This window comes from Botryllus schlosseri, chromosome 2, assembly GCF_051294905.1.
Source record: "Botryllus schlosseri isolate E-star chromosome 2, Bs_hap1, whole genome shotgun sequence".
Classification (NCBI taxonomy): domain Eukaryota; kingdom Metazoa; phylum Chordata; class Ascidiacea; order Stolidobranchia; family Styelidae; genus Botryllus; species Botryllus schlosseri.
In genome coordinates this window covers 18,722,480-18,835,727 of record NC_137237.1, presented here as the reverse complement: position 1 = coordinate 18,835,727, position 113,248 = coordinate 18,722,480, and the positions used below count along the sequence as shown (strand labels likewise).

The 113,248-nt window shown below is 42.1% G+C and overlaps 6 protein-coding genes across 12 annotated transcripts; 2 read left to right on the top strand and 4 right to left on the bottom strand.

Annotated features, from left to right (window-relative positions):
- Window positions 1–3,650: 3,650 nt before the first annotated feature.
- Window positions 3,651–6,087, bottom strand: LOC145433992 (putative ATP-dependent RNA helicase DDX27). The gene has a single exon (XM_080311266.1). The coding sequence runs from the start codon at window positions 5,961–5,963 to the stop codon at window positions 3,705–3,707; it is 2,259 nt and encodes a 752-aa protein (XP_080167392.1). The 5' UTR covers window positions 5,964–6,087; the 3' UTR covers window positions 3,651–3,704.
- Window positions 6,088–7,473: 1,386 nt separating this feature from the next.
- On the bottom strand, window positions 7,474–67,831 carry LOC145433982 (histone-lysine N-methyltransferase 2C-like). 6 transcript variants are annotated; one of them, XM_080311248.1, is made up of 89 exons: window positions 66,978–67,831; window positions 66,813–66,901; window positions 66,599–66,736; window positions 65,394–65,633; window positions 65,225–65,331; window positions 64,578–64,663; window positions 64,395–64,523; window positions 63,599–63,698; window positions 62,169–62,307; window positions 60,449–60,563; window positions 60,302–60,379; window positions 59,573–59,695; window positions 56,445–56,793; window positions 55,446–55,648; window positions 54,799–54,979; window positions 54,602–54,731; window positions 54,402–54,547; window positions 53,494–53,630; window positions 53,253–53,405; window positions 52,966–53,099; window positions 51,094–51,258; window positions 50,579–50,774; window positions 50,367–50,476; window positions 46,702–46,868; window positions 45,724–45,822; window positions 45,235–45,402; window positions 44,737–44,925; window positions 44,615–44,668; window positions 44,301–44,422; window positions 44,111–44,202; window positions 43,599–43,686; window positions 43,366–43,522; window positions 42,879–43,028; window positions 42,350–42,465; window positions 39,295–39,793; window positions 38,350–38,735; window positions 38,220–38,284; window positions 37,396–37,514; window positions 36,846–36,991; window positions 36,651–36,773; window positions 35,054–35,196; window positions 34,717–34,792; window positions 33,926–34,266; window positions 33,259–33,422; window positions 32,413–32,555; window positions 32,159–32,356; window positions 31,176–31,313; window positions 30,688–31,057; window positions 29,250–30,624; window positions 28,707–28,887; window positions 28,517–28,646; window positions 28,378–28,454; window positions 27,758–27,931; window positions 27,611–27,692; window positions 26,838–26,918; window positions 26,625–26,771; window positions 25,860–26,007; window positions 25,646–25,797; window positions 24,778–24,887; window positions 23,366–24,016; window positions 22,725–22,790; window positions 22,572–22,644; window positions 22,136–22,183; window positions 21,832–22,070; window positions 20,711–20,872; window positions 19,702–19,845; window positions 19,487–19,625; window positions 18,389–18,528; window positions 18,167–18,334; window positions 17,030–17,322; window positions 16,349–16,539; window positions 16,111–16,190; window positions 15,942–16,040; window positions 15,556–15,627; window positions 15,240–15,356; window positions 15,103–15,177; window positions 14,275–14,497; window positions 13,630–13,772; window positions 13,415–13,570; window positions 13,006–13,167; window positions 11,919–12,102; window positions 11,573–11,718; window positions 11,323–11,485; window positions 10,555–10,691; window positions 10,365–10,495; window positions 9,832–10,000; window positions 8,799–8,989; window positions 8,580–8,688; window positions 7,474–8,048 (listed from the first exon to the last, which is right to left on the bottom strand). In XM_080311248.1, exons 2-89 carry the CDS (start codon window positions 66,896–66,898, stop codon window positions 7,956–7,958), a joined length of 14,979 nt encoding a protein of 4,992 aa, XP_080167374.1. In that variant the 5' UTR covers window positions 66,899–66,901; window positions 66,978–67,831; the 3' UTR covers window positions 7,474–7,955. The 6 variants fall into 6 exon arrangements, with proteins under 6 accessions (XP_080167374.1, XP_080167371.1, XP_080167372.1 ...); XM_080311245.1 differs by having other exon boundaries at window positions 29,250–31,057; XM_080311246.1 differs by having other exon boundaries at window positions 13,630–13,769; window positions 29,250–31,057.
- Window positions 47,125–49,775, top strand: LOC145433984 (uncharacterized). The gene has a single exon (XM_080311253.1). The coding sequence runs from the start codon at window positions 48,904–48,906 to the stop codon at window positions 49,510–49,512; it is 609 nt and encodes a 202-aa protein (XP_080167379.1). The 5' UTR covers window positions 47,125–48,903; the 3' UTR covers window positions 49,513–49,775.
- A 13,714-nt stretch (window positions 67,832–81,545) lies between the features above and the next one.
- Window positions 81,546–84,058, top strand: LOC145433981 (histone-binding protein RBBP4). Its single transcript, XM_080311244.1, has 2 exons — window positions 81,546–82,728; window positions 83,489–84,058. The coding sequence occupies exons 1-2, from the start codon at window positions 81,631–81,633 to the stop codon at window positions 83,666–83,668; spliced, it is 1,278 nt and encodes a 425-aa protein (XP_080167370.1). The 5' UTR covers window positions 81,546–81,630; the 3' UTR covers window positions 83,669–84,058.
- Window positions 84,059–84,596: 538 nt separating this feature from the next.
- Window positions 84,597–87,696, bottom strand: LOC145433980 (uncharacterized). The gene has a single exon (XM_080311243.1). The coding sequence runs from the start codon at window positions 86,524–86,526 to the stop codon at window positions 85,042–85,044; it is 1,485 nt and encodes a 494-aa protein (XP_080167369.1). The 5' UTR covers window positions 86,527–87,696; the 3' UTR covers window positions 84,597–85,041.
- Window positions 87,697–101,562: 13,866 nt separating this feature from the next.
- Window positions 101,563–111,991, bottom strand: LOC145433995 (lamin-A-like). 2 transcript variants are annotated; one of them, XM_080311272.1, is made up of 12 exons: window positions 111,820–111,991; window positions 111,574–111,763; window positions 108,895–109,031; window positions 107,424–107,554; window positions 107,086–107,237; window positions 106,846–107,016; window positions 106,243–106,368; window positions 105,124–105,228; window positions 104,945–105,060; window positions 103,453–103,570; window positions 103,276–103,377; window positions 101,563–102,089 (listed from the first exon to the last, which is right to left on the bottom strand). In XM_080311272.1, the coding sequence occupies exons 1-12, from the start codon at window positions 111,867–111,869 to the stop codon at window positions 102,045–102,047; spliced, it is 1,443 nt and encodes a 480-aa protein (XP_080167398.1). In that variant the 5' UTR covers window positions 111,870–111,991; the 3' UTR covers window positions 101,563–102,044. The 2 variants fall into 2 exon arrangements, with proteins under 2 accessions (XP_080167398.1, XP_080167399.1); XM_080311273.1 differs by having other exon boundaries at window positions 103,306–103,377; window positions 111,820–111,990.
- Window positions 111,992–113,248: the final 1,257 nt, after the last annotated feature.

Sequence of the window (113,248 nt, the reverse complement as noted above, 5' to 3'; positions counted from 1 at the left end):
TGCGCGATTAGTAAACGTTGATAAAAAATATGGCGGATCGTAAAAATGCCATATATTTACTGTGATGAAATATTTCATATGGGCGATAATCGCGGTGTGAACCGAACCACGCAACCCGCTACCTAAATTATATTCGCCGATACTTTCGTGAAATCATATTGGTTTCTCCATCTGCTGTGCGAGGAGCGCAACGAAAATTCTGGGATTTACTCAACTTTTATGAAAATTTAATGTTGATAATACGCGAAATCAACCCAGGAATTCATCAGGCTATTTTTCTGATTGAAGGATCAAACTACTTCTACTTGACAAACTGAAAATAGCGAAAAGGTAAGTAACTATCACAAAATATGACGAAGTAGAAGTAGCGAGAAATTAGATTTACTTGAGTAAGTGCCCAAGTAGCGGGAAACTACTTGAGTACTTCGAGAAAGTAGAAGTACTTCGTTACTGACCACCTCTCCAGAGTCCACTTTTCCAGATTAGGACACGCCACGGACTGTTAGATTACGATATGATAAGTGAATGCTAGATTGCGAAACAACAGTTTCAAACGTTATGATGGGCCATACTGTGATGAAATATTTCATATATGGGCACGGGCAGCAATGCGGTGTGAACGGAACCACGCAATCCGCCACCTAAATTATATTCACCGATACTTTCGTGAAATCATATTGAAAAAGTGTCCTCCTTTCCCGATTCCAAAATACGGTAACCCTATAAGCACACAGAAGTTGGATAAACTAAGGCTTCCAGTTTCATATGCTCATGATAATACCATTGATAGAGTATTTGAGTCAACAACAAATAGTCACCGTGTAGGCGTGTAACCTGATCGAAGTCGTGGAAGTTTCAAAGTTGCTTTGTTATTATATCAGAATTGCCGCGGTTTCCACAGATGACATGCCGGATCGCGGGTTTAGTCTATGATGCGTGATTCATACGTTGGCATGAAGTAAAAGGAAACTGTGAGGTAATCCTAATTTTAGGGACGAAACCGAGCTTGCGGCTCTGCGCCATTAGCGAATGAAGCGCCTATTCACACTCTTTGTATCACTCGCAGGTGGGAATATACACCCGTGGGATACGAAACGATAACCTGCCCCAGACTTACACCACACCGGTATAAACAGGGTTGCCATCGACATGGACCCAAAAATAAGGACAGTCGAAAAATTAGATTGGCATTTAAAATCATTTTCGTACATACTGTGTATTTATACGAGGCGTGGCATATATCATTTTCCATATTTTCGCCAGAAACAATCTGATCCAGCAACTCCTTGTTCTCAGAAAGTGCTTCATTGATCTCACGGCCGCTCACGTCTAGGTTTACCTTTACTCAGGACCGAAACAGCACTTCGTTACCCCCCAAAAAAAGCAATACGATGGTCTTGGGCCCCCATAGGGCGATAAACGAAACTTCTTCACCTCGCTGTGATTGGAGGCGTCAACAAATATGGGAAAAGGCTGTACACCAAGTTCAGACAAAATCATTTTTGAGGATATATGGAGCAAGAACTCCAGAGATAGTGTAATGGTTATGCGTCCGGCTTCTCGAGCGGTAGGTCGTGGGTTCGATCCCCGGCTGGGTCATACCAAAGACTCGAAAAATGGTATCCGCAGCTATCCTGCTAGGCGCTCAGCAATCACGGATAGCATGGAGGAGAAAAAAAAACGGGGGCGCAGACTAGATGACCTCATGGGGCCGTATCGCAACTCCGTCGCCAAAGCATCTCGATGGTGCAGGCGAGAAAGAATATCATATCTCTCTCTCTCTCTCTTGTAGTCTTGGTCCTGGCTGAAGCAAACTCCTTGCGAGGTTATAATCGGGGAATATTGCGATGTGCAATCGTTGGTGAGGAATGATTGCTGGTTTTTGTCAGCATGGAATGCCCCAGGTATCCTCAGCAGCAGCTGACACACTTCTTGTGTTTTGGGGTATCAATATAAGTTGAAATAGCGGTCTTTTTCATATGGCCTCCAGGTCAATGTCACAATTGCAGATATTGCAACACAGATACCAGAGGAAAATGATCGAAGTTCTGTAGTTGTCGAAAATAAGACAAAATAAGGACGCAGGTCGAAAACAAGGACAGTTGAGTTTTCTAAGACGTGGCTCTTCAAAATAAGGACAAATCTTAGAAATAAGGACGGTATGGCAACCCTGGGTATAAATCAAACACAACATTTTAATCGAAATGGTGCTTGCCTTAGAGACGTCTGCAAGCACGTAGGATTTATAACCGGGGTATAATTCTGAGTTACGTTCTGTGTTCGTGTACCACCTTTTGGGTGTGAACCATGCATATATGCACAGTGCACACTCTTTTCGCTGAGAGTGTAGGTTGGTTTTATGTGACGTGAAATTGGTTCAAATAGCTCGACGTATGTTGAGGTCACACAATATCCATCCCTGCGTTAAAGAGGACCAGCGGTCCGTTATAACACCTGACAAGTTGGTATAACTACTGCATGTGTTATGTGTGTTGTATATAGGCGGTTGCTACGTTTACTGGTGGGGTAGCTGACGTAGCCATTGGCGTGAGACACTACGGTTCTAATATCGGCAGTAGCACGTTTCGAAGTGTCGGAGGTTTATCTGGACTCCTCCGCCTCCACGGCCCTGTTCTTACACGCCTTTAAAAAACACCCAGTCGATGACGAATGCGACGTAAAATTGCCTAGCTTTGAAGAAAATGTTAAAAAATTCTCTATAATATAATTCTATGCACCAATACAGAGGTCGGGGTGTAGGAGTTACGGCACAGGAGGGTGCTATCGACACTGGACTGGATCCTCGGTCACGAGATGGACAGAACGGGCGCGAAGTCAAGAAATTCCCTATCTTATATAGGTGTGAAATTTTGGAACAATGTACCAACTTTGTACCGTACTCTTCCTTATCATACATTTAAAGCTCGCTATTGCAAATTTATATTATCCAAGTACTAAGAAGAACATATCTCATGACCACAGTAATGTTGTTTGTTGTTTTGGTTCATTTAATATGCTACAATTATATTACCACTGTGTACATGGGTCAAATTGTTATTTTCTGATCACACTGTTAACTATGGTAACCGTCCTTCACTAGTGTTGCTGTCTTTTATTTACTTTTGTTTATTTCGTTACTCTTTGCGGTGCTACTTGACTGAGAGAAAAAATTGATCCATATTATAATTAATACTGCCAATATGCTTGGGTGACTCCGGTCATATCGGGTCTCCCAGTCTATACCGTGCAAATTATAGTGAGGAAAAAATTTAAAAAATGTATACTATTGGACGTGAATGTTTGTGGACATTGCCTTTACTATATTTCATGGTTGACGAATAAAAGAACTCTCTCTCTCTCTCTCACTTCGACTGGTTGTATGGTTTCAAGAGAACGTTTTGAAATTTATTGAATGATAATACAGTCGCCTTCATTATTAACTATTAGCAACGCACCTGGCACCTCCACTTTGCTCGTGGAAATCTTCACTGGTTGAAAACCACAAGTGACTAGACTTATCGTCTAATCAGACTCTGCTGATCCACCAACAAATACTGCAAAAATATAACTGATATACTCATCACGGTTGGAATCGTCAACTATGTTTAATAGATCCGAATTGCGTAAAGACAAATCATTCACGTCACGAGGATCATCCAATAACTTTATTCACAAAATCGACACCACCAAGAGAAATGACAAAGCTATTTGGCCCTCTGGCCCCCAAATTTTGATCCTTTACGCTGCTTCTTAGCAATACCGAATTTCTTGCGCTCTTCATAACTAGGGTTGGCCCTGAACTTTTTCACTGCTCTCGACGAGGTGTTGGTGAGTTCCGCGTCGAAAGACGATGCTTTCTTCGTCTGCTTTGTCGGTTTCACAGGCCCCGGATTTTCGTAACAGGCTCGCATTCGTTTTGGCTTTCTTTTTCGTTTCTTTTCACGCATCTGGAACGCTTGCACCTTCTCCAGCTCTTTCGCCGCTCGCTCTTGAGCGTTTTTGGGAGGGGCGATGAAATTCTGCTTTTGTTTCGATCTCTTTTTGCCGGGTTTCGCTTCCGAATGCACTCCGAGCATGCGTTCTGCGCGTACGGTTTCACGTTCGATCGTTGTCTGAAACCAGTTTCTCTTTTCCGGAGGCGGGTCTGACGGGTTCTTCTGAAGTATTCTCTGTCCTTTCGATAGTTGCGCTTCCGATTTCATCAATTCTTTCTCTTCAATTTCCATTCGCAGGACTGATCCTACTTCCGGATCAAGCTCTTCCAATTTAGTTTTGTACCGTTCAATAACCGCAGGAGGCACCAATCTGCTACGCACCGGATTTTTTGCTAATTTCACAATTTCTTTCAACATTTTTCTCTCCGATTCGCCGACTAGAGACACCGATCTCCCGGTCTTGCCAGCGCGGGCAGTTCTTCCAACTCTGTGCACATAATGCTTGATGGTGTTTGGCATCGTGAAATTGATAACCGTCTTTACATTGCTAATATCCAAACCACGGGCTGCTAAATCCGTACACACTAGAATATCAACTTCCGCACTTCGAAATTTTTCCAGCCCGTCCAACCTTTGGGCCTGATTTAAATCGCCGTGCAATTCGGCTACTTTAAGACCTAACAAACCCAAAACGATGTGCATTCTATGGGCTTGTTTTTTCGTTTGGGTGAACATCAGAACACTGGTTACGAAAGTTCTTGAACACAACGCAGCGACGATGGCTTCCCGATCTCCTTCTTTGTTCGGTCGGATCCTAATAAACTCTTGTCTTAAATATGGGGCGACTTCCGTATTACTATTGACAAACAATTTTACAGGCTTTTTTAAAGCGACAGCTGCCAGCTCATTGACTTGCTCCGTCATTGTGGCAGAAAACAACATCGTTTGTCGATTGGCCGAGCATAATTTGATAATTTCAGTCATTTGTTCGGCGAAAAATTCGTCCAGCATACGATCTGCTTCGTCCAAAATCAAAATTTCGACAGAATCCAACTGAAAAGAGGGAGTGTTATGCAGGTGGTCTATTAATCGTCCGGGAGTTGCGATTAACACATCCGGACCTTGTCGTAGGGCGGCCTCCTGCGATTTTAAATCAAGGCCTCCGGCTGCGAGACATGTTTGAACGTCGGTGAATTGAGCAAGTTGTCGCGTGAGAGAATGCACCTGTATTGCCAATTCTCGAGTAGGAACCAAACACAGAACTCTTGTGACTGGTGCTAAGCGAGGTTTGAAGAGCAATCTCTCTAAAACCGGAAGCATAAATGCGGCAGTTTTCCCCGTACCGGTAGCGGCGCAAGCGCATATGTCTTTACCTAAAAGCGCGACAGGAATGGTGGCTTGTTGAATAGGCGTCGGGGTGATGTAATTTACGGCACTTATTCCTTTTAGAAGGGGACGCGACATATTCATTTCTGCAAAATTCATCTCGGGATTCCAGTGAGGCGTCGAAGCGAAAAATTCTTCATCGCTGATGTCGCCTTCGATTGTTAATTTCACTTTTTTTTCTTTAATGTTTTGCCGAATTTCTTCCTCAAGATCGTCATCTTTGGCCCCTTTCTTCTTTTTAATTCGGATTTTATCTTGCTTGGGCACAATTAATTCGGATTCGCTGTCAGTGGCATCTGCTTCTTCTTCGATCACATCTTTGTTTTCATCTTTCGTTTTGCTTACGTTAAAATGAGCATTCTTAATCATCCTGGATTTCCGTACTTCCGCAATTTTCTCATCCAAAGACGTCCTGGCTACGTGTTTTTTGAAGTGTATTGAATCCATAATAGCTTTCATAGTTAAGGAAGTGTCTACGTCATCGGCATCAAAGACGAAATCTTTGTTGAAACCCTTTTTCTGTTGTTTCAACTGTTTTATTCGTTGTTTACTTTTCGCGTTTTCATCCTCACTTTCATCGCTCTGTTCTTCATCTATGAATACGTCTTCACCTTCCTCAATAGTTTGTATCAATTCCGCCATCGCTGCAGATGATTATGCGATATCGCAATCATACAAGAGATATATATCAAGAGTCCCTGCTAAGCTACCGAACTGCGGTGGGAAAGCACACGAGGATCTCCACACCGTAAACATTGCACGATACGCTTGAATAGATTTGTGGTCAGTGATCAGGTCACTGCTGTGACATATCGGGATCGTAGTATAGCAATTAACGTAGCTGAATCAAATTAACGTATAAAAATATTTACAAAAGAAATTTAACGGCGTAGGACTCTGGGAAGGCTCAACTGGTCTGATCAAACCAGTGGTGGCCCTACGATTGGGAGGGCCCTGGGCGAGACTTCCGGGGCCCCCCTATAAGTATGTAATCGCAGCTTCTGGTGGGCTCCGCCTCCCAGACCCCTCTTTCGCATCTGTTGTTAACAACTTAATATTAGTGCCACATATGGAACGGGGGTAGTGATGTGTATTTTACTTATAGAATGTAAACATTTCACATTCTATAATGTTACAATTTGAAGCAGGCAGGGATGCTGAATAGCTCGTGAGCCTTTTTTTATGATACATTGACAAATTATAAAAGAAGTGAACCAGTTGAAGATGTATGGCATTTATCGTGAAATAATAGAATAGCGATACAACTGCTGCAGGCTGAATAGCCCACACCTGGAATGCTATCAGCTGACATGAGCCAGCACACCACGTCAAGGTTTGAACCAGGCGCTGGATCAGGTCATATGTATTGCATGGCTGCAAGGACATCAAGACTTGATGATTGACCAAAGAAGGGGGGCTTCCAACAGGGGGGCCCGGGCGACTGCCCACCTCGGCCACCCCAAAAGCCACCACTGAATCAAATATGCATGATGAATATTTTGGATTCAGACAGAGATACTAGTTATTCTAAGTTATTCTAAAACAGGATCGAAGCCAGATTCATCATTTTCCCCGGGTGGCGGGCTCTGAATCCTTAATTATTTCATGTACGAGTGTAGGTGACTTTTGATTATTCAATACGATGTCACAATTATAACCAGCGACTCCATTGTTTTCGTTCGCTCAGGATATAGACGGCGATGTAATGCTCATATATAAGTACGGTCCATCAATCTAAACTCCATCTCGACTTACTGGCGTGAATGGACTATGCGGACGTCCGTATTACATCAGCTTCGCAGCCCCCTCGATAACAAACTACCATGCATTGCCGAAAATTATTGGGCACTGTTATAGAGGCGGCTTTGAGCACACTGGCAACATCGTTTGCCTACCTGACCTTTCTTCAGTTCATTAGATAGTGCAGGTTTACTTTCACAAATAGTATGGCTGCTTGAGCGCTGTTATGGTACCACACTTTGCTGTGTAGAAGCCATCAAAGTGACAATAGTAACCCACTATTTCTAACCTCGATAGCATTCGATGTCACATGAAAAATAGCATTTCAACAACCACGCAGCCCATCCTTCATAGGCTGACGGGATTGATCTTGAATCCCATTAAATGTTACTATAAACTCAGAAAACGCATATTAAAAACTCCAAGTCTTCTTTTAATCATGCATCTCATACTGAAAATAATACAAATACAAACACATTATCGACTGAGAATATCCACAGATATTGTCAAGAAACAAGTACATGGATCACCACCAAGATATTATTCATAATGATTCCTACCTATTTCATGAGGCAAGGATAACAGAGTACCAAAACCGTAATGAAGCTGAAATATGACGAAAATTCATTGGTAGAATGGTAGAAATGGGAAGTCGACAAAATTGCAAAAGCATTGGAAATGATCATGGCCGTATGTACAGTTTTCAACGAGTTTCTCATCTAGATTTAGGCCCGTGTCCTACGGTATTGTAAGGAAACAAATGCATTGAAGAAGGTCCTGCTTCATACTTTGGAAACAATGCAGGAGGCACTTCACGATAGTATGGCAGTTATTGCAAGATGTCATATCAAACCAGCGACTAAGTAACAATATAATGACGACTGCTGTCAAGCATCAGTTCATCCATTTTTTGCAGTTGGAAGCGCCGCACAGACAAGGAATCTTCCGGCCTTCGTCCTCGAAGTCAAACTTGTAGTCGTACGAGAGCTGCGAAATAATGTTCATTAACATAACGGTGGAAACATCATAGTGCGGCAAATCAATTACATATCACAACAAATACCGGTGCAGAATAATAACTTCATGATTAAAATAGATGCGAATCTGACGATCTAAGCAACTAGTGAGATACATTTCCTCATTCGAATCCAAGGCACGGTTTTATCACACGTAATTGTCATTTATAGTAATAGTTATGTTACCAATACCAGCATCATATGCATATTGATTTCAAGACTTCATTCATTGCAGTAGGCTACTCGAAGACCTTCTGTGTGCCCCTTATCGAGAGCTGAAGGCACGATGACAAGCATAAAAACAGAGATTCTAATGAAAACCAATTTGTTACGTCACACTTCACAACATAGATTTCCATTTCAGTACCACACAACACCAAAAAATAGAAGTAAGGTAGGTAAGGTGGTCAGACAGCGTGAATTAGATATATGAGCAAATAGCAGCTAGCATTTTGACGTCAAATAGCTGCAACAACAGCATACTCAGTGTCTAAACACACACCTCTTCGCCCTTGAGAATGTGACGATTTGAAACTATCATAATCTTTTTCTCCTTCTCGAAATTAACGACCTCGGCCACACAGTTTGGCTTGCACGAATGATTGATGTATCTTGAAAGAAACGGTGGCGTCAATATCATACGGAAAATTGATACGATGATACGAAAGCGCAGAGTCTTTTTTTTCCTTCGACTATTGGAACGATTTAGAGGAAAGCTTACCTCGCCGGGCCTCCCGTGACAGTGGCGTCGACGATGTGGTCAGAGTCAAGACGGAACATGTACACTCCCCGATTTGACTCTTCGTACATTTTCTCTCTTTTCTCCGACACTTCCGTTCTGATGATGTCGCCGATATACTCGATAACCATCGTTCCGGGTTCGATGTCGCGCGCAGAATACAGCCCAAGACCCTGAAAAGGTGCACGAAAACAATAAGAAAAACCTCATCGTATCTCCAGTGGGGCTGAGCAAAATTGCGTAGCTGGGTTCGATTCTGAATTAGTATTTCGTCTCAAGTTGAGTATACGAGCACTACATCTTAAGACGACATCACAGTTACAATGACTTCAAAAGTACAAATATGCATCTTTTTTTGTAGCTGCAAAAACATTGATACTAGTTACACACAGAGGTGGTCAGTAACGAAGCACTTCTACTTTTTGAAGTACTTGAAGTAGATTTTGCCTACTCACACTACTTTTTAAGTGGTCATGATTTTAGACTACTTTTACTTCTACTTCACAGTTTTCAGTTTTGTGGGCAAAAATAGGCGTAGAATACTTACTCACTTGTGAACCACCACTCCTACTTCTTCTTGAGTAGAAATTCCGGCGTTACTTCTACTTCTACTTGAGTAGCGACGGTGACTACTTTGACCACCTCTGGACACATTCAAAATAGTTCCACACCATCACTATTTCCTATCACTTGGGGACCATTGTGATTGTCAATCACTAATTGAGAACAATGTCGTTCCATGAGTATTTGCAGTCTTGTGCAACGTGTATTTGTATTGGGATGTTGAGGTACGGCCGAACAATTTGTTGAGCCTTCAACAGCAGAAATGAAGTATTGAAACGACAATTTTTGTTGTAAAAATGACATATAATTTTGTCACTCGTAAAACCGGCTGTAACTAATCAACTCACGATTGATACTCAATCGGATTTATGCACGGTACTCGAACCGATACGCACAGCCGTAATTCCCAGAAGCTTGATCTGTTTGAACCCTTGCAAACGCTCAAACTTACTTGAATGCGTGACCGTGCGAGATACACATTAGACCTCCAATCGTTTTTCATCTTCCGATACTGCGACGACTTGGAATGCACAAACTGTTTTCCGTACAGCGAAGACGCGTCGCCGATGCCGGACGACTCGTAATACTCGCTGATCAAGTTGCTGATGAGAGTATGGGGCCTGAACGAGAAACAAAGGATGAGTACACGTTGTCCGAACCAAGCTTTGTCAATGCATGAAAAATTTGCGAGAAATGATCATACACTTAACACTAGTCAACAAGGTAAAAGAAACTATAGAGGTGTTCAAATTAGTCATCTTTGCTACTCAGGTAAAAGTAGAAGAAAGAATTCTAGGCTTCCATTGGACTGAAAAAATATAAAACACTGAAGTACAAGTAGCATAAAATCCTAAGCACTTGAGTAAGTAGTTCAAGTTGGCAAAACCTACTTGAGCACTCCGAAAAAGTAAAGGTACTTTATTACTGACCACTTCCGCTTATAGGAACAATATGAAAAGAAAACTTCAACAACAAAAACATTACTTCTTGCGATGTTGCTTGATATGCGGCTCGGACCGCGCACAACCGGTAGGATTGATAGCGAGGGGTACCTCCAGTAGCGGGGTGCGTCCGTAACGAAATTTATAATCGGAGCAAAGTTCGATGTTAGGAAGCTGTAAGAACAGAAGAGTTTTGCCGCCCTGTCGAAAATGATCGCAGAGTTTTCCATTACCGATTCCAGCACTCTCGAAACCACCGGTATCGTGAGTCCGAACAGTTTCTCCCCGGTGATATGAGCTGGGAATAGCTTCAAAACGCTGTGCTGAGACCTGAGTTTCTCCAGCGGACCCAAGATTTCCATCCACAGGTCTGAAAATGGAAAAATTCGTCCGTCCTGAAAGAGATACTTACACACCAACAGGCACATATAGCCAGAGGCAGTTATGCTGTTCACCACGATAATTCCGCACAACTACAGACCATGTTTCAAACAAAAAATCCGAACGATGTCCCGATATCGAGCAACGACTGCCTAATTTCTCAAGCTCAAGTTACTGATACACGGATGTCTAATAGCACTGCAGGGAGCTGCGATATCGAATGTACTGTCCAAAATTGTGTACCGTCGGTCACCATATCCGGCAATACCATTTTGCGTAGTTCCCGCAGACAGACCCACAATACCACACGACTGTTATTGCCTAGTGATATTTCCACGAAATTTTCCTTCGAACTATGGCAATAGGGATTGCTCAGAGACTGTAAAATCGAGAAATTGAATGCCAACGCTAAATATGAGTGCAAAGATAAGAGCTTAGTATAGCATAGATCAATACCGATCAAAAGACCGCTTTGTCTGTACACAGGCAAATACCTGGTTTGCTCGAGCCTTCAAATTCCTTTGACAGTATAGCAATGGGAAAAAATTAATTCGACCTGATCTCCAATCGAGTATAACATTATAAAACGAGTCACATCGAGTTTCAACATTGCACCATACCGTTCACATTGTCAATTTCCATCTTGGTGTCAGTGTCCGCGTGCGTCACAATCTTGTCGGGCTTGTTCTTCCCCGGCAAGGCGGCCTTGAACATCATTTTGAACGACGGCTTTCCATTGACTTCAGTGATCGAGCATTGGTACCGACATCGCCTCCGCATATTCTGCGAATAAAGTGTTTAAATTCATCCGAACCGCACCGTTTGATATCAAACCAAGGTTGGCATGTAGCACGTCATCAAAATTATTACCGTTCGGCTCCAGAACATTCTGGTCGCTCGATATCCGAGTGGATAGATGGCGGTGCTCGAGTGGCAATTGGCCATTTGCTGGGTGGCCAGCTGGCCGACGTTTTCGAATATCAACGCGCCGACTCGAAGTACGTAATTTTTCTCGCCTGGAAACATAAAGCCGCAAATGAATCAGACATGTGCTGCGATTCATCTGGCGACTAGCCTTCTCTCAGATAAGCAAATTTTATGAACTTCCCTCCCAAGTGCTGTAAAATTTGAACGTGTCGTGTTGTTCCATGGTACAGCAGGCTCGTTTTAACAAGAGTCGTAGAAATAAACTGCACAATTGAAATATGACACCGACCTTGGGTCAGCTCCCCCTGCTGCATAATGCTGGCGATCTGCTTTGTTTCGGGCCGTTGCACGTAAACTTTCCGGAATACGGCCAGAGATCTCAAGGTGTCTCCAGACTGGTGTACGCCGGGTCCCGCCGACGCGAGACCGACCCCGGGTTTAGGTGCGTGCGTGGGGCAGAGCACGGTCTTGTCCTAGATAATGCAGCGAGAATGGTGGAACGCGTAATAACCGATTGGCGCGCGCTTAAATTCAAGAAAATTCGACGGAAACTTGCTGCAACAGAATTTCTGTTTCAATGACGTCAACATGTGGCCACGTAGGAATATTTTTTTAAAGATATAATAACTCCTGATTGCATACCGAATTTGGCTCAATCCCAACCAGTATACGCCGACGCAGAGCCAATTAAAATTTTCGAATTTACTATAAAAATACCAAAAAGATTTTCAAAATTTACCGTCAACCCCATGAAATTATTTAGATGTCTACAAAAATGATGTGAAACCAATTTGACGCAATTATGATGCAAAACCCGTTGAAGCGAAGTTATTGCATCTGACGGTTTTGCGTTTGCGAAAATAACAAAGACGGTAGAAAATCCCAGAATTATGAATGAAAAAATCAAAGAACTTCGCCGCTAAAGTTTGGAATTGCGTGAAATTTGTTTTGCATCATTTCTGTAGACAGCTAAACAATTTTATCGGGTTGACAGTAAAATTTGAAGATTTTTATTTTTTATTGTTTCGTATAAATTCAAAAATTGACTCTGCGTCGGCGTGTACTGGTTGGAATTGAGCCAAATTTGATGACAAGCGTTTTTCAGGTAACCTAACAATCTAATCAGTGAATCCCCAGGATCCGGAATAACCCTTAAGTATATATTGGTCATACATATACTATTGATGCTCGAGTTGTATTCGAGTACCCTTTCCCTGCTGAAGACCCTCTGGATAGCGACAGTTGCAGTCAGACAGACCGATACCAATAATTCTCAGAGACAATATCAGCCCCACATAAAGGTCTGGCTCTAGTCTCGATCGCTAAGATACTCAAAAGCCACTAAACCATAAAACCAACACCGCGGACCGCCTTACCTTGAAGAAAACGCACTTGACATCGATTGCACATTGACAATGGTACGTGTTCACGCATCGCGGCCTGTGACAGTGTATCGTCGCCCCTTTCTTCTGACACAGACAACACAAAACAGACTCGCTCCTCCTCCAAGCCAAGTCGACGTTGATAAGCGCGCCGCCCTTAATGTCAAGCAAAAGCGTCGTCAAACGAAGGCACTGCACGCTGCCTGAGGTGGTCAGTAATATAATTCTAGTTTTTCGAAGTATTCAAGAGTGATTTACCTGCTTGCACTCCGTCCCCAAGTAGTTATGATTTTAGAGTATGTCTACTTATAATTCAGTTTTCAGTTTTTAATTTTAGGATGTTACTTCCACAACTGCTCTACTAACGATGACTACTATGACCATTTTTGTACAGCGCACATACCTGCGTCTCGTACACTTCCGCAGACCACAAAGCGCAGTTGAGATGAACCCAACGGTCTACGTCGACGTTGAGTAGCCTGGCTACAGAATCGGTGTTGCCATCTCCACGCACACCGCAAAACACGCAGGTGCGTCTGTCGACAGCTGTGGCGGGCGGCTGAAATCAAAACGGCATTGATCCGCATATCGAGGGCAATGTCGGACAGCAACACGCACCTTCAATGCAGATCCGTATTTCTGGAATAACGGTTCCATGTCCACCGCCGGTTTCGCCGAAGGCTTTACGATGGCGACGTTGGGAGACCATTTCTTCCACTTGATGCCTTTCCAGCGCTTGGAAATGACTTTGGTGTCGTCTACTTTGAAAACGAAGCAAAACGTCAATCGCATTGTCATTGGCATTCGTGATATCAATCAGAGTTGGACTATTTAGTATTTACATGATTTTAATGTCGATAACAAAATAACCACAATGATATAACATAACGAAATTTTCAATTGATTGCAATTACTTTCTAGATTTTTGACTCCATAATTATTACATTCGAAATTTTCCAATTCAACTAGATTTGAATTACTTTTGCGGGTGTTTGGAGTCGTGTGCAATTTGCAATCATCAAATTATCATAATTCAAACTGGGAAAATCTCACATCAAATAAGCTGCACCAGCAGTAATCTTAACACTGGTAAATTGAAAGGTGGTCAAGCCCACACTTTCGATTTTGAAGAGCGGAAACTAGTTTTGTAATTAGTCAGCATCGCCTTCATGAGTTGAAGTTTAAATTGTCTCTCTAACATGACAAATGAATGCTACTACATCGGAAATTACAGACTGTGATGCTACGCAACGCAACACCAACCTCTCCTCCTGCCCCGGCCCCTTCCTGCAGGCGGCATGGCTTTTGTCACGTCGAGCACGCCGGACGGGAAGTAAATGCTTTCGACGCTGGACCTCGTGTTTTTCGACGGCAGGCCGTCCTCGTCCGGACACTGGTCCAGCAGCGACTGCATGCTGATCTTTTGCGTGTGGCGTTGGTAGATGTGCGACGCCTTAAACTTCTTTTTTGTCGTCGTCGAGGTAACCTGGAAACGATGACGTACACCACAATTACGATGTGGAATTGCCCGCAGTTCGGTTAAAACCAAAGGTGGTCATTGTTGCTGTTTTGATATTCATGGTGTTTTCAATTACATGGCCATTTTACACCAGGCCGATATTCTCCATTATGATTCCGTATTTATCGACTGGTAACACGGGCTATTCCTAGGCTTCATCAGACACCGCTCAAGGAGATTACATGGCGAGACATAGCATAGATATAACCCCAATACATAGGTAGTAATTCCGGAGTCGGACACATTGGTGTTGCAGCTGTGGAACGTACCACGACCAAAATGAGGTACTGCTTTTTTGGTGTACACAAGTAGATTTTGCCTACTCGCACTACCACTCCAAGTGGTCATGTTTTCAGACTAACAAAACACTTCCTTTCACACTTTTGATTTTGTAAGGTAATTCAGACAGTAAGTAGTATTGAGAGATGTTTCATGATTGAAATTGTCATAACAACCGCCCGAAGTGACCCTTGTGTCACGGTACTAGAATATATTTTTGAAAACACGCCTATTCGTGGTGTCATTTGTTGTTGCGCGTTAGCTGCTAAAATGCGCCCTGCAATTTCGCAAACCTTCTTCTCTTGAAATTCGTATTTGATGAAGCAGTCCTTGTTGCAGAATATCTCGTCCTCCTCGTACGCCGACCCCTGCAAAAGAACAAAAGGAAGCTGAATTCCGAATTCGCCCGACCAATCGCTCACACACTCACGTCAAACTTAGGCATTCGCACGCCGTTCTTTTTCACCAACGTCTTACAGAAGAGACAGCAGCGCTTTTGCTCTTGCATCACTTGACCCGGTCCGCCGTCCTGTTGTGCGCTCGTCAACTACAACGACAAGTCAAACAAATTTTCATACGGCGTCGAATGGGAAAGCTTCTTCGTCAAACTACACATTTTACAATACAAATAATGTTGGGCCGCTTTGGCAGGCAGTGCTTTCGACTCGATATCAGAAGAAACGGTCTATAGAATGACCACAACGCGAAGAACCAAGGCTTTCAAGAATATTTGTCATTTCGCCCACCTGACTGGACTGGCTTGTCGGCGGCGCAGCAATAGCCGTTTGCTCTTCCTTTACCGATCGATTGAGAGACTCCTATTGTAAAAGCAAGGAATTGCATACAACCATAATAATATACTAATATCTTTCTTTTAACGGTATAATCCATCACGTGTCTCCGCGGTACACAAATATAACTACTGCTGTTATATTGCAAGGACAACAGCGAAACATTAGCTAATTACCAAGACCTGTTAGTCAAATGACACTACCATATAACTAACCGGTGTGATCATACTTTACTAGTATATAGCGATATCAACATGATGCATTTGTATTACAGTAAAGCAATGTGAAATACTCGCCACCTTTTCAGATTTGTGTAACAATTTATGTACGATGACACCAACCTTGAGTTCCTTTCCCGGCTTCAAGACTTCCACGACGTTGAAGCTGAATATCGGCGCCTCCAAGATTCTCGACAGCAGAGTCAGACTCTTTTCGATGCTCTGAACGGGGATAAGTAAAAAAACGATAGCAAAAGCAAACAAAGCGAACGGAAGCGATCAAGACCGGCACCTTGAGATTGGCGTTGTCGAATTCCACCGTCACGGAAACAGAGTCTTTATCGTCCAGATATCTTCTGACGTAAGGAACGCCTGTGAATAGAATCAGCGTCATTGTTTATTCTTGGTAAACTGTCATTATTGAAACACTGTGATTTCACAAGTTACAAATTACCGACTCTTAACCTTACGGAAACAGGTCTATCGACACTATCGATACCGGCATCATATTCTATCACGCAGCCCCTCACTTATTTTTGGATGTTGCATGAGCGGAATGGTGGGCGACGGGCAATCGCGAACTTTCTCCGACTTGATCTCGGCCGCGTCCATCATCAACGAAAAGTTGTCCGCTCTCAGCGTGGCCAAGGCGCGATGGTCCCAGTCGTCTTCGTTGTCCATTTCCGGAGAGGACGGCGATATAGCGGTGTCATCCGCGACCCTGAATTACGGGGGTAAATCTGAAATTCTATACTTGAAACGTGCAAAAGCTTGTGATGTGTTGACGCTACTATTTACGCAACAATAGCAGTTACTAACTAACTAAAATATTTGAATATCACAACAAACAACATGCACATATATGTATATGATGCTTTCAACACAAAACCGGCTTTCGATATGATACTTTGAGACATCATGTATCGATAATCTCGGGATTCGAAAACCATACTACAATTACACCAGAACATACCATGAATTGGTTATTCTTCATATCATTCCCAGAAAAAGCCCTACACTCCCAGTGATTTTTAATTATATCTAATTTTTTACATCGTCAAAACTTCTGGGAAACTTCCCTTAATCACGTCGTCGCATATCTTTGGATTACTGAATGGATAAGCTAATGCAAGTCTCTTGGGACAAAATATCAATGCGGCGGATATCATAACTTAAACTGTCCCGCCGTCATCCGACACAAACTCTCTCACCTCCGAGGCTTGACCAGGTCGTCCCGGTCATCGATGCCTTGATGTGGCGGCGTCGGCATCGACTCGGGCACCTTCACCTGGGACTGAACCCCGGAGTGTACGCTCGTAGCCTGCGCAACGTTGCCGTCAGGACTCAACCCCAAAGGCCCATATCTTTTGGTCTGGTCCGGACGACTGGTGGACGGAGAGGGTGGCACGGGCGCCGTTTCTGCCGTTGTCCTAATTGTGGCGAGGCTGCCGCCGGCAACATCGAATACTTTAACAGACGACGACGGCTGCGGCGGTTGCAATCTCTGAAATTAGAGACAGTTCTATGTCAGTAACGATCGCCCGGCTGTCTCTGCTTGGAGCCGAATAGAACATAGTTTTCAGAGGAAGAATTCACAGTTCAAACTATCTCATTTCAAGATGACACCCTTCTGCAATAGTTGGCATGCTTGCACATTGCGCGAGTCTTAAATCTCTCGCAATTAGGACTTGGTGAATTTGAATATCTGAGCGATTCGAATTCGATGTCATAACAGTATGGATGATTTGGAAAGTCAATATTTGCACCCTTACTGCGTCCACAAAGAAAGGGGTCCCAGTTAATCAGATATTTCCTCAACAGTACCTCTTCCATTGCACTCCGTGATAGTGTTGCAGATTAATCACTACTTCATGGATATGTCATGAGTCGCTTTGTGATACCTATTTTGGCGGCTCCGTTACTTATCACCGACTTAGATTTCACGTCTTCCGTTGAGGGAAGAATGCGTCCAAACCACAGTTCTCGTTGATATTCTATCTCTTACTGGCATCTCTCGATTCGGATTCGAGTACTTTTGTGCCCAACCTTAGTCGCAATACACTACTTTCATCAGCTAACCGTTTGAAAAATGACTATCAAAGTCAGCATTTTCGACTAATCGTCTTGACAAGCCTCGTGAATCACTGCATGCAATTTTACAACGCTGCATCTGCCCGAGTAGCACAAGCGATTAATCGCAGCAAATCCGTGGAAATTGGCTGAGAGCGAGCGACCTAATTTCAGTTTGAAACATCCCGTAATTCTCACGTTTGTGGGATTGCTCCTGGGGGCCGGGAAACGGGTCGATGCTTTTTTTGAAAAAAAACTTTTGAAAAATCAGAACCTACCTTTTTCAAATCCAGTATAAGCTCGTAAAAATCGGGGATATTCGAGTACGTGCTCTCGGCCAGTAGACCCATCTGCAGATTTTTGCAGTTCGTGACCCCTGTTCCCTCCGGAACACAAATGTGATGCGACCTCCTGATAGGCGGCTCGCTCAGCCTCAGCAAAGTTAACTGTAACGATACAAGATTAGTTTCTTTCAGCGCCGCGACCGAGATATATCTTACCTGGGTGGGCTTCCACTGCGCGACTGCTTTATTGACGCCGCCCACAACAGGTTGTCCGGGGCTGATATGCCCCGGCGGAACGCTCGTGACGATGCCACCCGGGAATGGCACGGCCGGGGTCATCACTCCAGGCTTTCCACCTGCGATAGATACAGAACAAGGTACAGTCCAACCCTTCTCAAAGCTATCACTTTCTGTAGGCGTAAGGCAAGATCAGTACTCAAACAATGCTGTCAGCATTCTAATCCAAACAGACTTGTAGACATATTCTACTAGAACTACAACTAGCTGCCTTGATAAAACCGCCACTAACTAACCAAAATAAGACCAACTAGGTTCAATTGCAACCCAATAATTAAATAATAGATATCCTATTGTGAATACCATATTTTTATAATCAAAAATTTTCTACTTCAATTAGAAAAAAAACAAAACATTTTGAACAGCTCTAATGGACAGTCACCAACTCAATTCATATTGTGAGCACAAAGTTTTCGGAGCCTATCATATCTAATTCCTGGTCTGTGGACATATAAGCATTCAACAATTCGGCATGCGACAATTTGGCATGCGACACATGAGTATGTGGGTTAAATAGGTAGGTTAGGGTTGGATTTATGGTTGGGTTAAGGTTAGGCTTTAGGTTAGGATATATATAACAGTTAATTTCAGGGCTATGTTTCGGGTTAGGGTAAGCTTTTGGGTTATACAGTCACATGCTGAAGTGACGCATGCTGATGTGTTCCATGCTGAACTGTCGTTTGACATTGTGTCGCATGCTCATTTGTCGGGCAACCCTAATTTCCCAATGCTTGCGGGTAACCTTCTGGTTACGATGAAATTCCGACTTGCCTTATCAAGATTTATTAGTGGAAACGGATTTCTAATGATAAACTCGCTACAAGCGTTCAACTTGCTGCCGAGGCTCAGGTCTACCAACAACCATAAATGAGTCTCATAAACTCGTGTCTGTGTCTGAGTTGGTGGAAAAGAGAACAAACTCCACAGTCCAGCCATGCTTCATAGTAGATATTAATACTAGATACCAGTACTAATACAAAATACATACTAATATATTCACAAGCGCAGCAACCGTACCTATTTGAAACGGTGCCTGCATCACGTTTTTGTCCTTCTTCTTCTTCCGTTTCACCGGTTTCCCGTCCGGCCCGACTTCTTTCGATGGGCGCCTGGCTTTTTTCTTCTTCTGCCCCAGGTCCGTGTCCATGTCAGGAAGCTGGAGACACGGCGAGAAAATGATATTTTCAAATGGCGTGGCCGCGGTCAAGCCATGTCACATCACATCGACCTACCGTCATTGTGTATGGCATCATTCCCATGGCGATGCTCTTTTGCGTGTGTGCCATCATTTCCGGGGTCATCATGCCGGTGCTGGCGTACTGTGGATGGTTGAGTATGCACCGCACGCCGTCCTGAGTCATGACCATCTGCTGCGGCTAAAAAAGGCGAAGTTGAATTTTAAAGTCTTCTGTAATCGAACAAATCCCATCTTACCGATGCCGAGCCTAATGTCCTATCTTATAATATCTTGCTAGTAAATTATTTAACTATTTACTAAGATGCAGTGTTAGTTTGGGGTTCACAAAGACCCCTTATTGGTAGCCAGTATCACTCATGAATCGGTGGAGCCTAGGAATAATTGGCACAGCGCGACACAAATTTCGCGTGTAATTTCATCAGGAAGCAGTAACTCTGCCACTGCGTAGGAATTTGGAAAAATCCAAAGCCCTCCCTTTCTCACGCTAGCCAAGCATGGACCAAGCACTTGGCGGCGAGTGACTTGTGTCATTAACAATCATAATAGCGTGAAAATTCTTCAGATATGGCATCCAGCTCAAGGCGCATTACATCACAGCGTTTATTGGAACATCTCTGGACATAAAATACAAGAAAGGCTGCATCTGGACACATGTAAGCTATAAGAAATATATCAGTATTCCCAGTCTAGTATTCGCAGATTAAAGTTATGACTCTATACTAGCATTCTGCGACGTCATGAAAATTGCCAATATTTTTTTACCTCTAACAGCTGATGGAGATGAAAATAACTGGTCGGGCTATAGTTATAAATGATAGGACGAAACAAATCATGGAATTTCGATAAAAGATGCTGTATTACAAACAAATGCTGTACAGTTGTGTGCTTTAATCGTATCATAGTACAATGACATTGGAAGTCAGTCGACCATTTTCATTTTGACATTTCTGACATAACTCATTAGGAGAAACCTAAACAATAACGTAAACACGACCGGCTCAAACCGGTCGCAGGGCACGAAACCCCAATCCTGGCTCGCATACCTCTGGCATCTTTCTAGTCGGGAATTTCGTCGGCTTCGGATTCAATTCCCAAGGCGACTGGGTCACGTGCGTCCCGTCCAGTTTGGCGGCTTGCAATCGGTCGTCGTATTCAGAGCTGAGTCGGACCACCTTCTCGATCGAGTCCTCGATGGTGTGCATCGTCTGAAATGCAGAAGCGGGCTAAAAAAACACTGCTGCCAACAATCGTCCAGACCAGGGACTTCTCAAACTTGAGTCCACGAAGGCCAAGAAAAATCTTATTGTTTCTATTTCAAGGTCAAAAAAATATTTTCATGTTACCGATAATAGCATAAAACCACCTAAAATAGATATTATCACTGACGATTTGTTTAGCATTTCCACATATATCGCATCCTAACGTTATTTGTTACGTATGCGTATAAATTTTGCACTCGTAGCTACACTATGTCAATTAGGCGAATATCTTCAAACCGGTAAGGTTAGTTGAGTTGAGGTGATTTCATTTCGCTCCACGCAACAACAAATAAAATAATACAGTAGAATACTATTGTGAAATCTCCATATCATGCGCCAAGAACATTGGTTGAAAGTGATAATTTGCAATAATCTATTCATCTTATGATCCTATATCGAAAACTGTCAAACAGCGTGGAATATTTTCTTTTCCTTTTAAAGATTAATAACTCACGACGATGGGATACAACAGCCACAGTGTTTTCTATGTCGAAAAAGTTTTTGTCAACGTTTCTCTCAGACCAGTGAATTCGGCCCTTGGCCAGTTTGGCAGCAGATGCATAAAAACTATTATCACTACTGTGCAAACTACAAAAACTAGGTGAACACTTGACGAATTTGGCATTAGACATCTAGTGACGAAAGCGATGTCTCAATATTGTGTCAATAATTAATTAATAAATGTTTCACTGAATATGAGCGTAAATTGCAATATATGGCACTCGGAACTTGGTATGTATATATTTAGTATTCGGGTTAGAAGTTAGGGTTAGGGTAGCAGGTTAGGAATAGGAATTTGGGTGCACGAAGCGCTGATTTCAATAGTAACCTCTTGGTCCAGACCCCCAGAAAATAGAGTTCGGGGTCCAAGCAAAAACTAACGTTTCAGAACCACCGTGACAGACCTTGGAATCCATGCCATAGCCTTTCTTTTTCTTTGTCTTGCCATCTACGCCCTTCTCGTCCTGGTCCAGGCCGGCCGTCTGATGCGGCGGGGTGGACAGCGTGCTGACGGGCGTGGACGACACCGTCCTGTCCGACAGGTCTGGGTCGTGCGCCATAATGATCGCTATCTCCGCTTCTGAAAGACCGTCGAAATTAGCCATAGAAAGTCGCGGGCTCTGATTGCGCGGGGTCGATCTCCCTGTAAAAAGGCGCGGTCGATGATACGCGGGCCGGCGCGCGTTCCGGATTAATGACACCGCTTACCGGAATGCGGCGTCGTGTGGGCGGCGGCCGGCGGCATCGTCGGGGTGCCTAGATTAGGAAAAAAGACTCGTGATTCTGAAATACTGAAAATACGTACCTTTCGAACTGGAAGCGCTAGTTTGTTACTTGCCTTGTTTCATGGTACAGTAGACTACGCTTAATTCAGATACAACTTAATGGGAGTTTTTTTACGTGCAATTTTTACTTTTTTTCCGTTTCCTAGCATTTTGGCGAAATAAAGCAGTTGTTTGGGTTATCTGATATTCGAATTAAGCGGATTCGACTGTACATGTATTCCGAGTTACTGTAACTAATTAGCAGTTATAGTCATAACAAAGACAAGAGTGTTTCACACATGAATCATAGCAGTACAAAATGGCAGCGTTGTCTGGCCGGATGAGAAAGCAAAGTCTCAAGCACCCAACGACATACTAACCAGGATTCGTTTGAAGCTGAACGTTCCCGACGGACGTACTTGCTCTCACAGTCGACTGCATATCCCTGGACATCTGCGATAAGCAACAGCAAGGTACAGTACAACGTGACAAAGAACTATAGCATTGCCGTCGATCAAAGTTATGTATTTTACCTGCATCAGTCGTTGCTCCAACGGCGTTATGACAGGGGCCTCGGTTTTCATATTCGACACCGTATCCTGAAATGAAACAGAGCATTAAGTACACTGAATGGTAGGCATGGTAGGTTTTTCAAAATTTCATCGAGTCACTGATGAAATTGGAGGTACAGAACGGCAGTATACAATTGAATAATATGTTCACGTTGAAATAAACACAAATATTTTTGGCTAACACTCAGCATAGCTAATCGTCAGCAGCTAGTCGATAATTTGCTGGCAGAAGCGGAGCAATCCCAAACTGAAATTTTGATCGTTTTAGCAAATAATAGTATTTAAAGTGGCAATTTTGTCACTTCGCCATAACCAAATAGTGAATTTGTCACTTGATGATGTCCGCATTGGAAACGCAAGGACTATTATTGTTGTGAAAGTGCTACATCAATATTGTATAAATAAATCCGAAAGTGAATGTTTCCTCGAATACAATTGTGAATTGGGATATACGGCACTTAATGAATTTGGCATCATGAAAACATCACTTGTTACGTGTGTATTATTGTATTCGGGTTGGAGTAGGTAACGATTAGGGGTGGTCAAAGTGGTAAATTCGCTAGCAACCATTGAACGAAGTAGCAAAATCGTGCTCAACAAACCTTCATGCTCACTGGAACATTGGAAGAAAACGCGAAACTCTGAGACGACATAGCTCCGGGCGCGTGCACCAACATTCCAGTGTGAAGTAGCCTCTGAGACGGAACAAGGTTGCTATTCGCAGAACCTTGCGACGAAATAGCGGTCACAGGTGATACAGTTTGCACCGCGGCCCCACCACTGTGCAGCACAGCTCCACCGCTTGCAATAATATTCGATCCTTGAATCGTCATCACGTTATGAAACGACTGCGGACCGACGGCCATCATATGACTCCCGCTGACTGGTGACATCATCTGTGGGCTGGTCATAATATGACCCATAGGGGTGCTGGCGGGGGGAAAAGAGAGAGGGGTGGGTGGTCGAGACGGTGGTCCCATCAAAGTCGGGGTGCTGGTCGGGGTAGGTGGCTGGGCCGGGATCTGCATTTGCGGCGACGCGAATCGGGCTTGCGGCGCCATCATGTGATGCTGCTGGGTCATGTTGGGCGTCATGGGCCGGTGAAGCTGCTGCTGCTGCATGCCCGGGGCCTGGTGGACGTATTGCACTTGCTGCATCTGCTGCGTGACCCGCGCCAGTTTCTCCTCCCCTTCTTTTTCGGCTTGGGTCTTCTTTTTCTTTCTTTTACGCTTGGGCTTTGGTTTGTCTGGGTTCTGCAAGAGGCAGATAAAAATATTGTTAATAATAAATATTATTTCATAGAGCGCCGTATGTAGCACTTCACATGCCAACACTAATTTCAAGTATGGTATATCGATATGTAAGGAACGAAAAATCTCTAGATATGCCTACACTACTTTATATCAGGGGTGTGCATGTGCGAGGTGAATGCTGCGAAATGTTTTTCTACGTTAGGTTACAGTGCGAAAGGTTTGAGCCACTCTCAAATGGGTCAGAAAATGGGACTAAAACATTAAAATCGATAATAATATGAGTATTTCAACTCTGCACATGAATATTTTGACCAAAATGCATTCAATAACCTGAATTTATTCTGGCGCTTTGCGTGATTCATGTCTAAATATAAATAACTGTGCTTTGTAATTCGATATCGTATTTTACTGACAAGTCACACCGTCGCCGTTATTAATTCTCAAGTGGACGATGGGTTTTGTAATCATCAGAAAACCTATGTGCAAAATATAGCCCAAAAGGCTGTACGCTACGGATTTATAATGCAAATGTAATGGGCACAGAATACGAAAATTAAGCAGCCAGGGGAGGATAGGGGGCAACAATATCAATCGACGATCCATATTAATTGAGAAAAAGCACAGAGTAAATAAATAGCAATATCCCATTTAAACAAGAATCTGTGAGTAATACCAGACACCTCCATAAAATCAAGTCATCTATCGCAAAGCCTGACAAAGCAATACGCTCGCTCTAAACACACACAGATTCCTACCCATACCTGCTGAGCGGCCATTTGCTGCTGCTGTTCCATTTGCAACGCCATCAACTGCTGCATCTGCATTTGCATCAAGTCGTCGTGCGGAGTCTGCGCCGGCGTTTCCGTCGTGTCTGGGACGGAGAAAATTAATATATAACGTCGCCGGAAGACTGTTTCATAGCAATACCGTCAGACGTCTTGTCGGATTACATCGTATTATCATGTATTATTCAGAGATGAGCGGACGCAGATTATTATTTACCGATGTATCGTTACTGATATCCAATATTTGTGTGACGCACTCGTGATCAATTGCATTAGCTTTTGCTTTAGCATTTGCTTTGCTTCAGCTTTTACATCGTATTTTTAAATATTTGAGTCAATTTAGCAGTTGTCTGCGAAAAAAATGTCCATCCGCATTTAAGTAGTACAGTCACCCATTATCTCTCAACGCCAAGGAAATAAACGGCTAATAACGGGCGTACAAAACAGTATCAAACTTTCCAATGAAGAGAAAATAAACAAGGGCACCACAACGCAACAGAATCATATCGAGGCAAGCTGCAATAGAAATCTTAAAAACACACATGTGGTATTCAATTTCACGCAATAATCCTCTGCGACTAGTGTCTGAATAATCTTCGAATGTGATGCGATAGCAATGTCAATATCAGAGTGTAAGATAGCGAACACCCCTGGCATTTAAAAATATTCATTGTGAAATAAAGACAACTGATTTGTTTAGTGTTGAAAAGATTTGGTTCGGCCTTGCCAGTTTACAGAACAAGCGAATTTAGACACTCTAGACAAGATGGGGTGTGACAAGCAAGTAGGGTGCCCAAATTATACCAATACCTCGGCAGTCCGATCAAATTCTATAACTACTTACTCGTGGATGTGACGGCTTGCTCTTTACCAGGCGGCTTGCCAAATTGCGGGCTGGCTTGCGGAGGCGGGTGCTGTTGCGGCTGCATCATCTGTAGCTGGGGTTGGGGATGATGGGCGATGTGCACTTGCTGTATCTGGCCGGGGTTGGCGGCTCTAAATAGCACATTGTCGATGAAAACAAGAAATGATATGCAAATCCAGCATCGATTCCAAACCTCAAGCCGGGCATCTTCTGAAATTGAGCCATCATCGGTTGCCCTGGCTGCGGCACCTGCGAAGGCACCGCGACCTGTCCCTGTTGCTGCATGTCCAAAGCGGGCGGTTGGGCTGCTACGGGCATGGGTCCCGAGACGTTGGCAGCGCCTGTGTCAGTGTGGTACAAGTGAGTTTGGAAGTTGAAAGAACTGAAGGGGCACTGTGCTTGAGTTATAATGCGGCCTCAAATTTGAGGTAAAGTATGAGAAATTTTTAGCAGCACCCATTTTCCTCGGAAAGCCACCGTAATCGAATCGAAGCAAAACAATTTTCACATTTTCTGTTATAGTTTCTGTTTCAGTTATATATCAATTTATTCAATATTGCAGTTGAAATAATTCCGAGGAATTTAGCTGCTGCCAAAATGTTTTCACACTCTCAGCATTAATTTGCTCTTTGTGGAACAAAACATATATTCATATTGATATAAACCAAATATTATAGGCCGACTCTCGTCATCAACTGATATGATTGATACACAATGTCCTTTCCAATTCTCTACTACCAATTGTGTATTGAAAACATATAGGTTTATTTCAAAATTAATATTATATTCAATTACAGTAGAGGTGCTTCATTACTGACCACCTCTTGTGTGATTCGTACGTGTAAATATGCGTAGATAACGTCTACTTAGTGTACACCACATAGCAACGGAAATACTTTCTACTAATTGCCTAGGACACGGGAAAGGGATTCCCGTGGAAAGTATTACATCACAATACCAGGCATGCTTTTGATGATGACTTGTTGCGGCCCTCTCGGTTGCATCATGACGATCTGCTGCTGAGGGACGCCCTGTTGCAGAGCCCCGCCTTGAAATTGAGGCATCATAATTCGCTGAGCTGGCTTTTGCTGAAGTGCGGGCGCAGCTGAACACAAAGAGAACTAAGAAACACCAGACATCAGCGAGATGTCGGAAGGAAAATAACACTTACCGGTGTGCTGAATGAGGAGTGATTGCGGCTGTTGCGCGCCGTCCAACGTCGCAGCTACTTGCGGGTTCTGCTGAACTATGCCTGCAACACAAATGCGATACAATCATTTCAAACACTTGATATTTCTACAGACATTCAATTCAAACCCTTCGAGACTGGGTTAGCAATTTTCTATTATCAATGTAGATATCAAGTCACTGCAAAGAACATTGCAATGAACAATTATGTATAGCAGTCTCAGTCATTAGTCAGTCAGTCACTCACAGTACTCTTACTATTCTGAGTACTTAAGCGGGTAACCTACTTGAAGTACTTACTCAAGTAATCGTCTTAGACTACCTCTACTTTAACATTTTCAACCTTATCCACTTACATTTTATATTTTCCCGAGTACAAAGTAGGATTTCAACAACTTTGTATCACTTTAGTGATTGATTGAACAGTATATTCATATTGAAATGAACCCGAATATTTTCGGCTGACACTCATCAAGGGTAATCGTCGGCAACTAGTAGATAATTCAAAAGAACATCGTATATCAACAATCGTATCACAAAATATGACGTCACCAGCATGAAATGTCGACTACAAGAGCGTTCAATGTACTATTTTTAGATGATGCACAAACTCTTTTTGTTGACACAGTTATTGAAATTGAAATAGTGATTGAAATCGTCAATCCCAAGCCATGCAGAAATTCACTGCATTGTCTCTAGTTGTGTATCATCAATGACCACTTCTGCGCATCACAGAGCAGCGGAGTAAAAACATACCCGTCATAGACTCCATCAGGTGCCGTTGCCTCATGTTAAAGTCGCTCATCAGTTCGGCGTGTTGCTTGTAATCATTACGAAGCTAGATGGAAATGCCGACGGTAAGCTTAAAAATCGGACAGGCTTCCAAGATCGGTCATGTCATACCTTCTCTAAACCGTGTTGCGCGTCAGTGTATTGTTTGGCAACAATTTTCAATTCCTCCGCGTCTTCCAATGAGAATTCCTTCCCGTTTTTCTTGCAAAGGTTGCGTTTCTTCATCAGCGACTGTTTCCTCGTCTTTTTGGTTTGCATCAGCTGCTCTTGCTTCGGGATTTGGATCTGACGCGGAAAGTAACAGACGATGAAATCGCACGTGTCTAGGACTCACATCACTCGCATCTAAGCATTCGTTATATTATTTCACGGTAATTATATCACTGCATCAGTATTACCACATCACATCTACAATTTTAGGGATAATCAGTAATCATTTCCAAGATATACGGGACCAAATAGTGAAAAACTGGTTGCCAGACATTTGAGACGAAAGTTTAGCATTCATCACTTGAGCACTTGACTTTATACCCCTAAAATTAACCCTTACTCTGACCACAAATCAAACCCTAACCTTAACTTCAACCCAAATGCTCAGGTGTCGCATACTGAAGTGTCAGACGCTATTTTGACACATGCTCCTACTTCAAATGATGTAAAAAAGTAACAAGTTCACTGGGGGACAACGTAATAAAGACAAAGAAATACCGAAAACAAACATAAAAACTGACTTGGAACAAATGCTGCTGCTGAATAAGCCACGCACGGTACTTTCCCACATCTGTATCGCCGCCGGTATGCACGGCTCCTAAAATCGCAACATAATATTGGCAAACGAAAAAAGGCAGAGGAGCAAACGTAACAGCCTACCAGTTTGTTGAATGACAGCCCCGGTTACAGGCGATGCCAGCCACGCTTGTTGTTGAACGTGCGCCGGACCAGCCCCGGGTTGGATAATCGCGCTTTTTGCGGCAGGCCCAGCAAGACCTGCTTTCGCAGCCTAAACCGGCACAAAAACATCATGACTTGAGCGACAACGCTCAAAAAATCTCAACCATACCTCGTTCATTCTTGACAAAAACTCCATTTTGATCGTGTCGATGCCGCTGTCTGTCGGCACTTTGTCGACGTCGACGCCAGGTACGTTGTACACCCCGGGCACACCAGGTGGGCCGCCTCCTTGCGGAGGTATCATGGATTGCGACTGCATCATCTTCTCACGTCTACAGCAGAGAGAATTACTATAACCAAAAATTTCAAAGGTAACGGCGTAACCTAAGCGCTTGGAGACTTTTATCGAGGGACTGATACTGAATATCTGGTTAGCTTGCTTCAAACGTTCGCGGGTTTGTGAATATGAAATCTCATTGAGGCGCAAATAAATTGGTCAGCCGATATGAATGCATTGGGGGATTTTCCGCTTCCAGTTAAGTCTAGTGAGAAGTACCCCTCATTATGACGTCATCACAGTAAGAGGGACCCAAAGTGACCAAATACGTACTTCTTACATGACCACAAAGTAAACAATGCCAGTTACATCTATTAATAGAAATCATTTCAGTAACATCAGTACAGGAATATGTCATTGCGAACAGACTCGAACCTGGCTTTCTCCTGCTCCCGTTTCTCTTGATCGAGCAGCTCCTGCAAGATGAGCGGCTGTTCTTTTATTAGTAACGGCCACTGCTTTTGCGCACCGGTTCCTTTAGTACCGTCATCCTGACTGACACCACCTGTCATTTGTGCGGCTGTATGAGTATCCACACTTGCCGTGTGGGTAACGGCAGTTTGCGATACGCTAGAAACCGCAGACACTGCAACAGGCATCGGCCCTTGTGCTGTTACACAGGGCAGGGAGACGATTTGCGTGTGGTTAGCTTGCGTCAGCGCCACATTAGACGCTGCTGCAGCTTGTGCTGTACGTGGCGCTGGGACTTTGCACGCGGTCACTGTGGCGATAGATGTGTGGATCACGGTTATGGTTTGCGCTACGGACGACGCGTCCTGACCCTCTGTGACTGTAGTCCGGGGCACGATGACACTTGATGTGACTGCAGTCGCTAACTGCGGAGACGGCTGTTCCGCGCTGGCCCCGGTACAAACAACGCCCGGCAGGACAGAATCAGCTGTGGTCTTGACATCCATCAGTTTTTCAGCATTTTCGTGACGCGATTCGTCATTCTCCACGACTTCCATCGGCCGTACAATCTCCTCGGCATTTTTCGACTGTTCCGATTTATCTTCAATGCTTTTATCAGGATCCTCACCGTGGAATTGGGCACCAGCTACAGCCGCCCCACCTTCATTTTGTTTCGATACATTTTCCATACCGACGCTGTCTTCCGTTTCCATCGGCTGGTCTTTCCTGTCGTCCGCTTCTTCACGTGCGGTTTGAGCCTTGTTTAGTTCAACATTGTTCTTCTCTGCCTCACTTTTGTCCGAAATCTCAGAAGGTTTCATATTTTCATATGCTGCCAAAGTCTCAGCGACGTCGGCCTTTGTCTTTTCCGGTACTTTCGCAAATTTCGAGAGATTCTGAGCCACAGGAGACGCTACCGGAGATTTCGGATACACAGCCATGTCTGCGTCTTTCTCGAGCGTGTTATTGCTTTTTACCAAACCCGAATCAACTTCCAGCCTCTTGTTTTCTTCAGCAACCGTTTCCTTGGGAGACTCAACGCGGCTGCGTAATACAGGAGGTGACGGCGGCAGCGTTATTACGTTACTCACCGTCAGTGGCGACGTTGAATCTGGCTTCTTTTCCTCTATTGATGGCAGAAACGGTACTTCGGCTACTGGCGGAGGCGTGAGTCCGACTCCTCTCGGCTGCGTGCTGTCTGCGTTGTCACCGATCGGAATGGGTGACGGCAGTTTCGCGAGAGCCTTCGTCATGGCGTCGTTTGTTTTACCGTCGTCTTTCGCAGATCTTGAATAGCAATGATCCAACTGGTCTATTTCCTTTTCGACAGCGTCCTTCTCTGCGGATTTTGTACTCGTTTCAGTAGTCGGAACAACTTTTTCTTTGTCAGAATCTAGCTTACCGTCGGACGCAGGAACTTTTTCTTTGACACTGTCTCCTTTATCTTCGTGTTCACTCGAATTTGATTCCCTAACAGATTCGGAAACTGTGCCGGTATCTTGTTTATTAGATTCAGCATCAGATTTCGAAGAACTAGCCACGTCGCTGATTTTCTCTTCAATTTGTGCGTTTGTCGCAGCCTTTTCGCCATCATCTCTCTTGCACGGTTCTGTCGATACATCTTGAGAGATCGCTGTAGCAGTCGGTTGCTTTTCTGAGCTTTTACTCGAAATGGTCGCCGTTGTTGACGCTGTGATTGCGGCCTGCGTTGTTATCGATTCACCGCTACCGCTAGGGATCGGAGATGGACCGCTCGAGACGTTTTGTTCACCCTGAAAAATGCGATCGTAACTTGAAAATGCTGCAATCTTTTAGATAACGACTAACTCAAGTCTGGAGGAGACGTGTATCAGACTCGGGCTGTATTGTGTGCTGGCGGCATTCGCAAACCTGAAAATGCAGATCTTTGAATTCGTCGCTCCTCAAGAGAGCATCCAAGTGTTCGTCTTGCGGCATCAGACCCCCGGCGAAGGGGTCTTGTGCTTTGAGATCTGCGGCAGCAACGGTAGGCTGCGTCTCGACTTCGGCCTGAAAAAACAATAAATATCTTATTCTCAACAGTCGCTGTAGGCCTGTTATGGGAAAAAGCGTCGAAGGTCAAGTTCCAGTGTTGATAAAGTCAACGTGACGCCAACCAAGTACACCTACTCAAAGTTAGTTATTCCAATTTGCACCACCCAGTCAGCTGGTTACGCTTTTAAACTACTTTTACTCAACCAGATTTCACATCTTATTCAAAACTAAGCCTCGTATAGGCCTACTTACTTTGTTCTTGCTTAGAGATCTCTAATTCTGCATGTACGAGAGTAGAAATCTAAGACGATACCTCTACTCCCAGTTTTCAGTACCAAAGACGACTTCTTGGACAACTTCTGCTGCAATCATATTCAAATCTACACGTATCACCGCAAAACCAACAAGGCAAACCACATATAAATAATCAATACGAAGCACGCCCATCTTTATGACTAATGCATAATGATTAATCAACGACTAATGTTACCATAAAAAGGTGCAATCTTGGAAAACACATTTCGTCACCGGGATGCCGGAGCTCTTAATGCAGTTCCGCTGATAACTTCATTCATAAAAATGACGGAAACATATCCTCAAGCTACATTATGCTTTTCAAAATCCAAATTGTAAGAAGTGTGTGGTTTTGCCGAAAATCTGTTAAGGTAGAAGTGGAAGTAAACATAACTACTCAATAACTAGGAAAAAAGCATATGAAATCCACTTGAGTAGGCCTGCTCTGAAAACTGACCACTTCTGGGTTGGTGCAGTCTTTGAAAATATATTCAGCAGTTCCTGCGATAACTTTTTCATGTGGTTCAAATAACGATTTCACTCTTGAAAGAGATCGACAAACTCACCTTGACATCCACAGGCGCACTGGTGACAACCGGGGTCACTTCCTTGGCGACCGTCTGTGGCAGGGACGCGGGCGGCTCAGGCTGCGCTGCGTTCTGCGGACCCATCATTCTCAAAATATTCTGCCGCCTGACGGCCGGATCGCTTTCGTTTGTGTGTCGCAATTCGATATAAGCTCCAGGCGGATGCTGCGATCGGTACTGTAAAAAGGAGTCGATAGCAAACACATCGGTTGCAATTGGTCAAAGTGGTATACCGTCATAGGCATGGTTCCAGGTGGAAAAGGGTGCTGCTGCATGACGTGCGCCGGCATCATGCCCTGCTGGGACACGGCTTCGAACGGGAACCGTAACATTCCTGCGTTGTGCATGGCAGGCGAAGTCGCGCATAGAATTGTGCCTGCAAGGATATTATGATATGAAGTGCAACGATTAGGCGAAGAAAAAAAACGCACAAGGAATACGCTGTCTTGGCATAGTAATCTACTGAAATAAAAACTGCCGATATCGATTTCGCCTGGCACAGGATTTCCAGCTTACATCTCGCAATTGCTTACACTAATGGAATAGGTTTACACTAATGTGTGAAAACGGCATAGGTTGTACCGCCTGTGAAATAAAACGCACCAAATCCATGAAACCGTCAGCACAATAACAAAGGCGGCGGTCAGTACCAAAGTACTTCTACCTTTTCGGAGTACTCAAGCAGTGATGCTATTTGATTACTGCGGTTTTCGCAGTGAAACTTCTTCACTTTTTGCGTGCAAGATTTTTTCGAGTGGTGTTTGGATGCACTTGCACCACTTACACCTATCAAGTTACTGTTACAAAATACAATCTGACATTTTGCAAAGCATTTTAGTGATGCTGTTAGTCATTGTTCCGCAGTCCTGAAGCAAAGGCTCAAATTACTCATCTTCTACTCAAAGAAGTTCTAGCATATCTAGAAAAACCGATACTCTTACATTGAGTACAAATTTACTGAATTGCTTCTATTCGCACTCCAGCATCAGCGACGATACGATTTTAACCCCATTGGCAAGCAACAAATCACAGCCGGCAATCTCATACGTCCACAAAACCAAATTCCGCCGACGTCTCACCTCCCGGACCTATAGTCTGCCCGATCGTCATCACTTGTCCTCTCGCGCCCATCGGCGGATACATCATCCCTTGCATAGTTTGAATGGCCCCACCTGACACGGAAGGGTAAGGAGGGGGCGGTGGGTGATTCTGCGACTGCTCCCATAGACGCGCTCGTCGTGCGCTTAAAAAATGAAGACATGAAACGGTAATCAAAAAACAACAGCTAACACACTCAAAGACCACATTACAGCAATCCCTAACCTATTTTCGTACAGATATGTATGTCTGGGCTAGAAAGTACACTAGTGATCTTCACCAATATCACCTGCCACCAATGATAAAGTTTTGTGGAGAACACACGCTATAAATATTTGACGTGTTCACCAAGCTGACTGATGGGTAAGAACAAGGGCAGCACTTCTCGATTCAGCCCCGGCAACCTTTCATAATATCTGTATGTTTGGAAGACAAAGTAACAATGCATGCAGGAAACAATGTAGATGAATATATGAAGAGACTCTTGTAGGTGCAGATACCAAGTTCGTTTGAAATCTCTACTAGTTGCTGACAATTAACTGTAACGAGTGTGAGCAGAAAATTTCGGGTTTATTTCAACATGAACATATTATTCAATTACACAACTATAGAAAAAATATAAAAATATAGAGATATCTCGGAACTTACTTTCTCTGAGGCGTGGACTGGTGCACGACAGATGACGGTAAGGACATCGTCGGCTTGGTGTCAGCATCACGAGAAACCGACGCTTGCTGCACTTGAGAATCCACCGACAATCTCCTGATTTTGGCGACGTCTTCCGAAGACTTCTGCGATCCTTGCTCGCCGAGCGATGTGCCCAGCGATTTCGATCTCGTCACCCCCGCGGCCGCCGGCGATTTTGTCGGCGTGTCTTCCAATTTGGGCGCTAACATGGACGGTTCCGTTTGTGGAAACGGGCCGCTAGCACTGGTTGGAGCGTCCGACGTAACGCGTTCTGTTTTAGGCTGCAAGGCACACGCCGGAGTCTGCGTAGACGAATTGAAAAATGACAAAAATATCTCCACAGACAAGAATGTTTCCCTGGATTCAGAGCTTGGGCGAATACACATTGTTTTTCTTTCGATACCATCTTCCTGTTATTGATCCGGTGATAAGCGGACGGTGGTCAGTACCGAAGAAATTCTACGCTACTTGTACGACTCACTCGAATGGTTGTTTTTCATACTATAAAACGGAAAGTGGCATTGGGATTGGCTGACATCACACTTCCATAAGTGAAATTGTCATAAGAATCGAATGAAATAGCCTTTAGTGGTGAGGAAGGTCAATCTTTAGTCAACACCAAAGAAATAACTACTACGAAAACAGACTGCCATCACGAAAACAATGCGAAATGGAGCCCTGTGATCGTGCTTAGAAAATGAAGGCGGCTAGACGTGTTTTAAACGTACAAAGGTACTTCATCGGGAATTTACCTGCAACTTGGAAGGTGACTCGGACACGGTCGCAGTTGTTGTGGCAGATGGCTTTGCCTCCACGTGCGAAGAAGCGCTGTATGGGACAAAAGATTGGATAGGATCATCAGATAGCTAACGTCGTCGTTGAAAAGCTATACAAGACAAATACTCTTCGGATTGCCTCAAATATTGTCATGCGACTAGTAGGTAGCAACAGGGAGACACAGAAAGTAAAGTAGCTAGAAACTCTACGCTTTTACAGTACACAAGTCGGTGTTTCCAAAACTTCAATCAGTTGCAAAAGCCTTCTTGGTCATTTGAGTGCGGGATCGCAAATTTGTCAACACGATTGTACCTGCAAAGCGGAGTTGCGGAAGAAGAATATCCCAGTCCCATTGTCGCGTTGCTTGTGATGGCCGTAGATTCAAAGGTTACAGCGTTAAGCTGTGAAGAAAATTCCGTCATACTGGCGTCAGGCCTCGATGGATTCTCCATGGTCTGTAAAATTCGCCGTAACGTCAGTAATTCCATTGATTGCGTACCGGGAAAACAGTATTACACATAAAAAACATTAATACTAATAGCCCACAACCAAAAAATTCCCGACAAGCTACCTACAGCGAATAAAGCAAGCTAAAACAAGGATGTACTTGTACAAATGTACAAAAGTATGCATCACCAATGGAAAATAAGAAGCAATGACAACTCTACGTTTCGGTAAAATCCCAAATCCACATAGTATGGATGACATGGAAGGTTCAGATCTGTATATTTTATGCAAGAATAATGCGGTTCACGGCGTCAGATATAATTTGGTGTTTCTTCAACCAATTCAATTCAATTTATTGCTAAAAATTTCATCATTTCAATACAACACAAGACTGCGATGTAATGAAAGATAGGAAGGTGTCGAAACGACTTGGTGTAGTCTTCCAAATCAGACACCCACCTGGCCAATGCGATGTAAAAAAGGAATGTTATTTCCGCTAATGCTAACAGCTTTGCAATACATGTATTGGAGCTGTGATATGACCAGTAAGGCTCTTCAAAAATGACTTTTTTTTCAAATCGTACTGGCTACTTGATAAAATTGTTAGGTTACCTAATTTAAGCCTACACACAAAATTTGGTTCAATTCTAGCCAGTAACCGCTTTGCTACAGGAGAAGAAAGTTTCTATTTATTATATAAAAATAAATAATAAAAAATTGAAAGTTGTCTGTTCACCCCATGAAAGTGTTAGGTTGTCTATAGAAACGATGCTCACCAAATTTGGTTCAATTCCAACCAGTGGAAGCGGAGTTATTGCCGTCGAAAAATTTTGATTTGAATAAAATAGTATTTACGGTGAGCACAACTATAATAAATAAACAAAGAATCGGTCACCGTAAATACTATTTTATTCAAATCAAAATTTTTCGACGGCAATAACTCCGCTTCCCCTAGTTGGAATTGAACCAAATTTGGTGAGCATCGTTTCTATAGACAACCTAACACTTTCATGGAGTGAACAGAAAATTTTCAATTTTTTATTATTTATTTTTACATAATAAATAGAAACTTTCTTCTCCTGTAGCAAAGCGGTTACTGGCTGGAATTGAACCAAATTTTGTGTGTAGGCTTAAATTAGGTAACCTAACAATTTTATCAAGTAGCCAGTACAATTTGATAAAAAAGTCATTTTAGAAGAGCCCTAATGACCAGTGGGGGGGTTTTAAGGCCTCCACGGTGGCAAGAACTATCAAAACCATAATTCTCGTTAATAATATAAATCTTAGATGAAAGGGACGTAAATTTCAATACTATAAAAAAGTGCCTCACACTACTCGACTTTTTACAATCAATACTAGATTCGGATTCAAGTCCTCATTCAACCCTAGCCGCCACACCTAACTATTTGGTTGTAAAAAGTAACCGAACATGAGTGAAGAAAATTCCATCGACCGAACTCACCCCTGCGGCCGACGGTTTCATTTCCGGCGTCTCCGATGGCACGGGCGGCGTCGGAGTTTTGCTCGATTCGCTTTTCCGAGTCCTGCTCGTCTTCAGCAACGATCGGTTGTCCTTTGCTTTCGACTGCGAGGCGAAATTCGAAGTATGGAGATAATGTCGAAGTAAAACACGAGGCAGAAAGCAAACGAGCGTTACCAAAAACGGAGCTCTTTCTTCGGGCGTGGTTTTCCTCCACAACTTTGAAATGTGTCGCGCCCTTGTCGTCCAGTCAGGATATTCGGTTTTCAGCTCAGGATACTTGACGTTGGCGTACAAAACAGGCGATATCGTCGCCAGCTCGCCTGCGTAAAATATCCAGAGGCCTTCAGCAACGACGTACTTCTACCTTTACTCAAGTTGGTTGTGCCTACCTCCCCTTCTCATTTGTACACTTTGGATTTTGAAAAGTATGAAGCAGGTTTGGGACATGTTTGCATTGCTTTTGTAAGTGAAATTATCACAATGACGAGTCACCGCGCGAGCCCGTAATTAGCCACCTCCGATAAACTGTTATAAGCACGCACCCTTTGACCAAATCTACTTTTGAACTACTTAGTACTTCTCAAATCTTCATTTCTACTTCCATTTCAAGTAGTTTTGACATGCTTTGGAAACTGCTACTGCTACTCGTAATTGGGCACCATATGAGTAGCCGCAATGAATGCTCTACTTAGACCACCTGTGGTATATCAGTCAGGTCACTCACCGTACTGCTCGTCCTTTTCCCACTTCAAGACATTTCTTTGATTCATGCTTTGACTGTCGGCTTCCAAATCGGTGCCAAACGGCCAGGGTCGCGGCGAAGGCTCGAAAATGACCGGGTCGCTGAAACAGGACCGGAATTGACCTGGCGCTGAGTGAGTTGGTCGAATACAGCAAAGCGAATGATAAAACAGCCGAACGATCAAGATCAAAGACAGTTATATCGTGCAATAAATCTAGGTGCGTGATAGATTCTGACCTCACGTCTCTACAGCACATTGTATAGTACATTGTGTCTCGAGCGGATGAACATAAAAAAATCGTCTTTACAAACACGCCCGGAGAGAGACCCGATGAATATCGGATACAAGGAAACGGTGCCAAAATCGAGAATGAGCAAAAATATCTAGTCCGCTAGCAAGCCTTGCAGATGCTACATCGGCAGAGATTGCCGTTTCCTTGAATTATTCTGTATTTTGTATGAGAGGGCAGTATCGTGCATGTTTTTCTGGCCGTGATACTCCATCACGCCTTCTCATACTAAACCTTGTCTGGAAGCTACCACAATATACTCGAGCATCCCCAACACGTACGACTTATCACTGAAACGAACTCTACCTGATTATATACTATGGAATCACTGAACCATTTCCCAACTAAATAGATCTTCTTGGCAATATTTAGAAAAAGTAGCTATGCAGCGGTACCCCAACAGCGCCTGATAAGTACTGCCAAATGTCAATCCAAAGTGTTGCCGACCCCAATAGATTTTACCGATGCAGCGAGTGTCTGTCTCTGGGTATCAAATCGGAATGCAGCAAAACATACCTCGAAAAATTAGGCAATTGCGAAGATACCGGCCTGTCGGATGCTTCTGGCGTGACAGCTTGCATCTAAAAAGAGAATGGTCGATCACAGAACTCTCAGCAATGCAACAGGTTGAAATATCAATCCGCACTTGAACATTCTGGACGCCGGGCTCGTTCTGACCGATAATCGGCACCGAAGATGACCTTTTGTGAGTAGCCGACCCGGGAGATATGGAAGGCTGCGTCAATGGTGTTGTAGACGTAAGATAGGGGCCTTGTTGTCCCGCTACGATAGGATGCTGCGTCGACATTTGCAATCCAGAGGCCGGCTGGGACATACTCAAAGCGGCGGTTTTAGTCATGGAGTCGTGCCGGGTCTGCGAGGGAGTCGTCACACAGGTGGGCTTCATGCTGACCGGGACAGACCCATGGACGGTTTCGTTGCCTCGGAAGCCTTGATACAGGTTTGACGCTAATGAGGAGTCCGGTAAGGTGGTTGGTAGGCCGCCGATCATGGACTGATCCCGTGCGATACCTGAAGAAAAATGCGTCTTGGAAAGTTTTTCAAGTCTTGCACCGTCACTCCATGCTACCCCAGGAACGCTGCGCATTAAGCGGGGAAGCCATGGACACCAGTTTTACTGCAGGTCTTTCGTCTGACCTGGCCAGGGAATGAACCCTCGACCTACCGATCAAGAAGTCTAACGCTCCACCATTACGCTATTTGTAGGTTGGAAATATATAATTGGGATTTGCTATTTATTGCAGGTTGACGAAGGTGGTCGCTGACCTACTACAAATTTTATTCATAACTTACGTTCTCAAACCCTTGGAAAAAGCTATTTCTACCCAAGTAGAAATTTATGACTATACTTCTACGAAAGAACCAACAATGACGACTTTGACCGTCACGCTAAAAGACTGTGGTTATTTATTCAAGCGAGGATTATTCGAATCTATGGAGAAAAAAGCGATACAGTTATCATATTCTACCTTGTGTGCTACGCCAATTATCACATCGCAAAGAAATTTTTGTTAAAAAACAATGCCGAGTAGCACAAAAGAAAATCTACTAATGCACTCTAATTCATTACCTTTCGGATGCGCAGGCTTGCCAACCATACTCTGCGACGTCACTCCCGCGTTCATCATCCGTGCCGACATCACATCTGCCTGTACCGGGGTCTGGCTCGGTATACCAGCCGGCACAGATGCTTGTCTCGCAAACATAGGCGGCGGTGTAGGATGTGGGCTGCGTCCCGAGTGCTTCATCTGATTGAAAGACACGGCATGCTGAGAGCCGCCAATCATAGCCGGCGACACCGGGACACTCTGCTGGCGTTGCGGAGGGCCGGGCTGGGCACACATCGGCCTGCCGTGTTCGATATTGGCCATGTTGGGCTGGATGTTTTGTTCCGATTGCTGAGCGACCCCGTACCCCGGCTGGGGCGTGTTGACCCCGAGTTGTCTTGGTATGACGTCGTGCTGTCGCTGCCTCACCATTTGCGGATGTTGCTTCATTTCGATTTGTTGCAGCTCCATTTGAATCGCAAGCTGGCGTTGTCGCTGTTCGTCGCTAGTGGGAGCACTCTCCTATTACGAGTTCAAACATGTCATAACTATGGCGATTCTTTTTCTTAGGTGTGTCAAGTAAAAAATTGGTCAAATCTACTGCGACGGGTCAAGATTTGTCAAAATTGTTTACAAAGTCTAAACACTGTCTTGGGGTCGTAGGGGTTGCACTGTCAATGGGCTTTTCACTCTGCATTTTACACCTTGTAGCCCAGTGGTTCTTAACCTTTTTCATATCATTACCCTAAAGAAGGAAATGACGGGACGCAATTACCCCTTATAAAAAAAAAAAAAATTACAGCTTGCACTCAATTAGTTGTAAAACAGCGATAAGATGACGTCATAATGTACACCGAAATGCCTGTGTAAGAGATCAAGTCAATGGTAAGGCTGATGCTGTTTTCGTGTTATCTAGCGGTCAAATCTATACAAAGGGTAGGATAATAGACAGCATCTCATGCAATTGTCAATCGCAAACTTATTTCGTTTTGATAGATACCGTTTCAGAAGATCCTACTTCACAGAAATAAGTTGAAGGAAATTCAATCAGAAAGTTCAACGCCGTCATGATAAAGATTTGTTATTCATTTCGAAGGCGAACCTTAAAGGCATTTTGATGATTTCAGACTCAATTTTACCAACTAGACTAGTTAACAACCATATTTCTACGATATTGTTACTGCATTATAGGTGTAAAGCTAAACTTCGACGCCCCTTGTTGTATTTCAATTTGCCAGCATGCGTAGCAATATATGATCCAAACTACTGCAAATAAATTGGACTTACCTAGCACCATACTAAACTACATTCGGCCCTGTCAGACGCGTAGCCAGCCGAAAAATAAGGAAGGGGTTTTAAAATACAAGGGCGGGGTTTCGATGTTTTGCGAATTCACTTAATATAGCGTCAATTCATTAGGGTTAACTACATGCGTAAATGACGATTATACATTATACAATCTCCTCGTGTTCGCGATTATACGCGTTTGATAAGCTTGTCGACGAGTCCGGAAGTACTGTTTATTAGCGACTCCCTGATCTGTCGCCAACAATTAAATACCTGCGCTTATCAAAGCGTCGAACAATTAAATACGAACGCTCATCAACGCAGCCTCGTCGACTATTTGTGCAAGTCGAAATGTCCGAGATTTTTGGGAATATGTGCCATAATGACGCTGATTTCAGGTGCTTCAAACCTGTCCTATTTTATAACTCAAGTCGATACACATATTCTGATGGTTATGTTTAAGTATTAGCGGAGATATATTACGCACGCGTCGCACATGTTTACGGACATTCGATGTCTTTCAGTTTCGCGATGCCGCTCTTTAATCACAATCGCTAATCAGCATACAATCAACGGCATGGTCTCCAAGCCATCGAGAGATAGGAGCCAAACCATGCTAGGCCCGAGACGCGATAGTTAGGCTAGCGATGGAGTTAGGCTAGCGATGATCTATTGATATATCTTTCGTATTAGGCCTATTGCAGATGCGATTGTGTAGGTCAGCGATGATATCGTGCACACCGGGCCTATAGCAGATGAGATTATTCAAGCCAGCGGAACTAGGCTTGTTGGAGACGCGACAAATCAGGCTAGCAACTATTGCCGACCACGTGGCAATGAATGACCTAATTTCGCAATCATCTCAGCGGGTGACCGTGTCGCGTTACATTGTGTATAGTACATTAGGCACGGACGCTAATTGGCTACACGCCTTTCGCTAATTGGCCGCACTCAACACTGATAATACGACTTATAGAATTGCAACCGACCATTAGCGTCAGAACGATCATTTCAAAAGAAAAGGGTTTCGCGTATAAGAAGGGGGTTTCACGCTTCTAAAGGAGGGGGTACCGACCCCTGAAACCCCCCCTCTGGCTACGCGCCTGGGCCCTGTTATTCATAATCACTAATGGTTACTATGATATCAGAGCACGGATGGTGCGTTAAGTGAAACGAAATTTATACAAGCTCGCAAAAATACATGTTAGCATACATTCATATTTACGTTTGAAAATACTTCAGCGCACCGTTATAAGTATATAAAAATGACAATTTGAATCACCCCACCAAAATTGGCAAATTACCGCTTTGTTGGTAATCACCCCCAGGTTAAGAACCACTGTTGTAGCCTACTTCAAATTGTTGTAAATGGCCCATTTATTTGGCTCCAACGTTGCCACTTATTTTGCATTGTCCTATTTTTCGGTGTGTCCATTTCCTTGCACTGTTATTCGATCGGCAACTTTATTCGAAAATCACCGGGTTCTCGTTCTTTTATAAAAAGTTTTCAGACCCGTTATATTATGAAAAGCCGAAAATATAAAACATACTGACAACGAATCTTGGATTTCAACTAGACAGTTTCCATTCATGGTAAGCTACTTCACGAGATCAGACAGTTCAGAAAATTTAGACAAGTATCTCTCGTTGAACTACCAATAGATTTCAACTAGTTGTACAATGTGTAATTCATCTACACGAATTCTTCATACACCAAACTTTTTAAGGTCAAAAGTTGTCAAAAGTTTCCATTTTTCAGCATAAAAATAACTGATTTCGATTGACGCATACCTGCTGTATTTCCATGGGTGTGTGCGATGCCGGCTGCGGCCTGTTTTCCTGCTGCATAACCGGATGCGACTTTTGAGGTTGGTTCACGCTCTGTCCTACTGTCCTTGTCAGGGTTTCTAAACGGACGGCGTTATCGCATACTGATTTACCAGTACGTTGGTCTACTGGATGCTAAAAGATTTACAGTAACAAGGTAGGCTACTTTCTACTGTTTTGGAGTATTTGATTCAGTATGGTCTACCGCTTATAGTTCTCACTTGTTACAAGTGTTGAGATCAAGTCCCTACCTTCGAGTCACAAGATATCTCGAGTCATTGCACATTTTGACTCGAGTCAAGCCAAGTCACTAGTCAAGTCAAGTTGAATTTTCAAAGTACGAGACATGATTCAAAGTCATTGCATTTTGCTAACTGTTTTATATACAGATGGAGTCCCCATGTATTCTGAATCGAGGAGCAAACGCAAAATGATTCGGAGAACATAACGATATCGAATGCATCAATAAATGAATATGAATCCATCTGCATACCTGGAACATGACCGTGTGCAGAGGCGTTATCAGTCTGATGACTGAGTACATCTGAAAACAGAGCAGCCATGTCGCTTTCGTCAAAACCATCCCGAACCATTTTTTCCAAAGATGACGGACTCAGGATGTGATCGTGACTCTCGCCGGGACCTGCAAACATTTCTTCCCGTCACAAAAATAAAAAAGAATTGATGCAAATACAAAGTGCCGCAAAAAACGATGTGCAAGAGGAAAGCTGTGACCAGTACAGCTATGGAAAATGCACAACTGGGTTATGCGAAATACCTTTCACTGTGCAAGGACACTGTCAATATAAATCACGGACTACTCGACAAACAGCTGAATATTGGCCAATCACAAACATTTAGTGTCGCCACCAGACTGTTATCATTTCGACTAAAATTGAAATATGCACATGTCATATTCCAGTGGCGTTGTATAGCGAATGTGATATTTGTTCCGGATTTCAGATAAGAAGTCCACTTACCCTGATCCTGCTTTAGTTCCGAAGAAATCATCCCCAGCAGATCGTCGTCTTTGAAGGGCAAATCGGGCAAAACTCCGAGCAGCTCCTGCTCGTTTTCGCGATCCATCATGATCGCATCCTCATCCTGGTTCGTGCCGCGTTGCGATTTAAACGCACCCTGCAAAACGCGCATTTTCACACGGTGTTCAGCACGAATGCGTCTGCGAGATTGCGTTGCAGAATATAGTACTTACGGCGTTGGTTTGATGGGCGGCTTGCGCTACGAGTCGCTGCGTGATTCGGTCTGGTAAGACTAATCTGGAATCGCTGTTTTGTTTTGAGCTGTAGTAAAAGAATAGCATATGTGAGTCATGTTAAGTTCCAATGAAAACTAGTCACTAGAAAAGCGTCTCCAATACCAAGTTGCACAATGTACGGGTAATATTGGCGAATCATCCAACAGTTCCATGACAGTCTGCATGAATCACACTGTCCTAGGACATATATTTCGGTAAAACTATCCTAGCACGTGAGGATGTGGAATGTGTTACTTTGATGGAGGCCCGTTTGCTTTACTTACCAGGGCAGAAACACTTGAAAGAGTTATCAATCTGTATAAAGTACATTGGAAAATAGAAGGCTAGGGCGCCAGAAAGACGAGTTTTTCTCACAGCGGCTGCTCTAGCGACACTATGAGCACGATTTAAGACAAGATATCATACTGCCCTCAGCGAAAATAGCCATTAGTCAATAACTCATCACCAACCTTATAGCCGAGACTGGAGCTTCGTTCAATTCATCCAACGGATTCGATTTTGCCTCCGCCACGCCCATGACTTCTTTCCCAAAGAAAGCGTCCTGTAATGAAAAACCGGCAACAAAAATCAACATCACTTATCACTCTTGCTTTCTTACGTGCAATAATTTTTTGAGACAAACAGACGTCGTCTCCTTACCTGGAGATAAACCGGGAATTGATCGATTAGCTTCATGCGTTTCTTTTTACGGTGTTTTGCCGCGGGGGCCGCCGTCACTGGCACCTTCAACTTGACCGGGTTGACCAAATCTTCCACAGTCACTGAAAAGGTAAATTCCCACTAAAGTGCACATAGCGATTTCCAAAGTATTATACGCCTAGTTTTTTCCGATTGAAGGAAAACCTTAGGTAGATATAGTCTAATGGCAATAACATAGAAGTACTTCTTTACTAATCACTTCTGCCTGAGGACGATTGGCAATCAAGACCAAGTCGCCTACTGTATGCACACACCTGTTGCTGGCGGAATTCCACTCTTGACAGGATCAGCTACGTTTGAATTCACCACTGTAAATATAAAATAACGGTCGCATGCTAAAAAGTCACCTCGTACATCACACAATGTGAAAACCCACCGTCGCCAGCCTGATTCAGAGATGGGTCAGGAGCCGGTAAGGCTGGTTCGTTCCCGGGCACCGTACTATTCTGATCGTTTTTGGAATCTTGGCCTGGTGCTTTCGCGGCAGTCTGAGATACCGTTCTTCGGCTGCGCGGCTTCAAGAAACCGCCGCGTCCGCGAGAACGCACCATGAAACCGCCGATGCCTGCATGGACAAGATTGATATTGTGTTAGTGGGGAGCTTTTCATGAACCAATCAAGATATGGTAAAGCTACTTCATTTTACACGGTTCTGATCATAATTTCACTCCTATCCAAAGACTAAAGACTACTATACTTTTATGCTTTGTATACTAAAAGTTCCTAAAACTGTTCAAGTAGAAGTGGAAGTGCTCTAACAACAATCACTCGAAAGAGTAGTACTTCATTACTGGTCACCTATGACCGACATAAAACAATATGATAACACAGCAAATCGAATCTTGAAATTCCATAGGAATACTTCAAGCATTACCAGGTCGATACGGCTTTCTTCTTTTCTTGACTCCGCCGTCTGCTATCCCCAACGCAACTTTAGTGGGGTCAGGAGAGGCCATTCCAGCACCTGGCTCGTCACACTTTGGAGTGACAGATTCCACGTCAACCGGAGGAGATTTCAAGCCTTCTGCGTTTGACGGCATACCTGTAAAGCACACCATGTAGATCAAAATGTACAATTGAACACCATTTATAGACACCAGAGATGAAAGCTTGGATCTAACATCGATTTAGGAATATTTTGATGCTGGAATTGGATTCGTACTTGGACATGAAATGTTTCTCAACTTTCTTTCGTGCGACTTTTTGATCAAATTTCTGCCACTAGAGAATGTGGACACAACACGAAATGAATTCTGAATTTAGATATGTATATTTGAAGCTCAAATTCAGAACAAGATTTAAAATGGATATATTAAACCCGCCTATCTCTGATAGTCACACGGGCAAAAATAGGAAGTCTCACTTTTCTCTGCGCCTTCTATTGTCGATTCTTGAGTGTCCATAATACCGGCCGGGGCCACTTCACCACCTCGTGTTTGCACTGGAGTTGTGTCCATCAATTCTGTAATGCGGGACAACTTCACAGACTCGTGAAACCAAGAAGTATGACAAGTGGGTAAATTTGTTTTAGAATTGGTTGTCACGCCCAGTAAAACAATAGGAAAGTTTGTATATTTCCTCAAAGAGAGAAAATATAACACAGTAAACTAGCTTTCAGAATCAAAACAGCAACTCACACACATTCGTCCGTGAACATGATACATTGATTCATGGGGCTGGGTTCAAGAATCTGAGCACCAAAGAAATTGATCATGAGAGGGAGCTGACATTGCCGTATAGGGATGGGCAAATCCAGACCTGAATAATTCAATTCCGAATCGAGAATTAGGCTGCGAGTATCACTCGTCATGACGTCATACAAATATGGATGATGTGTGTAAATAAATACCCTTTATGTGATCCGAAAATAATGTCAGTCAGTCAACATATTAAATCTGTTCTACTCCATTTGACTTTCTTACGGTACGGGTTGATCTTGACTTCACAGAAATGTTAGTTCCAGCAACGTCAGTAGCTCTGCGCTACTTGTTTTTGATAAAGTAAGACAATCAACCAAGGCTTTAAGGCCCATGATGGGAAGATAGTATTAAAAGTATTTTTGATTATATAATTCTCAGTGGAAAGGGGCTTGAATCATAACAATTCATTATTAGTCAGTTCAGATTCAAGTGCTCTAATCACTGCGCCGAGCCCTACAAACATATCTTATTTTCGGCAATCTACTGTTAACGCTTACATACAATAGCTGATATTCAGATGTCAACTTGGTATGACAAGAGCACACATCTTCAAAAGCAAAGCTACTGAACCAATTCCGTCTCATAACCACGCATTCCATTCAGCCAAAGTGCTTCCTACGTCGATTGTACAACGGTCTTACCGGCAAGCTTCCTGTAAACTTCAGAAGGTTCCTGCAACGCTTTAACAGCATCGGCGACGTTGATCGGCTGTCCCAGCGCCTGCTTAGACTTAATCCCTTCCAGCGTGGGCAAGACAGGCGGTGGGGGATCTAATTTGTCTTGGACATCGGATGGCTTACGGCTTCTCCTGATAATGAAGGAAATAGGAAAAATGAAAAACTTGCCATGACGCTACTCACACCCGCGACAAATAGTGGTGAGAAATTGTTCTGTAGCTGGCGTTTGCAATATCGTCTATGTAAAGCACTCAGCAATGTTTTTCCAAGATAACGCAATATAACATTGTTATCATTCAAGTACAGGTAACAATTTCCAAGAAAGTAAAAAGGTCAAGTATTCCAGGCCTAGTTTCGCTAAAAACTGAAAACTTGGAGATAGAAGTTGAATTAGTGGTCTTAAATCATAACACTGGTCAACAAATCTTTTTTCGTTTCTTGTTGCATGAGATTTTTTAACTGATTCTACACAATTTTAGGATGCTGATTTCAAATCTGCAATCAGTTTCTTTATGCATGCTCTAGTTTTCATGCAATCGACAATTTTTTTTTCTTTTCGTTTGTGGCACATATTTAGTGCATAAATCTGATCTGCATAGAACACTTTTTATCTATCCAGCCCTTTTTCTTTTTGTATACATCATCTGAACCATTGTGAACATTTGCTAGTCATTGCTGACTGACTTGCACATGGTGGAGGAGTAGTTTTGCAGGCCTGCTTGCTTAACAGCATGTTTTACTGCTACTCAGGTTTTCAAAGTTAGGCTATTTGTGTGTGCGTTGTCTGTACTATGGTACAGTACCAGTGTTTCAGATAGAAGCTTTCAGCTCTTTCAAGTTGTAGCCTACTGCTGTTTAAGGGCATTTGAAGAAGTTAGGCAACTTGATTATAGTGAGGTATTGCGGATAGATGCTGTAGGATATTCTATAAGCTCTATTTTACACTTGTCTGCTGGTAGCCTTAATTAGAACCATGGTTTTTTATTCTTTTTGGTTGTGTTAAGCACATAGATATCACCAGACTTTCTTTCGATTCTGAACTTTTTTCAGATTTGGTCATGGCTTCTTCTAGTAGATTTAAATGCAAAAATAAACCTGATTCATTTTGTTATATCAGTGGTGTGTACACGCTTTCTCGTCAAAGACGAAATATAACATCGTTCGTGAAGCGTGCCTACAGAGCTTACTTTGGCATCCATCTTGGCGATCAAGATAAGAAATGGTCTCCACATGTTGTGTGCCATAACTGCGAAGAAATGCTCAGAGACTGGACAAAAGGAAAGCGGAAGAGTCTGCCTTTTGGCATTCCAATGGTGTGGCGTGAACCCTAAGATCACACGACTGACTGCTACTTTTGCATGGTAAATACAAAAGGTGTTGGCAGGAAGAGCCGACAAATGCTTTCTTATCCAAGTATACCATCAGCTATACGACCTTTTCCGCACTCTGATAGATTCCCTCCTCCAGTGTTTAGTGGTTTTACATTTTCTGAAGATGAGGAAACTGAATCGCAAAGGGAAGAGGTTATGGAAATGGAGTATAAAAGAACAGATACAGGATCTGAATCTGAACTCTCTTTTTGTGAAACCAGAGTAGCTGTTCAGCAGTTTAATCAATCAGAACTGAATGACTTCGTACGTGATTTAGATTTGTCCAAGCATGCAGCTGAGCTCTTAGCCTCCAGACTCAAGGAAAACAGGTTCTGGATCAATCTGTAAAGGTATTTTTTCGAAAAAGAGAAGAATTCTTTCTTCCCTATTTTTCAGAGGAAAATGAGCTGGTATTTTGCAACGATATACCTGGTCTTCTCGGACAATTGGGTATCTCCTCGTACGATCCAGGAAAATGGTGATTGTTTTGGACAGTTCCAAGCGCAGCCTCAAGTGTGTCCTTTTACACAATTGAAATGTTTATGGAGCTGTTCCAGTTGGTCACTCCACTGTCTTGACGGAACGGCATGATGACATTAAAACTGTTATGGGTTTGCTCAGATATCATGAGCACAACTGGATCATTTGTGTTGACCTCAAAATGGTTAGTTTTCTGCTAGGTCAGCAAAAAGGATACACTAAATTTCCATGTTATCTATGCATGTGGGACAGCAGAGCACGTGAAAAACATTAGACACAGAAGGAGTGGCCCTTACGTGAAACATTTCAAGCTGGCATGTCTAATGTAACACACAACCCAATCGTAAGCAGAGAAAAAATTGTTTTTCCGCCCCTGCACATCAAACTAGGTCTCATGACACAGTTTGTTAAAGCTCTAAATCCTGACAATGAATCCTTTCGTCATCTCCTTCATACTTTCCCTGCTTTGTCATATGATAAAATTAAAGCAGGAGTGTTTAATGGACCACAGATACGTACACTTATTCGTGACCAAAACTTCATTCAGAAAATGAATGTCAAGGAGAAAGCTGCATGGCTATCTTTTGTAGATGTTATAAAGAACTTTCTTGGCAACAGAAAGGCTCCAAACTATGAAACACTTGTATTAAAGATGCTCTCAGGGTTTCGTGATTTAGGATGCAACATGAGCATAAAAGTACATTTCCTGTACAGCCACCTGGACAAATTCCCTGAAAACCTTGGGGCTGTCAGTGATGAACAGGGAGAGCGTTTCCACCAGGATCTCATGACAGTGGAAGAACGCTACCAAGGTCGGTGGGATCGACATATGATGGCGGATTATTGTTGGGGCATCAAACGTGACTGTCCTCAAAAAGCGTACAAACGCAGAAGTTATAAGAGGAAATTTTTTCCGGGGTTGTAGAATAATTGAATTTTTTGCATCTTTTCATCGATAGCTTCAAGTTTATACTGTGGATTGTCATCATTCTTTTCAATGTCATTTTGCAACAAAAACTCGCTTATTTCATGTATTTTACTAGCAAAAATGTTCTTTGTTACATTTTTTCAAACATTTGGTGCCTAATTGTCTGTAAATACAATTGCTAGTGGTAACACAATAATTTCTGGGAACTTATTATTGTTTTGAGGTTGGTTATTCGACTATAAGCAAGAACGTCATTTGACAAATCATGTAATTTTTCAGAAAATTTGAATTTAGAAATACAATAAAAAATCTCGATTTGCAAAAAATCTAGACCTTGCAGAAAAAAACTAAGGTCAGATTCGGATTCAGCGCCCCCAAATTAGGTAAGAACAAGTGTTGGTAGAAATGCAACAAAATTTTTGTTGACCAGTGATAATCAATTGAGTAAGTAGCACATGGTAGGCAAAACCTACTAGAATACTCCAAGCAACAAAAATTACTTTTCAACCGGCCACCTTTTCCCCTTGCACGTTATTTCAGGACTCCTAATTGGATGCGATAGAATCGAAATCCTAATCCAAAGTTTGAAAAAGGTTAGGCCAAATCGCCAGTTATCAAGTCATCAAGAAACGCAGAATTGCAGACTGGATGCTAGTGTTTGAATAGGGTTGTGGGTCATTGATGTGAAGATGAAAGTACCATATCCATGAGAGATTTGGCTCCAAAATGAGCCGTCAAGACTAGTTGGAACAAGCTGGCAGCTCAAAAGTGGAGCAGAAACCAAAACTAGTAATGTTTCCAGTAAGTCGTGGTAAGCATGGTGCTACATAAGTAAGAACTAAGACAATTACCCTCTGGCCGGTTGGGGTCTCTTTTTTAGCAGTCCCATATGCTTTTGCATGAGTTTCTGAATATGCTGAAGCCCTTTGATGGTCAACGCCGTAAAGTCCTTGTGATATTCCTGTTACGGGACAAGCCAACAGATGATAACAAAACAACTCGCACAATCAAACCGCAATGTCGTAAAATAAAAAAAACGTCGATTTCCATCCACCAAACCCACCTTGACATTGTCGACCTCGTAACGCGTCCGGCCCATATAAAAATTGCCGTGCTCCTGATCGTTGCTTTGCGCGGCCAATACGAGATGGGGCGGGGTCGCGTCTTTCGGGCGGCACCCGAAGCACTCGTACCCCATTTCCAAGACTTTTTCGATGTCGGCTTCGCTAAACAAGGACTCGCACGACGAATGGACCCATCTGAATAGAGGTCATAATCAAGCGGATGTGGTCAAAGGGGTCATACCTGTTACTCAAGCAGAAGAAGTTTTCAAGTAAAAGGGTAAGTATTCTAGGGCTAGTTTTTCCAAAATAAAATCTCAAAACTATGAAGTAGAAGTAGGCTACTACTACCACTAAATTAAATATAGCCTAGCATATTGGAACACTTGCTTAGTATATAGATTTCCCCGTTGTAGACATTGAAATATTCAGACTTATATATAACAAACACTTGTAATATAACCTGACAGGTGAGATGATAATATCGCGACACATGAAGCAGATTCATTTCACATACCGATCGCACGTTCCGCATTGCATAATTATATCTTCGTCCCGATAGCTCCTCCTGCATTTCGGACATTGGTTGGCGGACGCGCACGGCCCGCAGGACTGATAATTGGATTGCCATTCGCAATTCTTCCCGGGGGAGGTGCTGCCACAATGCACGCATCTCACGCACCTGGAAAATTCAAAGTGTCGGAACCAGTGTTGGGATCAAGTCACTACCTTCAAGTCACGAGTCATTTCGAGTCATTGCACATTTTGACTCGAGTCAAGTCAAGTCAATCGATTTTCAAAGGTGACTCGAGTCAAGTCAAGTCACTCGATTTTTGGAGGTGACTCGAGTCAAGTCGAGTCAAGTCAAGTCAAGTCACGAGTCAAGTCACAATTCAAGTCAAGTTGCCTTTTCGAAGCACGAGGCATGATAACGTCATTGCATTTTGAAAGCTGTCTGAAGAACAGATTGAGTGGTCATTGATTTTGAACCGATGAACGAATATAGACTTTAATATTCACGCAAGAAGACGCTGTATCGCTCACAGATACGTAGAACTGCTTGACCACAGTTTATAGTTACCAGCCTAAATAGAGGATAGATACGAATTGATAGGATGCAATACATCACCCCTTTACAAATCGATATGATACAATTCGAGCCTGTGCAAATGGTTGAGGACTATTTAAACTATATTCGAATTCAATTTCAATAAAACAAGAGGTTTGGTTAAGGTAAAAAAAAACAGAGATTAATTACTTTACTATACTACTTTACGACAACGTAAGCTGTAAGCTTCGATCACTTCGTTTGCGGTCAATTTATTTGTGAGGGAACAATGGAGGCTCAGTAAAACGCACGATCATTAAATGATTGATCGCGCTCACGGTTGCACCAGCGTTTCGCGAACAATCCGAACATATGCAAGATTTAGTGATCTTTATCGACACCGATTATTTGATGACTCGAAATTGACTTGTGAATTTTGCTCCGAGTCACGAGTCAATCCATATTTCTGATACGCCGAGTCAAGTCAAGTCAAGTCATTTTAGCAAAGTGACTCGAGTCAAGTCAAGTCATTCGAAAAAGGTGACTCGAGTCAAGTCATGACTCGAGTCATCCCAACACTGAAGTCACATGAAAAACGAGATATTTCACATTGCCAGAATCAGGATTCCATCCAGATCGAAATACAATCTGGATCTTGTGCGTAACTCAAAATTTTCAATTTTTAACGGTTCACCAAAGGTGGTCTCAAAGTAGATAATGTTGGTTCTCGTAAGTAGAGGTATAAGTAACGCTGTAAATGTCCACTCAGTTACAAGGTAAAGTAGTGTTTGCGGAGACATGTCATAACTACTTCCAGTAGAAGTAGAAAATGAAGGTACGAAAAATACTCAAGTAAGAACTTTCATAAAGCAGATTTGGTGGTGGGACCGCATACTTCAAGCGGTTAGTATGCGGGCATCTCCGGAATTGCAGTGCATCTCCGCCACCGATGCAAATTAATCATGACACTACTGAAGGAGGAAATTTTCAATTAGCTCTTCAGATACCGTGATAAGGGGCTATTTCTCCTGGTCACTACGAAAAATGCAATGAAACTATGCTTTCTACTTCAAAAAATCGAAATTTTAAGAACTAGGAGTGGAGGTAGACTTAACACAGAACCACTCAAGCAGAATAGGCAAAAGCTACTTCCGTATTTCGAAAAAGTAGAAGGGTTTCGTTACTGACCACCTCTGCGGTTAACCGAGCTGGCGATCGCGCCAAAAGTCAGCATTAGAGCACGACTTATCATTTTGAGAGTCGCTCGTTTCTTTACTTTGCAAGTATGTATGCTCCGCCGCGAAAAAAAAGTGAACAACTAAAGAACAACAATCGACGTACCACTTGCATTTCCATCCGCCTTTTGGAACGTGAAGCAACGGAGGTTTCAGGCAATGAGTGTGATACGATATGTCGCAGTCGTCGCAAAGAAGCAAATGAGCCGGATCGTCCACTTGACCGCACTCTTCACAAACCTGCATTGGTTAAAAAAGTTATAAACCTTTGAGAACATCAAAAACCCAGCACGACTATCATATCGTCCAACATCAGATTGATCATCTAAAAGAAGGACAAAAAGACGAAGCAAGACAGTTAACAAATACAAACAACATCATAGAGTCACTCACCGTGCAGTCCAAGCACCTCCACCCTTTCCTCAGCACGACCTTCGAAAGTTTCAGCCCCACACAGTACGGATGATAACATTGCCCGCATTGGGAGCACGAAACCAATCTGCCTTCCGAGTCTTTGCCAAAACTGCCACACACGACGCACATATCCTAATAACATAAAAAATTGCCAGATTTTACCAAGTTTCAAGAAATGGACGGCGCTCCCGGACGTCGTCAGAAAACGACCGTGCATTACCTGTGTCAGAGTAAATTTGTCATCGGTCGAGCAAATCACGACGGTGTTGTGCATCGAGTCGCCGTATTCCTCTTCGCGGGCAATCGGTACTACCGGCTCAGTCCTAGTCAGAATCGAAGCGGGTGGCAAACCTTCCTCTGACAGAGAGAGAGTACTTTTACATTACATACAAATTTACTTTGATAACTTACAAGTCTACACGACCTAGGCAAAGAAATAGAATTTACAAGTCCTCACCCTGTTACTTGACCTGTTCTAATTCTGCTGACCTGTCCGCAGTTCCGAATTGCAATACATTTTTATAGAGTGCTAGCAAGGTCAACTGTTCGTCTGTCCGACCCCACGCACACGACTTACATTACACATGACAACCACTTTCCAAGCATTTAAAAATCAAGAGCAAAATCACGGTAAGATCACAACAGCAAAAAAACTCGTCCCTTTATTCCGATAAAAAATGGTGAGCACCTTTGCCCGAATAAAGAAAGTCAGGACCTTAAAAACAGGCAATGACCCCCAGGTAGAAAACCACTACAATTGAAGGTAGCCCCGTAAAATTCTACCCCAGAACGAACAAAGAGGCAGCTCAAACACAGAGGTGGTCAGTATCAGAGAACTTCTCATATTTCAAAGTACTTCTTCAGCAGGTTTCGCATAGTTTGGCTACTTGCTGCAGTGGGTATGATTTTAGACCACTCTCACTTCTACATGACAGTTTTCATATTTTAGCCAAAACTAGGCTATTTTTACTTACTCGGAAATTGTTACTACTACTTTTCTTTGAGCAGAAATTAATTCTACTTCTACTTGAGAACCAATAATGACTAATTTGACCAGCTGTTGTCGAGAATTTTCCGAGTAGCGATAGCATTAACATTTGAAAAGTATTGGAAGATGAGCAATAATACCCATAATAGCTGGCGAAAGAGAAGGTTGTTTATTGAAAGACCGCCTCGCGCGTCTAGGAGCAATCCTTTCCGACGGAGAGTACGCCGCGCTGCCTTTTCCGCCACGCGGACGCTTCCGCGGGCCAGACAGACTGCCCCGTTTATGGCTGTAACGGAATACAATGAACTCTGAGACAGAGCATCGCGATTTGACGCCTCACCCTTTCCCCTTTCCTTTGCCTCGGGACTTGGCGGTGGCCGGTTTTTTCTTGTGACCAAACGGTTTCCCCCGGCCGAACATAGCGCCGGGCTTTCCGATACCAGGACCGGGAGGTTTCATGACGGGTGTGTCTGCAAAAGATACACCATGACTTGAGACGCAAGTCACACTAGTATGACATAACTCCTCGATTACTACCATAAATAGACGGACTGCGGACTGGCGATGTAGCAATTTTCGGAAAATCCATAGGCGAAATATCATCAGGCACCGGTGCCTTTTCATCCTCCGTAACGGGGGTAGCCGTGGGTGAGAGCATCGGGGTCGGTTTTGTTGACGATTGCGGGAGAGAGTCCATGCCGAACAGAGATATAGCGTCCTGAAATTGAATATGAGTAATATTCAGAACACCAAATTTGGGAGAGTTCGATTAACATTTGATAGCGGTCATTTTAATTGCAAGAAAATCGTTTCGATCAGAACGACTGAACATCAAATCTTGGTGAAACAACTCATAAGTGGCATATGACGAAAGCAGGACAGTCACGAATGCAGTAAGTAGATGGGACGGCACCGCATAGCATCATTCACTTATAAAATTCACTGTAATTCCAAAAATGGACATGTTGATACAACGAGGTAGATGCAAAATACATTAAGCCAACATTATGCTCTCACAAAGTCACACCGCAACGTACATAATCCTGAAATTGTGACGTTACACAATCGTCCAATATAAGCAATGACAAATACAATATCACGCAGCCCCCACAAAGAGCTCTGCGGAATATCAACGTCATAATCCGACCGTAACTGACAACACAAACAGCGATAGAAATATATACTTGGGCGTTGTCGTCGTGGAAAAGGTTTCCCAGGTTCCCGTCCGCTGAGGCTTGCGACATGGTTTTGTTCTTTGGTGTCGAGCTTTCTTCCAAACTGAGGTGACGAATCTTGGGCGGCGGAGACGACATTTCCGCATCCCTCACGAATCCGCTTGGATCGTTGCTATTGTCCCCGACGCTTAGCATCGGATCAAGGCTGCTACCTGCGGCGAAAAAGGTACATCCGTTACAGTGAAAAGTCTCGATAAGTGTCAATTTCCGACGATAAAGGACTATGGTAAAATTTATGATAGTTTCACATGTACACACACGGCTCGACAAGGCCCAGTGACAGGAGAAAACCCAATGAACACGGTGGCCCATCATTTGAGTGGCATGCGAAACAATAAAAAACGACAATTGAGCATTCGGTGCTTAAACCCCAACACTAATCCTAACCCTAGCCCCAAAACGAAACCTTACACAAACCCGGACCTAACCCTAAATCTAACCCAAACCCACATGAGCAAGCGTTACATGCTATTATCTCGCATGTAGACTGGGACAACTGGATGGTTCTAGTTGGCTAATTAGAGCAAAATGCCGGCATTCTAATTTTATTCTAATAATTGTAAAATGTCCCTTTGTTCTAATTCTAATTTAATTTGTGAAATGTTTCTATACTCGAATTTTAATTCTAATATAATTTTTGGTTTTCCTGCAAATGCAACAAGAGAAGTGTACAGCGGATAAACGAGCCAAGCTTGTTGTACAGACATTTGCTATTCTCATGCTATGCGCATAAGAATGAACACTGACTTCATATGAACGGAACTTGATGCAATGTCAAAGTTTTCGCAAATTCAGTGACTCTAATTCTAATCTAACTTGGAAAAAACCCGCGTTGCTATAGGCTAATTCTAATTTGACTCCAATGCGGAAAAATCTTTGTAGCTGTAATTCCAATTCTAATCCGCTCGCATGTTGATATGTCCAGCGTCCACGAACGAATGAACATACCTTTGAGAGCGCAGCCTCCTTTATCCGACCCGACACTTGAAGAAGTGCTGGCTCGCTTCCTCGTGGCGGCGCACACATTGGTCGGCGTCGGCGGTCGCGCGATCACTTCCACGGGAGCAGCGGGCTCCTTCGGCTCCGCGTCTTTCGCCGGCTCCGGTAAGGGCGGCGGAACGGGTTCTTCGGCCGCCGGTGCAGTAGCTTCCGGTGGCGCCGGTTGAGGAGACAATTCAGCCATGATGACGTCGGAGACGGCCATAGCTGGCGGGTTACGGCACGGCGGGCACTTGTAATCGTCAGACGCGTTCTGACACGCGTCCAGGTAGATTTCCTCCTCGCAAGTCCAATGAACCTAGAGAAACAACGCCAACGTTTGATGTTATCGTAGAGAGGCTCGGAACAGATGGCTTCTACTATGTCTCTTCGGTACATAAGGTGCGCTCATACTCAATGAATCGAGTGCTGTTTTGCTGATGAAATGTTTCCAACCAAAAATTTTTTGATACCAAAGTATGTAATATAGCACTCAATACATTTTGATAGGTTGATAGTGTCGTGTCTGGCACATTGGATATCGTTTTGACAATAATAATCTTTCGGAGCATTACAAGGCTATATTGTTTATTACTAGAGGTGGTCAGATACAAAGTACTTCTACTTTTCAAAGTACCAAGGCAAGTTTTGACTGTGTGACAATCAGGGTTGTACCAAGTCACCAAGTCACAAGGCAATCTCAACTACTCGAGTCACGTCGAGTCATTTTCAATTCACCACCGAGTCAAGTCCGAGTCCAAGTCCAAGTCATTATGTTGACTGTTCAGTTTTCAGTACAGTCCGCTTCAACTTACTTTTTTCAACCCTGCTCGAGGCATATGGAATGGCTCACATTCAAAACAGTAATTTTCCTCGGTCTCAACAGTTTCTGGCCCTATTTTCAAAGACTGATAGACGAAATGCCAATAATGTGGTAACTTAACTAACTATGCTTCCAGGTTACAGTGAAATGTCTGTCTTGGCCGTTCTAGTCTCGAGTCATATGACTTGGTTCGAGTCTTGCACAATGACTCGAGCACAAGTCGAGTCAATACAAAAATTTACTCGAGTCAAGTCATTTACGCATTTGAAAAATGACTCGAGTCAAGTCGAGTCAATACAAAAATTTACTCGAGTCAAGTCATTTACGCATTTGAAAAATGACTCGAGTCAAGTCGAGTCACCAAATAATCGCGACTCGAGTTATTACAACCCTGCTTACACTACCTGTTTTTAGACGAATTCCTCTTCTACTTGACAATTTTTAAGGCTTAGCTACTTCAAATCTTTATTTTCTTGGAAGTCGGTACCGCTACTACTACTAATTGAACAGAAATTTGCGGTTACAGTAGGCCTACTTTTACATCTACTGAGTAGCAACACCGCCTACTATGACCACCGAGATGTCCATAACACAATCTAACTCGTATGTGATCACTGATCAATATCTATAGCAGAGGTCTCAAACACGCGGCCCGCGGGCCGCATGCGGCCCTCGAGAACATTTTGTGCGGCCCGCGACGGCATTATGAAATTTCAAGTATTCGACAATATGGTCAAGTGCCACATATCTCATTTAGATATAAAAATTCGAAGTTCACTCTGAAACTACTATAAAAACCACTGAAATCTCCACGAACTACTCCATCACATCACTTTTAAAAGCTACCATGCGGTAGAAGATCAGCTATTACATTTCTAGTTCATGATGATAAAACTTGACCCATTGCTGATTTGTGATTGAAAATTCAGATTTGGTTTGGTGCGACCTTTCGTAAAATTACTCGATTTCGGATTGACTGGGTGATTAAGAAATAAAACGGACTCGAGTTGAGTCGGGCAACCGTTAAAATCACACAGGGACTTGCGACTCGGAACGGTGACTTGGTAATCCTACGGACGCAACAATCTATGAAACTATCATGGGGAATAGTGATATATCAAAAGGTGGTAGCTTTCGTTGCGTATGGTATCTAGCTATCTTATCAGGTCAGTATGGCAACCATCGGTATTGTGAGACCCCTGTGACGTATAGTTGTAACATGCTGCTGGGTGTTGTTTGTTTTCTTCATCTATGTTATTACTGGTGACGAGTAAGTTAGTAGTACGCTCCACAGCTGTAACACCAATGAATTGATCGACGATTGGACGTTTCTATTCCAGGGGCTCTTAACCAGGGTCCGTAGACCCTTCGGGGTACGAAGCCCCACATCAGGGAGATGCATTGTGGAATTAGGCCTATATGCTGTGGAATATTTCTTGGCCAATTTATTCAACTGGAAAATGGTCTTCGCGCGTAGTACGGTGAATGTGCTTTCTGATTTTATTATAGGTAGGTAGGCCTATGTAGGCCCTACCATTAGAAATTGTGTTGAAAATGAACAGGGGCTACGAGAAATCTTATTGCAAGCACGAGGGATACGATCGCTAAAGTTCAGAAACAATGCTATTACTATGGCTCAATAATGATTATGTTTAAGTTGTTATTGACATGTTCCAGTAATAATCGGACGCAAAATCGAATGCTGATTTCATTTGACTTTGGCAATGACAGTAACAATAGCATACTTATCACGAATACATCAAAAACAGGATTGGGCAACACCGCTCTGATATCAGATCAATCTTCAGTAGATTTTAAAATGGTCTGCACGAAATTTTGGCACGTCAAAAGTCCACTAGCTGCAATATTACAACCCGACAGTTTGACAATGTCATTATGCATCCTCTCACATGATGTCTATAACTCATTATTTTAACAAATTATGCCCGGCACAAAACAATTTTATTAAAATATTTGAAAATGTGATTTTTTCCGTGTCAAGCGTGAATAGTACAATAATTACTAAATTATATTTTCACGATATTTGTGGAATGCCTGTCCGCAAGCTTCCGTCAAACAAGGGCTATATACTTGGAAATTATACATTGAATAACCCTATTATTGATGCTGCGGCCCGCGGCGTCATCAAAAACTGGAAATTGGCCCGTGAGCACATTTGAGTTTGAGACCTCTGATCTATAGGCTGTTTTCCCAACCGTTTTCAGTTCCAAAATTAGGCTGATGGTTCAAGAAATCCCAGAACATGTAGGCTTACGTATTTATTGCAGCTGGTACAGAGTCCCATCTCAACACGAGACGCCGGAATGTTGCGATAAGCTTTACTGCACACCGGGCAGGAATGGCCCTTGTTTCGTAGCTGGTAGCATTTGTCGCAAACCTGCAAGAAGAGTGGAATCAGGACCCGATAACCCAATTTACAATTTTGCTTTTCCAGCTTTGTCACATCATCGATTCCACCAAATTATCATCCTTACCATTTCTGCCATTACCAATTAAAAAAATATACGAAAATTCCACTCATTTTCGTACAGCCATGAGCAAGCTACTATCGAGCGAAGCAAGTACATTGTGAAATTGTGCTATACTATCTAGTGGGAAGCTTCATCGAAGCGATTTAGAATGCAAAACGCAGTGCTTGAAGAGGCTCCTGGAGGTGCAGAACTTCAGATTGCCATTGAATAATACATTCAAATCGAAATAAACCTGAATATTTTGGCTGACACTGACACAGGGGTTATAGTCAACAAGTAGTAGAGAATTCAAAAGAACTTTGTATAACAACATTTGTATTACCAAATATGATGTCATAGGCACTTGAATACAAGTAAGAAAAATGGCTCCATTATTTAGCTCAGAGCAGGGCCAAAATACTCAAGTTTGACATTTGATTTGAGGTGTTGTTCTCTCAAATCTAACAACAATCTGTTTAGAAATGACACAAAAATGAACCGACGGCTCAAATCTCATGGACGTGGGGACATACCTGATAATTAATGTGCCATCGTGAACTAGGCCCATTGCCGGGTGTCCTCGATCCGCAGTCCGTACATCGTCTGCACATCTACAGAGAGAACGCATGTGCTATTGAAGTCATGGCGGTCACGCAAATACAATAAGTATAAACTCTCACTTTACAGCACCATCCGTTTTTCGGGATAAACGTCATGGCGGGTCGCAGACAGAAGGTGTGGTATCCTTTGTCGCAAGCATCACAAACCAACATCTTATTATCGTCGCCGGGTTGCCTGCCGATGAAAACAACGGAACGTTACGCCAATATCAAACCACAAATGCTCGAGACAACGCGTCGGGTTTTGGGGCTTTTCAGACATGCGTGTTCTGTAATCTCATTTATGGATAGGAATCTCTGTACTACACCTTCATGGGCATAGCCTGTTCAATGGCATAGTACTACTGAGCAGTGTTGGGATCAAGTCGCTACCGTCAAGTCACGAGTCATTGCACATTTTGACTCGAGTCAACTCAAGTTGATCGATTTTCGAAGGTGACTCGAGTCAAGTCAGTCACGAGTCAAGTCACAATTCAAGTCAAATTGAATTTTCGACGTATGAGTGATGATTCAGAGTTGTTAAATTTTGCAAGTTGTGTGAAAGACAGATTAATCGAACAACATTTATCTTGAATCAAACAACGAATATAAAGTTAACTATACATCCGAAAAGGCATCGTATCGCTCCCGCACACCTACAACTGCTAAAAAAACACCCGAGTAACTGTATAGCGGTATGCTACAGTCTGGTATTATCAGCCAAATTAGAGGATTGAATACAAAGCGTCGAGAAGTTGAAACAAATTGATATGGTATAATGCACTACCAATCCACACACCCATGAAAATATAAACGCATCAACTATATTCGTTCGATTCAAACTATACAAGAGGGTTGGTTAAGGGGGAGCACTGTAAGCACTGAACAGACTAAGAAACAGAGATAAGTTGCTATTAGAGTAATAGGCAAGTTCTCAGAGTAGAAATGGGTTGCTCGCCGCTGACGACTAGGGCTGAGCACAGTGATCCGAGTACTTGAACTTGAGTGCGGTATTGTTATTAATGATTCGGGTAAAGCAGTGCAAGTCAATTAAACAATTACTAAACTAATACGTTTCTCACCTGGAAAAATGATTTTTGTGAAGTGCCGGTCATCCCACGGCGTTGTCACAATGCGTTGTATTTTGGTAGACATTCAGACACACATGAAATTATTTCTGATCAAGTTGCGTTCAAATGTAAGGTACCAAACCCATTTCGGCTTTTCCATATGTGTGTGGCATGATAATGATTGATAATCAAAAACTCAACTCCAATTTTAATACTCTATTTGGAATCGAAGCATTCAGGTACTCGATTCTGTCCAGCCCAAGTGAAAACTTGCCTATGCATATGCACCTATACCTAGTATCGTCACGACGACCTACAACGACTCAAGCAGGATTCTAATTGATAGGCTCGAATTGATGAAGAATAATCAATCCATTGTGAATTGACAAGAACTATAAACAAGGAACAGAACGCAGAAACTCAAAATTCAGACACATATCTGTGGAAAGCGTGTGAACGAAGAAGTACATGCAGATTGTTGTTGTCATTATTGCTCGACGCAAGTATTTATTTTTCATTATACTTGTTGAAAATGACGAAATTACGAAAAAAATATGAAATTGGACTATTTGTGAGAAAAGCGGCGAAAACTTGAAATACGAAGCTCGGTTCAAGATATATGCCCTTCCCTGGCAACGACATTACGCCTAACATCATGTCTCATCAATATACGCGCCACTGTCACTTGTCATAGACGGGCATTAGAGATGAAATATAAAACAAAGGTATACCTGCATGTCTGACATATTTTGCACTCTGGACACTGCCAACCTGCCCGCACCATCGGGTTGACGTCAACGTGCGGATACAGGCAGTCGCCGTGATAATGGTGGCCGCAGGACGTACAAAACAAAAGATCCGATATTTGACCTGCCAGAAAGAAACAATAGATTATTGTAAAGCTACTACCTGCTGCATTAGCAGTGATATATTTTTTCTGCCTGAACTGGCTGGACATCTGCCGTGACAAGTGTTCTGACATGTCGACATATTATTCACTTGAATTATTATTATTTATGAAGAACACTCAACCTTAATCACGGTCAATTTGTTCTGAACATGCCATCTGAATATGGACCAGGGGAATTATATCATTACGGGGGAGGGGGTAATTAATGAGATTTAACTGTAAATTACCCTCTTGAGTTCATTTCGTAGAACAATTCAATATCAGGCTTCAGCATCAGCCATCTGTTGTTGATAATATCGGCCGTGCCTTGCACAGTTACTTCCATATTAATAAGACTTGACAAAGTTTCAACAAATGCATGTTGGAGGCGGACCTACTATTACAATCAATAACACATAGCATATCTGTTTACCGATCATAGTAATATGACGGACTAATGGATCAGTAGTGATTTTTTGCGTAAATAAATCCGGGGAACACCCTAGTTAGAGTGTTGATTGATATCGACAGGCCTTTGCTACCTGGAAAATGAGATAATACGTAAATGAAGTCAAAGGTCTGAATGAGTCTGGCTCGATCCAGAATCAAACAATAATTCTGCGAAATAACTGAAAGACGATATTTCTAAAATTATGCAACAATTCATCCATTTCAATCATTGAAAAATGGCCAATCAGGAATCTAGGAAACTTATATACTGTCTCAGAACCCGTCTCATTATGAAGAAAAATTTTAAGATCAGTGTAGCCTAAATTTCTACACTATCAAAAATTATTTGTGGGAAAGGTTAGATATATGAGAATCATCTTCACATTTGAAATCAGTGGTGGTCTGATTTTGGCTAGTTGAGCAGGCGGCAACAAAATCACTTCTCAATCAAATTTTATACACAGACCTAAATAATATTAGTACGGTATGCATCTGGTAGGCAACCGCATTCTAAAACAGAATGATCGCTTCTTGCCATTAAATGCAAATTAAAAACACCAAGGGGTCATTTTGAGTTTGCGCTACTACTTAATAAAGAAACAACACATCCCTTTGAAGAGGCATTCCTCAAGTAGGTTTGCATCAGCTTTCAGTGAATACGTTATGCAGTGCGAGTTCCAAGAACAAGTACCAGAGGCAGCAAAACAGCCTTTACGCAATCAGAGCAATGCAAGGAGCATAGATTGTGGTACATTGTTCAAGCGGCAAACCAATTTCTTTTCTAAATAACTCTCTACATATGTTAATAATAGGCATTGTCACCTGGACTGTCACAGACGGCGCAGTTCAATTCGTCGGGATCAGCAATTGTAGAAGCTAGCTCCAAATGATCCGTGCAAAGCAAAGACATCGACTTTATATCCTGTGTTCGAAGGAATGGTAGTCAGTTCACAGGCTAACAAGTCACTGACGCAATTTCAAGACCAAGAAATTATTCCGAAACTAGTCGTACTGCAATTAACATATGGCACAGGAAACCAAAGAATTAAAGACAAGCTTGTACTGCAGATGTGTGCAACCTTTTTTGAAACTGGACCAGATATAGATAACACGGTAACACCGAGGGTTGCACATGCGCTTTCTAATAGTCGACAATCTCAAGAATTGGTACCTGCAATGGCCAGATTTCTTAACGAAATTCAATATCGAACTACAATATAAATCGCAAATAACAGAAATGAAATCGCATCAAGCGTGATCATTAAGTCATTGAATAAATTTAAAAATCTTGTCCAAAATATCCATTCTCAAAGTCAGCATACGAGTCTATTTGTGCTTGGCACTCTCTTAAAACCCATTTGAACTTAGTCTAGCCCACATCGGTAACCCCCCTTTCGCGCCACTCTGATTTAGTGGATCATACATTAGGAATTAGCAATAAAATGATACAAAATTCAAAAATATTTGCATATGCATTAAAAAATCCGACAACAAACAGGTAGATTAAGTATAGTCCGATTATTTACTTTCATACATCTCACGTAGTCTACGCACATTGGACATAGCGTCCAGGAGGTCGCTTACTGCTTGAAGAATTTGAGGGCGAAACACAAATTACCTGGAAACAGCCGCTCCCAGCAGCGCATGGATAGTGGAATAAGCGCTCGCACTTGGGTGCCCGGCACTTGATGGTAGCGCCGTATCTCGAGCACGAGTGACAGCGTTGGGACATTCCGGCGTGGACAGCCTGGAAAAGAGCAATGTAAAAACCCGAGACATACCCAACCGCGTAAAACACCACCTTATCAACGCACAGTAGATTGTAGCTTTCATTCTGAGTCACGCCTTCCGACCAGGCGGCGCAGCAATGGTGAGCCGTCACGTGTCCTGTAAAGTGGCAATACTCCAATTATACTAGATACCTCACATGAATGTAGAGTATCGGTAGGATAATTTCGTACAATGATAAGAGTAGTTTCCTTCTACTTCTGATACTAACAACAACAAGGACTTAATATAATATATCTACGAGTTGGTCCAATTTTTTTTCTATTTCAGAAATTCATACCTATTATCTTACACTTCAAACCGTCAAATAGTATTAAGATCCCGCCTGAAAATGTGAAGTGAAAATTTGCATTGCTTTTCCGGAAAAATACAGTCATAACGGGTGAGCAACCATGGGAAATATTCTCGAAATATTAGTCTACGTAGCATTAGTAACCACCCTGCATTACTCAATAATGGGCTGCATGTCACGGGTCATATTTAACAAACACCAAATGTACGACTTGCCAACAGAAACTATTAAAAAGTTACTAGAGTGGGCTACTTTACATCCGTTCCATTCTGCTCTATAATTGATTTGGTGTGCCGTAATACTTTGTCTCCTGTTTGCCATTTACCAGATCCCAGGTTACAGAGCATCGCTCGCATACACACGCTCACCCGAAGGTTCAAACACGAGTCCAACATCCAAAACCTCTGACGATCCAACAGTAGAAAGTTCATCAACATACTCGTTCGGTTTGGGTACAGCTTTCATGGTCTCTCGCCTAAATGTAAATTATCAGCTGAACGTCTTTAACAGAATTCGGTACAAGTATATCCAACATACATTTGCTTGCTACCTCTCCTTTGAGCCGCTGTCTTTGTAACTTTTTCCATATTGAGGTAATTATCTTGGGATCCACTGGAGCCAGGTGACGAGCCATACAGCATTTCTCGGCTACCTCTAGCTCTGAGGGGCGGTTTTTTGAAAGGATTGAAGCCAGACGACGGACTATAGCGGGTTAAATCGCCTTGCCCCAGCAAGCTTTTCTCCCCACAGTAGCAAAACGCACATCGAGTCCCGCCTCTGAAACACAGGTTGGATATTCACATTAATATTAACTATGTTTTGTGTAATGGAATTAAAATGAAAAACGTAAGACACGTCATATGACATGATTCTACAAACCCAAACTTCGATTATATCTGATATTTCGACCTCAAAATAAGAAATGTTACACTAGGATTAATAAAGGCAGATCACAATTCAAAAAGATTTTGCGCAAGGATAGTAAGTATTAAACTTATCAGACTCGTAAAAAATACAAGGGATAGTCACCGTCACCGTGTCACCCAATAAAAAGAATTATAATTATTATGAATAATTCCCGAAATTTACATGGCAATTTTTCCAAAATTTTGACTGATATCAAATTGAATATATTGGAGAGAATCAAAAAGAATATTTGGGAAGTATCATCCACACTGTTGAATGTTGGTATGATTCTGCTGACTTTGCTATATCGCCGTGGTGGAATAAAAGTAGCTTATGTTCATTTTTTCAAATTTGGAGATCCATTTTTCAAATTGATAGAAAATAAAGTTTTGGTAAAGTTTTTCGGACGTGGTCAAAACCATGCTTGTCACATTGTTGCAAAGTCAAATATCGTCGCTATATGGCCGAAAGAAAATGAAAACTTTACATAAAGTTAATTTTCTCAAAATGCTTAAAATCGACATAAGCTACTTTGATAAAAAAAGAGAAAGGTAGCAGATATCTTCCCACGTTAATCAGCGAGCTTTAAAGATCATGTTTCTCACATGTGAAAGTTTTGCAAAAATTTCTGGATATTTGAACCAAACCCATAAACAGGTAATTGCAGCAGAAAAAAAAATCAACTTGCCAATGCTCGGAATACTAAATATATTGTTTTATGCATGAATAAATTTGGAAATTTGAGGTAGGCTACTCCAATTTTAATGCATAGAAAGACCTATATCACTGAGTATTAAGCATTAAAAAAGTGGAATATTTAGTTATCAATTGCATACACCGGGTATATAGAGTCGTCAGATCTTTCATAAATTGGGGTCGAAGAATTCGAATTGTTTCCATCTTCCTCAGCAGGCAATTCTCCTTCGGTCACAGGAGCTTCTGGAGTTTCCTTCTGCTTACTGCGACTACGCCGACTGTTATATAAAAGATCACATTTAGGAATGGTTTTGCATGAATACTGACATCTTCGTATCTGAAAATTAATGTTACCGGCGTTTCTTTTCTTTGGATGACTTGACATCACGACTTCTACACTCTTCCTCCTGTACTGGTTGGGAATCGTTTGCAGAAGACATTTCCTTCAATAGGAATGGATTAAGCCATCAACTAACGCATTCTATTGACGAAATCAGGAAATTATAAATCGTCACTTACGCATAGTAAATTAGTAGAATCCCAAAATGAATTATGAGTCAATGCCTCTTCGACTAATAACAGGACTCCTCACATCATCAATATTCATTCTACAGATAATACAGTAGAGTTTATTATTCTTTCCATATGATTCACGTAAAAAGATAACAATGATCGATAAGCAATGACAAAAGCAAGATGCGATGTAACATTTTATCTCAAGTCCAAAATTGCAGCAGGACAGGGCAGCATGTCCGAACCCGTGCAACTGTCGCGATACTTTACCAGACTAAAAAAATCCGCGTATCTTTTTCACAAAATGTATTTATGTTTATATTTTTGTATTATCTTTGCATGGGATCTTCCGCCCACCTCAATAGCCCCAAACCCCGAATGAAACGAAGCATGACAAGCGTCAGCGTCTCCACAGAAAACAACACCCCGAAAGCGCGACTGGTCCGGCAAAACGACGGGGGTTGCATTAACTAAGTAGACGATACGACGAAGATGTCGACGTTGCAAAAACGACTGCGATTATCGCGATGACACCGATGAAGCCGACACAAACTGCGGACGAAGATTTTATCAGTATCCGAAACGCGCGATAGAAATGTCACAAACGAGTCTTCACGTCGTTGTTATCCTCCAAGATTTATGTTCGGCATCCGCAGCGTTGTCCACGTCGCTTGCGCAATCTTCGTCGTTACCGTTGTCTTGTTAGTGTTTCTCCTGTCACATGCACAACTGCGCAAATCATTCATCTATTTTACCGCCATCTGCCGAATTTTCTATAACCAGTGCTGCAATCACTGATCAGACAGCCATAACAAATATGCGAGTAATTACTTGAATCCCATTATATTACCAGTGAATCAACCTGAAAGAGATCTAGAAGGTCAGTGATTGTTGCATTTTATGAAAGATATTCATTAGTTACCGAATGCAATGGCAGCAGTTCTGTGGTAATATATTCATAGAACAATGGTATGTTACAACAGAAAATCTAAATATAATTATAAGCACTGTGTAATATTTTTCACATAATAATATGAATATTAAAGCAGCGCAACGAATAGCTGCTGGATGTTATCGGGCCCATGTCAAGATGCTCTCTGGTGCCATCAGTGCAAAATTCAGAGATGGCGCACGACTCCGAAAGTCCGGAGGAGGGTTGGTGCGATGACATGCAAAATAAGGTCAAAAACATGCAAAATAAGGTCAGTCGCGACATGCAAAATAAGGTCAGTCACATGCAAAATAAGGTCAGTCGCGACATGCAAAATAAGGTCAGTCCGCGCATAAATCCAAATCTGTACTTCAATTACAAATCCAACTCTCTTTCTTATGAAAACGAAATTCAAAATATCTTTCCTGTATAGTAGCCTACTTTCAACATTGAAATTCCTTATCTATATCCTAAATTTTAAGATGTTTCAATCAAAAGATAATCATGATTTTCTTGATTATGAAGTCAGTCGCATGTACAATATTATTATCAGTCCGCGCATAAATCCAAATCCTTATTTCAATTACAAATTCAACTCTTTCTCTTATGAAAAATAAATTTAAAATATCTTTCCTACCATGATTGACATTCCTCATCTATATCCTAAATCGCTGAAAATGTTTCAACAAAATATAATCAGACGATTATTACGATTACGAGGTGAGCCGCATATAGAATATAAACAGTACGCGTATATATCCAAATATTTACTTCAAATCCAACTTTTTTTTCTTATGCCACTGACCTTAGTCTGCACTCTTCATGTGGCGACTGACCGTGCTTCGCATGCGACTGACCTTATTTTGCATGTGACTGACCTTATTTTGCATGTCGCGATTGACCTTATTTTGCATGTGACTGACCTTATTTTGCATGTCGCGATTTGACCTTATTTTGCATGTGACTGACCTTTTATTTTGCATGTGACTGACCTTATTTTGCATGTCGCGATTGACCTTATTTTGCATGTGACTGACCTTATTTTGCATGTCGCGATTGACCTTATTTTGCATGTGACTGACCTTATTTTGCATGTGACTGACCTTATTTTGCATGTCGCGATTGACCTTATTTTGCATGTGACTGACCTTATTTTGCATGTGACTGACCTTATTTTGCATGTCGCGATTGACCTTATTTTGCATGTGACTGACCTTATTCTGCATGTCGCCACTGACCTTATTTTGCATGTGACTGACCTTATTTTGCATGTCGCGATTGACCTTATTTTGCATGTGACTGACCTTATTTTGCATGTGACTGACCTTATTTTGCATGTCGCGATTGACCTTATTTTGCATGTGACTGACCTTATTTTGCATGTCGCGATTGACCTTATTTTGCATGTGACTGACCTTATTTTGCATGTCGCGACTGACCTTATTCTGCATGCAGTCCGCGCATAAATCATAATTTCAAATCCAATTTTTTTCTACTTGAAATCAAACTATATATTTTGCTACCTACACTATACTTTCAACATTGAAATTGCAAAATTCGAATGGAAATTCAGGTATATGTCCTCGTGAAAATTGAAACGTTCAATTTATTTCCTTTGGCCATTTTAAAATCCAAATTCTATTTTGCTTGTCTGCAAACTGCATGCCTACATTATGATTTAAATTTCATATCCAAATATAGGGGAAGACCGGGAGCAATTTTGTAGTGGTGGGTTCTTCCAACCATTACGAAGAAATGCTTGATTCAGGATGTAAATCGTAAGTTCATTACGTCATTACCGCCGGCGCCAGAAAATCTGAATTGTTTGCTTCTTATGTACGGATTGGAAGTTGAAAGAGGTGGTTTGAGACTGCTGTCATCTTCGGCCGGACGGGCATTGCATAATGTATATTGATGTCCGGGCTCCTCGTCGCATACATGATGAGACGTCAGTGTTCATATACAGCTTCTTTTCAAGAAAAACCAGGTGAATGACGAATACAAAGTAATACAAAATATAAAGTGAATAAAGAGAGCAAGAAGAAGCGTCTAAAGATATATAGCGAACAATATGAAATCAGGCCAGGACATATCGTTTCAGCAATCTTCTATCCGTTCATTATATCGGGTATGCCATGTGTATGTGTGTCTTGAGCGGATAAAAATAAATTTATTGGGCTCGAAATTTATATCAAATGATATAAAAATGACAAATACACGATGACGATCTCAGTACTTGATGTGGTGTATGCATTGGTATTTTTCATGGAGACAAAACACGGTCTGTAACTTGAATATTGGTCGTTGGTTCATGAGTGAATATCCGGATCAGGCCCCCCCCCACACACTTTCTCATATTAGTGATCCGGTTTCAGCTGACTAGAGCGACATGTATTGATCAGTAAAGACACAATATAGTAAACAGGCCTGAGGAAACCGGGAGTTGTTAGCGCGATGGGGAACATAAATTCATCCGTTTTCCGAACACCATTATCCGTGTATCAACCAGTTACCAAAGTCGAGGAGGTGTTTTATTCAGACATTTTGACTCTGGAAAATCCAAAGCACGAACCCGGACATCAAGGACATATCGGCAACCCCTTTATTCGCCAATTCCGAAAACATACATATCGATGTACAATAGCTCATTGTTATTGTATGTGAGTAACCAATGATTTTGATGGGATGCATCAGAGCAAGTGAATATTTGATTAGACAAATGTATCGGGGTCGTTGTTGGTGTATATTTTGTCACTGCCCGTTGTAACAATATACAAAAATATCAAATTGTCCGGTGTGGTTGTCAGTTTCCAAAACGAAAATGATATTGTTGCCTAGGGAGAAGATAGATTTCCAAGTGAAACGGTATATTGGTACTCAGGTAAATGATAGTTTCCAGACGAAAAGGGTTTGTTACCCAAGAGAAAATGCTTAGTTACTCTAGGTAAAAGTATTTTTCCAAGTGAAAATGTATAGTTACACTGGGTAAACGCTGGATCTCGAAAGGAAAATGACATTTTTACTCGGGTAAACGACGGACTACAAAGTGAAAATGGTTTGTTGCTCATGAAAAAAATGTATTTCCAAGTGAAAAAGGTTTGTTACCCGGGGAAGAAATATATTTCCACGTGAAAAAGGTTTGTTACCCAGGGGGGAAATAGATTTCCAAAGGAAAGGGGTTTTGTTACTCTAGGAAACGACAGACCTCCAGCTGAAAATGGTAATTATACTTGGGTAGGTATCGTATGTTTAGTGTCGTTGGTGTTGTTAAACGTTGTCGCCGGTAGCTGTTGGTATACTATTACGAGTGTGAAAAGGATTTGCACGTCATGTGCAGAGTATCGCGATAGTGAACATATTTTTCACGTGACGAAACAAGATCGCTGTTTAAATTTTAATGTATTTCGATTACCGAGTTGCTGTACAATAGAGATGACTCTACATTAGACCGGGATGTGTACTTCGATTAAAACCACAAGACCACGTGTAAATCTATTCGCACAACTCGATGATGTTGATATAGTGTTACTAAAATTTATTATTACCTATTTACACAACATAAAAATAACTATTCATGTCGTAGTAAGTAAGTTTCTTGAACTCATGCTTGATGAAAACGAATGGTGACAAGTATACTTTTGTGTTTGAGTGAAAAATAATTATTTAGAGTAGTGACAGTTTGTGACCGACGAATGCAAATCGATCATGGTATTGCAATATACGCTTTCGTCAAGATAACGACTTGGTGCAGGAGACACACTTTAAAGTTTTTTTCAATAACTCGATCCTCAAGACTTTTTACTTGTACGATGTAACGTTGGTGTGCAAACTATAACGACCATTTTGTATGCTAGTATGTTTTAGTTGTATTGTTGTGAGGACAACCATGTGATGACTCGGCACTTTTCGTTAGCAAAGTAGATGTAAGTTCCGTAACTAGAAAATATATGTACTCTGTTGTTGGAGTAGCTGATTTATTGCTATGACAAGGACATATCCTGAAGCCTTGGTTGGTTTGTTGTTTTACGAAAGATGAGGTGACCTCGGTGTCGTAAATTGTGTTAACTAAACTCGGATGGATGCCGCAATTGCGCTGGACTTACACATGGTATTCGCATACTGTACACATACAAACTTTTGTGTAAACAACTCTGATGTTTCTGTTAGTACTAGTTCTGTGTTGAACTATTTGATTATTAAGATACATGAACACCCATTCAGACAATAAAGTTCTTGTGATATCGAGACAGTTTGAAAGCGTCACCAATCATTGCGTATGTTCGTAGCATAAGCGAATATTTTCATGTGTCACGAATATCTTTCGTAGTATGAAACTTAGTATGAAATGAGATGTGTGGAATAATAATTAGTGTCGTACAAAGTGTTGTGTTTGATTGCGTACTTTTTTATCATTGTTTGTTGTTGAAAGATGGCTGAGTTTACATTTAAATATAGTAAGCGGAACAACTCAAGTAATAAATTTTACTCGTTTGAAAATCGACTCGCGTGAAAATACCGATTAACAGGATCAATGTGTGTAGTATATTATTTTTCGCGATATCCAACCAATCTTCTGAGCATAACTTGTCAAAATTTATCGTGTCATAGAAACGCCGGTTGTTACGAATTCGAAACAAATGTACTTCGATTATCACGACAAAGGGAATTGAGATCAATGCAGTATTTCGGGAGTAAATGTGTATCGTTTGGTATGTTCTGCAATCACTAGACAAAAATATCAAACTGTGCATACAACTCGGTTAGGTAAACAATACAGTTACAAATCGATGTAAGCTTGATTTACAGATTACAGCTTGATGATGTAAAGCCCAACCACTCAAATGTGTTTATTGCAAAGTATTTGACACAAACAAAACGTTGAATGAAGACTTCGGTTTCATTATCAAGCTAGTGAAAATTGTTTTCTATTGGGTGGATATGATTTACCTTTAGAAAAACGATATAGACCGATTAAGCGACGCTGTTTCATATCCATCGAGTGAGTGAAATTTTCTTATGGTTTGATTTAGCGAGTTAATTACCGGCGATTCAATCACATACAAGTAAGATCTTTTACGGGATGAGTATTGTGTCAACATATACTTTGACGAATGACAATAGGAAGATTTCCGATTTCTTTGGTCGTGAGCGTTCTACAAATATTTCCGGCATACATTTAGCAAGCAACCTACAATATTCTTTTGTTATGGTAATGACTTTCGCAAGTTTGGTTTTATGATTACAATTACTTATTCAAATGATAATTTATGATCACTACTTTGAGCAATACAAACACATTTTGTAGATTTCAGTGTAGCACCTATTGCGATTTTGTTAATGCTATGAGTTTTGTGTATTACTCAAGTCTAGTAGAATAGGATGCGTCCAGTAAAGATATTCCAAATTTCTTCTGTGTTGATCAAAGTCTTGAAATGTAAATCTGTAGACTTCACAACGTCTTAGAGAGTGCGAACGTAATTATGTATTGATCAAACGCTTCAAACAGTACTCGATACCCAAAGTGATATTTTCACACTCTGTAAGTTGTGTATGTTTCAATGCGCTGTCACAAATCCCGACAATAAATCGTATCAATTGCTGGATTCAATAGTAACGACGTCCCATTGTGATATACTGACTCTACACTTAGTCGTTTCAATTAACCGTTGCGAATTTGACCAATAAAGCATTTTGCATCGGGTGTTCAATGTTTGAATAACGAAATTGTTGTGTCATCTTTAGTCTTGGTTACTGGAAATATTTTCTGATATCTGCGATACGCAGGGTGATTTTTACCAAGGTGGAGTAATTTTCCTATCAAGAACATTTCAGACACACATAGTTTTACAGCTTAATATGTTAATAACATTGGTACTGAAAAGTTTGTTGCTGTCATAACATTTACCACAATGCAGATCTAATTAACGCAAATAATTTAATAATCAAGTCATGATCAACTATTACATATGTCAAATCAATGTGTCAATAAGGATGTTTACAACATGATAACTTTCAATGTAGCACCGGCGTTCGATTGTAAGAAATGAATTCTCAACTACGACGGTTAGACTGGCAAATCTCGTTTACTCAAACATATTATGTTAATCCCAAACCGCACACCGAGTAGTATTTACTTTGTCTTACAAAATATACCGAGTAATAATTAGTTTGTCTTGCAGAATATACCGCGTAGTAATTCCTCTATCTTACAGAATAGTGACGACTTTTCAAGTTGAATAAAAAAGATGAGTTGGGATATGAATACAACCGAGTTCGTTATGGATTTTAGGTTTTAGTGATTGTATGGATTCGTGTATGTTTGGTTGTTTTTCGTATTGATACTGTTTGAGTTGGTCGGTTAACGGATTTACTTGACAATGTTTTCGTGGTTGATTCTTTGAATATGGTAAGATGGTAAGATGTCGAGACGTAATACTATTTCGTTAACTCAATTACAACAAAACATAACCAGCATTCAAATAATCCGTAAGCTACGAGTGGATTTAAAACTTGATGCTGTTTTGTGGTTAACTCAAGTCAGTGGTCATATTTGTGTTGATTTCAGGAATGATCATGACGAGTTGGTCGGGTAAATTAGTGGTAGTAACTATGACCGTACAGAGTTGCTGACATTCAAACATCTTTTACGCTGTAATATACGTATTTTATTGTGATAAATTATTTCTCAGTTATTGTTCAGACATTCAAATCTCGTATACTCAAAATATAATATGTTTATGTCAAGTCATTTATGTGTCGATTAGTAAATAGCTTACTTTGTCTTCAGAATAGTAACGACCTTTACAATTGAATAAAAAAGACCGATCATACGAATACAACCAGGATGAATTAATTCAAATTTGTGGGTTGCAGCGATATAATCAAGTAAGTGAAAACTAGATTTTGAACACTTGTAAATGTTGTAAATAATTCTTTTGAGTATGGTAAGATGTTAAAATGTCGCTTTGACAAACGAAAAGTCGGATCGCGAATAGAGTTGCAATGTTCCATTACTTGTTTCAAATCAATGTGCGTATAATATCAATATGGGACTGTGGGAAAGTTGATAGTCATGTTTGTCAATCCTATTTCAATTCACACTACACCAAAGTCAAAATATTTCGTTTCGGATTATCTCAATTTACCTATAGAACATCTCGCGAATGGATTCCGACACCGTACTATAATTAGATCGCTATGTCTGATGCATTATCGCGTCACCGACGTAGGATTTTACAATTATTTCACACCTTTTTTGAATAAGCGTCAACTTCACAGAGGATTAGGGTTGGGGCAGAAATAAGTGAAAATTTGTCGGTATTCGAATCACCGTCTACGCCGGCTCTGTTATTCGTTACTTATTAAATTTTACCAGTGAAATCCGGTTCTGTGACAAACTAAGTACCAAAATAGTATCTTGTGAGTGATTGGAATGTATGTAACAGCAAGTCGCGAAAGATGGTTATGTCCGAGACAATATCTTGTCAGCGATCGCGGGGTTTGCAACCTATTTCACACCTTTTTGAAGTGTTAGTTTGTGAACGCGGCTATTGTTGGTATCACCGTCTACGCCGGTTATGTGACAAACTTATTACCAAAATATTACTTGTGCGTGATTCCTATCTTTGTAACATCAAACCACGAGAGATGAGTATTCTGATGTGCTATCTTGTGAGTGGTCGTAGGAAATATTTCACACCTTTTTGGAGTGTTAGTATGTGAACGCGGCTATTGTTGGTATTCGAATCGTCGTCTACACCGGCTCTGTGGTAAACTAAATAGCAAAACATTACCATGCGACTGATTCGAAAATTGCGCTATCGCGGTGAAGTCACGACTGTGAACAGCAGACTATTCTGTAGGTGCGAAACAGCGGTATACAAGGTGTGAATAACCCGATCTGAAAGTCGGCGTGCTATTCAGGTTACGTAGGAATCAATAGGCACAGCGCGAAAAGACCCCGCGGTCTATAACCACAACGTTAGTTCACTACCAAACAAGCCATGGAGGTCATCGCCGCAGCCTATACCGAAAGGGTGGGGTCACCAACACGAGTTTTCAAGGTATATCATCGCCGCAGCCTATACCTGAAAGGGTGGTGTCATCACCGCACCCATAAGAAACAATGGCAGGTCACCACCACAAGGGGGGTCTAAAAGGGTGGGGTCATCACCCCGGGTTTTGAGGCAGGTCACCACCCCGCCCATAAGCCACAACGCTAGTTCGCGAGCGATCTATATAACTACTAACGTGTTTTACCGAAGTTCCTGCGCTGAACATCACTGAACGTGAACGTTGTGAACAATCGTCGCGTCGAGGCCTTCGTGGATGAGATTATTAGCGATATATATCGACATATCCACTGAACAATGGCATTCACTGCTTCCAATTTAGAAATAAAATTCATACGCTTGAAAATATAGCTAAAATTTTGACTCGTCCCGCTAACGTATTTTCTGCTTCTCATTTGGCCCGCAGAGAAAAATAATTGCCCACCCCTGTCCTAGAGTGACATTTTGTGGTTTTAGTTCGTAATCAAATATGTTCATTATGGGCTCCACATAATTTTACGCTATCAACTCTGCTTAGACTAGATAAAATTGCCTGGCCCAGATAAACATGCTGCCGCCGAGATTCGATTACAGCGTTTCGTGCCGAAAGCCGTGGATAAACTGACCACGCCAATTTGAATAATATTGGACCGGCGGTTGAGAACCACTGTTTTAGACCACTTCTACTTGGACAGTTTTAGGCAAAACAAATTAACTTATCAATTTTAAAAGTTGTTTTGTGATGAATTTGCATCACTTTCATCAGTGAAATTGTCACCAGCACTGCGTGAAATAGGCTCCGAATTACGAATTATTTTCGAACATGGCAGCTACTTGTTATGTCATAGTAATTTTGCATTAGCTACGAAGATGCATGTTGCAATTTAGAAGGTAGTGACCTCTGATCACTGCGAACCGTAAGAGGTGGTCGATGTAATCAAGAAGGCTACTCAAGTAGAAGTAGCGACGTATAATCATTCTTAAGTACGAGTAGGCTAGAAGTTATTTTCGAAGCAGACAAAACCATCCTTAAGTAGAATTAGGCGACTCTGTATACTCAAGTAAGTAGTTTTGAAAAGCAGTTATAAATGTTCTCTCACTGCCCGTCAAAACCTGGAAACTGACATATGCGTAAACGAAGAACAAATACCATATGATCAGGGTGGAATACAAGAAAACGCATTGCGCTAAGTATGCCGGACCTGTAGTGGTGGAACAGCATCTCCCGGCTATACGACAATCGTCGAGCATGCCCGAATTCAAGTCGAAATACAAGCAATTTCTTCTAGATGAATAGGCCTACTATTAGTCAGCCTTCAGGATTACCGGACCACGAACTAACATATCGACCTCGCCTGCCGCCACATGCCACCCCATTTTTTCTATACTATCTTCTTTTACTTTTCATTTAGTGTGCTTGCCTCTTCTCTACTTCGCCTAGGTGGTGCCTGATTTCAAAGAATACTCCAAGTCGTTTCGACACCTTCCTATCTTCTCATTGCATCGCAGTTTCAAAATGATGAAAATATGCGGAATGTGCGGTTTATGTTAGTTACTTCATCCCAGGCAGAAATGTATTTCAAACAGCTTGACGACTCGTCCGCATCATGTTATAAATATCTTTGCTACGAGGTTCTATACTAGTTATTTTAACTGGGGGGATGTAAAGCTTCTGAAGGGGGCGCCAAGTTGCAGTTAACTAAAAAATTCGCCTCTAGTTCCATGGTAATTAGGCTACTCTGTTTATTGTCCTATTTAAACAATATAGTTGAGCTAAATTTAAACTGAAATTGTGTGGGTGGCGCTTCACGCCATTAGGCTTACGAAGGCAACTGAAAATGTGGTAGATCGTAGAATTCAAAACTCATTGCTGAGCTATATTTGCTGTGACGAAACCGTTATATGAGCGACTATGTGCCCTCAAATTTCGCGCATGAACCACACAACCACTACCTAAATTATATTGAACTAGACTTTAGTGGAAGCAGATTGGTCACGCCATACATATATTCCGCGTGAAACATGACGAAAATTATATACCCGTCCGCGAATTTATATGTTTTGGTGATATCAGGGTTGTAACCAAGTCTCAAGGCTCCGAGTCACAAGTCAATCTCACTTTTATAGTTTTTACTCGAAACAAGTCGAGTCATTTTCAAGTCACCACCGAGTCAAGTCCGAGTCCAAGTCAGCGAGCAGAGGTTTGAGTCCGAGTCATGGTATTATAACTCGAGTCGAGTCCAAGTCATTGTGTTGACTGTCCAGTTTTCCAGTTAAAATATTGTTAAATCCACTTTTTATAACTCTGGTTGGCGATATCGAATGGCTCGTTTTTAAAATATATTAATTTTCCTCGTTTTTAGCAGTTTCTGATCGCATTTTCAAGTACCAGTACCAATAGACGAAATCCCAATAGTGTGGTTACTTTACTATGCTTCGAAATTACAATGAAATGTCGGTCTTGACCGTCTGAGTCTCGAGTCATATGACTTGGTTCGAGTCATGCCCAATGACTCGAGTCCAAGTCGAGTCAATACACAGATTGACTCGAGTCGAGTCATTTCCGTATTTTGAGAAAATGACTCGAGTCAAGTCGAGTCATCATAAAATCGTGACTCGAGTCAGACTCGAGTCGAGTCATGACTCGAGTCATTACAACCCTGGGCGATATGCAAAATAAGGTCGCAATAAGTCGTTACACGCAGAATAGGTCAGTCACATGCAAAATAAGATCAGTCGCCACATGCAGAATAAGGTCAGTCGCATGCAAAATAAGGTCAGTCGCGACATGCAGAATGGTCAGTCTCATGCAAAATAAGGTCAGTCACATGTAAAATAAGGTCAGTCGCATGCAAAATAAGGTCAGTCACGATATGCAGAATAAGTTCAGTCGCATGCAAAATAAGGTCAGTCACATGCAAAATAAGGTCAATCGCGACATGCAAAATAAGGTCAGTCACATGCAAAATAAGGTCAATCGCGACATGCAAAATAAGGTCAGTCACATGCAAAATAAGGTCAATCGCGACATGCAAAATAAGGTCAGTCACATGCAAAATAAGGTCAGTCACATGCAAAATAAGGTCAGTCACATGCAAAATAAGGTCAATCGCGACATGCAAAATAAGGTCAGTCACATGCAAAATAAGGTCAATCGCGACATGCAAAATAAGGTCAGTCACATGCAAAATAAGGTCAATCGCGACATGCAAAATAAGGTCAGTCACATGCAAAATAAGGTCAGTCACATGCAAAATAAGGTCAGTCACATGCAAAATAAGGTCAATCGCGACATGCAAAATAAGGTCAGTCACATGCAAAATAAGGTCAATCGCGACATGCAAAATAAGGTCAGTCACATGCAAAATAAGGTCAGTCACATGCAAAATAAGGTCAATCGCGACATGCAAAATAAGGTCAGTCGCATGCAAAATAAGGTCAGTCACATGCAAAATAAGGTCAGTCACATGCAAAATAAGGTCAATCGCGACATGCAAAATAAGGTCAGTCACATGCAGAATAAGGTCAGTCGCATGCGAAACACGGTCAGTCGCCACATGAAGAGTGCAGACTAAGGTCAGTGGCATAAGAAAAAAAAGTTGGATTTGAAGTAAATATTTGGATATATACGCGTACTGTTTATATTCTATATGCGGCTCACCTCGTAATCGTAATAATCGTCTGATTATATTTTGTTGAAACATCTTCAGCGATTTAGGATATAGATGAGGAATGTCAATCATGGTAGGAAAGATATTTTAAATTTATTTTTCATAAGAGAAAGAGTTGAATTTGTAATTGAAATAAGGATTTGGATTTATGCGCGGACTGATAATAATATTGTACATGCGACTGACTTCATAATCAAGAAAATCATGATTATCTTTTGATTGAAACATCTTAAAATTTAGGATATAGACAAGGAATTTCAATGTTGAAAGTAGGCTACTATACAGGAAAGATATTTTGAATTTCGTTTTCATAAGAAAAAGAGTTGGATTTGTAATTGAAGTACAGATTTGGATTTATGCGCGGACTGACCTTATTTTGCATGTCGCGACTGACCTTATTTTGCATGTGACTGACCTTATTTTGCATGTCGCGACTGACCTTATTTTGCATGTTTTTGACCTTATTTTGCATGTCATCGCACCAACCCTGTAGAAAGTCCGAATTCTTCATTAGCGCTTATTTTCCGACCTTCTCCTATCTAGTGAATTTGTTACGTGTTGTTTCAGGACTTCAGGCTAGATTGTTTTACGCTTCCGACCCTGTGGTAATATTGACTGCTGTATTTCGATTTGTGACATGCTAATCATAGACTTTGCCTAAGATAACGATGATGTGTCTTGAGTATACGTAATGTCCTATATTATCTTACACATCAAACTTTTACTGTTGATTGGAGAATTCGACGAATTGGCCTAGGCCCTAGTTAAGTAATGCTGATCGAATAGAGAAACCTTAACAATATCCAAATATAGTATGAATCCATAAGATTCATTGTAGAATAGCTGTTACAAATCTGCATTTTACATAGAGGCCTATACATCCAAAGCTGAAGATCCTGATTTTCAGGATTTCTTGAAACGGATATCGGACCTTCATAATTGTGTATTTAGTTCACAGATGCGTTGAGTGGATTTTTAAAATCCCCCGCGCACGTGTGATTTTTTGTTTTTATGGTGTTTTGTTATAGGCTAATGCTATAATAGGCCTACCTTGTACAGCTGTTATACTATAATCAGTCCAATCTCAATGTGGTCCAGTCTCAATGCGAATCTCGAGTCCTGGATTTGGCTTGCATGATTGACAATCCGTACTTCAATCTTCTTGCGAAATGCTATGTCATGTGCCGAGTCGCCTCCGAATATCCAGTGCTTGACTCGTGTCAAAATGTGAAATGTATTGATGTGACTTGTGCCTTGAAGGCCAATATGGAATCGGTGTCTCGTGCACCATAAAGATACTACTGACTAAAGATAGGTGTGACGCCGAGAGCCGTCTTGGCACCCCAAATTATCTACGCTAAATGTAACAGTATTCCAACCCAGCTCAAAGGTGGTGACTTGATCTCAACACTGCTGAAATCCAAGCAAAAGCAAATTTGCATGAGATTTGATTAGTACTATAGCCCAAGTATATTTGTGTAATGCTTATCACTTGAAACCCAACAAATGCGGCGACAATTTGGGTCATTTTATAGCCTGTGGCCACAAATTTTGTAAAAACAGTTTCATATCCCATATGCCAAAGCTATTGGCACGAATTCTAAACTGCCATTGTTCAGAACAATTGCAAAATAACGTGATATTTATACCGATTGCGTCGCACCACTTATCTACCAGGAGTTTGGAATTTCGAATGTGGGCGTGACGTTGTTAATTTGTAATGGGACGTTGAATAAAGTTTGAAATCGGTCAATCTTAATTGTAACTAAATCGACTCAACGACGTAGTCAAAATTTATGGTATGACAGCATTCAGTGTGCATGTAGAGTGCGTGGAAATTCCAAGCCGTCTGTTTTTTTATTTTTTTTATTTGGATTCCCCAGATATGCCTATAGCTTCGTAATACCGTATCTGACTATATCACTGAAAATAAAATGTTTTTGCTTTAAAAAGGTGTGAACTCTGATATCTATATCGAAACAGTTATTTATCATCATTGCTGCGGTATGTCCGAAAAGGAGACGTTTGACGAAGCGGTCGAAGAGCGGGTGATAAATGAAGAGTACAAGATATGGAAAAAGAACACACCATTTTTGTACGACTTGGTGATGACCCACGCGCTGGAGTGGCCCAGCTTGACAGTCCAATGGCTCCCAGAAGTCACCAAGGCGGAAGGCAAGGATTATGCCATTCACAAGTTGATTTTGGGAACTCACACATCTGACGAGCAAAATCACATGATCATCGCAAGTGTCCAGCTCCCGACCGATGATGCTACGTTTGACGCGTCTCACTATGATAGCGAAAAAGGAGAGTTCGGTGGCTTCGGGTCTGTGAGTGGGAAGATCGACATTGAAACTAAGATCAATCATGAAGGAGAAGTAAACCGTGCGAGATACATGCCGCAGAGGCCTTGCATCATCGGAACGAAAACACCATCCAGCGATGTCTTGGTTTTCGATATCACAAAACATCCGGCCAAGCCGGATCCGTCAGGCGTGTGCAAGCCTGATATCAGGTTGAAGGGACACCAAAAAGAAGGATACGGTTTGTCGTGGAATCCAAATGTCACCGGGCACTTACTGAGCGCCTCCGACGATCACACCATCTGTCTTTGGGACGTTGGCAGTAACTTGAAAGAAGGCCGAGAGCTTGACGCCAAGTCGATCTTTACTGGTCACACAGCAGTCGTTGAAGACGTGTCCTGGCATCTTCTGCACGATAGCTTATTTGGATCGGTCGCAGATGACCAGAAGCTCTTGATCTGGGACTCAAGATGTTCAAATTATCAAAAACCCAGCCACGTAGTGGAGGCTCACACGGCTGAAGTCAACTGTTTATCGTTCAATCCATTCAGCGAGTTTATACTTGCTACGGGGTCGGCGGATAAGACGGTGGCGCTGTGGGACTTGAGAAATCTCAAACTGAAGCTGCATTCGTTTGAGTCGCACAAAGACGAAATTTTCCAGGTGCAGTGGTCGCCGCATAATGAGACGATTCTAGCGTCCAGCGGAACCGATAGACGTCTGAACGTGTGGGATCTGAGTAAGATCGGCGAGGAGCAGTCTGCTGAGGATGCGGAAGATGGTCCACCTGAATTACTTGTAAGTAGTATTAACCCTACTATTGGCAGGCACGTGGCCAGCCGAGAAAAAATTAAGAGATGCTTGAAAATAACCGATGTTTATGGAGGATGTTCTGAATCACGGGCTCTTGAACTGGGTCAGCAGACTAATTGTAGGGGGTCTGTGAAAAGCCAATTTTGAAATTGAAAACTAAATTGTCCTTTGTTACTGACTCTGTGACAGGGACTGGGAATGTAACGATGACATTTTTTAGTCATTGTATAGCTTTTTTAAAGGTATGAAACAGCCTGAATTGTATGAGCTAAGAAATAGGCTATTGGAGATCAGCATTTCTAAAGGAGGTGGTTTCGAGTTTGAAACGGAATGGGATTGGTAAGATCCGTGTTAAGATGGGTTAAGACCAATGTACGCTTGAGTATGTGCTATGTGACGCTAGCCCGACTCAATCTCGCGACCGTGAAAGCATTCCTTAATGAGGTTGCCGTGTAGAAGTTACCCTTGAAAAATGTCCGGTATTATTGCGTTTTGTCATAACCACTGTCGAGATGCCACCGTAGTTTCCTGAAAATTGATAGTATTGATCTAATTTTTCTCACCCCTATGCGTTTGATTGTTTTATTACTGGCTGAGTGTGCGCAGAAAAATGATGAGCACTATTTTGAATGCATCGCTATTCTGAACACACTGCATACACTCAATATTTTGCTCGAATCTTAAAAGTTCAACTATTTAACATCGATCACTAATTCTAACACTCTGCATGCCTATTTTATCGTAGTTCATACACGGAGGCCACACCGCCAAGATTTCCGATTTTTCGTGGAACATAAACGAGCCATGGGTGATCTGCTCCGTGTCTGAAGACAACATCATGCAAGTTTGGCAAATGGCAGAGAATATCTACAATGACGAGGAGCAGGACGCGGCGTGCGCCGAAATGGATCAGTCGACTTCGTGAGAATAGCAGCCACCGCTTCACGATTAAACTGCTGCGTTGTACAGCTTTACATCTCGACATTCCGCCTTAATGCTAACCCCAACAAAAAAGGACGGAGTCAAACAGTAGGCCCGGGCTGCCGTCAATTGCTCACTGTCTGAGCAACTGGTTGATATCCAGGATAAATAGTTTACGAAGTATGTCAGGATCGGCGGTAATGTATACAACTCCACAGCAAAATCAGTCGCATATGATTGGAAACGGACTGATAATAGTCCTTGTAGACTCGCAAGATAACTGTTTCAACACGTTGGGAAGTTGTGTGGTTGATGCCAGTAATTGCTATTTGGCATGGCTACGTTATTTACCGTTCTTATTATTTCATACTTGTAATAAATCGCATTGCCAAGATGGCCCATGGATTGGATTTAGTTATGAGTGTATTATAGAAAATGACAATTCTGCACAAAATGCACTTGTATGTAAACTATGGATATTGTGCTTTGTCTGTGATTCTGATCTTGGGTCGACACCCCAAATAATCCACCCTGTATAACAGATTGATACCAGCAACACGAGGTGATAGTGGTGCTTGCCGAGATCGTTATGCCACCGTGTTCCATAGATCAAATTCTACTCCAGAAATCGGGAACTCTTCTAGTTCTCCTAAGCACAGGGGATAGGCCTATAACGTCACCATGTCAGTGGTTAGTCTCAGCAGGGAGAGGTGTTGAAGCTTCTTGATTTTCGTACCTCTCTCCTCAAGTTGTTCTGACAAACTCATGCAACCTGTATACTAAAAGTCCTTCGCGAACGTCACCCCCAGGTTGAGACCACTGCTTTAGTGTGACAACTTTGTCATGCATTCTTGTATAGCTTTGCATACTGGTGCAACGGTGCTACCTTCCGACTAGCACGGACACAACATAATCGATGAGGCACAAAACAATATAGTACAAAGCATTTAATTGAAGAACCAAGATTTTAAATAAATATAATTCAACAAATAATAAACAAGAGGTCAGTGATTTCGTCATTCAAGTATCTTAAAGTTTCAAAGAACGTGCATGTCACAACTACCAGTGAGAGTGTGTTGAAAACAATAAATCGTATAATGGTATGTGGCTGGCAAGCACACGCACATGCGATAATTTCCTGATCCAGTTTCTAGGACTAGTCAATTTCAACAAAGTATTCTGTGACAATATCCTGCTGCTACTGCGTATCGCGGAAATAACATTGATACGTTTTTTCCTTTATATGAAATACCATGATGCAAACTAAAAATGCAAATGACGTACACAATCAATATACTTTAGTCAGCGAATATGCAGCATAGCTCATTGTAGTCCATATCACAAATATACTCAATTAGAATAGCATGGTAGATCGAATCACTTCGAGTCCTGCTTAATACAGACAGGGACACGAGATTTCCTTTTATGAAATTTGTGTTTCAAACAGTTATGTTCAGAGAAATTACCCTCAACAGCAAGTGATCCTTCCGTATTCAACAACGTCTTATCGGCATGATCAGTGTCAAGTCTAGCGCTTAAATTACTGCATGAAATATTATTTGCACTGGAATGTATCAAAGTAGATTGATCATCTGCCATTTCTTGATCATGACTGTTTAATGTCGTTGTACCAATTTCGATGGTATCAGAGTCATTTGGTTTGACAGAAGCTGTAGAGGAGTACACTTTTGGTAAACCAGTCATACCAGCACCCCCATCACCAGAATATTGTCCCACATCCAGCACTTTCGTAGGGAGCTTGGCCACGGCAGGTGTGCAGATGCTGTTAGCTACAGTGGTATCCATGGCAACATCTTCCTCAATGCTAGAGGACTTCATTTCGGTCTTACATTCACTGTCTAAATCGGCAGATGCTTTGGGTGAAATTCCTTTGACATCGGAGGAAACGGAATCGTTGAATAATGTTTTGCTTTCAATGCTAAGAAAATTCCAAGTGAATTGGATGAGGTTTTCATAGTCTTTCATGTCGGAGAAGTAGTTTGACAATAGCATGGCCTCACGCTTGAAAGCTTCGAACGGACTATTTTGCATGGAGTCCTCGTCGATAATATCACCAGGCATTAACTGCATCTTGCGCTTTTTGGCCTTCTTATGATGTTTCTTTTTTGCTTGCGAGTCACTACGATATGGGAATGTGGTAGACGGCTCTTTTTTGTAATTGCATATCTTGACAGTCAGTTTCTTCTTGGGCCTGGATTTAACGGAACCGCTGTCCACCGATCTATCGATGGTCTTCAGCTTAGTCGTTTTTAGAAAATTCTTCTTTCGCCTCGGTGAAACAGAATTGACTTTATTAGCGTTTTCAACAAATTTTCCCGAATTGTAGTCGAAGAATGTCAAGTCCATGTCCAGGAATTCATGCAATTTTGTCTTTGATCGAAATTTTGTGCCACATGGACTGTAATAGTAGGTGTCATACTTGCCCGCTGATTTTCCCTGCTGTCGAACGATTTGCTCCATTGCCCAATTTTCTCCCAATGACGGACATGGTAGCCTCCCAGTACCATAGTAATTAGCGTTTTTGGTAAATTTCTTAGGGAGCTCATTCGATTCAAAGTTGGTGCTGTTGTTGAACGATTCATCCGAAACCATATCTGTAGGGTGCGATGGGAAACCATCATTTGGAACAGAATTATTTACTGAATTCACATGCACTTGATTTCCCATGCCATGAATGCCGTCGCTTGGTTTGGGACACCCTTCGTCATCTTCATCAATCACTAAATTCGTTGGAGATGCTTCTGCTTCACATGGTTTGTCGCTCAGTTGAGTGTCATTCCGTAAATTGTTTGTATTGACATCTGAACCTTCATTGCCTTGGACTGAATTGGACTCAGCCATTTTGACACATAGTATTTAGCCTTTTGTATGGTGATTATATCAATTCAAATGTCACGCTGCATTGATCGTGTGCAATTGTTAGTACAAACATTACAATGAATGGTATCCCGTCACAAAAATTCAAAATGCGGGTAGTACAGAGTGTAATGCACGAGGACGAGGTTAGGATTTCGATGATAAATAACATAGCCAACAACTTCATTGTAACTTCACACTTAACATGCATCTCACCATATTTATGAATCAATGTAATATCTACATCTACAATCATCAAATTACATGCCACATTTATCTACGACATAGTTGTCAAAAATACTACTGCTGCGAAGGTCACACAAGGTTTGCAATTAGGAATGGGGAGTTCGAATCAGTGATATGTCATTTGGCATCAATTCCTACACTGTCATACTGTTTCACTGAGCTCATAATTGATTTCATTTGCTGATGACTCAGGTTTGTTCATGCGATTACACTGTAAATGGAGGTTGAGAAATTAACATCGAGGCTTCAATTTGATTTAGGCTCAAAGGCCTTCAGAATAGAAGCCGGCATTTCAGATATGTGAATTGCATACGTCTTCACATAATATTCATCATACCAAGTTGATCACTCACAAAATCAGTCAATTCTGGCAGAGTGAGGGCTCAGGAAAATTTACTAATTTGAGGAAAAGAAATATTTTGATATTTCACAAACCTCTACTGTCTCAAGGCTGCTGGAATTACTGTGACAATCTGTAACTTGAATGGATATCATGTGCTGGAAACGGTGGACGGAGGTTAGAATGCTCTAAAATTTTAATCGGAAGCCAAATTCATTTGCAACTATGATTGCGTATATTTTATGCATTCTAGTTCTCTACACGAAGCCCTTGCTGTGGAATTCGTTTTCATTGTATGCTCGAATAACTGCTCGTCTAGTAGAAAATAATATTGTAATTAAAATTTAGCGGTTCGGGAAAGGATACCCTCAAGTATCAGGAGAGTTCCATTGAAACGGCAAACGGCTTTGACTTAATTTCACCAATCCCAATTAACAACTCCCTGACTTTCATTTGTCTCCTACAGGTTATATTGGAGGTTGGTGAATAAAAATAACCAATGTCCAAAATCAGTTTGTATTATACTGTGATGACTGGCAGCGCAAAGTACCGACGTTGCGACGATAGATAGATTACTAACCTATGCGACGCTTACCGCTGAGTAAGCCAAGCTAATAACAAAAAATTGCTCAATGAAGCGTTAACTTTTAGCTCGAGGGCAATTCCCTGCACAGACAACCGATGTTTCCACCACTACCTCTTCAAATCTCCTGAAATTTGGTACACGCACAGATGAGCTAATTCCAAACAGGATGAACTTTATTTCATGAAAATTGGACTTTGGGATCAAAAGTTACGTCACTTTGAAAATTGACAATTTTCTGCTCATTTCGGGTCTGCACTTTCAGGTTTTATCAATGCAGTATTCAAGAAGGTGTAGCTAGATGTTAGACGACAGTTGAGATAGGGAACTTGGATATATTTGAAGCTTGTCTGATCGTTTATATTTCCAAGTGAAATTTAATGCCCTGTAGGTTAGGATCAAAGGTTAAATTGAGGGGGAATTCGGTCAATGGTCTAAAATCAGTCAGGCGTTACACGATTTAGACTGCGGATTGCTCAAAAACATATTAAAATATTTTGGAAAATAGGATCTTAAATGAAAGGTTGCTTCAAGGAGACTTCGTTCATAGCTGTTTGATTTTGGTTTTTAGACTGTAAAGTGATGAAATTGCAGTTTCAAGAGCACACTTCATTTGCACGTGGAAATGCAGTAGTAGTAGGGTTTGTTCGGACATCGATTCTGGGGTGTGTGTAAACATCATGTCTGGGGTGAGTCCCGACATCATGTCTTGGGTGTGTTCGGACTGTGTTGCCATTCGAACATCGTGTCTGGGGTGAGTTCGGACTGTTTTGCCCCTCGGACATCGTGTCTGGGGTGTATTCGGACATCATACTTGGATGCGTTCAGACAGTTTTGCAACTTGGACATCGAGCCGAGGGTGTGTTCGGAATGTGTTTCCATTCGGACATCGTGTCTAGGGCGTGTTCGGACATCATGTCAGGGGTGTGTTTGGACTGTGTTGCCACTCGGACATCGTGTCTGAGGGGGGTGTTCAGACATCATGCCTGGCGTGTGTTAGGACTGTGCTGTCACTCTGACATAGTATCTGGGATATGTTTGTGTTGCGCCAGACATGACTCAGACCTGATATCTGCGCACTAATTTTATCCGGACATGCTCCGGAGCTGATACCTGCCCACTAAATACCCCCAGACATGGTCCAAACCGGATATATGCGCGCTTAATGGACACAGATATGCGTCAGACGTGATACCCGCGTCCTAAACGACGCGTTTTTGCTAATATCTGCGATAGCTGGGTATATCCACAGTAGTGGTAGCTGAGTATATCCACATTCACAGTAGAGATAGCTGAGTACATCCAAAGCTATCACTACTGTGGTTATACTCAGCTATCACTGCTGTAGATATACCCAGCTATCGCAGATATCAGCAAAAACCGCAAATATAGAGGTCGTATATAGGCCAAATGTCGTTTAGGACGTGGGTAACACGTCTGACGCATGTATGTGTCAACTGTCCATTAAGACCGCAGATATCAGGTCGAGACTATATGCCTGGGAGTATTTGGTGCGCAGGTATCAGCTACGACACATGTCCAGATTAAAATAGTGGGCAGATATCAGGTCTGAGGCATGTTTGGCGTATCACAAACATATCCCAGACACGATGTCCGAGTAGCAACACAGTCCGGACACACCGCAGGCATGATGTCCGAACACCTTCCAGACACGATGTCCGAATGACAACACAGTCCGAGCTCACCCCAGATATTATGTCTCGGGTATGGTCGGACTGTTTTGCAAGGCGAACATCGTGTCTGGGGTGAGCTCGGACTGTGTTGTCATTCGGACATCGTGTCTGGAAGGTGTTCGAACATCATGCCTGGGGTGTGTCCGGACTGTGTTTGCTACTCGGACATTGTGTCTGGGATATGTTTGTGATACGCCAAACATGCCTCAGACCTGATATCTGCCCACTATTATAATCTGGACATGTGTCGTAGCTGATACCTGCGCACCAAATACCCCCAGGCATAGTCCGGACCTGATATCTGCGGGCTTAATGGACACATACATGCGTCAAACGTGATACCCACGTCCTAAACGACATTTAACCTATATATGTCCTCTATATTTGCGTTTTTTGCTGATATCTGCGATAGCTGGGTATATCTACAGCAGTGATAGCTGAGTATAACCACAGTAGTGAAAGCTTTGGATGTACTCAGCTATCTCTACTGTGAATGTGGATATACTCAGCTACCACTACTGTGGATATACCCAGCTATCGCAGATATCAGCAAAAACACGTCGTTTAGGATGCGGGTATCACGTCTGACGCATATCTGTGTCCATTAAGCGCGCATATATCCGGTTTGGACCATGCCTGGGGGTATTTAGTGGGCAGGTATCAGCTCCGGAGCATGTCCGGATAAAATTAGTGCGCAGATATCAGGTCTGAGTCATGTCTGGCGCAACACAAACATATCCCAGATACTATGTCAGAGTGACAACACAGTCCTAACACACGCCAGGCATGGTGTCTGAACACCCCCCTCGGATATCGTGGGACAAAACAGTCCGAACTCACCCCAGACACGATGTTCGAATGGCAACACAGTCCTAACAGACCCAAGACATGATGTCGGAACACACCCCAGACATGATGCCCACACGCACCCCAGAATCGATGTCCGAACACACCCTACTACTACTGCATTTCCACGTGCAAATGAAGTGTGCTCTTGAAACTGCAATTTCATCACTTTGCAGTCTAAAAACCAAAATCAAACAGCTATGAACGAAGTCTCCTTGAAGCAAACTTTCATTTAAGATCCTATTTTCCAAAATATTTTAATATGTTTTCGAGCAATCCGCAGTCTAAATCGTGTAACGCCTGACTGATTTTAGACCATTGACCAAATTCCCCCTAAATTTAACCTTTGACCCTAACCTACAGGGCATTAAATTTCACTTGGAAATATAGACGATCAGACAAGCTTCAAATAAATCCCAGTGCCGTATCTCAACTGTCGTCTAACATTTAGCTACACCTTCTTGAATATTGCATTGATAAAACCTGAAAGTGCAGACCCGAAATGAGCAGAAAATTGTCAATTTTCAAAGTGACGTAACTTTTGACCCCAAAGTCCAATTTTTATGAAATAAAGTTCATCCTGTTTGGAATTAGCTCATCTGTGCGTGTACCAAATTTCAAGAGATTTGAAGAGGTAGTGGTGGGAACATCGGTTGTCTGTGCAGGGAATTGCTCTCGATTCACTCGCTGAGCTGAGATTTTGGGTCAGATTGCGAGGTCAGTCTATAGATAACTAACCTCCGTAGGTTAGTTATCTATAGTCAGTCAGTCCATAGCAATTTACAGCGTAGTAGCTACGCTATAAATTGCTATGGTCAGTCAGTCAGTATGCTTTTATTCATCTCACCAAAAAACAAAACATGTAAATTGGTATGGATTGGGAGACGCCGGGGGACCGGAAGGTCTTAGATTCAGTCGCCACCCAGCGGAGTAATAAATGAGTAAATATGACAAGATGTAAGTCTATCAATGCTAACGATTATGACAGTTAACCAATGGACATAAAAATAATAAAAGATAAAAGTCATGGAAAATCAAATTCACAGTTTTTACTGATCTGAGTTTGGATCTAGAATATTCAATCATAGCAATTTACACTAAGTTATACTTTGCATGTAGTGCAGGGTTATAATGAATCGAGCGCGACTCGAGTCACGATTTTTGAAAGACTCGACTTGACTGGAGTCAATTTTTATAATGCGTAAAGTGACTCGACTCGAGTCATATGTGCATGATTCGAAACAAGTCATATGACTCGATACTGGACGGCCAAGACAGACAATTCACTTCGCAGTTCGAAGAATAGTAAAGTCTCCTCATTATTGGTTTTCGTTTATATCAGTCCTGATCAAGGGCGTAGCCAGAAAAAATATTTGGGAGGGGCGAAAAATTCGATGACGTAAATGAACACCCCCTCAATGACAAGTATTAAAGATAGGTAACAATGAATCAATGATGGTCCTGGACCCTTATTGGATGATTAACACAACATCTGGGGCGATCTTTATATATTCCACTTACAGATATGAAGTGATGTGATAATATCAGGCGTCAACGCTTTCGCGCGAATCGCGAAAATTTTTCATGCGCAATGAATGAAATTGGATCCTTATATTGTTACTTAATGCATATTGCAAATACGTTTTAATTGTCATATTTACCGGTAGGGCGGATATAAGTGGTTTCATAGAACATTCAGGGGGCACTTAATTATGCATCTTGATCTATATCATTCATATCATACGGTGAGACTATTTATGAATTTCTAGAGGGTGGCCGCCGGGCGGGACTTAGCTGTCATTTATTGCTGTTACACGTCAAGACTTGCGGAGAATGCTGGGACCATTCAAAAGATCACTCACACGCAGGGCCGTACCCACGTAGCCAGAAAAAAAAACATTTTTTTAAAGGGGGAGTTAATGAGTTTAGGTGAGCTCCCCTGTGGAAACACCTCGCAGAACCATACATACTTCCATCGCCCATTTTCATCACTACGATTTTATACATTCGATTCTTAGCCTCTCACACACACACACACACACACATACATACACACACACACACACACACACACACATACCCTATGAAAGCATCCGGTTGCCAGCTACAGCTTGTTTTAGACGGTCGTTTCACGGACGAGCCCAAATCGCTGACACTAAGTGATGAACCATCAGTGTGCAATGCACACTGTGCCTTTTGGGCCTAGTCGCACCGCCGAGCGTAAATATTTTCCAATAAATGAAAGAATTTGATCAATAATATTGGTGCGCGCGTGTATATGAGCAAGTGCTGCCATTCTTATTTATTACTTCGTGGAAGCACGGTTATATTTAGTAGGCTAACCTCTGGTAAAGATTGACGCTACTTCAAAGATTGGGATCGCTGATACATACCAAACCAATTAAAAAACTCCTTTGATCCGACTCGATTTCAAATTAACCCTTATTAACGGGAGGTGGTGATATTTTCCTGTGTCAAACCCATTTATGTCAAAGGGGTCTGATTGCAGGTACAGAGTCATTAGGCGCCAGCCATTTAAGCACCCGAAAATCCATATCGAAGGCTTCGGAATACACGCGTCGATGTTATGACTGTCAATGATTTTGGGAGCGCACTTTGCGGAGTCGCGTGTAGCCTATACTCTATATGTCTTCGTGTGTACCGAAACGGAAATTGACGGAACTAACAGTCCCCAACCCAATACTTGACTAACACCACTAGACTCAATCAACTCAACGACCTCGGGCTACTCTATAGATAGTGTATCAATACAGGTCCTGTGGTATTCTCATAATTGAGAATGCAGCTGAATATAACTATGGGTATTGGCGGTAGAATTTATTTTTCGGAATACCATTAATAAAATCAATACATGTATTGACACTATGGCGCGAAGCGCAAAGAAAAGTTTTAGGTTACATTCATCTGCCCCAAAATACTGTAGTATTTATTGATTTTTCGAAACTTTTCCAAAAATTTGGGAGGGGCGACCGCTCCTTTCGCCCCTTCCTGGCTACACCAGTGGTCCTGATACTTGGAAAATTACGATGTTATGAATGCCAGCAATTATATAGCCTATCACTCGAGCAGAGTGGAAAAGTGGATTTAACCTAGGGTTGCCATACGTCCTCTCTTAAAAGCGGATTTGTCCTCTTTTTTGACTTTTTTGAAAGTGTCCTCGGATAACGCCCAAATGTTCCCTTTTTGAGAATTTTGCTTAAATATATGGCAAAATCGACTTAGATACAGTAAATCAGCACTTCGAAGTAACGCTCCGCCGGGTATTTCGGAGCCTGGGCCGCAAAGTCGACCTTTTTTTTAGTTAACCACCACCTGATCATGTGAAAGAAAAAACTATGTATTTTGGGAACTGAGCGGAAAGTTGACCTTTTTTAAGTCAACCATCTTATAATGTGAAAGAAAAAATTGTATCTTGGGTGCTAAAAGCGTGAAAGATGACCTTTTTTTATATAGTCAACCGACCACAATGTGGGGAAAATTTACCATTTTTTGAGGATTTACCTCCGGTTTTGTAAGTCTGAAAACTTTGAAAAAGTGTTTCAGATTTCCAAAATATAGTAACCCGAATTTAACCGGATACCATTTTTGTTCGCTATTGTCCTTTTATATTCGGGTTACCATACGTCCTCTTTTGAGAGGATTTGTCCTCTTTTTTGACTTTTCTGAGAGTGTCCTCGGAGGACGCTCAAATGTCCAATTGAGATTTTGTCCTCTTTTTTGAGAATCTTGGATAAATACAGGGCCAAATCCGACTGAGTCACAGTAATTCAGCACTGAAGTAACGCTCCGGTGGCTATTTTGGGAGCTGAGCCGGTAAGCTGACCTTTTTTTTGCCAACCGATCACGAAGTGGGAGAAATTTACCATTTTTTCAGGATTTTCCTCCGGTATTGCAAGTCTGAAAATTTGAAAACGTGTCCTCTTTTCACATTTATAAGATATGGTAAAACCCTATTTTATATTATCTTCTTTTACTTTTCATTCAGTATGTGTACTGCTGAGTTGGATCAATTACAATATTTTACTTCAATTACAATTACAATTACTTCCTTGCATGTTATAATTACAATTACTCAATGTTAAAAATATCAAATTACAATTACAGTTACTGTAAAACATGTAAATAATTACAATTATAATTACAATTACAATTACTTTTAAACAGGTAATTGATTCAGTAAAGAGGTGTTCTTTGACAACCGTAGCGACGTAATTAGCAACAATCTCAAGCTATTCATGTTTCATTCCTGATATGTGGAATACCCTTTAATAAAATAATCGAACGTATTCGAACTATTCCTAATCACGAGTACTGAAAACTACAAACACAGAAAAATGTTTCAAGCGACTGTTAAGAACCAAAGGTTTGAGTGACTAACAGCGAATAGGCTACAGCAGCGGCTCTCAACCGCCGGTCCGCGACTACATTCCTGCCGGTCCGCCAGGTATATTACAATTCTATACCTTAAATTCAAGATGCAATGTTGAAGACTTGTCCATTGATAAAATAAATAAAACATCAAATTGTAAACTGATTCAAAACTTCGTGAGGTAACATTAGGGCTGGACAAATGTTCCATTTGACTCAAAGTTCAAGACGTGTCATTTGACAACATGCGAACGACAAGTACAGTACAGGTATAAGCTGACTCATCGCTAAACAGCGCAGTGTGCGCGATCATTCGTTTTCGATTCATTCATTTTATGCAGGACCGTAACCGGGGCACCCCAAACCGCTCAAGGGGGCCGAGCTTGAAAAGAGCCCAAAATTATAATGCAAATGAACATAAATCATAGCGTATTTTATTGAAACTTTTTCCAACATTTTTCCATTTCTTTTCGCGCTTTGCGCGATTTAGTGTCACTAACTGTCTTGCTCATTAGGTGCTCTTCTCCGAGAAATACGCTTGATTTATAGAAATAGGCATTTCGGCGTCAGCCATTATCTCGCCACGACGTACCAACACATAATGAAGTTGCGGCTAACATGGGACTCCGAAAGGTGTGCCAAAAATTCGGCAGCGAAAAAAACGATTCAGTCATGAATGATGGAAAATTTTCGCTATTGGTGCGATTAAGCTACATAAATCTCTGCTTACACTTAGTAGAAAGAGTGTGCTCACAACTTCAGGTGAAAATATCCGCCCAACTGATAGGGTCTGGGTGCGAAGCCCCTGGAAGTTTGGCTTATCGCTCTGTGAGGGCTCAAAACCAACGTTTTGGAGGAGGGCTGACGTAGTGCTCTTTCGGCACGGATTGGCGGATGGCTGGTATAGTTGCTGTAAGGTGTTTTCTTGCGGCACGCATTGTTGCCAGAGTAGCCTATGCGTCGGGTGGCAGTTGGCAATGAACAAGGTAGCACGACAAGATGCTTGGTTAGACTCCGAAACGCTTCTTCTCTTGATATTGTCAAAGAGAAGAACATTATTCGAGTTGGCGTGGTCGGTTAAACCCACGGCCTTCGGCGCGAAAGACTGTAAACGACTCTCGGCGGTAGCACGTTTATCTGAACAAGGCAATTTTACCTCGACTCAGGGGACTGACTACCATAAAATCACATGAATGCCACCATTAAGATAATTAATTTCGATCAAAACCCTTCAAATATCACTCTCTCCAGAACCATATAATTGCAGAAAACAGTTGCATACATTGCATTTTGGCTTCATTTCAATTTTGAAATTTCACCGGTCCTCCAAGATATTTTTTGAAATTTTACCGGTCCGCGAGGTGAAAAAGGTTGAGAACCACTGGGCTACAGGACAGTTAATGAAATGTAATCAAACGATTAGGCTACTCAGAGCTGAGTCAGGATAATGAAATGTAATTGGTAGGCTAAGGCGTCAGCGATAAGGATGATACCGATAAGGTGCGTAAAATTAAAATAAATGCAAAAGGAAAGAACCTCCTGATTACTAAGAATTACAATATTTTGGTTCGCATTTACATTTTCACTTGCTCGGAAACTGTTAGATTGCATTTGATGAACATTAGGGTGCGAAAAGTTTCTGGCCCCAGTAAATTTGGCCAAGATTGGAGGTAAGATTGGGATAACATCTCTACAAATGCGTGATCAAGTTTGATGAAGCCTTGGTTGGAAACATGATTTTTTTATGCTATTGTTGCAACAAGCCTCGGTACTGGTTCGATATTTAAAAAAAAATACTTTTACCGTGGTATAGGAAATGGTTCGGCACAGGTTTCATCATCATTGGTTTTCAGAAGAGTTTATTTGCTGTTCATCCATTTTTGAAATATTAAGATTTAGTTTAGCCCACTGTTTCTCTAATTTTTTAGAAACGCCCCCTTTATGACAGTGAATATTTCGTGTCCCCCTTATCGTCATAGCACACAATGAAACCAGAAAGTTAGCAATCCTTACATATAGTTTGATGGTATGGAAGGTTATGACGGTTGATGAGAGAATTCTCCAATACGAAATTCAAACTATACATCGAGCAATAACCATAAAACGGAGGTGAATCGGGTCAAGCGTGGAAAAGATTTCAGCTCACTGGAGCGTCGCGCCCCGTTCAGAGGCTTTCACGCCGCCCAAGGGGTCACGCCCCCAGTTTGAGAACCACTGGTTTAGCCTATATTGTAATTCACAAAGTTTTCTGTTGTTACTGAAGAATGGGAAGCAGTTTAGCGCGAATGAATTATCTAGTTATAACGCGGCACGCATAGAACACTGATGTAAATAGGCTATAATTATTACATGTGGTGACTGTTTACTATAAGGCCTTAAGGCCCCTCGTCATCATCCTGGTTCGTACCGGATTTTCACTGGTGCGACGAATAAATGATTGATTATTTTATGTTGTGATTGTCAGGTTTCCATGAAAATGTAATTTAGATTGGAATGGAGCAAAATTTTGATCAAATTACAATTACAATTACAATTACACAAAATAGAGATGCTTCAATTACAATTACATGAAAAAATGTAATATATTACATTCAGCTCAATTACAAATTACAATTGATCCAATTCTGGTGTACTGTGCATGCATCCTTTTTTACATTGCCTAGGCCAGGTGGGTGTATGATTTCGAAGACTAGGCCTACTCCAAGTCGCTTCGACACCTTCTTATCTTTCATTGTATCGCAGTCTTGAGGTGTATTGAAATGATGAAAATTGTAGCAATGAATTGAATTGAACTCAAAACTGAACAGTGAACGCAATGACTTGGACTCTGACAATGGGACTCGAGTCACAACACTATGAATCGGACTCGAACCTCTACTCACAGGCTTGAACTCGGACTTGACTCGGCGGTGAATTGAAAATTACTCGACTTCACTCGAGTCAAAACTATAAAAGTGAGATTGACTTTTGACTCGGAACCTCGTGACTTTGTTACAACATTGCTGTAGTGTGAAATAGCATCTCGCCGGCTATCCAACAGTCGTCTAGCATGACAAGTGGAAATTCTCCACATTCAAATCGAAATAAGCCTACAAGCAATTTTTACTGGATCAATACTATAGTCAGCCCTCAAGATTACGGACCATGACTTGCCATATCTACCTCGCCTACTGGAACATGCAGCATTCATTTTGTCGCTTACTTTTATGAAGGCGGGTTACCATATTTTGGAAATCTGAAAAGAGGACACTTTTCCAAAATTTTCAGACTTGCAATACCGGAGGAAAATCCTGAAAAAATTGTAACGCCGGAGCGTTACTTCAGTGCTGAATTACTGTATCTCAGTCGAATTTTATTCAACCTAAATTCTCAAAAGAGAGGAGTAAATCTCAAAAAAAGAGCACATTTGGACGTCCTCCGAGGACACTTTCAGAAAAGTCAAAAAAGAGCACAAATCCTCTTAAAAGAGGACGTATGGCAACCCTACTTTTATGTCGTTTCGGCACTCTCCTGTCGCAATCGTTGACAAAAGTTTCTTAGAATGACGATGGTACAACCAGTGATAGGCAATTGAATTGACCCCCAGGCCCCATACGTTGAAGAAGAGATGAGCAATAAGTAGGCTGCACTAACTAGGATTAGATTACTAATTAAGTCGATATACGATTTTAAAGAAGCCGGATTAGAAGCCCTATCGTCTTTTGCAACACATATATTAACGGTGTCGCGTAATAACGGCTGTGGCATAATATTCCCCTATATATGAATTTAGGCCCAATACCGTAAGACCTGAGCACAGCATTCATAGGATGACAAACTAACTTCAAAATGTTCCAAACTAGGCCTACATCAGTATATCCATACCATTTCTGATTGGATTAATTGGAAATGGACATTCAGCACAACCATCATCACTCAACAGAGGCAACAGGCACAACGGCTTGGAGCGCTTGCCTTTGAAGTTAGTGATGGCATAAAGAAGGGAATGTTGACGGCAATAGCTGTTTATATAGCTCAGTGGGAAGAACCCTGGTATTGTCCAATGAGACATATCCAAAGTCGCCGTTATGAGTTCGCCGCAGTAAAGTCACTATTCCGGAAAAGCCCGCAGATCATTAGAAATTGTGTGGATTATTATTCGCTTGTAATTAGGGCTGGGCAAAATCGAGTACCTGAGTGATTCGATTCTGAATCCCGTAATATGCTTCGAGTCGAGTATCACTCATTATGACGTCATAACCAAACATAATTCGTCAAAGTTCAAATATGTACCGACTGCACCGTGTATGCCACCACAAAGTATATAATGCGTGTTATCCATCTCATAAATCAGGGGCGGGCAACATACGGCCCGCGGACAGTTTTCCGTCTTATATGATAATGTGGCCCGAGGCTATACAGTCTGCCGAGATTCCCCGCTATTTGCTTACTACGTCAAATTTTAGTGACCGTATGTTATTTTATTATATACATGTATGCGCACTGCGTAGCGTGCGATAGTGGATATTACGCGTAAGTTCGTTGAAGCGGAAAGACTTGCATTATCGGCATTTACGATGTACTCAACCCAAATATCGTTTGTGGTAATCATGGCGTTTGTCGACTACAATGGTCATTTACACCAGGCCGATATTTCTTACTTTTGATACCGTAGCCGTCGACTTGTAGCACGGCACACTTCTAGGCTTTTGTAATACACCGCTTATGTCAGGGGTCGCCAACTCAGAACGGGTCGCGGGACACTTTTCAAATGTCGTAGGAGTCGTGGTCCGCATGGATTCAATATCGAGATAAAATAGGCCACATAGTTCAACATGAACAACGACGCTATCTCGTCATCTACTCAGCCCTAATGAATTGACGATATCTTGGTAAATTTGGGGTACCTGGCTTATCGAACGCCTTGAAATCTTAATTAGTGATTGCACCGGGTGTGTGCGCCTGTATGACAATAATGCTGTTCTCGAATCCACATTGTATTCGTCATTATGGGCGAGAAATGGCTTTGAAGTGACATTTCTGTCGTTAACATACATTCATTAAATACGATATACACCTTGTATATGTGGATAAATGGTCGAATAATGTGTCGATTCAACAATCCGGCCCGCCAAGTGCTTAATTTTCATATATCCGGCCCGCCGACTGGAGAAGTTGCCCGCCCCTGTCATAAATGATACTTTGGTATTTTTTTCGACCACCGATTTCATTGCACTTGGTGACAATGTTGTGGGATAATCATGACTTCGAAAATGTGCTACGTGCAGTAACCTTCGTGGCTTTGTACTCTACATGTTTCGTATGTTACGATATCGCCAAACAAGGTTTCAACAGTGAAAATTAGTATCGAAACTATAATTCTCGTTGATTAACTTTCAGTGGTGAGGAGCGTATCATTTCAGTACTCGAAAAAATCGACTTTTACTACTCGACTCGAATTATTAAAATTAATACTAGATTCAGATTCGAGCACTCGAATAATTATGCTCCGCTATTTGTAATATATCAACCAACTGGCACTAGGTGGTCAATACTTTCAGGGAACAATATCTCCCCAAGTCCTAAGATAGGTACGGAGAGAGAGAGAGATATGGTATTCTTTTTCGCCTGCACCATCGAGATGCTTTGACGACGGAGATGCGATACGGCCTTTATAGTAAGGTCATCTAGTCTGCACCCCCGGTTTTTTCTCCTCCATGCCTTCGCCAACATCACAATTAACATTGAGTTAGCAATTCCGCATGCCATGAAGGACCATTGGTGTAGCAGCTACTTGGCGGTTGTGGTTCTGCGCCAGGGGCGACAAAATGAGGCTGCACAGTGCACACATCATGGAGAGATGGCTAATCACGAGGTAATAATTGTAACGACTTAACGATTTTGTCCATATTTATGCTTGTCTCAAAAATTATCTTACCATTGGTGTTTCAACTGCGAGAGGAGTTTCCCAAAGCTCAAAATGATAAAGTCGTATTTACGTTCTACCATGAATGATGATTGGCAATCAGCTCTATCTATTCTTTTCAACTTGATTTTGAAGATATCGCTGATTTTACTTCGGCGAGAGCTCGAAAGTTCAATTTTGAGGCAGTTATTGACCTTTCCTTTGCGTAATGGATTTGTTCTCCATTTTTCTCTTTTATTATTGACCTTAACGCTGAGATAGTAAGACTTTTGCAGATGTGAATAACTTCTGAGATGAGGCACGTCATTTGTAATTATTTCTATTGAAAAGAGTGCTTCAACATGAAACTATTTCCAAATTTACTGCAGTTTACGGAGGGCGGCATTTTCAACGAAAGCCAGGGGCAGTATCATATATGCTCCTACGACACTGCGAAAGACATCGGCGTCCAGGCAACACCACCGGTTGTAAATTTTAAAATGAATCCTATGATAACCAAATACCGCCGTCTTGTACGTGATGCCATAACATGTTGTTTGTACACACTAATCAAAGTATAATAAATGTAAGACCCTGGTAGCTTTCACACTCATTTTACGTCCACGTGCGAATGAATATAGCTTTAGTTGTTACTTTCTTAATCAAGTTATATTCATTCGCAAGTGGTCGTTAAATATAGTGTGAAAGCTACCAAGGTCTTGCGTTTATATATGCTATCTGCTATCGCCGCAACAAAGCAGTATAATAAATGTTACCTGGGGCTCCATTTTTCAGAGTTTGAACTTGTGCAATACCCTAGCAAACCCAATCGTGATACCTTAAGCAAAGTAACTACTAAAACTACAGGCCTACTGCCAGAGAGGAATTCGAGTTACCAAGGAGACATGATACTCGCATCATATAGTCGGCATCGGCCAACACCATTCGACTCCCTTGAAAAACGTGTAATGTCATGCCTAGCCACAGCCTTAAAATCATAGCATAATCCGACTTCAGTGAAAATAGCACTCACGTCAAGCTAGGAATGGTGAGAATTTATTAGCTCGACGGAAGTCTCGTAAAAACTTGATACACGAGCAGCACGACAACGCAACCAGGGCTTGTCAGAGCGTCCGAAAAGTGCCCGAATATCCATAACAACGAACAGCAGACACGATATATATACAGTACAACGGCAGAACTGTTCCTGTAGCACACAGGGCTGAAAACACACCCAGGCAGTATCCGCTTTCAGCAACGTCCGTACGCCAACACATGCAACGAAAACGAATTTCACAACGGAGCTACGCAACAGTGCAAAGGTTACATTTGATACATGATACGCGTCCGGGATATACAACGAAAAATTCACGAACGCTGCCGGACTGTAAATAACATGATCCGGTAGCGCGCGAGCCGGTGGTAAAAAGTTCAAGCCAGCACCCGCGCAGCGTTCTGTCACTAAAAGGAAATACATCGAGAGGTCCATGATAAGTGGTGTGTTCTCCGCGGCGGCCCGGCTCACATGATGGAGCAAGACTTCTCGTCTTCGTGAGGCGGCGATCCCTGCGGAAAATCAACCCTTGGTTGAGTAACGAAATAAAACAAACGCGACCCGCGGTTATAACAAAACCGCTTGTGCTCAAAAGCAGTCTTCGGAATTACCACATTGTGAAAGCGCTCGCGATCGAAAATTCATTTCGCAAATGCCACAATGGTATGGGATCGGGATATATCCAGAGGCGATCATACTAGTCTGCGTTGCTACAGGTTTTGAAGCGCGAATAACGATGTAAATTTCTACACAATTACAGGTAGAACTAGCGATTTTTGCAAATATACCCCGTGATAGTTCCATACTACGACGCGAATTTGATATTGCGTGTCTTGGCCAATTTTCACGTATAAATTCAATTGACTGTGTGACGCGCCGACAAGCCGCTTTCTGTCGCACAATGCCCACATCCTGGTTTCACGCCGGGCAAATCCGATAGGTAGAGAGATACCCAATTCCGCGAGTCCCGTTTGCATGCCCAATCAACTCGCCGTACCTGCCGCTCCATGAACGCGACGGGAAATCGAATTAAGCATTTCGACGCACACATGGTATGTCACCGGCGATTTCAAATAGAAGGGAGCGCCATTTCAGACTCCACACACAGTAGCCTGCATGGAAAGTCGAGGCGCGAAATTTTACAAAATAACGCCATGAACAAACAGCGCATATCCGCTGTGACGTGTCGAAAATGATTGACGCTAAAGTTGAACATTTGCAGTCCTTCGTCCCTTGCTATTATTTTGATTAGACTACCCCCCGAACTTACGATGCATGTCCAATTGTCTATTGTCTACCTACTCTACCACATACGGTAGATTCTACCGAATGAAAACTAGCTTGCGCTCGAGATTACCGTGTCACGATCTGACATACTATTTTCGCCTACGGACACATGCCAATTCATTTTCATCGCTTGCCATTCCTATGCTATCATCTGTTGCCGTTCATAGTGTATATTCAGTGCATGCCTGATATTGACATGTTTCACGCTAAGGCGAGGTGTTATATTGAAGACTACTCCAAGTCGCTCCATTTTATCGCGATGCCGCGGCGTTTCGAAACGATGAACTAATTAATATATTGAACCGATGAATCGCGAAGGCAATCAAGCGAATTGTCAATACAGAAAACCGCCTACGCAAAACCACAAGCGCCGCGAACAGAACGCTTGAAGCAGGCCCGGCGTTCAGATACCTGCTCGTGAAATAAATCTTCCCTCCCTACCTCGATCGTGCGGTGCTCGCGGGAGGTCGACTCCACGGTCACGGTTTCCTTGGTGATGGTCGTCGTCGTGTCCTGCGCACATGCAAATAAAATGTCGCGAATCAGACAAGTGCTCGCGCGCGAAAAAAAATGCCCGAAAATACGCACGTCCTTCCTCTGCTTCTGGTGTACCTCCTGCTGCTCCTGGCTGACCATCTTGCGCTTTCTGCGCGCCCTGGTGCGGACTTTCGAGTCGCTGGCCGCCTGGCTCGGGGTGATGTTCAGCCTGACGCGAGATAATAAAAAGGTTTCAACGGTTAGACAGACTTTAATAGAAGCAAATACACGGAATTGTGCTGCGTTGTTCAATCGGTCGTGTTAGCGATGCTGACTTGATTGTTACATTGCTGTGATCGCCATCACAGGACAGTGTCGCCAGGCGAAAAACATCACGTCGTTCCACCGTGAATGTCAAATCATCGAGGCACATAGGCCAGTACCGAGTTCAAGCAGGGTCGCGCTAGCAACCACTGTGACGTTAAAACTAGTGACGCGTATTCGGCATATCGGTCATCGCGTACTCAATCGACTTATTGCAACGGTACCTAGGCTAGCGCTACTTTCAATCAGGAGAGTGCTAGCAACCGCTGTAACGTCCCCAACTCGACGTGACGCGTATTGGGCAAACTAATCGTCGTGGACCCAACGTATTTTTTGCAACAGTACAGAGGCCAGTGCCAATTCAAGTAGGGGCGCGCTCACATTCTCTCAGCCGTCACCACAGACGCGTATTCGACAACGGCCATTAGAAAAAGGTCATCAAATTTGTACATCTGTAATGTCTGCTTCGTCATCGTAAAATTGCGATAGCACGCGCATAAATCTATGTGCTTTAAAGCACATGCCATGACGTTGCAACCACAAAGGCCTAATGGACGCCGGGATAGTAGTGATCGTTGGTTCTCAAGTAGAAGTAACGTCATTAACTTCTACTCAAGTACAAGTAGAAAATTCCAAGTCATTTAGGGCGGAGATCATAAAGTTGGATTATCGCGTTTATCAGGATTTAACAAACCAGGATTAAGGAAACCGGTTGATCGCAGCGCATAAGGATACTTTTAACCGCATTATTTATCAGACAGGAACAAGCTATATAGACAACTAGTTATCTATAAAAACTGCATACTCTGCGTAACATTTCTACGCGCAAAAATTTCCGATAATGACCGTTACGATCGTCTCCTAGGTAGTGGCTTCAATAAAAAATCAGACAATCAACGAATTGCACGCTTGTAGAGCGATATATCTATCAATATTCCATAATCCGCTTCTTCGTTGTACGTACTGAATACGCATGACTTTCATTTCGCGATGATGATAGTATGACTTATGATATTCGTAGTATCTTTATCAGCAGGCTGCCGTTTCATTCAACGAATGGCAACAGACAGCCAATAAGGTCTTGTTTTGCCTAAAGAAAACTGTCAATCAGAAGTGGAAGCAGCCTAAAATCATAACCAGTTGAATCACCATTACAAATAGGCAAAACCTGTAGACATAAATTTTCGAAATCGCACAAGTACTTCGCGTAATTGACCACATCTGCCGAGAGAGACCGGGATCGCGTCACAGAATCGCGCGAGAAAACAGCGATCATTACCTAGACTCCTCCTCCTCGAGCAGCTTCCTGTAGGTGTTGATCTCCATGTCCAATTGCAGTTTCAAGTTCAGCAGCTCCGAGTACTCGCCCTCCAGTGTGTCCACGCGGACGCGAAGCTGTCACCGGGACGCGGATAAGACAAGGCCGGGCAAACAACCGAAACAAATTTCTTCCCGTACCTCGTTTCTCTCCTCTTCAATGACCATGACCGCGGCCCGGCGCATTTCTCCCGCGGTTTCCAACTGAGCTTCCAGATCCTTGACTCTGGCGGAGAGCTTTCCGTTCTGAGAAAATTAACGGGGTAAATCGAGTTCACTCTAACGGGAAATCAGTCGAAAAAAAAGTACAACGAATTCCAGTATACTACTTCGTTGCGCCAATAGCGAAACCTTGAGGATTGCAAAATGCGTTGATTGATCAGCAAACATGGCGGCGCCCATATGACAATGCGGCTTTCAAATCCCCATTGTCTTCCTATGTTCCTAATCATCGACGGAAAAGAACTTGTTGGAAGTGACATTAACATTTACTAATTTAGATTACAAATATCCAGCCGCATTCCCGATTGTTAGGTAGTTGAGTACGTAGCTTGCTGGCCCTGCCATTGCAATGTAGGCTTTGTTGTGCAACGTTATATTACACCCGAAGAGTTCCAGAACTTGGTAAAGAAACTCAACAAACGATACCATGTTAACAATTTCCTCAGGCGACAAATTGATTTCATCCCGGTTTGTAGGAATAGATAGAACGATGCGTGACTGCCAACAGAACAATATGGGTGAGGTTATCCTCGCGCGTGCTGTAGTTGTCCTTGGAAAGTCGTTTACAATCACACAATTCACGCAGGCCTGCCTCTGCATTCGTTAGTGGCGATCGTGGTCGGCCTGCTCTATGCGATGATAATAATATCGACGATGCGGAGGTATTAACGCGCAGCATGAAGTCTCGGTGACCGCTTCAATACAAATAGGTAAATCAAATCCAAACCCTTGAATTCTGTCAGGATACGCCTCTTTTCAGATGTCAGCCCATTGTCAGGCCATGTTGAAATTTGCACGAGCCATGTGAATGTAACCATGTAAAACTGTTGGGCTATAAGGGCTACCAGATCACGCTGCAGCTGATCACTGCTTTACAGAAACGATTTTTCTATCTAGGGGCGTCGCGTGGTGTTACATGTCTTTAACGATTAAACGACCCTGCAGTGGGAGGTAAGAGGAATCTCTTGTTCATAAAATAACTCCCTGGTAGAAATGGGCGTTGTATAATGTTCATTGTTCAGTTTACTGGCTACACACCTCCTTTTCGAGCGCATTCACTACGGATTGCAGACGGTCCACTTTCAGGCGATAGCCCTTCGACTCTTCCTGGATTTGCATCAACGCCCGGCGGGTGGTGTCGGCGTTCCCTTTGCTTGTATTGATCTAAGAATACGAACTTCGTCACATATCAAACGACAGTCGACAACAAACCCGTTAACGAGCAAACACACCGGCACGCAACGATGACGCTATCACCGCCTCTTACAAAACATCATAAGAACAAGCGGAGGTGACGATAAGTCGCTTTACTCGAAAGACAATCGGTATAATTGAAGGAAGTGACAATTGCTTTCAATGGACAGAGTGAGTCCATTGCAATCGGCCATTCAATACATGATTACCAGTGAATTCGGCACTTGGCGGCCCTAATCCTATTCTAGCCTAACTCGAATACATACTTATATAGTGCCGTATATCACTGTTCAGCCTGATATTCAGTGAAACATTCATTTTCAAATTTATAAATACAATATTGATGCACCGCTTTCATAATAATAGTTACTACATTTCTAATGCGAAATTCAGAATGCCGAAGTCGCTGGTAATCTTGATTACATATCGCCAGCGCGAAACGCTCACCCTCGCGAGATACTGCGTCTCCAAATCTTCGCGCATCTGCTCGATTTCGTAGTTCTGCTGCTCGCGCAGATCGGCGATGGCCAGCGCTAATTTGTATTCGTAGTCGCGCTGCACTTTCTGATCGATCTCGGTAACGCTGATTTCGTGCTTTTTGCGGGATTCCCTGATTTCCTGGGCGGGGAAAGAACCACAACGTATAGAAACCAAACGGCGCACAATCTCGCCGAATTCGTCGCCTACCTCCTTCCACAATTTCTCTTTGAACTGGATGTCTTCGGTCATGGACTGCACTTTGTTTTCAAATTCCACCCGGCGCACGGTCTCGCCTTCCAGTAGGCACTTGTTCGAGTCCAATTCCTGCTGCAGGTCCTTGAACTTGGACTTTAGCGCGGCTAGAAACGGGGAGAGTCTTAGTGCGGCAATAAGATTGGTTGGGAAAAGACCATAATAGGGAATGATATTGCTACTTTGACCAGCGGCCGGATTCATCAAATCTGAATGATAACTTTCAGCTTAGAACGGTCACCTAATACAATATATAACCAAATCACGATAATAGTACGTCGGTATGGTATTACCAAGCGCGTCCACAGCATCATCTCTTTCTTTGAGAGAGTTGGCCGCCTGGGCTTCCTTCACTCGTAATTTCTTCTGGGCGTCCTTCAATTTCGACTCCAACACTGAGATATCGTGTGCGAGCCCGTTAGCTCTGAACACGAAGAGACAAATACTTGTGTTAAGGGTAATCGGTACCGATTACGGTTAGGCTAGCTTGCGTTCTTGATTCGAAATTCCCGTGACCACGCACGTGACAGCTTGGCGCCAAACGCCAGCTAATTAATGAATCGGTGATTTTATGTTGGGATTCTTACCCATACTTATGCCAAATGTGTCACTTGCGCCCTAACTTACCGACGGTCGAATTTCACTGGAAATCGTTAAGTAGGCCCACCCTCAGCTTTTTAGAACATTGGTTCCTAGTAGACTGCATTAATTTCTATTAGAGATGAGGTGGAAATTTAATTTTTAAAAACGACACCATGCTGTCATGAATACAGCCCTTGTCCGGTCGGTTTCTTTGGTGACACAATGTACGTAATTAACAAATTCACATCGACTGTCTACAAATTACGGGATTGTGACATGAGCAGAGGGAGAAACAGGATAAGCACCCGTTCTAGCACTAACGCATTGCGTGATCGCCTAAATTTACTTTAAATGCGAGACACTGTTTCCCCGAACACGCGCGCCACCAATCTATATATAATATATAAGCAAGCCCGACACGGGCACGCAATTAAGAAGCAGCACGGTACGGTTTTGTGTCCCATTACGCAACCGCGCTAACGCGATATTGTGGAATTGCAATCATCGCAAAACGCGAAATCCCTTTGCTGTTACGCGTCGCAGTTAGAATGTCTGTCGACTCACGCACAGCGTGACGCCGTGTTAAATCGGCGGATCGCAGAAATAACAGTTCGCGAGCTTTGTGAAACACCGGCGTCGGCAAACAGATCCACTGTTATTAGCGGCGACTGGGCGTTGCCGCTATTCCAGCGATGCCAGAACCGGCGTCAAACCTCCGCGAATTAGAGCGACAAGATATACCAACGCGTCACCGGCAGAATCGAGAGCCTTACGGTCTGGCGACATTAAAAAGATAATATCTTCGTCTCCCCGCGGGTAGAACTAGAAACACGACAAGCGATCACTGCCGGTCTTTGTTGGCATAGGGTACGCGTAGTGGTTATACTACCATAAGCACATTTACTACGCAGGTACGTGAACGCAGCAAGCGCAATACATTGATTACCAGAAATATGTCACGAGCATTGAACAGTGACATCCTGTGCGTGACAGAAACTCACACTTCACAGCACAAATCAAAGATACAAGTCGATATCACGATAGGTCACTGAAGACGTATTGTCAGAAGTAGGCTCTATTCGTAATGACTCATTGAAAAATTGAAAATAAATATCATGTCGCAACTGAATTGTTCTCTCAATTCGTGAATGCATGCCAACAATTCATGAACTCTAATTATACCTAGTCGTTTCCGAGTCCGCCCGGTCTCTCAGCGTGCTAATCTCTATTTGCAGTTGGGCCTTTTCTTTGGCCACATCGTCGAGGATATTGCGAGCTTCCCTCAGCTCATTTTCATACATCTCCTTCACATTTGTCACCTATTATAATTCATAGACAGGCACATGGGAGATTTGTTTCACTCCGAAAAAAGTAGCACATCACATTTAAACTACATGGGTAACAACAGTAGCACAAAACCATAATAAACATGTGAAATGGATCACTGTGTACACTGTATAAGATTTCAAGGGTAATGTGTTCATGTAGCAATTCAAATAGAAGAATCATTGATTGGAGGTGTAACTTGAATTGGAATAATAAAAGTGTATGATCAAGGACTGGTCAGCAATAGTCAGGCCGTGTTATTTTTGGCATTTCAGGAGCCAGATGCCAAAACTGCCAAAAATAAAAATTTGAAAATGCCAAAAATAACCAATTTTTGGCAAATGCCAAAAATAACACGGCCTGCCAATAGTGTATTTCGTTCATGGTGTTGTGTTAACAGGACCGAATTACAAGCGAGAAGAGCGTGTGTGAAGGGCAGGTTTCTTACTCTATGGGTCCAGCCCACCCATTAGGGGAGAAAGTATGGTGTCCTAAATGGTGTGGGCACAGCGAGATTGAACGGCTGACTGCACTTGGTTTACGTCATACTTTCCATTCGTCCAAAGGCAATTTTACGGCCATTTTTGACCAGCTTGCCGAGCGCTAAATTTGATAAAACGGGTATCAATGGAAAGCTTCCGCCGTACTGATTACTAGAGTATAAATTGTATTCTGCTCATGGATATGGAACCCCCAAATTTCGTTGGGTGAAAAATTAATTCAGGAGAAACTTTGCTGACCTGAGTTTAGAAGCACTGTTACAGTGCAAACAATTTAACAATCAGGTGTTTATCGTATTTGTTAGACTTCTCATTCCTTTTGCTTATTGGCACCGATTCGAATCGATACTGCACATTTTTTGGTTTCGTTTGATATTATGAACCGATGTAATCACTAGGTTTTTCCTTCTTATTATTGTTTGTTGGTACTGATTACTAGTGGATGCTGCACATTTTTTGATAAACTGCCCCAAATAAAGCGTTTTTATGACTAATTCGAGTCTGAAAATGTCTATTTAGAAGTCGATGCCAAAACTGCCAAAAATAAAAATTGAAAAATGCCAAAAATAAGCTATTTTTGGCAGTTTTGGCATATGCCAAAAATAACACAGCCTGGCAATAGTTGAAAAATTGCTAAAAATCAAAATGCACATAATATTATGCTCTCAGTAATTTAACGAGTTGGATTGGTTGCATCTCTTGAAACGGGCTGGTTCTAAACATGTGAAGCAAATCGGAATTAATATTTCGTCACCGGGTCAAACCATTGTTTCTTGTTTGCTGCCAGTCCATCTTCCAATCTTGCATTGTTACTATTGATCACTCATACCATACTTCTTTTAAAAATCTAGTTCATCCTCCCTAATTTATCCACTGGAGTTGAACTGTGTTAAGTACCCATGCTATACACAGAAAGTGGCATCCTTGAATATGTTAGTGAGTTGATAGGACATGGGCATTGTATCAGAGATAGATAGATTCTATATCTCAATGATGGTTGACACAAATACTAGAATTTTTATGGCAGGTGTCTGCATATTTCAGTATGTAATAACCCTGTCCAAATAACAGTGTAAGGTGTGTCCAAACATTCGCATAGCGTTTTCAGTAACCTGAGCATATAATTCCATATTGGCAGTGGAGTGTGACGAATAATATACTACGAGCACTATGTCATCTCTTCCAATTGTGTAAGCAGTTAAGATATGCCAGTGTAAGCATACCAAGTATGCCTTTTGTTCAGTCTAGGAGTGACTCGACCTGAGGTCACATGAGACTTGCTTAGAATGTCTGGTAGGACTTTCTATACCAAACGTGAACAGAAACCGCACGTCGGAATAACACATCATGAAATCATCTCATGATAGAGTCACAGTCCCTAGAGAATAAGAAGAAGTGAAACAAACAGGTGCAATCAGTTAATTTCCTTATATAGGTGGCAAACTGACAAAATGAAACATTCAGAAGAAGATATTTCAACCTATTAGCAAGCGCTGCAGTACAACAGACTTGTCAAGTCCAAGCACTCTTTCAATGCTAGTCTTTTTTGTTCTAAAATCCCTACAACATACCAAGTCATGGAAAAAATGTGTGTATCAATACTCCTTACTCAATAGTACATACATCAAATAACTCTTAACTACTGGGCCAACTGTACCTCAATGAGACCAAAATTGACTTCTGATTATTATAGCGATTCATAGGTGATGCAAGCAAAGACGACAAGTATTTTGGCAATAAAAAGAATCAAATTTATGCAAGAATAACAAGGCGCAAGACGACAAGGTCAAGACACCAGAGCAGAGTCCACGGCACTTTTGACACAAATTATACAATCACACTACACTTCGAGATAATAACAAGACTATAACACAAATGGGGTATTTCATACAAATTTGTCACTCTCAATACCTTATGCCATCCAAACATGGCCCTTTGCGATATTGTACTTCAAAAACAGCACAAACAATATAGAAAACAAGGCAAATTTTACTACATATTAGGTAGCGTTCAGTTCAAAATATATCTCGCATACCTCTCGACTGGAACTCTCCTCGAAGGCCTGCACTTGCACCTGAAGTCGGCGATTCTCTGTCTCCAAAGATCTTATCTTCTCGATGTAAGCTGCCAGGCGGTTATTCAAATTGACCATCTGGTCCCTCTCCTCTGTCCTTGTGATAACCGAAGGGCTAAGCGGAGTAGAGGGTGATCCGTGGCTTTTATCACTAGATTAAATCAATGTATCAGTGGTACAGGAATTGCAGTTTTGAACAGGACATACTTCCGTTTTTTCGTTTGAGCTCTTGGTGTCGCCATTTTGCTACGTTTCATGTACCGGTTTTATCAGGAATAGGAATATAAGCTCCCGCTTATCAAAAAAAAGGTAAAGGTCTGAGATATATGAATTATGTTCGTATGCTAAAAGAACGAAGAAATTGAGTTTCATAGGAGAGGTCTTGCAGTATTACATGCAGACGGTAAACAAATTCGAATAGCTCAGAATCAGGCCACCACCAATCAAGTCACCAGCAGCAGAGCTGAAGAAGACAAGTGGAAACTGTATAGTTGAATAAATCAGAATCCCTGCCGTACTCTGTTCTGGAGTTGATTTAAGTTCATTATCCAATCCGTTTTGTATTTCATTAGATTGATTTATCGTTTCTGATAAAAAAGTCAAACTTTATTCAAAACTTTGATTTCTGCTCTTGTACTGGATAAGGCAGTACCAGACAATACCACGAATTGTCAAACTTTTTTGCTTTGCTAACACATTTTAGAAGGCAAATTTCAGCACAAACCGTCAATGGGCGATAGCGTGTGGATGATATATTTGACTGATAAAAGTCCTGCAAGGATAGGCCTACATGTGCCACTGCTAATATCAAATGCCCTTTCAATGAATTAATTCCAAAAATAAGAACAGGAAAGTAGCCTATTTATAAAATAAAATGGCCATCTATTGTGTGATTTTGACCTGAGTCATCTATTCACTACATGGCATAAGACGTTAAGGCACGATGAGGGTTGCTCCAACAGTTTTCAAGATGTCTTTAAAAACATTCCTTCTACGTACCAGAATATTTCGCATGCTTGTTTTTACAGTACTGTTTTTGGAGAGATTTATGCTTTTTGAATCTTTGTTTCAAGATACAAAACTGACAGTACAAATGTTTCATCATACATTTTTCTTCACGAATCACGACTTATCATATGTTTGCTATTTTTTCCTATGCCGTTCCAGTGCTTCCACACAAGTCTAAACAACTAAACCAAGTCAATGTTTTATAGAATAAACACTGATCGGTTTACAATTCAGACGAATTCACAAAGCAGTTTGATGCAAATTACCATCACGTTGAAATGGGAAGAAATGCAAGTTTTTTTCAGGCACGCACCAGATGTCAGACTCTCATTGCCTACCGTATGACCTTCAGTCTAGCAAAGCAACAGAGGCAGTCACGTAGAAACCAAATGTCAGACCAACCACGCTGTAGTATACAAGAACATTACGTGCTGATTTGGCTAGCATGTGAGAACCAACATTCAGAACGTGGAAGATCAAGAGGAAACAGTTCTGTGGCTTCACTTTCATGACTACTTTGCCTGCTTGCGAAGGTCTTGGTAGAGAGTATAATAGCCAAGCAATTTAAGCAAAATGGCGCCACAGAGGGATTAGTGGCAACATCACGCGGAACTTTATGTTCAATTAC

Excerpts from the sequence above, each read along its gene's own strand:
- LOC145433992 (XM_080311266.1), bottom strand. The coding sequence starts at position 5,963 with ATGGCGGAATTGATACAAACTATTGAGGAAGGTGAAGACGTATTCATA.
- LOC145433984 (XM_080311253.1), top strand. The coding sequence starts at position 48,904 with ATGTCTAATGTAACACACAACCCAATCGTAAGCAGAGAAAAAATTGTT.
- LOC145433982 (XM_080311245.1), bottom strand. The coding sequence starts at position 66,898 with ATGTCTTCTGCAAACGATTCCCAACCAGTACAGGAGGAAGAGTGTAGA. Across the intron at positions 54,548-54,601 it reads GGCAAAGGAAAGGGGAAAGG|CCATAAACGGGGCAGTCTGT; the intron begins GTGAGGCGTCAA and ends ATTCCGTTACAG. Across the intron at positions 43,687-44,110 it reads GCTCCAGTCTCGGCTATAAG|CTCAAAACAAAACAGCGATT; the intron begins GTTGGTGATGAG and ends CTTTTACTACAG.
- LOC145433981 (XM_080311244.1), top strand. The coding sequence starts at position 81,631 with ATGTCCGAAAAGGAGACGTTTGACGAAGCGGTCGAAGAGCGGGTGATA. Across the intron at positions 82,729-83,488 it reads ATGGTCCACCTGAATTACTT|TTCATACACGGAGGCCACAC; the intron begins GTAAGTAGTATT and ends ATTTTATCGTAG.
- LOC145433980 (XM_080311243.1), bottom strand. The coding sequence starts at position 86,526 with ATGGCTGAGTCCAATTCAGTCCAAGGCAATGAAGGTTCAGATGTCAAT.
- LOC145433995 (XM_080311272.1), bottom strand. The coding sequence starts at position 111,869 with ATGAAACGTAGCAAAATGGCGACACCAAGAGCTCAAACGAAAAAACGG. Across the intron at positions 105,229-106,242 it reads TGAATGCGCTCGAAAAGGAG|AACGGAAAGCTCTCCGCCAG; the intron begins GTGTGTAGCCAG and ends TAATTTTCTCAG. Across the intron at positions 102,090-103,275 it reads AAGATTTATTTCACGAGCAG|GGATCGCCGCCTCACGAAGA; the intron begins GTATCTGAACGC and ends GATTTTCCGCAG.